This window comes from Rattus norvegicus, chromosome 16, assembly GCF_036323735.1.
Source record: "Rattus norvegicus strain BN/NHsdMcwi chromosome 16, GRCr8, whole genome shotgun sequence".
Classification (NCBI taxonomy): Eukaryota; Metazoa; Chordata; class Mammalia; order Rodentia; family Muridae; genus Rattus; species Rattus norvegicus.
The window spans coordinates 8,099,731-8,243,082 of NC_086034.1; the positions used below are offsets into that span (position 1 = coordinate 8,099,731).

At 47.2% G+C, this 143,352-nt stretch overlaps 3 protein-coding genes across 8 annotated transcripts in view; 2 read left to right on the forward strand and 1 right to left on the reverse strand.

The window, feature by feature from the left end:
• Positions 1-8,479: 8,479 nt before the first annotated feature.
• Fam170b (family with sequence similarity 170, member B) lies at positions 8,480-11,290 on the forward strand. The gene is made up of 2 exons (NM_001399444.1): positions 8,480-8,683; positions 9,809-11,290. The coding sequence occupies exons 1-2, from the start codon at positions 8,572-8,574 to the stop codon at positions 10,825-10,827; spliced, it is 1,131 nt and encodes a 376-aa protein (NP_001386373.1). The 5' UTR covers positions 8,480-8,571; the 3' UTR covers positions 10,828-11,290.
• Positions 11,291-26,899: 15,609 nt separating this feature from the next.
• On the forward strand, positions 26,900-106,826 carry Vstm4 (V-set and transmembrane domain containing 4). Its single transcript, NM_001029920.1, has 8 exons — positions 26,900-26,977; positions 33,380-33,778; positions 50,824-50,892; positions 58,096-58,203; positions 69,441-69,474; positions 82,924-83,030; positions 84,051-84,112; positions 105,545-106,826. Exons 1-8 carry the CDS (start codon positions 26,923-26,925, stop codon positions 105,668-105,670), a joined length of 960 nt encoding a protein of 319 aa, NP_001025091.1. The 5' UTR covers positions 26,900-26,922; the 3' UTR covers positions 105,671-106,826.
• Positions 106,827-128,416: 21,590 nt separating this feature from the next.
• Positions 128,417-143,352, reverse strand: part of Wdfy4 (WDFY family member 4) — a 228,631-nt gene continuing 213,695 nt past the window's right edge. For 5 of the 6 annotated variants that reach the window (XM_039095074.1, XM_039095077.1, XM_039095075.1 and 2 more), the window contains 9 exons: positions 143,078-143,290; positions 142,474-142,624; positions 140,926-141,110; positions 139,937-140,095; positions 136,733-136,912; positions 135,631-135,813; positions 133,452-133,536; positions 129,824-129,935; positions 128,417-128,816 (listed from right to left, as the gene is read on the reverse strand). In XM_039095074.1, the coding sequence (XP_038951002.1) occupies positions 128,750-128,816; positions 129,824-129,935; positions 133,452-133,536; positions 135,631-135,813; positions 136,733-136,912; positions 139,937-140,095; positions 140,926-141,110; positions 142,474-142,624; positions 143,078-143,290 (1,335 nt within the window). In that variant the 3' untranslated portion in view covers positions 128,417-128,749. The remainder of the gene's footprint in view (positions 128,817-129,823; positions 129,936-133,451; positions 133,537-135,630; positions 135,814-136,732; positions 136,913-139,936; positions 140,096-140,925; positions 141,111-142,473; positions 142,625-143,077; positions 143,291-143,352) is intronic. The other variant, XM_006252762.4, reaches the window with a different exon arrangement.

Consider the following 143,352-nt stretch of genomic DNA (forward strand, 5'->3'; position numbering starts at 1 on the left):
ACAAAGGGCAACTTCGGGAAGAAAGGGTTCTTTTAGCCCACACTCCCAGGTTAGAGTCCATCACTGCAGGAAGCCAAGGGGAGGATCTTGAAGCAGCTAGTCAGATTCACAGCCAGAGAGAAAAGAATCAAATGTACATGCCAAACTTCCTGCGACTCAGCCTACCTTCTCCACACTCACGGTCCGGGACCCAAACTCAGGGAGCAGTGCTACCCACATCCGATAAAGCAAGGGCCCACCTGGTGGTAGACCTGTGCTTAGCTTTGCTAACTTATTGGGGTGAGCCATCCTCCCAGCAGCCAGAACAACGGACCCCTAGGGGTCTGAGTCCATCGCACCCAACCTCCAAGGCGGTGTTGAGCTGAAGGCTGAGCGCTGCAGAGTCTACACAGCTGGAGAGGCTGCTCTGACCTCCAAGGTCTACTTGGCCAAGCCCACTGTGGGCGTGGCTCTTCCTGCAGCCCATTTGGCTTCTATTAGGCTTTCCCCTAGCCGCTTACTGTCTTCATTTGTCCTAGTTTATGTTTTCTGGTAAATGCGTGCCGTGCCATCTCATTCCCATAGGGAACACTTGCTATCGTTTGCGGGTTCGGTTTTAACCCTTTGTAGCCGGGGCAGGTCTCCTTAGCCCAGCTCCATTAGCTGCACCTGTGAGTGGAAGCAGTTCTTGATTCCAGGGGGCTGGAGCTGATAAGGCACCTGTGGGAGGGGCTGGTACAGAGCCTCAGGTAGATCAGGATCTCGAAAGAAGCCTTCCGTGTAGTGTCTTACTTGGGAGCCTGCATCTTTCCCCCTAATTTCATTGTTTATTTTCTTATGTAAACAAACGTTTACAATACAGGGCCACTGGTTTAGGCTGAGGCATCTACACCAGGTAGAAAACAGAAACAACCAAAAGGAAATGGAGCCACTGATGAGTTCCACTCGCCATCAGGGTCCCCGGCCTGGAGCGAAGATGTCTCCTGACCTTCCAAGACCAAGACAGCCAAAATCCCAGCATGGATGATATGGGGGATAGCCATGGAGTCCCATCCCTAGCTGAGGGACTTGCAGCCATCCATGCTTGCTGGGAGAGGGAGCGTTGGTTTTCTTCAGGGTCACAGCCCGGGAGGGAGAGACTCCCCATGCTCCAGTAGATTGTCCCACACCCATGTACACACACCGGCAGCATTAAGAGGACTAGGTTGGGAAAGCAAACAAGCAAGCAAGTAGGAGAATTGCAGTGGAGGGAATGAGGGTGGTTTTCACCAAAACACACCATATCAAAATACCATATTCATGTATGGAGTTCTTAAACCATAATACAACAGAGTGAGTTCTTAAAAAGCGAGGCCACCAACCCATGGGCAGCTGTTTCTCCTTCTGCCCTTTACTGTGTTAAGACACACGTATAACATCCTTACCCTATGTCAGTACTGTGGAGCTCAGATTCCAGGTATAAGACTCATGAGTCAAATAAGCCTCTTTTGCTTATAAAACATCCAGCTCCAGGTATTTTGTTGTAGCAACACAAAGGGACTGCTATCTTTTCCCACGTGAACGAAGCTGAATTTCCTCAACCTCGGCAAGGGTTTAACGGTGCTGGTTGATGCAGGCGACACAGGTAGGTTGGTGGGAGAAGCTAATCTGGTCTCTGATGCCCATCCCTGTTGCTGTTGACATGTGAGATCTCAGTTCTGCCGATCTCAAGCCATTTCCCTCGTCGTAAGGTCGCTCTATGAATATGTGGAACATCTGTAGCTAATAATAGCCCTTAGCATCAAACTCCCCAAGAAGCAGAATTCCCAGGTCTCTGGGCTAGTATGTTGTGACTGTAACTATGTCCCATGTCCAGCCAATCCCATCACGTTTCAGGGGATGGTCAACTGGAAAGTCCTGCTTCATGCTCTACTCTAAGCCTTGGCTTGGGCTCACTTTCTTGGGAACGTTATGGTGGACATTTCACATGACCCAGTCCTGTCTTCCCAGAAGCCCTGTTAGGCCGGACCCATGCTCCTGCTTGCTAAAACCCCATCTGCATTGTAAACCTCCTTACCTGGATGATGTCAAAATCTGAGTTCCGGGTGGCACCAACCCACCTCCTGAATAACCATAGGCACTCAAACCAAGACCTTAGATGGGAAAAAGCCAGCCCTTGCCCCAGACTATAAGAACCGTCCATCTTGGGTCCTGTGGGTGACTACTCTGGTCCCGTGCCCTGGAACCAATGAACCTCACCAGAGTTTGCTGCTAATTCGTTCTCATCTGGTCACTTTGTGTGGCCCAAGCCTCTGAGCCTCTATTCCACCTACTTCATGTCTGGGGTTTGGGGTTTTATGCTGGAGATGGAATAGAGTTGTGGGACCTTCCTCTCATTCATTAAGCAACTGCATCCTCTCTCTGAAGACTGGTGTGGGAATAGGCTGGCCTTGACACGGGTCTTTGAAAGCACTATGCAAGGGGAAGATTTGGCTCATGATTCTGGTGGCTGGAAGTGCTGGGACAAACGTAACTTCAGGTCATTTTCCTGCAAAGCCACCCATATAGGCCGTTGGCGTGAGCAAAGGACACAGCACAACGCATGCAAGGACGTGGAATTGGAAGTTAACCAAGCCAGCCCTCAGGGATGTGAAGTCCAAGTACGAGATCATTCCAGTTAATTTAGCAGTTGCAGCCTGGGAGTTGGGGGGCCTGGCTGAGAGTAAAGACACAGTTCTATCCTCCAGCTTCCTGTGTGACTCTCTAAGAACACACAGAGGGTGCGGTCAGCCTCTGGGAGCCAGCTCCTGGAGTCCAGCTGTTAGAGCGAGACATTTCTGCACACAGCAGCCTCATTAAATGACCAGGAGGGAGGGAGGCTCTTGGCTGGACTTCTTGTGCCTGAGGGCTCAGTCCCTCCCTTCTCCTAGACAGAGAAAGGCCTAGGCTGTTTGTTCAGAGGCCCAAAGGTGAAGTTCAAAAGCTGAAGACAAACTGAGTTCAAGGAACAGCCTGTTACAAAACCTGGTGGATGGGGTTGGGGATTTAGCTCAGCGGTAGAGCGCTTGCCTAGCGAGCGCAAGGCCCTGGGTTCGGTCCCCAGCTCCGGGGGGGGGGGAAAAAAAAAAGAAAAACAAAACCTGGTGGACAGTGACTAACCTCTGCGCCTCCCGCTTGCGCTTGCTTTGCTGAGGCCCGACTCTTGCTGATGCACGGTTGAGCGACTGAGTTTTTCCATGCGGGTCTACTAGCTCATTGGCTTAAAAAAAAATGACAAGAAGCAATAGATAACAGCTCCGAGAGCAATATTTCTCTGTTGGACCCTCAACTTGTCTGATCACCCTGGCACTTTTCTTTGTCTACATAACGCAAGGATGTGGCCATCTTTAATCCTTTCACTGTAACACTACTTCCTCAGCTCTGTCTCTGTCCATACCTGACCCACCTACTAAGGCTGCTGCTGCATTCCTCCCTCCCTTAGGTGCTAGCTCTGCTTGCTTCTAGGAGGGGACTCAGAAGTTGTCACTGATGGGGAGGCATTTTTCCTTCCAGTGGGAAGAAAGGGTCTCTAATCACTGAAACACCTTTACATGGTGGTTTGGCCACAGAAATCCTCCAAACACAGCCCGAGCACAGCCTGGCCATGCCAGGCTAAGACAGGCTATTTCTGGCTCTGGTTATGTGGGATGGGTGATCTGAGGCTCCCATAGCTTATTTCATCGCACAAACCTCACTGGAATTAGAAGCCAAGGCAAGGCAAGCGTGGCGGGCGTCCCTGCTTCCTGCGCGACGACGGCTGCTTTGTTTCCTGTTTCCTTCTCTGAGGAAAAGAACCGAGGCAGGGTTTGGAAGAAAGGAGGCTTGGAAAATACTGCAGGCTTTCTGGACAAGGCTATGGCTCGTTTGCGATGTGTGCAGAGCGTTGGCCAAGAGACAGCCAGAGCTCCAAGAAAATGCTGTGCTGGGCCTTTTGGGGTTTTGCACACCACCCCTGCTGGCTGCCTCAGAGAAGCAAGGAGGTTCCTGGCAAGACCAAAGAACCAGCTGGAAAACTGTGGAGCTGGGGTTGGGGGAGGGGTAGGGATGGGTTGGAGAGGGCCGAGCAAAGCCTTTTTGGGTGTTCTCTGCTCAGTGTCTGCGTGGATTAAGTGGAAGGTCCTTGTCAAGGACAGAAACAGTCCAGAGGCCTTGTGAGGTTGAAGAACAACACATGCTATTTGTAGGGTTTAAACAAGATAGGAAGCAAACTCCTGTACCACACTAGGACAACCCAGCAGAGCAGCCTTGCCCTATATACACAGTGGATAGAAACCCTTCTGTAACCCTCCCCACTGTGCCTCAACCTCCCTGTGTATAAGGAGTGTGAACAGTGCCTACCTGCTGGGACCAGAGAGTGGATTTCAAAGGTCACTTGGAGATTCTGGGAGGAGAGAGGATCTTTCTAGGAAGTCTGGAAACCATGCTTTTGACTAGACACTGATCAGCTGAAATCAAGGCCAGGTATCCGCAAGTCATATCATCCAGTCGGTAGTTTGCTATCTGAGGTTAATGGCGCTGATGTTGCTGACAGGACACTGGATCTGAACAAAAAGTCACACAGCTGGGGTGGCAAGAAGTGTCCTCTCAGCCTGTCCTGGAAAACCATGTGATCACTTGATTCTGAAATGGCCAAGCAAGGCTAGGGTTGCCCACCGTGAGCCGTGTCATTCAGACACATTCAAACACCACAAGGAAAACCAATGCCCACTGAATCTTTGTAGCTGGGTAGCAGATCGTTCCTTAATATCGGGCACAACAAACACGCCCTCTCTCTGAGGGTGGAGGATCCAGGCAGGGCCCTACTTGCACCACTCCACAGCTGGGCAGCGAGGTCATCTGAAGACGCTTGGATTCCTGAAGCTAGGGGTTGACAGAGGCTCACAGAAGCAGATGCCTGGGGAATGTCCGTCTGGCCTTTGCATGTGCCCTGAGTGCTCTCGAATCATGGAGGATAACTGGAAAGGAGACTGGTGAGGGTGGAGAGAATCTAGCCACCTTTGCTAGCCTAGTAGTGGCAGATGGGACGCTCCTATCCTTCCCACTGGACTGTCGGAGACAATTACTGAATCTGCCCTGGCCCAGGATGCGGGACCCTGTCACACTATGCAAGAGGAACACAGGGGGGAAGGGGGTTGAAGCTGCTGTGACATTTGTGGTGCTTGGAATGAAGAAATGTTTCCCGTGTCTCATGTACTTCAACACTTGGCCCCATTGGTAGAGCACTTCTGGGGAGATGGTGGAAACTTTGGTGATTGTTTTAGGGTTTCTATTGCTCTGTTAAACACCATGACCATAGGAAGCTTGGGGAGGAAAGTTTATCTTGCTTACGTTTCCACATCATATCCATCACAAGGGCACATTAGGGCAGGAACTCAAGGCCGGGACCTGGAGGTTGGAACCTGGAGGGAGACCGTGGAGAAATGCTGCCTATTAGATTGGTTCTCATGGCTTGACCACCCTGCTTCCTTAAACAACTCAGGACCATGTCCAGGGATAACACTGCCCTCTACAGGTTGGGCCCTTCCACATCTATCAGTCTGTGATCAACCAAAACAATACCCCACAGACTTGCCTACGGGCCAGGCTTAGGGAGGAATTTTCTCACTTGACAACAAAGAGGTGGAGCCTGGCTGGAGGAGGAGAGTGGGCCTGAGACGCATACTTTGGTCTATTTCCTGTTCTTTTCCTTTGTTTCCCCGGTGTGTATGAAAATGTGATCAGCCAGCAGTACCTGCTGTCGTACCTCCAACTCCTATGGGCTCTCTGGAATTATACACCAGAACAAATCCTCTCTTCCCTGAGTTACTTTTGGTCATGGTATTTTATCGCAGCAAAAGAAAAGTCAACTAGTGCACCATCTTTGGAAAGTCAGTCTCCCACGATCCAACTAAATATTCCTTTCTTATGAGGGCTGCTCACGCTTGGGTATGCTGTTTGCAAGTTATCTTTGGGCCTTTAAATATGTCTGATACAGGATCGATTTGGAGCTTTGGTGGAGAAGGGCACACCTCTAGTTTTTATACTGATAAGACCATCACCACGTTTGATTGTTAGTATGTGGGGCTCTCATTGTGGAATGGTGTTACACAGTTTGGTTGCATTGCACTTTCTTTGACCATTTCTTTCTTTTGGTGGCTATCTGAACGTTTCCTGGTTTTTCTATCACTAGCCACAGCTGGAATCAGTGTTTCTCAGTGTGTCTGTTTTATAAAATGCAGATGTGGTTCCTTCCCAGGCCAGAGATGATGGGGCGAGTACAGTATACAGCATGCCCACTGACATCCATTGAGTGCTGGGTGGGTACAGATGAACTTGCAAAACATAAGTTTCTCTGTTAAGGGGGCCATGGGGAAGTTGTTCGCTAGTCTTCACCAGCACTTGGTATTGTCTGTCTTTCTCACTTTTGCCTCGCTTATAAGTGGAGACTGTGATGCAGTAGACAAGTGAGCTTTTAAGGTGCAGTTCCCTTATGATGGCTACAAGGAATGGCCTCTTAGACATCTCCTAGCTATCTAATTAATTCTGGGGTGGGGAGAGCATGCCTACTAATTTCCTTTACTTCTTTGTTTCGTTTCACTAAGAGAAATGCAGGTACAAATTGTAACTTTGCTTTTTGTTTTCATGTTTTGTTGTTTTGTTTTTGAGAATGGATCTTGCAGTGTATCGCCAGGATAGACTTCAAGGTAAGATTTGACCAATTCCTCTCTCCAGTGTGGGGATTCTTAGGTAGCACCACCTAGCACTGGGAATGTTAAGTGAGCTTTGGTAACATACTGACACAATGACAAAGACCTGGAAAGGGTCCATCGAGACAGCTCAGTGGATAAAGGGTACATCCATGAGTTTGGTGGATAAAGGCAACTGTTACCAACCCTGACAGCCTGGGTTTTATCCCCAGAACCCACCGGGTAGAAGGAGAGAACTGATTTCTCTAAATTGTCCTCTGATTTCCACACAAACATCATGGCACATGTGTACCCCTTTCCCTGCTTCCCACTGGCAACACACACACACACACACACACACACAATAAAATAAAACTTCAAAATAAAAAGACCCTTAGAGCTTGTGTGGACGGATACCTCTTAGTAAAGCCACGCTGGAATTGCATACAAGTCACTTTACTCTCTACACACTTATTGTTAAAATGTAACCTTGAGCCATATGAAAATGTTCCAGTTGTTTCATGTGAGGTGAGACCAAAGTTCATCTTTTTATAGCATTGAATATGAACGTTCAGGGCTGTTTACTGGCTGAGTCTTCTTTTTCCCCCAGACAGTTATTTGCATTATCCCTTAAATGGTCTAACCTTCCTCCACCGCCCATCTAAATTTATGCTGGTACCCTTGCTTCTTTGTTTCTTTTTATTGTCGTCGTCGTCGTCGTCATCATCATCATCATCATCATCATCTTACAAGGCATGCCTTTGTGTTTATATGAAAAGAAAGAACACACAGTTTCCTCTTCCAACTGTCAGCATAGATCTCTGTTACTGCATGTTTGATTTCCCAAGGCTCAGTAGAGCTCCCCAGCTCTGTGTAGTGGCTTTACCTCCTAGGTGGAGTAATGCCAGGAAGATGCTTGTTTGGGTGGTGTTAGTATTGCTTTGGGAGCAATGGGCTTCTCACAAGTCTGTCACTTTTTAGGACTGTTGAGCATTTTAGAATTCAAGGGACTAAAGCTGGTGAGACAGAGCAATGGTCAGGGTGATGCAGGAAATGCATGGAAAAATTATGCAAATGTATGCAAATGACAGGAAGTGCTGGAGGAGAGAGTGGGGCTAGTCGGATTCATGCTTGGCTGATTGTGTACATAGAGGAGAAGGCGATTCTCAAAGTCCTTGTGTGTGGATGCGTGCGTGCGTGCGTGCGTGCGTGCGTGCATGTGTGTGTGTGTGTGAGTGAGTGTATGTGCTTCATATGCTTATGTGTATGTCGGTGTGAATGTGAGAACATATACTAATGTACCATGTCTATGTGTTTGATGTGTATTTTAACATGTGTATCTAAGCGATTGTGCATGGGAACATTTACATGTATGTGTGTAAGTGCCTATGAGTTTGCCTGAAATATTTTCATTTTGTGTGTGGAATGCTGTTTTGCCTGCATTTATCTTTGCTCTTTATGAGCACAGCACCTGCGGAGGCCAGAAGAAGGCATCGGGCTCCCTGGAACTAGAATTACAGGTGGTGTCATGGGTGTTGGGAATCGGATCTGCAAACTCTGAGAGAAGAGCCAGCGCTGTGACCCTCTGAGCCATCTCTCCAACCCCTGCATCTAAGTCTTTACGTGTGGACACATACTTGAGAACATGTGTCTGGTTTTGTGTGCGTGTTCCCGAGAAGAGACTGGAGAGAAAAGGCCACAGAGGGAAATAAGGTCATACTGGGACCCTTTCCTGGTAACCCGGCAGGGGACTTTTAGCCTTGCAGAACAGACCCGTGTCACTGATGACATCACAGAATAAAGCCAGGGTCCTAGTAACCATGTGGCCACTCAGGCTGGGGCTGGCTGGAGGGCTTTCAGCACAGCCCACACCAGCTCTCACCGAGATTCTGGGTGCTGGTTTGAAGTCATGAAACGCCATCTCATGGAGCGCAGGGGAGAACAGACACCAATCAATGGGACGGCCGTGGGCATGGCCAGCCCAGACGCCACAGAGGAGAGCACAGGAGTGTGCTGGCCAGGTAGTCAATAGATGGGGAAGAGGAAGGTTGGTCCTGATGTTGTTAGCAAAGGGGTATGTTGATCAGACAAACCAAATAAGAAAAGTGGTCTTTAGGGAAAGCTGTCTGGCATCCATGGGGCTATTTCAGGAGATACGTAGACGAGAATGAAATTGTTCACATTTATGTATTGGTTTTGATGTGTGGTTGAAGAAAAATAGGCTAATCCTGTAAGACCTGCAATAATATAAGCATTCCTCATGGATACACGCTAATCTAGAAAGCCAATTCAGGGGACACCAGGGTGTGTCTGCTGGTAGCACTTTAGGAAAAGATATGCTCTTGGAGCCAAGAGACTCTGCCTGGTACGCAGATCATCCTCTGCCTCCGTTTCCTTGGTGGGATGAAAATCACGGTAGTGAAATTTCTTAGGCTTGTTTTGAATCTTAATGGAATGGAGGCCTAGTACACTCTTACATGGTGACAGGGATGCAACATGTTTCCAAGGAGTGGAGGAGAGATCCCCCAAGATAGAGACAAGTCACAAACAGGCTCTCCCACAGCCCCACAGCCCAGGTCCATTCTTGATTTTCAAGTGAGTTTTATTGAACTGATGTCTGCCAAGTACATGATGTGTACAGTGGAAGGGACTGGGACAATGTTCCTGCAAATGACAGCCAAGCCGATGCACAGACTATTATCATGGCCCCCAAGACTTCTCTAAGGCTCCTTTCTGTCCTGCTCACCCCTCCAGCTCTTGGCAACTTTTCTGTCCCTACTGATTTGCTTTTTCTACAGTGTCTTCTAAGTGAGATCACAGGAGAGCCTTTTTCATTTAGCAGGCCCATTACTTTTTGTGTCTGTTCTGTGCACGTTGTTCCTGGTTTGTTTAATCTTAAGCCATGAATACAATTGCGTTCAGTTTACCAGGTGCTGGCTTTTTACACCTCAGTTGATAACATTCACACATTCTTTTATCCTTATCTCCCTCTGAGATCGTTCTATTATGGTCATCTCTGATGAATAGCAAGCACCCTCCCATAGCCGGACAGATCCTGCATGATTTTGCTTGTGGTTTCTCAGGAAAGTTACGAATGGAGCCTTTCTGAGCACACTGACGAAACTGTCCTTCCTTTCACTTCTCAGGGACCATGAGGAGGAATGAGTCATCTCCGCGGCCAGGGCCTGCCTTCCTCCCTGAGGACGACATCTACTTGGCAGCCCGGGCACAGGGGGTGCTGGGCTGGAGCAGCTCTCCATCATCCCAGTCATCCTCCGAGTATCAGTCCTATTCTCAGTACCAGTCCTGGGACTCTAACAAGTCCGAAGAGCAGAAGGAAACCCCACCTGAGAGCGTGTGCGCCTTGTATACCCACGTGCAGACCGTGCGCGGCGTGGCAGTGGCTTGGGAGACTGATGATGGCTTCGAGCCAGTCACCAGGAAGCCCCTTATACGGGAGGCAGAGTTCATCAAACGTCAGCGGAGGAAAGGCTCCTCCTTCGAGATGGCCTCCAATACAGACCTGCGCTGGGAGCTGGAAGCCTGCAAGCACTACTGCCCGCAGACTGAGGACCCTGTGGACTGCTGCATGCAGGAGCTACGAGCACCACCAGACTGGCTGGTCACCACCAACCACGGCTTGCGCTGTGTGGCCTGCTGCAGAGTCTTCCCTACGCTGGAGGCGCTGCTGGACCACGCCCAGCATGGCATCCGAGATGGCTTCAGCTGCCAAATATTCTTCGAAGAGATGCGGGAAAGGAAGCGGGCCCAAGATCAAAGACAGGACCAGCAGCCTGTGGAGGAGGAGCAGAGCCCTTCAGACAGTAGTGAATGTACCAGGCCCCTAACCAAGGTGCTTCTGCAGCAGCAGGAGCAGCAGCAGCAGCAAGAGGAGGAGGAGGAGGAAGAGGAGGAGGAGGAGCAGGAGAAGCAGCAGCAGGAGAAGCAGGAGCAGCAGCCGCAGCAACAGCAGCAGCAGCACCAGCAGCAGCAGCAACAGCAACAGCAGCAGCAGCAACAGAAACCACAGCAGCAGCAGCAGCCACACCCACACCCACAGCCACACCCACAGCCACAGAAGCAGCCGCCGAGGCAGCAGCAGAGGCAGCAGCAGCCGCTGCATCAGCAGCAGAAACAACAGCCACTGCAGCAACAGGGAAAGTAGAGAGCGGAGGTGAGCTGCCCACCCTCCCTCCAGCATTTTGGGTTGCTGCTCCTTTTCCAGCCAGTTGGACCAGAGCCACCAGAGCAGGGGGAGAGGACAAGGGTGGTGGGGGGGAAGCCATCCATGTGGCATGTGGAGCAACAAAGGTGGGAGGAGTGGGAGCCTTTCTCCCAAGGTGGAGATTTCCACTAGAGTCCATTTCAAAACCCGAATCCAAAGAAGAGGGCTTCAAGAGTTCCTGATGGTGGATGCAAGATGGGAACCAGGCAAGCGTGTGGCCACAGGATTTCTATTTTTGCTGAAGGAGCAGCAGCAAATCCACACTTGCTGTTCAAATACAAGTGACTCACGGAGGAGCCAACTGCAAATGAAGCTTCGGCCCTATTTTTTTCATTGTTAGGAATCTGTCATATGCCCTAATTCTATGTCTTATGTTGTTGGGATTAAACTTGAATAAGACAAAGTGGTACCCAGTGTCTTGAGTGACCCATGTTACCAGGGTGGGGATGTAAGTGTAGGTGACCAGCCGACAGATGTGGAGAACCATGCAGCTTTCCAGAAGATGATGCTTGGGAAGACCTTGTTACCTGTCAGTTCAAACACACATTTCATATGTTACCGTGAATACCTTCCTCCTGTCCAGTACAGGGGACCAAGGGGAGCAAACAAAGACATCAGCCAGGGCCACTGGGTTAGGAATGTGGCTGGTGGAGCCCATGTAAGCTGAGTAGCCCTTATTAGAAATGCCTGCGGTCCCGTCATTTCACACTCTTCCAGAAGCTGGACCACTTGCATATATACAACGAGATATCGTTGATCCCGTTAGATCCCGTAGGAATGGGACCTAAGTGTAAACGAAATCCGTTGGTCTCACACACACCTATATATCTACTCAGAAGGGATTCGACTTAGCTTGGGGCTCAGTGACACATGGGGTCAAGGGTGAAGTCTTCTGCTTGTGACATCATGTTGATGCTCAAAAAGATTTGGACTGGGGAGCTGGTCACAGCTTGCATTTGTGTTCCTGGGATTGGGGATGCTCAACCTGTATACAAGCTCCATGGTGACATGACAAAGTCAGCTGTAAAGGAAAGCATTAATCTCACTCAGAAGGTTCAAGGACCCAAGAGGAGGGGCCCTAAAACAAGCCATTTGATCAGAAGGTGTGCATACACTGACTACGCCAGACAGAATACTGTGAGGGTTTCACAAAGATGCATTGCTGACACCGAGGCAAATGATTCTTTGTGGAGGCCACAATCCCGTGACAATCAGAAGTACACCCAGGTAGTAACTGTGCTGCTGTGGTAAGATTTCTCTTGGTTAAGAACACACGAGCTAGGCAAAATGAGGGCCTTGGGAGGTAGACTGTCAGTGTTCAGAGAACTGCCAGCCACTTGGGCCTGCGGCAGTGCTGGAAGAAATGCACTCCATGAGATGAGAGGAATGGTTTCATTCAAGATATATTCAGGGAATCAAGCATGAAGGCCTTGGAGACAGAGAAAGAGATGGAGCCATCAGTTGATAGGAAATATTTGCTGACTGGTAGGGGAGACTTTGGTGGAAGATAGGAGTGTGTTTAATTCAGACATATGTGCGCGTGTGGGTATGTGTGAACGTGTTTGTGAGCATCCACATATTCATGCCTTACACAATCATGTTTGTGTGTGAGGTGAGCATGGTCTGCATGGGGACATAGCTCTGAGATAGTGGTCACCAGGGACTTGAGAATTTTAAATGCTGAAGGCAAGATCAAGTAGGGATGTTGACTGTGAAGTGGTTTCTGAATTAGACCAAGAGACACGGCTGACTCAGAACTGTAAATGAGGATGCTAACAGAATTCCAACAGTAGTGGATGAGAACCTAGGGAGCTGCAGTGGAGTTAGACAAGCATGGGCTGGTAAAGAGAACAGGGTAGACTGGGAAGCTGGCTTAACTTACAACCAAAAGACCAAGAAATGGGGAAGGGATACTTCATAGGGTTTTTCTTCTGAGCCAACTGATATAAGGAAATGTGGTTTTCAGACAAGGGGAGCAGAGCCAGCTGCTAGGGGAGTTGAGTGAGGCGAGGACGAAGCTATCATTTCCTTTAGGTTTTAATGGAGCAGGCTCAGTGCCTGAGAAGAGCAGAGGTCAGATGGGCACTGGTCAGATTTAGCCACGAGACAAATGTCTAGGGGCAAGTTTGGAAACACCTTGGTGGTAGAGCAATGATGGAGCAGAAGGAAGCTGAGAACAGAAGTAGTGTGTATTCTAATGAAAGTAACCCAGTGTGTGCGTGCATGTGTGTGTGTGTGTGTGTGTGTGTGTGTGTGTGTGTGTGTGTAAGACAAAGCCAGGGAAATCGAGGACTGAGGCAGGGAGGGATGAAAAGAAAGAAAAAACATGACTTGGAAATGATCAACTTGTGTCCTGTCGTATGTGAATGGTAGTCAAGCAGGCCTTTCGAGTGCAAATCACAGAACCTGAGTTCCCACCCGTGAACATGGTGAAGGATAGAGAAGGGCAGAAGGGCTGGGGACACAGGGTCCATGGAGTCTGGCAGCCGGAGGAATTCAAGGGAGATTCAGAAGACTGTGACTATGGTGTCTGGCTAGTATCCACTGGGGGAGGTGATGTGGCATTTTCTCTGGGTGTGTGGTGGTGAACGTTAGAGCTAAAAGAATGGAGTTGGAGGTGAGGAAAGAGGAGGAGAGACTCATTGGGAGGCTGAATGGTAAGTTTGAGAAGTATCTAGGAGGGGGCTGGTTTGAAAGATGTGGGATGCCAAAGGCCAAAGGGTGCTACTTAAGAATGGAGATGGTTGTCATCACCTACATGGGTATGTTTACCTGAGCCTATGGTGTTCCCCATGGGTCTCGTGTACAATGTATTCCCTCTATGGGTTCCAGAGAATCAGCCATGAGGATATTATCATTTTAAAAGGCTGGCTGAATGTGCTTTTGAAAAATGCTACAAGATCTATGTTGTCTGAGTCATAGAAAAGCTATTTGGCATAGGAAGTGACTCCAAGCACAGTCTACGGAGAGAGGAGACTGCTGAGCTAGAAACATTATTGAGAAGGGAATCCTTTCTGTGAAATCAGTAGGTGGTGAAACTAAGGTCAGACACAGTAGCCAAAATCTAGAGTTCTACCCTTTAAACTCATGTTTATATGTGTTTAGCTCTGATAAGCTAAAGAATGTGTGCAAAGACTGTGTTGATTTTATAGCTTTATTCATATTAAATCACATACATTCTCTACAACCCCACAAGATGTGGTTCCTAGCCTTAGTAGTCTCTTGTTGCTGAGTGACCCAAGACTTCATCAAGGCTGCATGGCTGCTGTGTGTAGTAGGGCAGCTTGACTGCAGACTGTATTCTAACCGCAACACCAATACTCCAGCTTGAATCGAGAGACAGATGAAGGTGTCTGGGAAGGTATGGATGTTCAGCTCCATGGACTATGCTGGTTTTAGATTAAATGGCAGCTGGAGGACAGAGAAGAGCTAAAGAGGACATGAGACAAATAAAGGATGATGGGAATCTCAGGTAAGCAAATTTGGAAGGAGCACTTTGGGTGACATGGATGGGAGAAAGGACAAAATTATGCTTCGCACAGTGACTGACTCCCAAAATGTCTGTAACCCAGTAGCACTAGATGTTCAGTTGTAGTTTAAAGTGATCACTTTGCAGAGATCTGGGACCTCCACAGCAGCCTAGTACCAGATGAAACATCTTCTCTAGTTTTCAAGGGACCACAAACATTTCAGAGGATAAACCACCTTAAACCATTTTCTCAAGCCTTGGTGGGGAAATAGATCTCATTTCTTGCAGGAAGCTGATGACAAAGCCTGCCAAGGATGGCAGTAAAAAGCAAATGATGTATTAATCTCGTACAAACACATACAGGATCATCAAATTTAAACAAGGGTAAAAGGTATAATTCACCTTGTCTGCGTTCCAGTTATCCCTTGATAAGGATAGTTAAAAAATATTACGTCTGGCAATAGTATTGAAAGAACAATCACATGATTCAATAAATATGAAGAGGACATGAGAGGTGACTCTCTTGAGCCTGCACTCCCTCTAGGACATGGAATACTCTGCTCTTACGTCTCTCCATTTCTTATAATGCTTGTGCTTAAATCTGTATTAAAACCCTTTCCGACTAGACTCCAGTCTTGATGCAAAAAAAAAAAAAATAAGATAAAGACATGAGAAGAAATAACCAGTGATAAGCCCTTGCATTTGTGGTCAATTGCTTTTCAGATACAGGCACCGAGCAAGATAATTCAATGGGCAAAAATTAATCTCTCCAACAGTTGAAGCCAGACAACTAGATATCTGCAGGCAAACAGTGGGATTGAGGAGCTGAAGAAATGGCTTAGCAGTTAAGAACACTTGCTGTTCATGTAGAAGATCCAGGTTCTCAGAACTCTCATGGCAACTTACAACTGCCTGTAACTCCGGGGGCCCCGATGCTTCATTCTGGCCTCCATGGGCGCCTGAACACACACACACATAGTGCATATACATACACTCAGGTACACACACAGGCACTTAAAAATAAGTCTTTACAAAACAATGGAATCGAATTCCTATCATGTTATACATATATGTGTCCACAAAGATAAAGAGAAAAGAGAGAGAAAAAATGGAAACGGCCTTAACATATATGCTAAAACTAAAACTCAGATATAGATATAAAAACCATAGGTATAAAATTTAAGACAAAATATTTTCTACAAGGAAACAAGTGAATATTCAGAAAAAATACAACTCAATTTAAAAATGGGAAAATAACCATGTCCACCAAATGGTGAACAGATAAAACACAAAGTATGTATTTATACAATTGAATATGATTCAGCTATAAAGTGTGCACTGATCTACCTTATACCTGAATGAATCTTGAAAGCCCTATGTAATGTGAAAGAAGCCAGCCACAAAGTCTAACTCTGCACATGCTAAATATCCAAAATATGTGCATTTACAGAGTCAGTAAGCATATTAGTAATTGCCCAGCATTAAGCCAAGGGGAGGCATGGGAGGGACACTAATTTCTATGGTGTTTCTTCTTTGAGTGATAAAGACATTCCAAAATTAAAAATGGGTGCAAAGCTTTGTAAGTGTAACAAGGCATTCAACTGTATGTTTAAAAAATGGAAGTTTATGGCATATGGATTATATCTTAATAAAAATGATAATAAACATAACCATCATTGTGGGTCAGCAAGGGGCCTTAATTCACTGTAACTGATGCCCTTACAAGGGGAGGGAAGGCATAAAGCTGTATAGAGAAAGGTCACATGTATTAGTCAGCTATGTCCCTTCTTAGAAAGGAAAGTATTCTTAACTTTGTCTTACTATAACAAATACATGGGGTATCTACTTTTGAAAACTGCTGAGGATCTCCCTCAGCTTGAGAGAGGGTCCTGAGGAAGGGGTGTTTAGGAAGAAATGATTCCAAGTCATTGATTGGGGAGCAAGCTTACAGCTCTGTAGTCTGCTCAATATAGGTCTCTGCCTGAGATAGTTCTCTCTTGCAGAACAAAGCTAACTCCTTTATTTTTCATAAGGTACTTTGTTAGAATTTGCTTATCAATTTAGTTATTTACCCATGGTGTCCTTTTGACTATTCCATGAATCATTAGTTTATATGACCTTAACCCCTTGGCCTTAAAGGCCCACATGGCCAAAGCTGCCAAGTTCTGATGTTTGCTGGGGCTGGAACATGGCCTCCTTGTTCTATTACATTATTAGCAGCTTTCTGTTTTTCCCACTCCTTCACTGCCTAAGCTTGGGTCTTCTGGAACTTCCTCTGTAGACAGACCTTGAACTCAGAGACCTTACATTTTGCACAGTTGAGAAATCCTGTAAAGAACAGCTCTTATACTGGTTTATGTATTTTTGAACTCATGTTTTCAGAATACTTTCCCACAGCCTTAGTCTTGAATGTCACAGTGTTACCATTTTGCTGAGGAATACCAGACACATTTTTGCTTCCTGGAATTGTGCTGTTTATGATTATCATGGAATCATTAACCTTGGCAGGGAGAACATTCTCCAAAGGAGGAGCATAAAGTAAAATATGTACAAAGAAGCCTTACACATCCAGTAACTGTAACACTCAACAAGATTCATGCCCTGCTGGCTGTGCTCCAGAGGCAGGAACCATCCTACCATCCCTTACAGTTTTGGACCTTTCAGCCCATTACACTGCTTAGTTCTGTTGCTTTTAGGCCAATGTGGCAGAATACTATGCTGGTGTTGACCTGTGGCAGAAGAAACTTGTTTGCCTAGTAGCTGAATAGGAAAGAGAGAAAAGAAGGAGGAAACCAAATCCTAGAACTCCACCAAGGACACATGCTCAGGAATCTAAAACCTCTCTCTCTCTCTCTCTCTCTCTCTCTCTCTCTCTCTCTCTCTCTCTCTCTCTCCCTCCCTCCCTCCCTCCCTCTCTCTCTCTCCCTCTCTCTCTCTCTCTCTCTCTCTCTCTCTGTGTATTATATATAGTATATGTGGGTGGGTGTGCATGTTTATAAGTATGTATGTGGGTGGGTGGGTGTGGCTCCAGGTCAGTGGTCAACCTTAGATATCTTTCCTCAGGACCCCACTTCTTGTTTGATGCTTTAGTTTCTGAGAAAGGGTGGTCTCTTACTGGGACCTGGGGCTTACAGATTTAGAGCCCTAGGGATTCTCTTGTTTTTAACCTTCCTAAATTTGCAATATCAAGTTTATGCTACCATGCCCAGCTTTTTACACGGGTGTTGATAATCAAACTCACATGCTATGATTGGATTGCAAGCACTTTATTTCTGAGCAATTTCCCCAGCCTTGTTGCACCATTTCTTAAAGGTCCCACCATCTTACAATACCAACCTTAGGATCTGTCCTTTAGTGCACTGGCCCTGCAGAATCATGTAAAGGAAAATATTTAGCTGGGGCTGGCTTATAGTTCAGAGGTTTAGTCCCTTAGTGTCATTGCCAGATGCATAGTAGCATGCAGGCGGACATGATGCTAGAGAGAGACCTGAGAATTCAACATCTGGATCTGCAGGCAGCAGGTAGAGAATGACACACACTAACCAGGCCTGGCTTGAGCTTCTGGGTCCTCAAAGTCCGCTCCCAGTGACACTTCTTCGAATAACACCATACCTACTCCATACTTACTCCAACAAGGCCACACCTCCCAATAGCACCAGTCTCTAAAAGCCTATGGGTCATTTCCATTTAAACTACTGCAATAGGCATCTATAACCCAGGGGTAAGGCAGGCCTCAGAAGAAACCAACTGAATGAAAAAGAGAAAAGGAAAAAAAAAACATGACTGTTCCCAGGTATGGTGGAGGAGAAAGTGTATTGTGGATAAAGGGAGAATATAGATAAAACATGGACCAAGACATCTGGGAGACTCCAGAGTAGACATGACCAGGCTGAGCTGGACCATGTGTGGACAGGGGAAGGGAGGCAGGAGAGAGGGAATCAGGTGCAGCAGCCAAGAAGCCAAAGGTACGAAAGGGGGCAGGTGGCCAAAATGTCTGGATTATATAGGGAAGAGCCTCTGGGGATAGGGCAGCCTACCTTGGGCTGGAGAGTTTAGGATAGAGGGTGCTGTATGTATGCCAGCCATAGTCTGTAACAGGTAATGACTGGAGGATGCTGGGAGAAACTGGAGGCCACTTTGATATATTAATAAACACCTCAAACACTTGTCCCGGGTTTGAAACAACATCCCAGACATCTTGTTCATAATGAATGATAGGGGTTGAAGAAATCTTCTGTGACTACTTCCTGCTGATGTTGGCACATTGTTGTTAGGGACCCAAAAAGCTAGAATGTTGGCCAAGTCCAGGAAGAGCAGGCTCTGCTGGACCATTTGGGGCTGGGGACTTGCAGGCAGCAGTTGGTACAGCTTGCAGTCTTTACTTGATTGGAAATCTGCTGGAATATATATATATATATATATATATATATATATATATATTAGGGGCAGAAAAAAAGAGAGTTTAGGGAAACAATTTTAGATGTACATTTGAAACTTTTAGGCCCATGGTCCTGGGAGTTGGGATAGGGGAATCTCAAGAGAAGGAAAAGAGGTTTTGAAGTTTATAAAACGAGATAAGTTTTGGAATCTATGCTGGGGTCCACATTATAGCAAAGACAGTAGATTCACATATTTGAATCCTAGGAAAAACTCTGGAACTCCCAATGATTTTGGTTAAAAGAACTAACACTTTTTTAAAAAATCTAGCCAGAAGACTCTGTGTATATAAACTAGACAGATGTTCTTAGCACAACGAGAAGCACTTTTAACTCTATACTCGTAAGACAACCAAAGGGAATTTAAAATCTTGAGTTTTCAACTATGATAATCATAGTTAGTGCTTATTAGAGCTAGACTAATAGCTTATCAGGACTCCACTGATTAATGTTAAAGCTCTGAACTGCTGAAGTTTCAGTATAACAATAGCATAGCAAGGGGAGAAAAGTCTGAAGCATTTTTCATTTTTTATAGACTTTAAATCACTTTTTAAAGTTCAATTATTTGCCAGGAGACACAGGAGGTTGACTGACAGCATTTACTATAAAGCAAATTCCTTTCAAAAAGTGAATAGTAAAAAGTTACTTTGAAACCTATCTTGTGAGTTTGCCTTTTCAGAGTCTGGTAGCAAGGTAAACTGTCTTTCTCACCTGGAGGAGGCTTCGGGATGTGAGGTTTGTGGCCTGATTGTTACACAGGAAGAGAATCTAGAGGTAGCTGAAGCCTTGGTCACGAATGCTCACACATCTGTCACTCGTCTAGTCATCACTGCCATCATAGATCAGAGTAGGATAAATTTCACCTGAGTAAGCAGGAAGTGCGGTCCAAGCAGCTTCTGAATCTTTTAAAAATGATAGAGACTTGCTGGCTATCTGGACCATCACTCTAGGCTCTTCTATGGTCCTTGGGGGCAGAGGTCTCATCAGCATCAGTCTTTAGCTGCAAGGCTTAGATCTGACATTTTCCTCTGGAGTAGACACTTAGGGGTGGGGGGTACAGCCTGCCTTGTTTAGGAGAAGCGGGGCAATCAACTCCTCAGTGTCCTGCTTGTCTGCAGTTTGGCAGCAACAAGGTGAAGGACGGTTCTTCCACCAATGGCTAGCTTTGCCACGTTTAAAGCAAGCTTCAGGGGGAGTTCCTCTGCCTGCCATCATCTTCTTTGGAGGAGATCTCAGGGGACCTGCAGGGACCTGGCACGTCTCTCTATCACAAAAACCCTTTTAGTAAACATTTTATATGCATATTCATAAGATCTCTGAAGAGTTCTTGGACCATCTCTCCATTAAGTATATCTAAACTAGGCAAACCTTGCTTATCTATAGGGTCTTGTTTTAGGCTTGCCTTTGAGAACATATAGAGGAAGTTTATTCCTGTAATTACTTTACATCAGTACTTAGTATGACTATGAATGTAGTTCTGAACACATTAAGGAATTTGATCATTTATAAGGTGACTTTTAACTGGCATTTTAAAATTATCCTCAAGAGTTTATACAATAACTTGGTAGTTTTTATAAGACTAGGACTTTTTATTCCATCCCTGATCCGGCTTAGCCTTAAAAGTAACAATTTTTTAATAGAAGCTTTTCTAGTATCAAAATTTTAATCATAGATACAGTACATAGAGAGACTGGCGATTTCACTGAACCTTTTATAGAGCACCATTATTAAATGTTGAAGTTTTTTGTATGGCTTAGTTTATCCAAACAGCTGAAGCTTATCAAAATGAACAAAGACAAGGGGGCTAGGCAAATACTACTGTGATCGTGAGTAGAACTCAGGAATTTATAAACCTTGATTATCCAGTGTACCTTCCTCATTGAACATATGCTGCTCTTACTTACCTAATGTTTCAGAAGCTTGATGTTAAACAGTTAGCAAAGACATGAGTAGTCATACATACATCTTAAATCAGCTTTTGTTAACCTGAAGAGAGATTTATAATCTTGAAAGGTTATCATCATATACAGTATATTCTAAACCAGAGTTGTATCACATATATATCACATTGTAGCAAATATAAATTTCTATCATGTTAAACCAATCCAAAATATTTGAGACTTCTTGCTGCTTTCTTACTCTAAAGGGAGACTTAATGATAAACAGAAAGCTCATTAAGACTAAGAAGTTTTAATAATCATTGTTCTATGCCAAGTGGTCATCTTAAGATGGTGAGGTCACATGGCATATACTATTCAACCTTAGTAAAAATGGCTGCCAATCATGTGGCTGCTTAGTTCTTGAAGGTCACCAACCTTCAAGATGGAGGAAAGCCACAAGGCTGCTGTTTTCCTAAACAAGGGTTGAATCTAAGGTACATATACAGTATATTCTAGATAAGAATTGAATTGCATATATAAGATGCTATAGCAAATTAAAATTCCTATGTATAAGTTTTAACTCTAAGCCTTTTGCTGTAAGTTTAAAGCCAAACTGTTACATGCAGATTTTACAATTTTTTTAACCACACCCAATGAACCTTACAAATCAATCCCGAGATAAAGAATTTGCGCAATAGTCTTAAAGGTTTTCATGAGAGCAAACCACAGACAAATCATAGAGATAAAAGATTTATGAGTGGGAAGCTGTAAAAACTTAGAGATAAGAGAGTTTGGGATCCTTTGTTCACTCAGTGGCAGAACTTGCTAGAATTTGGGACACTTTGTAACGCTGAGTGTGTGGTCTTTAGCCAACAAGCTATACAGAGGCCAAGCCCTGTTTTCAGCAAGACAGCGTGGCTTTAAGAAAATCTCTGGATCCAAGAAAGAAATTGAGTCCAAGGAGAAAGGGAAGAAGGGTCACAAAAAGAACTTGGCTATAGGGAGGGTTCGTCAGCTAAAAGAGAGAATAGTGTAGTCAAAAGGGACAAGAAGGAGCCATCTTCACCCCAGGGAGATGGAATTCTCCACCCTAGGGAGGACTCCAATATCGCAGAAGCCACAAGGGCATAAAGAAACTGTGAGACTTAGCAGGCAGCTCCGAGGAGCAGGCGTGGAAACTTGCAAAGAATGAACCCAGGAGGGCACAGAAGAGATAAACCAGGTAGCTTGGAGAAGAAGCAGGCAAGGAAAGGTCTCAGACCCAGGAGCCCCCCAGCAGCTCCTAGTGGGAGGTGAGGAAGCTCACAGAGCTGAGAGGACCCATGAGGGAGCAGAAGGGGTAAGTGTTGTGGTAACAAGAATTTCAATCAGTCCCAACAGGGCTGAGAGACTTCTCAGAGAGAAATGTCCCAAATCACAGGGGAGAGGTGTGCCTTTGTGTGTGATGGGGGCCCGGTAGGGCAAGAAGAAGCTTCCTGACACACCAATGTGTCTTTCATTCTAAAAGTAGACAGAGCAGAGAGCTTCATCGGGACACCCAGTAGAAGGGGAGAGAGGCAAGTGGTTAGAGCACATACAGGTGAAAACAGCTGGAGAGGTGCAAAGTGGGTCTTAGTAAACAGAATTGCCTAGTAAGGTGGTAGGATCCTGAAGGGCACAGCAGGGGGACAGGACACTTACTGAGCAGCCTCAGAGAGATGGATGGTTAGTTAAGGTGGAGGAAAGAAGCGTCTGAAGAGGCAGACTATGGTCAGTAACAAAATCCAGCAGGAGCAAACCATCTATTCATACTTAGAGAGTCACACCAGCAACTTGGCTTGGAGTGGCCGAGTTCCTTGGAAGAGAGCGTGTTGGGTTTTGGCGCCAGATGAATGAGGAAAGCAAAGGAAAGGACACGAGTGCTTCCGGTTATCGTCAGTCCCACAAGAAGAACACCCAGAGCAGTGTTGAGTATCCTCCAGTTCTGTCCTTTCTCAGGGTCAAGAACACACTTCCTAAAACCGTGCTGACTCAAGTTACTGCTGCTGAAGTGGCTTAAACAGCACTAACATCGACATCCAACTTTATAATCACAACTGCAAACCAACAGATTCATGCATCGAACTCATTCAATTATAATAACAAGAAGCCCAGACTAACAACATTAATTTTATATGATGGCGTGTGGAAGTGACTTGCCTCTCAGGTGAGTTGGGGTTGAGAGTGATTCGTGGTGTGTTCTGGATAGTGAGGCTGTCACTCCCGGCAAGGAACTGATGGGTTCCATGTACACAACTCTTTTTTTTTGACCATCCTGCCCTTCTTTGACCTCTCTTTCTTCCATGAACCTTTAGGTCTGGAACTGTTCCAAGCTGGCAGCCTTCACTTCTTCAAATGAAGACCCATAACTCTGCCTCAGCAAGAGTGCACCACTGTGCCAGCCGTGGTAAGACGTCTCAATTTTCTGTTTCCTAATTTATTAAGGGGCTAACCTGGGAACTTTCTGATAGCCAAGCCCTCGTTTTAGATGCATAAAACCTGAGAGATCGATCGTGAGCTAACATCTCTGAAACTGGAGGGAGGATGGGCACTCAATGGCCACTTGCTATAACTGACCTATGGAAATCTGCATGGCATCTTAGAGAATGATAGGTTGCTTGTAACCAACTACCGATCAAATAAAGGTGAGAGTGTCTTAGTCTGCGAACATTTTTGTGTGTGTGTGTGTATGTGTGTGGTGTGTATGCATGAGTGTGTTTTGCATTCTTGTGGCACGCATATGAGGGTACACACGTGTGTGTGTGTATGTGTGTGTGTGTGTGTGTGTGTGTGTGTGTAGGCTCAACAGTGACATCATTGTCTTCCTCAATCCCTCTTTCCATTGTATATTAAGACTTGCCTTGTGTTGAGCCTGAAGTTCTTCTCTGTCAGTTTTGAAAATTAGCTAGTTCCAGTGATTTCCTGTCTCTGCTTACCTTGCAGTAAGTTTACAGATTAGAGGTGCACTGCCACACCCTGCTGGCTTTTATAGGGCTCTAGAAATCAGTATTCCAGCTCTCATGCTTATAGGGTAGGTCCCATACCCTCTGAGCCATCTCCCTAGCCCAAACATATTTTTAAAAGATGACATCTGCTATTGTTTAGGCTGTCCTTGAACAAATCTACTCAAGCAATCCTCCTGCCTCAGCCTCCCAAGTAGCTGGGACCACAGGCAGAGGCCACCACACTGGCCATAAACAAATGTTCACTTCTAGATTTTATTTCGAAACACCCCAAAAGTTTCAATGACAGCACAATAAAATCTGTGTGCTGTTCACGTAGTGACATCTCCTCACTGGGCCCTTCTCTGCATGTGTGTCCCTCCACACATATTTCAGACTACATGTTACAGATACTAACTTTTATTTCAATTACTTGTTTATTTAAGAGTTGATGTGTTTATAAAAAGATAAAGGGGGATATATATGTTCTAGGGAAGTGATAGTCAGGTATGGGGGAAGGGGGTGCCTCAGCAGGCCCATGCTGAGAAATCTCTTCCCCCTGAGGGACCAGCCACACAACTGTATAGTATAGAATAGAGTTTATTCAGGGCGTGAGAGGGGGAGTCAAGATGGTGGTAGAAGCAGAGAGAGGGGGGGAGGGAAGGGAATGGGAGGAGAGGGGAGGAGAGGAGAGAAGAGAAGAGAAGAGAAGAGAAGAGAAGAGAAGAGAAGAGAAGAGAAGAGAAGAGAAATAGAGGCCGGTCATGAACACGTGAAGAGAGAGGGGGAAGAGAATGGGGGGGTGATGAGGGGAAGAGCAAGAGAGAGCAGAGTGGGCAAGCAGCCCCTTTTATAGTAAGTCAGGTATAACTGGCTGTTGCTGGGTAACCATAGGGCAGAGTTTAGACAAAATGCTAACAAAAGTAGTTTGTCATGTCAACACCAAACCCCAAGTGCCAACATCAACACATCGTCTTCAGAGCCCTGTCTAGGGAGTGCCACTCACGTAGCATACAGTATGTTTGTCTGCACACAAATTTTTCCAACACCGTCAGTGACATCTTTTTCAACAATTATCTTTAGATCCACAATACCTGGGTCTTTTTAACTGCCTTGATTTTGAACATCTCCTGTATCTTTTTGCTCAGTGAGTGTTTTATTCGTTGAAAGTGCAAGGACTGACCTGAGATGCTTTGTCTCCTATTTGAAAACCAATGGTCAGAGGCACATTTTTTCGTGGTCAGTTATGCAGGTGGCCTGTCCCAGTCCCATGCTTTATTCTAATACCCTCGCTCTAGAGCCTTGGGGTTCCCTTTTTCTGCCTTCTGGGAACTGGACCAGATTGTTGTACCCACGACTAAGAACTGTGCCCCACAGGGAAGTGTTGAAATCTGGGTCCCAGCTGTTGGCCCTATTTTGACAGGTGATGGTAATGTCCTGGTCTCTGCATATGAATGTATGGGCACACACATGCACACACACATGCACATGCATACACACAGAGATACACACACATGCACACACACAGACACACACACACAGATACATACACACAGATGCATACACACACACACCCACACACACAAATACAGAGAAAAGAAGTCATGTGTCCACAGAACCCTGGACATATTTTGGGTCCACACCAAACCTTGGTTTATTCAATCTGGGGCCTTACAGAAGGGATGGAATAAGTCACGGGCTTATGCATGCAGGCAAAGTAGTTTCTGTGCTGTTTTATGGACATCTTGGAAGGATGTTTGCACTCTTGGGCTGTAGGACTCAGTTTGACCCTAAACCCCGCCCCCACCCCCCACCCTGTGAGTGTGTGTGTGTGTGTGTGTGTGTGTGTGTGTGTATGTGTGTGTATGTGTGTGTGTGTGACTGAAGATCAAACTCAAGGCCCTACACATGCTTGGCAAGCATTGCACCACTGAGTGGCATCACTACCTTTTGAGGGGGAGAGGCTCAAAGTAGAAAAGGCCTTATTAAATAGCCTACACTGGCAAGCCTCTGCCCCCTCTGTAGTTGGGAGGGCAGACATGTGTCACTAGACCTGGTTGCCTTGTTTCCTGCCCTGGTGCCTGATCCAGCAGCTCAGCTTCTGCAGGCCTGGCTCAGTGGGGAAGGTGCTGTCTCCATCCTGGCTTTCCTGGTGGGAAGTGCAGTCCCTGGGAAGCTCTGCTCCATGGGGACTTCTCCCAGGTTGCAGATCCCAAAGGGCAAAGCCCCTGCATGACCAGGAAGAGTGGATGGTCCACCCTGAAGCTGCCCAGGAGTAGGTATCCATCGGCTGGTTCACTACCCACCGGCAGTACCTCTTGCTTTGCTCCACACCTCCCAGTCTTCCTCAGGCCCTTGAAGTGGAAGGACATGGGACTTCTGTTTTCTCCTCTTCTGCCTCCTTTCCCTCTTCTTCCCCCTTCTTCTCTTCCCACTTTCACTCCTCCTCCTCCTCCTCCCCCTCCCCCTCCCCCTCCTCCCCCTCCCCCTCCCCCTCCTCCTCCTCCTCCTCCTCCTCCTCCTCCTCCTCCTCCTCCTCCTCCTCCTAAGGGACCACTTTTAACCAAGGCCTACTTGGTTGTTGCTTCCCCCATCCCGTCCACACACAAAGGAGCCGGAAATAAAACGCACAAAATGACTGCTGATGTTCACCATTGGGTGATGTGGTAAACAACCCAGGAAGGACTGGACGATTGCCTTGGTTACAGAGCCGCAGTTGGAAGACTCAGAGGCACTTGGAGGTTACAGACATCCCAGGCTGTCACCTGGGAAGTTGAGCTCCCCTGCAGGAACCCTTTAACTTTTCAGGGATCCTGGCCCAGCCCCCATCTCCTTCTCCAAGTTCAAGGCAGCAGTGGAAAGTTGCTTCTCTTTCAGCTGTTGTGAGCCTGGATGGAGTGCCTAGGGAGCGAGTGTGTGAGGTCCAGGCTCAGGGTTTGCAGATGAGCCCGATCCCTAAGGGCCTGGATCCCTCTTAGGAATAACCAGGTTGGGAACTAGGAGATCTAAAGGCCTCAGGGAGATCACAAGGTCCTTCTGGACGCCTTAGCTCTATATGTCGTGAATCGCCAGGGTCACCTCAGTTTTCTCATCTGAGACGTGGGCGTGGTGAAAGAGGACACCGTGGGCTGGCCGAGCCAGTGGATGAAGAGGCCGCTCCCCCAGCTCGGCGTAGACCCAGGGACCCAGCAGCGCTGGCCCGAACGGTGGTTGGAGGCCGAGGGGCGGGCCGGGCCCGGCGGGCGGCGGCGCTCTCCCGGGTCACAGCGCCGGACGGCTGCGGCGGGAAGATGCGGCTGCGGCTCCTAGCGCTGGCGGTGGCTGTACTGCTGGGTCTGGTCCCAGGTAAGCGCGGCGCGAGGGGCAGTTGCACGGGAGGCCGGGGCTGGAGAGGGAGGGGAGGCCTGGGCTGCGTGGGGTCCTGGAGACGCACCCCTACCCCGCGATCCTGGCTGCGTAACGACGTCCACTCGAGTCTCCTCGGTTCTCTAGTGCTGCTGGCTTCCCGCGGTGGGGACCCTCTCTTGGGACAACTCCTGGTCCCTTCTGAGCCGCAGGCCGCGGAGCTCAGGGTGAAGCCAACTTGATCAGAGCTCGGAGTTGGCCGGCTTCTTTCTGTCTTCCGTAGTAGTCAGGACTGGCAGCTGCTGCCAGTACCAACTTCCCTTTAACTATCTTTGGAGACGCTCCGAAAATGAGGTCAGGAGCGACTGGATCTTCCCGGGCACTAAGGACGTACTAATGAGTCTTCAGAGATGGTAAAAACTGGTTAGACAGGGTGACCCCAGCTTCATCCACGAGGATCCTTTCCCACAAACACACTTCTTTGGGGGCCACTTCTATTGGTTTGCATGGAGTTTATGACTCTCACTTATAGCCTCTGAAGAGCCTTCTTCTCTTGGTCCCCAGTAATAGATATATTAGTGACCCTCCCTTCTTAGGTGACTACCAGCGACAGGTGTACACCATCTCATTTAATCACAACGGTGTTTCAAAGTAAGAACACCAAGTATTCGTCGATCCAACATTGACTCAGTTTATCAGTCCACCAACCTCTAAGGGCAGCGCAGTTTTATTCCCATTTTCAAGACAAAGAAACAGAGGCACAGGCATGAAAAGTGGAACCCTTTAGATTCCATCCTGGATGTACCCAGGGTCACCCTGTAGCTCCTGTTTGTCATCCCTCATCCGGAGCTGTCATTCACTCGAAACCCCTCCTCCATGACTCCTGACCTCCATCTGCAGGGGAAAGCCCAACATACTTGCTTAACATGTAAAGCACTCAGGGCCTCCACAGTCTTCCTCCTTCATTTAGGGGTAGAATGGGAGTCACCCAATTCCACCATTCATCTTCCAGAGAAACTATCAGTCTAAGTACTTCTAAAAGCCAAGCTGTGGGACAGAGTTTTGGCTACCAGTTGTCTTTGAAGTCAGACCTCCTAGGTTTGAATTTCATTTCTGCTGTGCACTGTGTGAGCTTGAGCAAGTCGTTCAGCTCCTCTGGGCCTCGGTCTCGGCTGTAAGGTGAGAATTAGCAGCTAATGAGGATGAGTTGGGGAAATGCATCTCATCGTCCCAGAACTGCACTTCACCTGAAGTTCATTTGCACAGATGTCTGCCTGGACAAGGCCGTGTTTGCCTGGACTGAAGGTAGTTTTAGGTGATGGCTCACCGTGAATAACTTGTAGGCTAGGTCTGGAGTCCTCCTCAGCAGCCCCTGGTCCTCCAAAGCAGTGTACTTCTGAGATTTGCTGTCTTGAACCAGACACCACTTTGCTGTCACTCAGAAGTCCCTGGATCCTGGAGATGAGTGGAGCATGTCTTTAGGCAGTGGGCAAGGCACCTCCTTCCTGGCCTGCTCAGAGCCAGAGCCCTGGCCATTTCTGCCTCCTGGGAGAAGGAAGCCTTTGCTCCCAGCAGCTGGGGCAGCTGCTGCTTCAGGAGAAGACGGTGCACTCTGTGGCTCCAGGGTATCCACTCGCAGAGCTGTCTGTGTTAGACCTTGTCATGGCTTCACCAAATCCCAAAACAGGGGCTAGACTCTGAAACTCATCCCCAGGAACCGGTGGTTCTTGCAGATGCACAAACGGCAGTGTAACTCGTGGGACCTGTGGAAAGGCTAAAGGCAGTGGGCATCCCAGTGGGCGTCAGTGTGCCTGCAGCCCTTGCATGCATGGAGCCTACCCTGATCCTAGGAAGTGTAGCGTCTCTGCCTGTTGCTCCTTCCTACAGGTCACCTGTACAGACACACAGTTCACTACAGTCCTGCGCTTGCACTAGCCATGAACCACATCGCTTTCCATGCACCATTCGGGTGAAGAAGCCAAGGTTCCAAATGAAGCAGGTTTCTAGCCTGGACATCACAGGACACCGATCCAGGCTGTCTATCCAGCCCTCTTGACCCTTCCTTCATTTCTGTGCTCACTGCTTCTTCTCTGGTAATGTCAGGCCTGGGACCATGTGACCCTCAGTACTCAGCCCTCAAGGGATGCCTGGGGCTTTCTAGCATCAGAGCCCAAGCTTGTAGGAGGAGTGGAATCATGGTTGCGGGAAGCTCGTCCTTCTGTTTGGATCAGTGTCACCCATTTCTGTGTTGTTACCTTTCTTAAGTCAAAGTCTTGTCTTTGACTGGGGTGAGGAATCCTCTCCTGAGTACAGTGTACAGGAAGGGGTTTCAGTCTGGGCCACAGTGGGATGTAGTTCACAAAGGGATACCCATTCTTTCCAGTTCTAACCTGTACCTGGTTCTTCCTGCCTTGGGGACTCTGCATAGTGAGACCTTCTCTCTTGGAGGTCATTCTTGGCTGCTGAAATTTGGCTTTACTAATTCCAAGATAGCCATCAGCTCTTGACCATATTCTTAGAGGACTCATGAACCCCAAGACAAGAATCAAGGTCGTTTCAGGACTGACTTTCCTTTTTGCTTTGTTTGTTTTTGTGCCAGGGATTTGTTTTTTAAACTCCTTGTGTTCTTCCATAGCTGGTGACTTTGTGGTTGTATTTTCCCCTCCTTTGTCCTGATCAGGACCTGGCTCGCCCACTAGCCTCTTAGCTCCTTAAGGTCAATAATAGAAACAGTGGACACAAAAGGGAAGCAAAAACACTGAGTGTGGAGGTGTGCTGGAGCCCACGCCTCACCTTAGCTCTCTGCAGTCTGTGCTCAGACAGCAAACGGTTGCCTTTCACTTCAGGCTAATGTGACAGTTTCTTAGGCCAGAGAGTGAGGGTCAGCCCTGCCGTGTACCTTTCTGCCTACAGGTCATGCATGCATTGTCCTTCAGTCTGTCTGGCTTGGGTACCCACCTTCCACTGTCCTGTCCCCACCCCCCAACCCCCTGTCTGCTGAGCCTCAGGGGACACAATGATACAACGGGAAAGGACTGTCCAACTCCTTTCCACAAGTATTGAAATAAGCACCTTTAACTTGGGCTTATGGTTGCCAGCCCTCCACCCGTACTTTCTCCCTTCCTGGCTGAGTCTGAGCCCCAGCTGTCTGCACATAAACCGAGACTCCATATGTATACACTTGGCATAAGGGACCTCCCACTCCCGTGCTGGATGGTGCTGCCCATGGCACCTGATTTTGACAGGGGATCCGACTTCTGAGAGCCTGCTGTGACTTTCAGCAAAGCTTTTCTGATCTAGTCTGAGGTGCTTAGTAGCCATTCTAGGCTCAATGTCTCCACACCGTGTGTGTGTGTGTGTGTGTGTGTGTGTGTGTGTGTGTGTGTGTGTGGGGTTGGAGGGGGTGCATCAGGATGGCTGGCAGATGAAAGGTTAGAGTGAACTTTCATCAAGAGGGCTATATGCATTTGCCTGCTGTAGTACCAAGTGGCTTTAGCAACAAACTTGTATTGATTAACAAGGGGTGAAATCTGAGATCAAGGTGTGTGTGGGAGGGGGCAGGGTCTGGTTGTCCTTTGGTCTCTCTCTGCTTGGCTGGTGTGGTATCTTCTCTCTGAACTCACGGTCTTCCTCTGCATGTGTCTGTGTTCTAACGACTTCTTAAATGGCCACCAGTCACGTTGTTTCCTATTGTCACTGCATCCACCTTAAGGATCTCACTTAACTTAGTCTTTACCTTTTCCAAACACACCCACATCTGGAGGTACCAGGGGCTAGAACTTTGAAGAATGAATTGCCCAAGCTGCACAATTTAGCCATCGACAGATGCCCTTGCACTCCTGTGGGAGACACTGGTGTTTGGTGCATCTGTAAGGAAACGGAAGGAAGGCAGAAGGGTCCACTGCTGGAGAGAAAGGGACACTCCCCGGAGGAAGTGAGCTCAGTCCCTTTACTTTCTGAAGCTTGAGATAGGGCTTTGAGCCACAAGATGACAGGAGGGGGAGGGGCTCTAGCTGGCCTCCAGGATGGAATCTGGCCTCCCATGGGGACTGGAACACTTGGCGCATTCTCTAGGTTTCAGTCACTATAAATAATCCCCTCTTCATGCAGAGTTACCAGGGGGAGCCTGGAGCCCAGGGTTCGGTTCGGTATCATCCCACCCATGTTGTTTCCATTTCCTTCCTTCCCAGCCCCTCTGACTCCAGTGGGGAGCCTTTGGGGGTGGGTCAGGCTGGCCCTGGATTCTGTAAGCCAGCTGCTGTGTTCTGGTGCTCTCTCCTCTGTCCAGTTCTCAGTGGCTAATGGAATGGAGGTCAGCCAGGGGTCCCAGCTGTCTCCTTATTCACCAGAGAACTCCCACATGAGGCTATCTGCACCTCAGATGAGCCTCAGGCACCAAGAGGAAGTGCTGTCCACACGGGCTAGGTGCCAGCCAGGTGAGCTAGATGCAGGGCCACTTCTGACTCACTGTGGTCGACTTCAGTCAGGGAAGGCACTGCCCCTGGGGAAAGCAGAGAGCAGCCCTAAGGATATCCAAGATAGCCTGGGGGCTTTGACTTGACCAAATCAGAATGCCTTTTACTACGTAAAGTGACCCTCAAGGTCCCCAGGCAGGACTTTTCCAGGTCTGTAGGCTGGATGGAGGACTTCACACAGAGCACCACACCCAGTAGCCTTTCCCCTTGAGTTTATTTCCATCTACTATGATTACCTCAACCAAAGCCTGGCATGGTGATGGATTCTGAGGAGTGCTTCCCCAAACTTAATGTCCTAACTGCCTTGCAAAAATTACCTCACACAACAAAGGGGACTGAGGGATGTAACTGAGTTAAAGTTCCTACATTATTCTGGAGGGTCCTGAGTCTAGCGCCCAGCTTCTAAGAAGACCACAGCATAGAAGACTGATCCTTAGAACACAACTTTTCAAATGGTAAGTTATTTAAAATAACCAAGAACATGACCGCCCTGGTTTGAAGGAGGCTAATCCTCTCAGAAACTGAGGTTGGAATTTGATCTCCATTGTGAGATACTGAGAGTTGAGGCTTTTAAGAAGTGGTTAGGACTCTGTCCTCATGAATGGATGAACCCATTCATTCAATCAATGACTGTTTTGAGGCTGGGTATTTTGGGAAAACATTTGGCTAGCTCTCTAAAGCACCTCTATCTTCACATGTGATGTCCTATGCTAGCCTGAGATGCCTGCAGAAAGCTATGGGTTAGAACATTTCTGAGGACACCAGCATGTGACATGGTCCCTCCCATGAGCCTCAGCATGGCCTGGCTGTGTTGAAATCACCCATCATGCACCATGGGAAGTGCTTCACAGGAAAGGAACCACTTCTCTAGGTTCAACTTGTCTGGTGTCTCCAGTGAAGCTCAGAAGGAGAACTGTAGCTAGGTGTCGGCTCCCCTAGATTAGTTTAAAATAAGAAATCAAAGGGCAGGTTGTAGTGGAAAGGCCTGGAATTCTGAAGCATCTTTTGGGGTATTGGGAGAGTCCCATATCCTTCCTGGTTTCGGAGGCTCCTTCCTTTCTTCTTCTTCTTTTCTATTCTTTTGTTTTCTCTTCCTTCCTTCCTTCCTTCCTTCTTTCCTTCCTTCCTTCCTTCCTTCCTTCCTTCCTTCCTTCCTTCCTTCCTTTCTTTTACCTTAGCTTGTTTGTATTCAGACCATAGATCCTGAGTCCAAAGAAGCCACTGAGAATCCCATGTCATCCTAGCACATTAGCACTAGGGTAGCCCTCTGCTTGGCCAGTTACTGCCTAGAGCTAGACTCACTGACACTAAGAAAGTACGCAGGGAGGGAGACAGACAGATTCAGTCTCCTGGTTGACAAGCCATTGCAGCGGTATCCCAGACCTGTCTCTAACCCACAGCACCGTCAACAGGGATAAAAACACAACTTGCGGGGAGGGGGTGAGTGGAGAAGGTGGGGTGTGGGCTGAGTTTTCAATATGTTCTCCAAGTCTTGGTTCATTCAATCCGAATTTCCGTGACACATTAAAACGTTTTTGAGAACATGTCTGTTGAGATGGCTAGTGTTGGCACACCATATTGTTGAGACCATCCTATATAGGGGTGTGGGAGCCATGAGGCCACAGAAGGGATTCTCAATGGCTTCTTTGGACTCAGGATCTATGGTCTGAACTCACACACACAAACAAGCTAAGGTTAAAAAAATGAAGGAAGGAAGGAACATCTGAAACCAGGAGGGATACGGGGCTCTTCCCATACCCCAAAAAATGCTTCAGAATTCCTTCCCTGGTCATAGCGAGGCTGGGGAGTGAGTGTAGAGAGTGTAGGGACCATTGCCTCTCTGGCCCTTCAGAGCCTCCAGATGCCAACAGCAGGTGGCTTGTCCCTAGGCTCTTGGCCTTTGTTAATCTTTCCCCTCCCTTTGCAGAGATATGTGGTGCTCTCAATGTCACGGTGTCCCCAGGACCTGTGGTGGACTACTTGGAAGGGGAAAATGCCACTCTCCTCTGCCATGTCTCCCAGAAGAGACGGAAGGACAGCCTGCTGGCCGTGCGCTGGTTCTTTGCCCCCGATGGCTCTCAGGAGGCCTTGATGGTGAAGATGACAAAGCTTCGGGTGATTCAGTACTATGGGAACTTCAGCCGCATTGCCAACCAACAGAGGCTGCGCCTGCTCGAGGAGCGTCGAGGGGTGCTGTACAAGCTGTCTGTCCTGATGCTCCGGCCGGCGGATCAAGGGCAGTATGTCTGCAAAGTGCAAGAAATCAGCAAACTCCGGAACAAGTGGACAGCCTGGTCCAATGGCTCCTCGGCCACAGAAATGAGAGGTGAGAATGTCACGGGCCTCTGAGGAGGCGCAGTGTGTGGTAGATCAGGGCTCCTGGCTTTTGTTGGTATGTGACGATGGTCGCCTCACTGGGCCTGCTAGTATAGTACACATCTTGTGGCCCACCCACGGAGGCCGCAGGGCTGTGAGTCACGAAGATGAGGACAGATCTTGAATGATGTGACTGATGTGGTAGTTAGATAGGAAAGCAAGGACAGCGGATGAGTGAATATCTCCATATTAGTCCATGTCCTGCCTGAAATACTGAACTATGTATGCTGTCAGCTACAGAAAGCTGGCCCCTACTTACCGTGGCCAGAGGCCTGTGAGAGTATGCCCTGAGCTGTGCTTATTGTGGACTTGAACTTTGTGGTTCTAAGAGAGAGTGAGGAGAATGGGAGGCGGGGACTGTGTAGGACACTGAGTCGGGGAAATAGATAAGTTACGGAGAGCAATGGTCTTTGCTACTTTTCTTGGTGCTGTGACCAAGTCCCAGACAGAAATCATCTAAGGGAGGAAAGCTTCATTATGGCTGTCTTGGTGTTTGGAATGCAGCCGCTCGGCCCCGTGCGGCAGGTCAGATTGTCATGGCAGAGGGAGGGATGTGATGGTGGAGGCTAGATGCTCACATCACCACCAACACAGAGCCAAGAGCAGGAAAGGAAGAGGCCAGGGATAGCATACCTCCAGGGACCCACTTTCTCAAGCTAGGTTCTCCTGTTCACAGTGTCCACCAGCTCCTCAATTAGCACCAGCAGCTGGAGACCAAGCTTTCAACACTTGGGGGACATTTCAGACTCAAAGGGCAATGATACTGAAAAGCAAGTGGGGTCTCTGGCCCATATGGAAGTGTACAAGTGTATAAGACGTTTCCAGAAGCAGGGTCCTTCCTTCTCACAGAGGCTAGAAGACCACATGTTTTCAGATATATGATCAGGAAGAGAGTGACCTTTGGACACCTTGGGTTTTCCCAGGTGGGGTCTGTATGGCAAGTGTGTCCTTGCAGGCACATGGCCATGAACTGTTCATTACTGTGTCTGTTCAACTGTTCCTAGGCCAAGGTTGAGCTTGGGGAGAAAGTCCCCAAGGAACTAGACTAGACTTTGGCTAGGAAACAGAACTTTGACAATTCCCGGCCCATTGTTTAGAGCTGTGTCTCTGTGAGCACTCTAACTAGGGCTGCCTGGTAACCAAAACCAAGTGTGTGATAAACTTCCAGCCCTATAAATGGGTCTGCTTTGTGTTCCCGATCTGCTGCCAGGCTTGGGTCTCGGCTAACTGTGAAGTTTGTGAGGAAGGTGGAGGCACCAGGATAGCCCTCCCTTCCTGCAGGCAGATAGGAGATGAGTTTGCATTTCCCAAACATCTTAGCTACGGAACACCCCGTGGGAAGGTTGTCATTTTCATCACTAAGACACCTCTGGCAATGTTAATGTGCTCGAGTTATGTCTTTAAGAGCGTCAAACTTGGCCTTAATTCCACACGCGGTTAAGAGATCCACAGAGTAAAGCTGTTTGTTTAAAATATGAGAGGTGCTAATTTTATCACACACAATATGTAACACTAAAGACTTTAAAGCCATATTGTTTTGGTAAGCTTTTTAAAAAGGTGACTTTCTTCCCATTGTGAATCTATTTTTACAGTTCCGTGTCATAGGGACATGCTAAAGGGAGGTAATCTATGTGGGAGGTCTTTGAAGCAGCCCCTTGTCTTTGGAGTTAGCGTTATGGTTTACAGTATGATGTATTTGCTAAAATGTTGTGCACTTCCCCCTCAAGCAAATTAATTGAAGAGAACAAATGGCTGCGAATATAAATATGTATTTTGGCATAGAAAGCCAAATAAAAATACAGTGACCGAGGAGGCAAACAGCACGGATGACCACTTGGCCCTCCAACATTCTATCCTTTCTTCGGGATTGTATACATGTGCCTGTGCATGAGTATGTGCAAGTACATGCCTATGGGTCCAGTATGTGCTGGGGTCACATACTAAATCTCTTGGCCATGACAAACGCTATCAACTAGCTTATGTAAACAGGTCTACTGGCTTTAAGTAAGCAGTCATTAGTTTATTATTTCATGCAGATGTACTTTAAGTGAGTGAAGATGTTCCTTCCAGAACATTTATTTGAAAACTTGCTTCAAACATCCAAGGTGGCTTGCAAGGCTTCACCAGAAACAGGAGTCTTTCTCCTTCACCTCCACATCCCTTCCTTCTCCTCCCGTCTCTGCTCCCCCCCTTCTCTCCAGCACCCTCCCCTTTGCTCATCGTCTTTTATATTTCTTTTCTTCTTATAGCTGAGTAATATTCCATTGTGTGGAGGCACCACCTTTCCCCTATCCGTTTTTCAGCTGATGGACGTCTAGGTTGATTCTGTTTCCTACCTATTGTGACTAGGGCGGCAATGGACATGGCTGAGCAAGGGTAGTGTCTTTCTAGTAGGATATGAAGACCTCTAGGCACCTGCAAAGAGTGGTAGAGTCAGGTCTTGTTGAGATGTCTTTCTAGTTTCTTCAGAAACCTCCGTACTGATCTCCAAAGTGCCACACCCCTTTACACTCCCCCCAACACTGTATAAGCACCCCCTCTTCCCATATCCACAAGCACCCCCTCTCCCCATGTCCACGATGCTATTTGTTGTCATTTGTGTTCCTGGCGGCCATTCTGACTGGGCAGTGATGGAGGCTTTAGTGTGCTTTACCTCTGCACTTTTGACGCCCAAGGCTCTTGAGCGCTCAAGAGTGTTTACTAGCCGTTGTGTTCTTCTTCTGGGAACTTTCTGTTCAGTTCCCCAGTCCACTCTTTTTCCAGCTGTGTTGTTCCCTTGGTGTTTAGCTCTTTGAGTTCTTTGTGTAGTCCAGACACTAATCCTCTGTAGAGTTGCGAAGAGTTTCTTCCATTGTACAGGCTGTCTATTCCAGTAGTTGACTCTTGCTGGCAGAGGCCTTTCGTTTCCTGGGGTTCCATTTGTGAGTTGTTGGTCTTAGTTCCTGCACAGAATCCTTCTGTTCACAAGGTCCTTACCGTTGCATATTCCCTGTGTTTTTCTCTAACAGATTTGGAGTATCAGGTTTTATAATGAGGTCCTTTATCCATTTGGAGGTAAGTTTTGGACAGGGCAAGTGGTAAGGATATAGGATCTTTTCCTTGTGTCTGCTGAAGTCCTGGTTTCTCAGCACTGTTTGCTGAAGGTGTTGTCTTCTTCCCAGTGTGTTTTTATTGCCTTTGTCAAGATCATGTAGCTGTAGTCCCATGAAGTTTATTTGGCTCCGCTATTGCACTCCCTTGTTCTGTGTTGTTTTGTGCCAGCACCATGCTGGTTTTTTTTTTTTTGTTTTGTTTTGTTTTTTTTGTTTTTTTTTTTTTTCAGAGCTGGGGACCGAACCCAGGGCCTTGCGCTTCCTAGGTAAGCGCTCTACCACTGAGCTAAATCCCCAGCCCCACCATGCTGATTTTATTGCCAATGCTCTGCCGCGTGACTTGAAGTGACACACAGTGACACCGCTTTTGTTCAGCGTTACTCTGGCCTGGTCTTTGGTGTTTCCACACACGTTTTGAGATTGTTTTTCTTATGTCTGTGAGGAAAGGGTCTGATACTTTGATAGGAATTGCGTTGACTCCAATCTGTAGATTGCTTTCGGTACTGCCTTAAGTACTGTTCTATTGCTGGGAAGAGACATCATGACCAAGGCGGCTCTTAGAAAAGAAAGCATTTAATTGCGGGCTTGCTGATGGTTTCAGGGGGTCAGTCCATGATCATCATGGCCTGTGTAGACAGATATGGTGCCAGAGCTGTAGATGAGGGTTGATTATCCTGATATACAGGCAGTAGGCAGAGAGAGAGAGAGAGAGAGAGAGAGAGAGAGAGAGAGAGAGAGAGAGTGAGTGTCTGGGCCTAGAATTTATGGGATTTTGAAACCTCAAGGCCTACTCCCAGTGACACGCCTCCAAGAGGACCACACCTACTGCAGCAAGACCACGGTTCATAATCTTCCCCAAAGGGTTCCACTAACTGGTGACTAAGCATTCAAATATATGAGCATACGGGGACCATTCTGATTCAAACCACCACAAGTAGGGCAATCATTTTAACAGTATTCCTTCTGCTGATCCAGGAACCGGGAAACCCTCTCATCTTCCAGTGTCTTCCTTGATTTCTTTCTTCAGTTCATTAAAGTTCTCATTCTAGAGGTCGTTTGTTTCCTTAGGTATATTTACTTTGACTTCCTCTTTTCAACTCTTTGTACATCCTTTATTTCTTTTCTTGTCTTATTGATCTAGCTAAGACTTCAAGCACCAGGCTAATCCATACAGATACTCCAATTGAATGGTGATTTGTAGTCTTACTTGTCATCCCTTTCCACTGTAGTATTCCTTTTCCAGAAGGAAAATCAATTCACACTTTCGCCAGCTAGGCGCTGGCTGGCGGGCTCGGTTTGTTCCGAGCCTGCTTGGTACATAGCCGGAGATCGAGACTGCATGTTTGCCCTAGCCAAAACCTCTCCCATTAGTGCTGGCTCTGCCTCTCCTGAGCTCCGAGTTATTTCTCATGGTCTCGGCAGCTGTGGGTGCGCTCTCACCAGCCCCCAGTGCTCCACTAGCTACCTTTCCCCTGGAGTTCAGTCGTTTCCCAATCTTCCCACCCCAAAGCCTGGCCAATTTCCGCCTCAGCTAAGTTCTTTCCCTCTGGCCCACCTGAGTCGCCGCATAACGAAAAATACCAGACCATCTTAGTTTAGAATCAACAGATAACACAATCGCTGGGCACGGATCCAAGCAAACCGTCAAGACATCCCGAAATCTGCAGTGCCCCTTGCCCAACTGTGTGTGCACCATGATCTTTTTTCCTAAGGATTGCCCATGCCTTGGTGCTTATGCGTGGGAAATAAATCACAGTTTCAGGGAGTAAATAAACGCTAATAAACTAACTCTTCTGGCTGCCGTTTTACATGTTCAGTAGAAAATTATTAAGCTATGACAGAGAGTAGGGCTTCTGACGTGGGAGGAAATGGATATTGGGGCCTGTCAGCGAATCACGTGTTGGGTTTTGACAAGCGCTCCAGGGTGCACTGAAGGTTGCTGGCCTGATATGACAAAAAGCCATAGGCAGAAGTTAGGAGTGAGTGCTTGAGCCTCCTGAGGACAACGAGGCTGGGCTCAGCTCATTGTGGAAAATCTGTCATTGCAGATGAACTTGCGAGTGTGGGCTTCCTCATAGAAAGGTGAATATAAGAAGATGAGATGAAAGGCGCCCTGTGCCGTGTGTCTGTCACTTGCTGGGCACATTGTGTAGCAAGAACGGGGATGAAGGAGTCCTCTGCGATGCTTGGTGTACCGGTGCCACTAAGGTTTGCTGTGCCATCACCAGGATCAAGGCTAGGTTTGATGGCACTGAGTTCTTTCATCAATGAAATTGAAAAGGGCACCTGCACCACCCTGACCAACTTTTAGAAAACACAAAATTGAGGAACGTTAGCCTCAGCAAGGAGTGCAACTGAGTGAGTTTGACCACTCGGTCAGTGCTCTCAGCCATGGAAAACTGTAACACATGCCACGGCTGCAGGTGGATCTGGCTGTCGGCTCACTGCAATCCAGGTTTGAGAACCAGGTGAAATGGGAGGAGACCGTCTTTGGCAGTTCAAAGGGTTGAAATGGTTTGGCCTTAAATGTGGCAAGAGGACAAGAGGTGTCAAGTGAGAAGCTTTGACTAGTGGACTGAATGTGGTTATGAGAGAGATCTTCGGAATGAACTCAGTGGGGGAGTGGAGCTGGACAAAAGTGATGATTGAAAGCTTCCTCCCAGAGGTGTAAACATATGTGGTCTGACTAGTGCGAGCTGATCTCACGGTAGTGTTGAACAGAAGATTTGTAGATGATGGAAATGTTCAAGGATGGAGCTGTGGGAAACACCAGTACCGGGCTAATGGAAGGATACATTTTGGTTTGATGTCCACTGAATGGACTCCTCTGGGCTTGAGGAGTGATACTGCTGGGTCACAATCTATCGCCGGGTGAAGTTAGGGAAGGAACACAAGCAGAAGCTTGAAACAGAACCTATGGACTAATGCTGTCGATTGGCTCATGCTCAGCTAACTTTTTAAAAAAGAGATCAGCCCCCCCCCCCCCCGCCTAAGGATGGTGCTGCCTACAGTGGACTCGGCCCTCCCACATCAGTCATCAGTGAAGATACTCCAACAGGCATAGCCACGGGAAAGTCGATATGAACACTTTCTCCACTGAGGTGCCCTCTTCCTGGGTGCCTTTTAGGTTGTGTCAAGTTGACAAGAGCCCAACAGTTCAGGGGTATTCATGATGCTGTAAGTTGGACTAGATTCTGTATCTGGCAAGCATGATAACCCAGTAGATTCCCAAATGCCATTGGCATAAGATGAAACAAGGTAAGAAACAGACAAACCAGAATAAGGCTGCTAAGGGTTTCACTTAGATAGTTGTTAATTACTGGGTAATCAGCTCTGAGAACTGAGGACACTGTGTGTCTTTTGAGACAGAGACAAAGCCTGCTTGTTCTCGTCATGGTCTAATCTCAAGATCACCTTTGAAATGAGGTGAATATTCCATGTTATTTTTTTTTTTACTTTTCTTTATCCTTATCACGTATATTACACCCCAGCTGCAATCCCCCCAAATCTGTCATTTTCCCTTTCTACGAGATCTAATCCCCTTCACTGCTCTCCTTAGAAAGGATCAGACCTTCTAGCGACATCAACCAAATATGGCATAACAAACTATAAGAAGACCAGGCACATATTCTCACAGCAAGGCTGTGTGAGGTGACCCAGCAGGAGGAAAAGGCTCCCAAAGGCAGGAAAGAGTCAGAGACAGCCCTGCCGAGTGTGTGTGTGTGTGTGTGTGTGTGTGTGTGTGTCTGTGTGTCTGTGTCTCTGTGTGTCTGTGTCTCTGTGTGTGTGTCTGTGTCTGTGTCTCTGTGTGTGTGTCTGTGTGTGTGTCTCTGTGTGTGTCTGTGTGTGTGTCTGTGTGTGTGTCTGTGTCTGTGTCTCTGTGTGTGTATCTGTGTGTATGTGCATGCGCAGAGGGACATTTCCATATTCAAAGGCAGTGGTTTTCTACCTGTTCGTGTCAATCTCTTTGTTGGTTGAACAACCCTTTCACAGAAGTCTCCTAAGACCATTGGAAAACATAGATATTTGTATTACACCTGATAAAAATACCAACATTACAGTTATGAAATAGCAGTGCAAATAGTTTTATGCCTGGGGGGGGTCACCACAGCATGAGGACCTATCTTAAAGGGTCACAGCATTAGAGAAGTTGAGAACCACTGTTCTAAGGGGTTCAAAGTCTCTCATGCATGTAAGAAATATAACTGAGTATCATTCATCCCCAATTCTTGGACCAGAAGTGTTGTGGATTTCATATTGGTTCAGATTTGACAATATTTGCTTGTACAATTGGAGAACCTCTAATTCTGAAAATGTGTGGGAAAACTTTGAAACCTGATAACATTTCAGATTAGGGAGACTCAACCTGTCTATGGCTGCCACTTTGTCAAATAATGGTGTTTTCTGTTGCCCCTATAGATATAAAGGCCTTGACTGAACCCATCTGCACTCCCATACAGTGCTGACTGGTCACTTCTGTGCATGGGACATAGCCGTTTGCAACTCAAGGCTCTGTCTGCTATGTTGGAGTGTCAGAGTTGTGGCTGCCTCTCAGGGCACTCTTCCTCTCACCCTCTGCCCCATGGCCATTGGGCTAGTCTTCTGTTCACTGCTCTGAAGAAACTTCCTTTCCTTGTTTGACCAGTTTTATCTCTCCAAGCTTTGAGAGTCTCCCTACTCTGTGACCCCTCCAAGCTTTGCTGTGTTCCACAAGTTCCTAGACTTGGTGTCCATCTAAGGGTATTGATCTGGCCAGGTCCATCCTGATTCCACAGCTTGATTGGTTAGCATGGAATCCCTAAGCCTTGTTTTTTCAGCTGTGTGCAGTGGTGAGGGTTCATGGGGTTCTGACCCAGAGGAGGAACTCCCCTCAGTCCTGGTACCACAATCCTGTGGTCACCGGTTGAATGCTAGAGAGGCTAGTTACAGAGCTCATTCTGACAGCCCCTGTGGGTGAGACATTGCTTTCCACTTTAGGCTTTAGCTGTGAGGACTGCAATGGCTTTGGTCATCCAGTGTGTGTGTGTGTGTGTGTGTGTGTATGTGTGTGTTTTGTGTGTGTGTGTGTGTGTGTGTGTGTGTGTGTGTATGTGTGTGGCCTTTAGTTGTTTTTCAGCCAAGCTCTGTAGCCCGTGGGATCAGCAGCAGTCAAACATTTTGAGATGAAATATCTACCTCCCTGTTTAAAGGGAACCCCTTTGTCAATAGTGAAATGCCCAGAATAGCAGCAACCTGCAGACTCCTGCATTTTAACCAGGGTTTTACTCTAACCACAAACAGTATAGTTCAATGAGCCAGACTGTTGCTTGATTTAAGGTTACATGAGTCAGCTTTCAGTGTGGTAAACGGATAGAGCGAATGGAAAAATGCTGTTACCATAAAAGTTTGGTGGCAGACCTGGCAAGATGGCCCAGCCTGCAAAGCGCTTGCCAGGCAAATGTGAGAACCTGAGTTCCATTCCCAGAATTCACCTGGAAACCTGGAGCATTGGGATGGATGCCTGTAATCCCAGAGCGTTGTTGTTGCTGGGGGCGGGGGGAGAGGCGGAGTCAGAAGAATCCTGGAAGCTTTCTGACAACACTTGGGTTTACATCTCGGCAAACAAGGGACCCCAGCTTAAACAAGACAGAAAGTGGAGGACAGCTGACCTCTGACCTTCCCATGAGCTCTGTGCATCCACCTGTGAACACACAGGTGTTTCATGCTCAGACACATCATATATAGAGAGAGTAGGCAGAAAGGGGAGAGAGGGAAAGAAGGGAGGAAGGGAAGGAGGGAGAGGAAAAGAGGAAGGGAGGAAAGGAGGGAGGGAGGAAGGGAGGGAGGGAAAGAGAGAGAGCATACAAGCACAATTTATGAGAAAAAAGTTTGGGGACAAGGATGAAATCAGAATATAATTTATCATCTGGGCATTTGACCCCAAAATGTGAGAGGGGGACTTAATAATTAGATTTGGACTTAATGCCACAGGGAGCGGATACTTTAGGTTTCAATGGAAGAAGTTAACTAAATCCCTTGTCTCTGGAGACCCAGAACAGATAATTAGGAATGAAATTTACTGAGCATTTAGTGCCACTGCTTAATTAAGCAAGCGCACATCATGGTGTTTACAGTGTCAACAGGTCCAAACATTCAGAAGCAACACATTCACAACCAGAGTGTAATTTAAACAACACTCAGAGACATTCCCCGTTGGACTGAACCACAAACCAACCACTAGTCTTGTAAAATGCCAGGAGATAAAAAAAAAAAAAAAAAACAACTTAAACTCCTCTACATGTAGGCAGCTTTCCTTTATGAAGCTATCCTTGGGACACTGTGCCCAAGGAGGCATGAGGTAGATAGCCAGCATCCCTGTTGACCCCGGACTACAGTCTCCTTATCCAGGGGAGGGCATGAGAAGACAGGATGATAAGGTGGTACTGTATAGCAAGTGTCCCTGACATGGAAGGAAGGCTGGGACAAGTATACATTTCTAGGAGGTGGATGGGAGGTCACCTTATGGGGGAGGAGGAGGAGGAGGAAGAGGAGGAAGGGGAGGAAGAGGAGGAAGAGGAAGAGGAGGAGGATCAGGAGGAGGAGGAGGAGGAGGAAGAGGAGGAAGAGGAGGAAGGGGAGGAAGAGGAGGAAGAGGAAGAGGAGGAGGAGGAGGATCAGGAGGAGGAGGAGGAGGAGGAGGAGGAAACCACAGGAGGGCTTCAACAGACACAATGAATCCTGCCATGTCAGAATGGAGGGCAGCTCGGCTCTAAGGAATTGGAAGAGAAACTTAGAGAATCAAGAGCATGCCAGTTGACCTTGTGGGCCAGGATAAGGGAGCGGTAGAGATGAGAAAGTGGAAGGGACTGGCCAGGGAGGTGATCTGACCAGGGATTTCAGCGCCCCACTAGATTCTGCTTTGATATCTCACCTGTGACTCAGTGTATGGACCCAGACAGAGGTTCCAGGACACAGTTTACCATGTAAACGGTGAGTGAGGGATTTAAACTCTTGGGTAAACTCTGAGGCTGAGTGAGTCCTGAGCTTCAGTGCGCCCTACCTCAGAATGCTTGTCCTTGTATTCTGTAGCGCTTCCCTGGGGAATGTGGGCTTCCCTTGCCTCGGCCAGGAACCCTGGGAAGTTTCTCCCTCTTTAATCCTTTGCTGTGTCTGCTTTGTTTTCTAGAATTCGACTTAGCCTATGTGCAAAAAGGCAAGAATGGCTTAAACTGAACAAAGCCAAGCCAGTCTCAGTGTTTATCAACAGAGACCCTGGGCAGGTCACCGAGGGCCATTGCTGACTTACGTGGCTCTGTCCCAGGCTCAAGAGAGGCTGCCTTTGACCCGAGTCTTGGAGAGGCAAGGAGGAAAGGAAGTGACAGGCCAGCCTCAGGGCAGGAACAGAGGTCTCTGTGTCTAGGGTTTCTCCTCCCTCCTCCAACTTGCAGATCCAGACATATACAGTGGGAACACAGCTACATTTTAACTTTTCCCTTGGGTGTTATCTGGTCCTTCAGCAAGGAGGGACAGTGAGCCTATTAAATTTGAATTAGGAGCCAAGGGGCTGTTGGTGACTTGTTGATTTCTGCACCCCTACTTTTCTTACATGGATCTGTCTCATATGGAGCCCGAGGAAACAGAGGCAGGGTGGCCTATGTTCTTCCTGGGTAAGCATCAGCGAGGCTCACATGCCGGGCAGCAGGGTTCAGATGTCTGCTCTTCTTGACTGAAGCTAAAAATCATCCTCTGCTTGGGAAATCCTGCATTTTTTCCTGTAGAAAGACTGGAAAAATAAACTCCATGCAGTGCAAGTCCAGTGCCAGCACACGTGGGAGCAGCGAGCCCTGGGCTGCTGTGTCTCCATAGCTTCTGAGGTGTCAGAGAAGCAAGGGGACTTGGGTGGGATGGGGCTCCTGTGCCTGGCCTCTTCCAAAGTTTTCAACATGTAACAATATCATGGTGCTGTTTTCAAATCTTTTTGAGTAACCTTCTTCCCTAGTATGCCCTGTTATATCATACCATTCCATAGCATAGCATAGCATAGCATAGCATAGCATAGCATAGCATACCATACCATACCATACCATACCATACCATACCATAGCATATAACAGATTGGTTAAGTGATCCATTCATTCCTCTTTTTTCTACCGAGACATGGTCTTGTTGCATTGCCCAGACTTGCTTCTACCTCCTGTGCTCCAGGGATCCCCCTGCTCCACCAAAGGACTACAGGCATACCCTCCCAGAACCACTTCACTCCTGTGAAGTGAACTCGCCTTGACCAGGAGGATTCTAGCAAGGGAGGGAGCAAGACATCGAAGCAGATAATACAAAGGGTGATCGTGCCCGATGCATATTCTCTGGGTAGTGATGCATTCTAAGGCAGCGTATTTGGTAGGGGATAGGAGGCTGAGACGCTGGATAACCCCAGAGGAAGGCTTCTCTGATTCACCTTTCTTCCAGAGCCCACATCTCTCAGAGACTGTGGAACGCTGTCCTCACAGCATTAACAGCCGTTGCTTCTTAACCAGAGTGGCAGTTATTGCCACGGGAGACCCTGTTTTCTCAGCAGAAAGGTTGGAAAGGGTCACTAGAGCCTTGCCTGAGGTTCTGACCACCTCTTCCTACCCTTTCCCCCTAGCTGTCTGTAATTCTACGCCAACTGCAAGTGGTCTTGCAGGGGGTAAGTATCAAGAAGTTCACAGTTAACTTCATTTATAAAGGGACAGGGAGTCCTTCTTAGGAATGGGAGACAGACAGGCTGAGGTGAGTCTCCCCAGCTCAAGAGCCAACTTTTGCCATGATCTTGGTCCTTGGATGTGACCTACATCTGTCTTTTAAGCTTCCCTAATGACTGAATTCTTTGTTAAAGAAATCGAGGGCATGCGTTTTGTTGTCTGGGCCACTGTTTCCTCGAGAAGACACACAGGGTCTGTCTACTGGTGCCAGGTCCCAAGACAACGACGAATCAGCCAGCAGTCAGGAGTTGACTGGGGTGCCCAGAGTGGGGAGAGATTTCTGGACAAATGGATCCTTTTTAAAATTGGACTCTGTTTGCCTTTGTAAATGGAGTTAACATTCTTCTGGGCAGATTTCCTGTGATGGCAAGTGTTCCGTGAGTTTTGGAATCCTTGGGGACATACCCTTGTGACAGACTCACTCCTGGGCACTGTTACTCTGCTTTCCCTAGTGTGCACCAAGGAGGTGGTGTCTAGATTGTTTTTCTTGAGTTCTAAATCCTGCCCTGGGCTGGACAAGAGACCAAGGCCTAGGCTCTCAAGATCCAGAGGGCTCCTCCATGTGGGGTCCTGGAAGCTGGAGCCTCTGTCCCTTCTGAGAGGTGTCTCCTACTCACCCCCAGGAGCTCAGGGGTACTGTCAGAGAACTTCATGTTAACAAGAACTGGTTGATTGTCCTGCTTGTTCAATGTTTCACAGCTTAGTCTGTCAGGTACTAGGCACCTTCTGCTGAGATCACCATGCCATGCACAGAATGCTTTAGCCAACTTGGCCAAGCAGCAGAGACAGAAAGGCTGAGGTGGGTCTCCCCAACTCAGAGTCAACCTCTGTCATGATCTTAGTCCTTGGATGTAACTTACATCTGCCTTTTAAGCTTCTCTAAAAGTTGAATTCTTTGTCAAAGAAAGAAGGCACGGGTGAGCAGAGTTGGGAGAGATTACTGGACAATCTGAAATTTGTAATCATCTCTGTCTAACATGGGTGACTGGGTTCAACCAGTCCGCATAGCTGTTGTCTGTGTCCCCGAAGGACCAGGAAAGCAGTGGACTCAGGAAAGTCCCTGAACTGAGGGCATTAGCACAGGATCTTCATGTGAACTTAGTCACAGCTGAAGCACACCCTTCCCACGGACATTTCTGGGACTTTCTTTTCAAGTTAGGATTCAAGGCCATTAATTTCCCTGTAGGGTAGGTAAGTAGGGTGGGCTACCTAAGGCCCATCAAAGGATGTGACTAAGGTGTTTTTCTTCACAACCTACTTCCTGCTCCTTCTAACAAAATTTGTCTGAGTCCTTTGGGCTTCCTTTTTCCTTATCCTGTGGCCACTTTCAGCTAGCAGCTCCCAGAGAGACGGCAGTGGGACATGTCTTGCAATTTACTAGATTTCTTCCTATTCTGCTCTCTCGGGAGGGGTCTAGAATAGCTGGCAGTTCTGTTGTCTGGGCCACTGCCTCCTTGAGAAGACACACAGGATCTGTCTGCTGGTGCCAGGTTCCGAGACAACGAATGATGCATCAGCCAGCAGCCAGGAGTTGGCTGGGGTAGGAACAATCTTTATTCCTCTCTTCTGCTTTGATCTTGGAACCAACTGGCCAATAGGCACAGTGATCAAGTAAATCAAAGCCCGTCTTACTGATGCAGCTGTACCGAGAAAGCCTCCTTCTGCCTCTCTGTTCAGTAATAGCCCCGTCTCCCTCTGTCTCCACGTAGGACCTAAATTCTGTAGCATCTGGAGGTTGGGTCCTACACCTGACTCTCCTGGATTCAGGCAGGATGGGAGAGAAGACCGAGCACAAATAATTACAGTGTGTGCGTGTGTGTGTGTGTGTGTGTGTGTGTGTGTGTGTGTGTGTGTGTGTGCGCGTGATAGCAGCTCCTTTGCGGGAGCTTGAGTGAGGAGTCCTTCCTGAGGCGTGGATAGCCTCTGCCCCCTCATGAGGCCCCAGCCTCTATCTATGGAACAACCCACCAGAGGCTGTCAGGTTCCAGAAATTACAGCAATTTGGACATGAGGGCTGTTTGCTGTCCCTCCCCTACTGTCTGACTGTACAGCTGGTTTATAAGGGGAGGAGACCAATAGCCAAAATACACAGACTTGTTGGCTTTTGTTAAACAGCCTAAAGCCTGACAATTAGCTAGTTCACTGGGAGTGAGTTGTGCAAAAAAAAAAAAAAAAAAAAAAAAAAAGTGCATCTTCTTTCAGAATGTCTTGGGCCAACGTGAATAATCTGTGGTCGGAAAATGTTTTCACATTTTCTTTTGGTCCCTGTTTTGTGGTGGTAGAGATCAAACCCAGGACTTCACACGTACTAAGACGAACTTGACCCCTGACGGAGTTATAGCCAGCCTCCGGCTGAATGCTTCCTAGAAGCATTGGTATCCTCTTTCGCCAAGTCCACCCCAGAGAGGCCTCTTTCACTCCGTGCCTACAGGACAGATTGGCCAAGGTCAGTCTATGTCGGCCTTGTGCATGTGCCACAGGGGGAGGTACATCAATGCAGGGAACAGAGCCATGGCCGCTCCACTACAAAGCCCTTGCTGTGGACGGGCCGCGTCAGACATCCGGGTTTCCTCACAGTCTGTGTTCTCAGACACATAGTTTGACATTGTGTCAAATTCACTTGAGATAGCGCAGGATTAGCAGCTGAGATGAGATAGTTACAACAGAACTTTGGGAAATTCCTGAAGCCCTGGCAGGGCCCCCGTGCAGTTTTTCTTTCTTGAGGGAGCAGATAAGTGTTGCTAGTCTTTCAGCGCCAAGCAGCAACGGCTGCCCTTTCCCATAAATTGTCTGGACTGCAAAGGCAGGTGAGAGTCCCCGCAGTTTGTAAATCCCCGTTTATGAGATTTCTTGGGATGGGTTGATGTGTTGTCCTAAGTGGAATTGAATTGCTTCACTGTCAGCGTGCGTGAGGCAGAAGGACCTGAACTTGGATTGAATCAGAACCACGGGTTCTTTCCCTGGAAGATGCACGGAAGTGCTTGTCGGGCACCTGCTTTGGCTAAGGGTCATGGCAAGCTATTTCAGTTAGAGGGCTGCTCACAGGAATGGAGGACCCTTTCATTTTGGCCATTTGGACGGCTGGCCTCGCTACACACACACACACACACACACACACACACACACACACACACACACACAACTTGCCAACTTCCAGGAAAAGGTCATGAAAGTGACAGGAGTTTCCTTTAGGGGAGGGGAGAGAAATCTCTGAATTTCTGCCTCGTGAGCAGCAACTCTGTGCATTCCCCAATTGTGCATTTACTTTCTTGACTTTAGTTTTATGTATGTGAGTATTTGCCTGTAAGTTATGTCTGTGTGCTGTGTATGGTCGATTCTCACACGGGGCAGAAGGGGGTATTAGGCCCCCTGAAACTGGAGTTCTAGAATGTTGTGCACCTACATATGGGGGCTGGAAATTAAGCCTGGGTCCTCTGGAAGAGCAACCAGTGCCTTTCGCCACTGAGTCATCATCCCCTCAGCCACATGCAAATATATATATATATGTATATATACACACACACACATATATATACATATATATATATATATATATATATTTGTATATCAGTTCTCACACTTGTTCTTAGATAGGGTAGGAGATTGCAGAGACAAAGAGTGAAGGAGTCCACATCAGACATGTAAACTTTCTGGAAGTTCCTTTGTAACTGCTGGACAGGAGCCACAGAGAAAGTACCAGCCAGGTTGTTTTGAAGGCAAATGACTTTTGGGTATCCCTGAATGTGGTATGAAATCTGTGTGGACTGTGACAAATAGTCCAAGCTTACTGCCACGGAACCTCAAGGGACTAAACCCAAAGCAAGAGACAGCCAGACTAAAACATACAGTCCCTAAGCAGTTCAAACCCTGAGTGGATAAGGGGAATGTTAATCTTCACCACGCTCTCAGGAAACGGAAGACTTCTCTAGGGACGTTGTGCTCTTCCTAACAATGTCTGACATCCACGCTGGAAAAATTCTCAGGCACACTGAGACAATGCCAAAATCAAAACCAGATGGGAGGAACGGATCTGGAGGTCATATTGCTATGGAAGTTGTCAGGCACGGCTGTTAACATTGATCATTAGCTTGGCTAGGAAGTTAGTTGAGAAGCTGGAGGATTCGCTGGAGAACCAGGGTGTGTGAGAGGAGTTAGGTAATCCTGAGCTGAAAGATGCCATAAATGGAAAGACAAAACAAAGAGGCTTTTTGACAGGTTAGACACACAGGAAGAGAAGATCAGAGGTCTACAAGATACCTCAAAAGCTAATATCCAATAAAGGTCCCAAGGACAAAAGGGTGGCATATTAAGAATTGATATCTACAGCAACAGTAATCCAGATACATATAGAAGGCACAATAGAACCAAGTGGTCATGGCTGGCCTAGCTCTGTAGACCAGGCTGGCCTCGAACTCACAGAGATCTGCCTGCCTCTGCCTCCCGAGTGCTGGGGTTAAAGGTATGCGGTCTTGGTCAGACTATCCATATTTTAAGTGCCCAGTAGTCATATTTGTCAGCAGCTTGCCAACATGGACAACACTGTCCAACAATCAGCTCAACCCCTGATGTATGTGTTTTGTTGTCTGTTTAGTTCCCCAGAGTGACATTCAAGGTTTTACACACTGTAACACAACTCATTTCTACTGAAAGCAGAATAAATCTTTTAACCAATCATCACGTAAGAGAAGACGAAATAATAATGTCGAGTAGGAGCCTGCTGACTTTAAGAGTGTCTTGCATACAGAGGGTCTCAGGGCTCATCCCCGCCTATTCAGGACTCCAGGTGTTTCTGTCTAGGAGTAAATACCCCGTACTGGACCATGGAAGAGAGTAAACTCACAAAGGAAGTGGTTATTTGGTTTTGGTCCCTATCAATAAACTCTCCATATTTGAAAGTCTGTCGGGCAGGTGAGACACTCATTAGTCTGTACTTTGGCTTTGCCATAACGGCTTTTAAACACAGACAGCTTTCTTTGCCTGTCCTGGGGCCCAAGTTTCTCCACCTTTGGTGGAAGCCATTGTGTTTCTCCTTGGTATCTGGGTTGTGAAGGCTTAAGGCAGTTTTGTCAATGCGGACACATTAAATTTAAGCAACGTCAGTACCGTATGGCTCTATTTGGGGTTAGAGTGTGGGTCAGAGCTGCGAGCTGCCGTGTGTCATTTCTGTACCTTTGTGTTTACAGTGATCTCCCTCAAGGCTGATGAAGATTCATCGTTTGAGAAAAAGAAGGTGACTTGGGCATTTTTTGAAGGTAAGTCTGGCATCTTGATGCGGCCTCACTTCTAGACAGAAAGAGAGGAACAGAAAAAGAGGAAGAAAGGATTCGAGTCTCTTAAGAATTTCATAGCGTCAAGGTATGTTCCTGGTCTGGTCTTTGCAGGAGTGGAATGGGAATCACTGGTGGACCAAGTGGGGGTGAAAGTCTTATTCTGCCTAATTCTGTTTTACCCAACCCATACTTCTAGGTGACACCAAGGAGGGACTTCCCAGGGATGTGAAATTAAAGAATACATCCATGGGAGCTGTCTTTAATTTTTGGTTGCTTTAGAAGTTTGGGGTCCTAAGGACCTTGAAAGCTATTAGCAACTTATGTTCATCTCATGTTAGAACCACTCAGGGAGCTTGAAAAGCAGGGATCCTTGACATTCCGGGAAGATTCCCACATAGGTGGAAACTCAGGCATCCCTCCCCATTTGACCTAGCATGCAGCCGGCTAGAATCCCCAGCCTGAAAGACAATGCCAGTGGCAGCCGCTCCCTGGAGCTTGCTGTGAATGCTGGCTGAACTCTGAGGTGATCTCTTATGCATTGGGAAGGTCGGTGCATCCAGTCTTGACACACTCTGTAGCAAGATTTGAATCTCTAAGATACTTTGTATAACACAATCCTCTGGCATCCATTCACGCAGAGTTCTCAACAGTGGGGGTGCTTCTGCCACTGTAGGGGACGTTTGCTGATTTCAGGGCATGGTTTTGGTTGCCTCAAGTGTGGGCATGCCACTAGCAGTTTAAGAATAGAGACAATGCCCAAGATAGTCCCCACATCAAAGGACCCTGCCCCGAGATGTCAAGAGAGGTTACAGGCCTCTGCCTCAAAGAAAGGAGAGTAGAGAAATGGTCACTGAAAAGTAACCAAGGAGTGAGACCAGGAGCAATGACATCATGCACTCTACATTCTCAGGCGGAGTCATTGATGTCAAGGGGGCAAGGCAGGACCTTGGGAAGGATTCCATCTCGTGAAGTCTTTGGGTTGATTGATGAGGAATGGGCTGGTCAAAGGATTTAGGAAGAGGTGTATGCTTTGCCTCACTACCCTCTGTGTGACTGAGAGAGTAGTAGCAAAAGGGGAACTGGCCTTACAGGGAAAGCACAGGGATTCAAAGCTACTTTTCCAGGAGCATGTTGGAAAGACCATATCTCTTTGTAAAATTTCGTTCTAATCATGAACATGAGTGGCTAACCAATACTTTGACATAACCATTCACTTTGCCAGGACTTACTGGTTAATAGTTGCAAGTAGGGTGAGGTTTTTGTTTTGTTTTGTTTTTGTTTTGTTTTAGATCGCATTTTATCCAGTAATGAATCTTAGCATTTTGGAATTTTCTTCTACACTTCCTAGTCACTTTTTCCTCTATCTCATGACTTTCTCCAAACAAAGCAGTCCCTGGTCCCTTCTCCCTCTGTCTCTCATTTGGCTTCCTATTGGGCAGAGATAAAAGTGGCTTTCTTCTCCATAGGGGGAAGTTGTGGGGAAAGGAGCAAGGTTTTCTCCTCTCATTGCAATTGAGTAAATCGAGGCAGCCTGGCTGAGCGACCCATGTCTCCCACACTATCCTGAGTGCTGGTGCTATGCTGGTGTGGGATGGTGGTGACGTCTGCAGGATTCCCTGTGAAGCCCACGTGACAGAGGGAGCCCTGGCTCCACCTCAATGTTTACTGTGACACAAGGGGTCACGTTCTCAGGAGTGTGAGGTGGTTTTGACTGGAGTGATACAAAGACCACATTTTAAAACTGTGATAGTACAATGTCAAAAGACCTTATACATTTGGAAGGACTGTAGCAGTCAGCCTTGATGAACTTTGCAGCATGAGGTGAACCTCTAAGATACTTTGTATAATTGGCAACATTTTAAAATCCCACAGATGTTGAGTCTAAGGTTAACTCCCGATTTCTTGGTAAGTGCAATCTGTGGCCCAGCATGGATTTTCTTCTCAGTAGGGACAATCAGGGCCTGTCAAAGACCGGAAGTTGACTGTCTCACTATGCGCCTTTCATGCCCCAGGGTAGCTGTTTCCGGTGCCTTCTTTCCCTGTGCTGAAGGAGGTGGTGTTGGTGGCCATGCTACTGGCAGTGGCAACAGTAGCAGCAATTTCCCTGCATTTTGCTTTTTCAGCCCACCACAGACAGCTCTGGCAAGGTCAAGGGTGTAGTTGAAACTCTGGCACAGGATCTCAGGCCTTTTGCCCTTTTGTTCCAGATGGGAAGAGCTTCAGTGTGGGTTGTAGACAGATATCCATCCTCCTGGGGCTTAGCTAGGCCTGGCTGTGTGCCTACCCAACAAAACAAGCATTGATTGTCAGGGCTCTTGATGAGATACTGGAGTGAGTTAAAATCCCTCAGGGCTATCACTCAGGTATTTTGCCCTGAGCAAGATGGTATTACAGACTGCATTAAAAAAACAGTGGAAGCGCACAGAGTTTTATTGCTGGAACAGCTATTCCCAAGGCTCTTGCCTTTGAACTGAAAACGTAGAACACTGACCTTGGCTTTCTTGACTGCTGTTGCAGTGTGTGTGTGTGTGTGTGTGTGTGTATGTGTGTGTGTGTGTGTGTGTTGGGGCTTGGGGCTGATTGTGCAAAGGAATGCTGGGGTCACCCAGTTTCAAAGCAGCTCTGAATACCCTGTTGGGTTGCCAGGCAACAGGTACTTTTGTCCTGCCTGGCTCAGTTGGCAATCTGGGAGGATGGTTGTCACCCTGTGTTGGCCTCCCTGTCACCACATAGCCACTGCAGCCTGCTGGACCCACCATCTGCTTTGGGGAGACCTGGATTTTTTTCTTTTCTTTTCTTTTTCTTTTTCCTTTTTTTTTTTTTTTTTTTGGCAGCTTGTCTAAAACTGGCAGTGGTGTCTTTAACAGTTCAGTGACAAAAGACAAAAAAATCACAAACAGATTTAGGGAGCAGAACATGATGGTTTCTATGGCTGCTGAGTGTGATTTTTTTTATAGAGTTTTATTTTGTTATTTATGTATTAATTTGCTTTGCGTTTATTCATTCATTTTATTATTTATTTGGACAGAATGAAGTCCAGTGTCTTACACCGTCTGTGCTTGTACTTTACCATGATGCTAAATCCTTAGTCCTATGGGGTCGTTCGTTCATTCATTCATTCATTCATCCATCCATCCATCCATCCATCCATCCATTCATTCATTCATTCACTCACTCACTCATTCTGGATGCTGTAGAATTGACCTAGGGCCTCGTGCATTTTATGAGCACTCTGTCATCAAGCTGCACGCCCCAGCCTCTCTCCCCTGTGGTTTTTAAAAGCTGGGTTTAGATTTAAGTGCACAAGTTCTGTTGAGTTCGGGTCTAAAGGTTTAATTTCACTCTTCAGACAGTGTTATTTGCTTAGGCTTGAGTTCTGAGACTCTTTGGGCCATCTTTTATAAATAGATCGGATGAGATGATAAGGGTGACCTCGGGCCAGCATGCCAGCCTGAGAACAACGACTAGAACAGAGGGCACCTTGTCTGCGCTGCCACTGTGAAAAGGTGACCCTGGAGGATTCTGATTTTGTGACACTGGCTTTTGGTTAGCCTTTGTCTATAGAGAAAACTGGGGTTAGTGGCAGGGTCACTGTTCTGAAAAAGGATTACCGTCCCCTATGTAGCTGAAGAAACGGTTGGCACGGGAGACACGCTGAGGACTTCTCAGTCTCCATTGCTGCCTGGTCCAGGGAAAATGGATGAGCAGTTTTACTCTCCCTGGGAAGTGATACATTTTAAGGATGCTAAAGCTCCGAGAACAGAGAAGAGCGCATCCACTGTCACCCGTGCACAAAGACCGCATGCAGGCGAGTGGCTCCCACATGCATGTGTGCATTGCCCCCAGAGCCTCTGTGCTTGTGCTGGTTACAGAGTGACCAGATGTCCTATGACTGTGCAGTCACAGCTGCCTGGTCCCTCTTGTCATGTCTAGGCAAGATCAGAAACCACATCTAGACCTTGAATTCTTTGCCTCGGCAGGGTACAGCAGGCCCAGATGTGTGTGGAACACCTGTCTGTCGAGAATGAAAACCCTCAGAGATCACCTTCAGCCTTGTTCCTTCATAGCCCCTCCAGTCTAGAAACCAGAGAGAGAGAGAGAGAGAGAGAGAGAGAGAGAGAGAGAGAGAGAGAGAGAGCATGAATGAACAGACAGGCAGGTGAGGATGCTTTTATCCCAGAGCATAGAAACTTTAGTTAGTAAGACAGTTTTCTCATCCAAGAATGAAACAGAAGCCAGATTACCCTGTCTTTTTATCAGGGCTGACATCTGAATCCCTTAGAGACCGGCTTTGTCTCCATTTCTGTCTAGCCCCGCAAAGCCATTGAGTTATTTACCACTTTTTTAAAAATTCACACCAGCCAAGTTCCTGGAGTAATTTGCTCAACAATGAATAAATCAGGACTGGTATTGGGGGGGTCACACGATTTGGACTGTCCTGTATCCTGGTGTCCTGTCTTCAGTCTGGGTCTGTGACCTCAGTCGATCATGACTTGTCTCTCTCAGAATCCACAAGTCCCATTGTTGAGTTTCTCAATGTTGAAATGGAGGCACAAGCCTGTCCTCTCTAACCAATCCACCCTACCAGTCTATAAACCCACACACAAGGACACGTGAGCCCCTGTCCAGAAGCAGTTGGACTTCACTACCAGGGAAAGGCCACTCTATTTCCAACTAGAGCTGCTTACACCCCATGACTCTCCATTCACTGTAACTTGTCTTCCATTAGGACTTTCCCAGTAGCATGGGTGGGAAGACCCCGTGGTGGTTTATGAAGAGCATTTGATACATTAAAGGACCTTCCCACAGTGCTTCATTCTTGCACTTAGAAATCTTCCTCCAGCTCCCCTCTGCTTCCGCCATAGCTTCAGGAGCCGCATGGGGGACTCTTCTTTCTGCCCACCCATCTGCCGACTCTCTTAACTGTTAATAAATGTCATCTGCAACATACAAGTCCAGAGATAGGCAAGGCTACCTAGAGAGACTCCTGTCTCATTAAAAAAATAATTCCCTGTATCCTGTGGAACTTCCTACTTATACTTGCCCCTCATTATCCCTGGGGATTGTGTACCATGACTTCTCCAACCCAAAGACATCTAAATTCACTGGTATGCAAGTACCTTACAAAATATCTTGCAGTGTTTGCATACAACTGTGCTTATCTTTATCATTATATAGTTTATGATACTAAGTACAATGTCTGCGCTACGTAAATAGAAACAGCGTTATTTAGCCAAGAATGACAAGAAAAAAAGTCTATTCGGCATGATCAGGTTTTTAAATATTTGTTGTCTTTGACACTTTTCTGTTGCTGTGACAAAAAAAAATCATGGCCAAAGCAACTTATAAAAGAAAGCATATAATTTGGGGTTCATGGTTCCACAGTCCATGACCATCATGGTGGGGAGCATGGCAGTAAGCAGGCAGGTATGGTATGGAGCAGTAGCCGAGAGCTCACATTTTGATCCATAAGCACAAGGCAGAGAGCTAACTGGGAATGGTGTGGGCTTTTAAAACCTAAAATCCCACCCCCAGGGACACACCTCCAAAAAAGCCACACCTCCTAGTCCTTCCCAAACAGTTCCATCAATCGTGGACCAGACAAATCATTTAAATATACGAGCCCCTGGGGTATATTCTCATTCAAATCTCTACATTCATTTATATTTGTGTACACAAATGTTTCCGTCTATGTATATCTTTGCACTCTATGTGTGCAGTGCCCTCAAAGGCAGTAGAGGGTGTTGGTTCCTGTAGAACTACAGTTAGACAATTGTGAGCCACCATGTGGGTGCTGAGAACCAAACCTGAGTGCTCCAAAAGAGCAATGAGTACTTTTAGTCACTGAACCATTTCTCTAGCCCCCAATGTTGTTTTTTTTTTTTCTTTTTAACAATAGTTTTGATCCATGATTGATTCAGTTTGTGGATATGGAAAAGGGAAGTACAGAGAAGCAACTACACTTCACGTTTAGTTCAAAATTCTATGGAGCCAGGATCAGAAATCTACTCAGTCTAGCTTAGACAAAAATGTTGGGCAACTCTAAGAACATGAAAGAACTTACTGACTCCAGGCATGGAGTCTGTACCGGGCCTCCCGAGGACCTTGGCCAGGTAGCCTTCCTCTTGACTCAGAGGTTCTGCCAGAAGCTCAGATCTTGAGAAGGTAATGTGTGAGATGATTTAAGGTTCACATTTATGAATGCTCGTCCTAAAATTTTTTATCACGAGGAAAACATGTAGAAACAATAATTAGTCAGTGGTAGGTGATCTGAATAATTGCTTAGTGGGCTAGAGAGATGGCTGGGTGGCTAAGGGCTCTTAGTCCCATTGCAAAGAAACAGAGCTTAGTTCCTAGCACTGCCATTGGATGGCCCACAATCGCCTTCAACTCTAGGGGAACAGATGCCCTTATTTAGCCTCTACAAGTACTTGTATGCACACACACACACACACACACACACACACACACAGACACACACACACACACACACACACACACACACACACACACACACACACCTTGAAAAAAGAATCGAGTATTTTCATTTCCTAAAACTTTTCCAAAATAGCTTGTCCACTTTTGATCACTACCAGCCCAGTTGGAGTGACCTAATTTAGCTGCATCCTCATCAGCCGTCGGAGTGGTGTGTGGACATTCTTGTTCTGGTTTCCTTTTGCAACTCTATCGTGACTAAGCAAGTTGAATACACTTATGTATGTACTCACCACGACATATTCTGTGTGGTGAAATGTCTCTGCATGCTTTACCCACTTTCCAGGAGGGATCCTTGGCTTACTGTTTATCGATAATTTTTGAGAGTTCTTGACATAGTCTATGTAGGACTCCCCGTCTGGATATCTGCTTTTAAGTGCTTTCTCAAACTGCAGCTTGACTTTTCACCTTCTTCATGCAGCGGTCCACAGAGTAAGAGTTTTCACTTACAGTGAATTAAACTTACTGTCTCTAATGACTGAACATGTGTGCTGGGTGGGTGACCGGCCTCTGAGCTGTATCCCTATCCATCAAGATTTACTCAAAGGGAGATGCCTCTGATGACAAGTCTAGGCACTCTGCCTCTTAGACTAGATCTGAGGGTTTTCCTCTTGTGCATTTTTCTCTTTACATTTGAAGTTCTTTTAGTGGTGGTTCGTCCCAAGCTAACTGTAACAATGTGCTTTTCAGATCTCTATGTGTACGCTGTCCTTGTGTGCTGCGTGGGGATCCTCAGCGTTCTGCTCTTCACCCTGGTCATTGCCTGGCAGTCTGTGTTTCACAAGAGGAAATCAAGAGGTAAGAAAACAGATAAGGTCATGTCTGGAATAGAAAGCCACCCACCCACACACAGGCGGAAGATGCTGGGCAAAGTATCACCTTGGTGGGAAGGCATCCTGGGTCAGCAGTTGTTTACCTGGGTCCAAGCAAACAGAATGAGGTGGCTTGCTTCTTATAGGTGTTGCTGAAATAAGCTGACCACTGTTACACCAACTAAATTCCCTTTTCTCACACTTCTTCCCTCCTGGGGCTTCGGGTTACTTAACCATGACCATGGTGTTCACCCTGAGCAGCCTGGGGCTGGAACAGCTTGACTTTGCATTTGGGCTCAAACAGTGACTTTGGGGGCTTGCAAATATCTTCTTGGCAGGCAGGTGGGACCTGTGAGGTCCCTCTCTGTCCTTTTCCTGTCCAGTGCCTACTCCTTTCTTGGCAGAGTCCCTGATACCCTGCAGGCTGTCCTCAGTCTTTTCTCTCCCCTTGTGCTTTCTGTCTCAGACATTGCAGTCTGACTCCTATCTCCCCATGAATGCTGCTGACAATGATGGCAGCCCACATCTCTTATTGAGCTCAATTCTCCAAGTCTAGCGGTTCTAAGAATCTGCCCAGCTGTCCACCTTTGTTCTGTTCTCTAAAGATGTCTCAGCAGACCTTCTTCCAGGATGTTGACTGACTCTTCGGGACTTGCTTGAGCTTCTCTTTCTTTAATGAGTATTTCTCATGCTCACCCTCCCCCAGAATCTCCGAAAGTAGTGGAAAGAGGACACAGTTGCTCTCAGAAATAACCAAGACACACGGAGCCTAGCTTCAATGGCACCTCCTCCCTGAGCAGCCAGGGATCCAGCCTCTGTCCTTGTTCTTCTTCATGGAGACTTTGGGGACAAGAGTGCACCCATCTGAGAGCTGGGAAAGAGGAGACACTCAAACCCCTGAGGACATTCACGGTGACCTGTGAGTCACTGTCACTTTTAGGCTGAGGGTATGAATGAAGGGAGAGTTAGCTTCTGCTCATGTTCATAGGGACCTTTAAACTGGGAAGTTGAATGACAGCTATGAAGGAGACCCTCCCCAGAGAAGTGGGCAAGACTGAGGAAGCCAGCAAGGGAGAATGGGCATCCAGGGACCGATACCCATGGGAAACTGTTGCTCATGGGGTAAGGAGGGAAGGTTCTGGGACCTGTAAGTGCTGCTGTTGTTGTGGGACCTGGAGGTTAAGAGCACTGGCTGCTCTTCCAGAGAACCTGCATTCAATTTCTCACCACGAGCATGATGGTTCATAACCACCGTTAGCTCCCCTGGGAAATCTGATAGCTTCTCAGGGGCTTCTTCCAGTACCAGGTCTGAACATGGACACATGAGCATACATGTAGGTAAAACAAACCACACGTAAAATGAAATAAAGAACTGCTGGAGGAGAGGTGGTCCAAAAGAGCAGTTCAGCCAATGTCTAGCTGGGGCAACACGAGGGCTGGCTCAAGCAGCCTGTGTGCGCAGTCTCCCTCCACCAGCGCAGCAGTCCCTAGGTGCTTCTTCCCCGTGAAGTTAAACCAAAGCCAGCAAGTATGAAAGGCAAAGACGCCATCAGCGGTTTCCAGGGGTTGGATACAGTTGACCGGGAGCAGAGAGTGGCACATGCAGCCCTGGGAATGGAACCAGGTTTCTCTCCACTAGAGCACGAATGCTTCCCTCCGGCCTTGCGTTTCACTGTGCTGCCCTTGGGTACCTTCCTCCACAGCATCTGCCACCCCATTAAGATAACCCAGCGTTCCCCTGGTTCCCAGCCCTCAGCTGCTTCTCTGAGCTTGTGGCAAATGTGGCCCATGGGTATTGGCCCTTTGCCTCTTTTCCAGAGAACTCTGTGTGAGGCAGAGGCCATGCGAGTGACAGATCCTCCTTGGAATTTGGCTCGTGACAGATGCTCCACAAATGATGAACAAATAGATTTGCTTTCCAGCTGCTCTGCTCCCAGCTGTTGGAGCTTAAAAGGCACCAGCGCTAGCAATCTCTACGCTGGGTGTGTGTGTGCTCAGGGCAGCTCTACCAGGGCTTGGGAAGACGTGGACTGTGGATTCCGTGGGATTTGAGGCCCAGGACTCAAAGAAATGCCAAGAAGAGCAGGCAAGACACACAGGGCCATCTGGCCTCTTCCTCTAGACCTCACAGAAAAGCCTCAAAGAACGGAGCTGATAGCTGGCTCATCACCAAGATGGGCTGAAGGGCGACCACTTGTGCTCCGCCTCTGAAGCCCTACACAGCTGTCAAGAGCATTGTCTGAGCACCTGCCATAGACTATGCACATGGTTCTATGCCTCCATGTCCTGTGTAGCCTGCATGGTTCCCATGAGACAATGAGCACGACAGTATCCCTAAACTAGGCAGTGACTGAAGAGGGCTCTAGCTGTATTCTAGAAAACCCACAGACATCCGAGGGTGACCTTTGTGAAGGGACTTTCCTCCAACTTTCCATGGGGGCTATTGATAAGGTTCTATCCCAGCAGATTCTCCTGGCTTCTGTGGTTCTGGGGTAACCTCTTGATATGTCGGAGTTTCAGAGAGGGCAGTGATCCTTTATAAGTGACTCTTAAGGGCTACATAGAATGGGTATGAAGACATGGTGCTATGGTTTGAACATATGATGTGCCCATGACATGTTCATGTGTTTGAGGCCGGGTCCCTAACTGATAGGACTACTTTGGGCAGTCCTTGGAACTTCAGGAGGTGGCACATAGCTGGAGAAAGTAGGTCACTGGGGTTTTCTTGTCAGTGTCCCTGTCCTTGTTTGTTCTCTGCTCTGTACCTACCAAGAACTAAAGAGCAGTCTCAGACAGCTGCTACTCCCTCCGAGGTGTTCTGCCCGAGCACACAAGGCCAAACGTCAGTGGGCTGAATCCTCTGCAGTCTGGGAACAAGCAGCTCTGTCCTCCTTTTTGTGTGTATGACCAGCTATTTTGGTCACAGCTACATAAGGGTCAGTAATTGACATACATGTGACCGAAGTGAGTATGGGTAGATTCAGAGAGACTTTAAAATCCGGGAGTAAGGTTGCTCATAAGTCCCAGCTCAGGAGTTTTAGGGAAATTACAAAACAAAGTACACACGTTCAGTGTGCATGCCCTTGTAACATCTGCTGTATATCTAGATGGAGCAAAACCATACCTAGACACCGTATGTTTAAATTAAGTGAGCTTGGATCCTGGGTTCTTACGAATGGGTTCTTCCTCCTCAGTGTGAATTCCAAAGGGTCAATGAAGGGGAACAAATGACTTGTGGATCATGTCATTACTACTTGTCTAGCATCCCTGTCCTCTGCCTGCCAGGGAGTCCTCATCAGCACCACAGAGTCATCCCCCAAGAAACCCAAGTTACCTCTGGTTATTGGATTCCCCTTGAATACAAAAGGCATTGAGCAGAGTATTTCCAGTTTTGATGCTCTGTGCTCTGAGCTCAAGGATACTGAGTTTTTAGAAACTGGTAGACAAGTCCAGTGAGGATCCAAATCCTTGGGTGGATCTGCTTCTGTCCCAGTGCTTTCTGGGATATTAATCCTGTGAGTTCTCATTTCCTGGTGGGAATGAAGAGAAAACAGAACAATGTTGATTGGTCCCAGCATTCTGTCTCTCCCACTGCAGAACCAAAAGCTTGGGGAGAAAGATGGGGTACAACCCAGTTACCACAGGTGGCTGGGGAATAATTGACTGCTCTGGGGGTCTGAAGTGCTGGGCTGTTTCCATAACAACCACTTGGCCAAGGCATACCACAGGAAGCGGCCCTCTCTTGTGGGCTAGCTGCTGTGAATGGCTTGGGTTCACATTGAGAACCATTAAGCATCTGTGGGCCATACTGCATGTGTCCAAATGATTCTGTAATTCTAAGGCCCTTGTCGTTTTTTATAATGGCCTCACATCCCATGCATTGAATTACAACAAATTTACATCATTGGAACTACAGCTAAAACTGTAAATAAAGGGCTGAGTGTAGTGCTTGGTTTGAAGAGGGGCCAATTCTTACTAGGGGTCTACTAAGAGCCTGTTGGTGTTTAGGTTTTCCCTTCAAGGTGTGTGGACTTTTTGCATGCATGTTTGGGGAAGCCAGCCCCTCCTGTAGGGGTCACAGAGCACTGAGTTTTGTAGGCTGTTCCTACCCAACAGTGCTGCTTGGTTCCTGCAGCAACGTTAAGGACATCAGAGTAGCTGACCCACTCCTGAGGACCCTGCATTATTCTTAGCTCTTCCAACGCCAAGGGCAGTAGGCCAGCTTTCTCGGCTGCTGTTCTGCTCCAGCCATTGCTGCTATGTTTCCAGGACACCCAGCTGGGCTATGAGCAAAGCTAATTGTACCCATGTGTTCCAGTCTCGTGCAAGCATATTTCATTCTGCTCCCTAGCACAAACTGCTGTCCTGCTCCATTTTAGTGTCCACAGTCACTGGGACCTTATCCCAGTCTCTCTTTAGCTGAGTCACCTTGGAGAATACCAGTCCTGGGGTCCAGAGGACTGAGCCCTGAGTTATGATGGTTTTTCAGGGCGGTGGTTTCCAAGGCCACTGATTTTCAGGAGCCTATCTGGTCTTGCTGGCCCAGAGAGCTGGCCCAGGGAGCTGGCCCAATGATCCCCCAACCTTCTGTGCCTGAGCTTCCAAAAATACAGTCTCTAAGGCACCTTGGGATCAAGCAGGAGCAGGGCTGGCTTTTCCTTACCATGTATTCTCTCCACTGTTAGCTCTCGTTCCTTCCCACTTACAGTCTGTCTTCTAAGACCAGAGACTGAACAGTTCGAGGGCCATTACAACCTATCCCTCCCCTGCCTGCATCCCTCTAAGGAAGAATCAAAGAGCTTATGGACTTTTTCTCCACAAGTGCAAGGAAGGGGGAACAAGGGACTGACTCCAACTCACAGCCAGACCAGGGTGAGAGAAGTGACTACAAAAGACAGAATGGTGGCTACAGAGAACGGAAGGATAACCTGGAGTTGGAGAACCCTGCCATCCTCAAGGTCAACCTCCTTTGTTCTTCTGCAGAAAGCTCCACTGGCTATTTGGGGTCCTACTGTTTCTTGACAAGCCCACTAAGAATGGTGGAAGAGAGGCCATCTTCCCTTTGTGAGTCTTGTGAGTCTTCTAGTAGGTTCCTTGAAAGAGTCTTGGACTTGAAGAATAGATTCAAGTCCTAGTCTTGGATGTGGGCAGAAGAGGCATCCTGTTAGCCTTCCATGAATGTGAAAAGATCCCAGAGGAAATCAGCTTAAGGGAGGAACAGTCTCTTTTGCCTCACAGATTAGGAGCTTTTAGTTTCCGGTCACTTAGTCCCCATAGCTTTGGCCCTCAGGGACGCAGGACCTCACGTCAGCGAGCATGCCCTGAGCAGAACACTCCTGCTAGTGGAGATTTGTCTCTACAACCTGTCTCAGTTAGGCTTCCTATGTTTATAGATACTTGGTATTTGGTCATTCTCAGATTTCTGATGGGGTTGAAGACTGATTATAGTCTCATAGCCTACTCAGGCTGTTTAACTTTGAAAATGCAATATTTAATTAAATAGTTATCAGATAGCATACGAGCTAGCCAGGATATAACATAGATTTTAAGCCTTTCTTAAACTGAAATAGATAACTAAATATTCTGGTTAACTGATAAAATGTTGGACTGGGTGTTAGGGGTATTTATGTGTTTAAATTGCAAAATGATAAATAGTAGTACTCAGCTTATATATCAAAGGAAAGCGAAGTATAGGTTGATGTCATTATGCAGATGAAGGCAGGTACAGGATAAAATGAGGTCTGTCCTTGGATGAGAAGGAAGGATGGATGGGAGAAAAGTTTTAGAGGGAGGAGGAGACTGGAGCAAGAAGAGGGGAGCAGCAGAAAGAACATGGAGGCAGATGTTAAGATTTCTCTCTGCACGTTTACAGGTTGTTATGACTATTCTTAAGGGATGGATGTGTACAGGCTTTTGTGCTGTTTAGATGGTCAGTTATATCTTGTCAATTGGATCAGAGGTTATTGTGTTGTGTGTTCTTTCATGTGGTGATTTAATTGAGTTCAAGAGATCGTGTGGTAGCTGGACACACTGGGCCGCCACAGAATTGGGATGTGTGTGTCTGGCATGGTGGCAACCTGCCTTGGGAACTAGATGGGTGGAGAGATTGCTGCCGAGCTCAGAGAGTAGCCATCATCAGTGTGATATGGGATGGAGCTTAGTGGGTGAGACGCTTTGCTGACTGAGATGAAAACATCTCACAGATGCCGTGTGGCCCTACTGTGCCAGTACTAGTTCGGGATAAAAGAAACGCCTTTTATATTACACCACAACACACTTCATCCCATGGCTTCTTGGAAGCAGAAAGGGAGGCAAGAGCCCAGAAGAAGCCAGTGAGCTGTGAAGCCTGCTGTGACTGCACACCTTAGGGCTTGTTCGATTTTGATGGTGTCATTGCCACTTGGGGCTGCTGACCAGAACATAGGACAGAATACAACAGACAGGGAACATTATATATGGTGGTTTTCATTGGCTAAGTGTGGCTGTTAAGTGGTTCCTGTTACCAAATTTCTGCTTCCCCCGTGTGACAGAAATGGGTAACACCATCCTAATGAATGTGTTGGCCTGAAGGGGTTGTCTGAGCAGGTCTGCTTCCTGGAGCAGGAACTCTTGGCTTCTACATGATGAACAGACAGTGTTATGCAAAGGGACGGGGTGCACTTTTGCCCTGACTCCTAGGAAATGTAGGCAGGGCCGTGGACTGAGCCCAGAAGTCAGGCAGCGTTTTCCCAGGCTGTGTGGCTCCATGACCTGGGAACTTGAGTAGGTAGAGAAAGCTCTCTACAAACAGGATCCTGGATGCTATGGAGACCTTGCTCTGGGACTGCTGCAGTGAGAGAGGAGCTCTTGTGACTGAGTCAAAACATCCACAGGCCTAACAAGGGACTCAGAAACTCCTGGGAGACCACAGTAAGTGCAGAGGAGACGTGTGTGTGTGTGTGTGTGTGTGTGTGTGTGTGTGTGTGTGTGTGTGTGTGTGTGTGTGGTGTGTATGTGAGAGAGAGAGACAGAGAAACAGAGACAGAAAGACAAAAGAGACAGAGACAGAGAGAGACACAGAGACAGAGAGAGAAATACAGAGAGAGACAAAGAAAGAGAAAAAGACAGAGATCACCCACACTCTAGACTCCCAGCACTTCAGTGGAGCTGCTGAGGTGGGGGTGTGGTTTCTTCAGCTTGACTTCCCACTCCTAGTAGAAACAGTAATAGTGATAGGCCCAGCTGGGGAAGTTACAGCCTTGCAGACCCGACATACTTTTGGAGGCCTGGGCGATAGCTTTTACCTGAGAATGAGGATAAGGGTGGGCAGGAGCAAGAGTCTAGGGCTGGAGTTTGTCAGCAGGGCTGAGAAGTACTCGCCTTCCTTCCAGAACCGTCAACGATAACTCAGAACAAGACTGTGTGTCTTGTGTTTTTATCTCTGAGGACCAATACTACACACTAGGCCCTGGAAGGCAGGAATGGAGGGCTATCCCAAGAGTCACCCCTGATGGGCTTCTTCTCCTCCTGGACTCCTAACCCCAAGAGCTAGCACCATAATTAGGATGACCCTGTCTCACCGGGAAGCCTCCCTCACATTCTTGAATCATTGCTGTGTGGGCTCTGCCTCTACAGAATCCAGGTCAGGCAGGGGCCACTCAGAAGTGATCGGCATGTTGCTGTACCTAGTGATTGGAGACTGGGAGCATGCATTTCTCAGAAGTTTACAATAGCCAGAGCTACCTGTGGGCCTGCATGGTCTCTCTTCCTCAGTGGGAGTGTTGGCCCTGCATTCACTGGGTCCAAACCTCATAGTCACCTGCTAAAACATATTACTGGCATGTCCTACCAGGCCAGTGACTCTTCATAGCCAGTCCCCCACCCTGAATTATGGTCTCCTTATTTCTGTTCCTCTCCATGAACCTGGATTGCACCTCGACAAACTTAGGGAAGTTCCTGGTATTCTGTTGGGTCTCAACCCTGCTCTGCCAGCTTCTGCAGCAGCACAGTGTACATAGGCTCTGGGAGACTCAATGTCTATGTGTGGGTGACAGCAGCTCTCGGTTTCTCTGAGAATGGCATAGAGTAGACATTAAGGGCTCTGAGTCAGGTCACTCTGCTGGGGTGACCCAGAAGCACTTGTGCCTGGGTGGCCGTAACACAGGACAGATTGGAACAATTGGCCTCACTGTCACAGGCACTGGAGGTTTGAGATAGAGGTGCTGTAACATCAGGGTTGGTTTATCCTGTGGGTTCCCACCTTGTCTTGTAGATGGCATCTTTCCTTTTGGTGATCTGGTTTCCTGTTTGCATTTGTGGACTGGTCCCCTTTGTTATACAGAAACTGGCCCTGTTAAATTAGAGCTCACTTTAATGGGCTCATTTTAAATAAATACTTTCTAAGATTCTATGTCCAATTACAGTCTTATTGCAAAGTGTTAGAGATTGGGTTTTCAACGCAGGAATTTTGGAGGGAACACAGCTTAGTCCATAGCACCTGCTGTGTGGTTATAGATGAGTACACTAACCTCTCTGTGCTTTAGTGCCTCTCATTACCACCTAGGAGCAATGCTTTAAAAGGTTATTGGAAAGTTCTAATTGGAGGACAGTGTTGTGGGCTTTGAACATTCTTTGCCTATATAATTCTTAAAATACTTTTTCACAAACCCTGTCACCTTGGTCTTTTATTTTATGTGTTGTTGTCACCTCGATTTTTTCTTTACAAATGTAAACTGTAAAAGGAAGTACTTTTCCAGAGCACTGCAGAAGTCGGTTCCTTAAAATGACTACATGAAGGGGTTGGAGGATTTAGCTCAGTGGTAGAGCGCTTGCCTAGGAAGCGCAAGGCCCTGGGTTCGGTCCCCAGCTCCGGAAAAAAAAAAAATTAAAATGACTACATGCCCTTTTGTATTCTTGGGTTTGAGCACAGTCCCCGGGAATTGTAAGCACACCATGGGGTTGGGGTAAGGGAGCCTCAGCCATTAGGAATGTTATTCTGTCCTCTTCCTTCTCCTTTCTCTTACCCACTTATCCTACAGAATTTTATCCTAATTTCACACAACTGTTGCCTTGAGTGACAATTGTGCTTACCTGCACGCATGTGTTACGTACACACCAACTCGAGTCCATAGCGTCTCCATTCCCCTGTGTCTAAGTGTTAAAATAGTGTTAGAACATCAAATCATCAAGATGTCACAATTAACAGCATTTTGAAAGATTACTATAAAATGAACAATACCATACAGAGATCATTTATTTAGATTAAATAATTGATATGCATAAAGTAAGATTTTATTGGAAGTGCACATCTATTGATATAGATTTTCGCTTTTACATTATGTATCCTTACATGTAGATGAGAAGATGAGAACTCAGAATTTGCTTAGGCCATCAATCCCATTTCTGTTTTGTTAATAGATGTGAGCTTGGGAATTTCACCTCTAATACAAAAGAAGGCAAGAATAGATGGAGTTTTCTTATGCTACCCAATACCACGTACAGCTTTTAAATTATAGATGTTAAGAGTTAAATAAAGATCTATCCTCAAAGACGCAGTTTAATATGCTGCCGTTTGACACCTGGATTAGGTCATTATTCAATTCTTACAAGCAAAGTGTTGGAATCTTATCCTCATGAGTTTTACCTATTAAGCTGTGAGACGTTGGACATCTCAGTGGACACTAATGCTTTGTGTCAGCTCATGTGTGCTGCTCCCTAGGACAAGTCACTATGGTTTAAGTCTCGATGTGTAGATAGCACGTGTTGGCTCTGTGAAGTACAAAAGGCGATTTTAGAAGAGAATCATACTGACAGAGAAGAAAAGGAATATAGTCAGACCTCAGGCGCATTGCAAGCGAACCCAGATATTAATTCCTGTAAACTGTTCTGAGAAGGTCCTAGGATGTACAAATCAAATACTAGAGTCTGTTGACCCATATGAAGTTTACAGTACTGTCATAATTACGAATCGTCCCATATATACTACGGTTGCTACTGCTGTATCTGTAGACTGCCTAGCCTACAGTAGGTGTTCAGTAAATAGAATGCAGGAAAGGTTTAGGTTTTAGCATGGGGCTGGTTTATATGTTTTCTTAGCTGTCCAGTGCTGACAGTTCAGTGTCCACAGGTCAGCAGTAGGGGCTGAGCTCAGCCAAGCAATTCTGCTGCTGTTCTCAGCTAGAGTCACTCGGTCGTGCAGTCTGGTGGCGGATCAATTTAGGCCGGCTGTTCTGGGACCTCAGCCACAATGCTTAACCACCTTCTCTGTGGGGATTCGTCTTCCACTGGGCCCACAGACAAATTGACAGCAAAGGAGTCACCTGTCACAAGCCTCAGACATAGCTCTTTTTATGCCCCTGCTTGTGGCACATTGACTCATGTTTCTCAGATCCAAGCAAGTCCTGTGGCCGAGGTCTAGTTAGCATGAGGTTGAAAGTGTTATACATAGGTGTGAACAGAAGGAAGAGGGTAGGGTTCGCTGGAGGTGGCCATATAAACATTTAGCACACATCTCAAGATCCCACTGTCTGTTCTGCTGGGGTGACCTTAACTTCAAGTCTTGGATTAGACACATTCTGGTTTAGGTGTTCAAGTATTCTTATTTTTCCAGTATAGATAAAATTTGCCTCAAGGTCAACTATTATGGAAAGATATTTTATTCCAGGACTATTTTCTTAAGTATCTATTTGCTGCTTTGTGTTGTTTGTTTGAAACAGAGTCACAGTATAGAGCCCAAAGCTAGTCTTGATCTCGAGATCCTCCTGCCTCAGCCTTCCAAGTGTTGCACCATCACATCTGATTAAGAAGCTCTTTTGAGACCATAAAGAACATTCATCAGAAAACGCGAGCCCGTTTTACAAGGAACAGACTCTAAGGAGAGAGCCTGTCCCATACGGTCCCAAAGGCTGGTGTCGTGACTCAGGTGGCGCTCACACATTGGGGGACCTCACGACTCCAGGACTCTTCAGAGTAGAGTGCAACTCAAGTTAGTCTGGGTCAAAGATGTATGTTACATTGGCTGGGCATGTGGCTTCAGACCTGGCCCAGTCTATAACTGAAGTAATATTAAGTCAGTGGGGTGCCGTCTGATGTTTTTGCTATGTCTTCCCCACAAAACTTGTAGGCCAGAAGCCCTGAGAGTTGGATGGTGCAGCCCCCAAACCTGAGCAAGATCTGGGACACTGCCTTTGAGGTAATGTCACACCGGCCTGTATTTACCAACTGTTATTCTTTTTCCTTCCACAGTGAGACATTATTTGGTGAAATGCCCCCAGAACAGGTAGGAATATTTTCGTTGTTGTTTCAAACAAGATGTTTTGATGTTTTATGTTCTTTGCCTACTACCAATAAATTGATTAGATGCATATTTTTACTAAAAGGTGCTGGTCACAAGGAAGCCAAACAATGTATGTTCTGTGTCTGTTTGCATGTGTGAATAGTTCTCATACCATTCTTGATCCCAGCGGGGTCCAGATAGCATGCCGCTCGTGTTGGTACAACCTGTATCTTTTTAGGAGCTTGAGAAGTGTCCTGAGGGACCATGTGGGAACTTATGACTGACCTGGGCCACCTCTATCCATTTCACCACCAGCACTTCTAATCCTTTTCCGTGAGTGCTGACTCAACCCAGGCTCTACTTTACCTGATGACAGCCTCACTGGGAATATAGTGGTTTTAAGACACTCAAATTCATTGACATTCTTTGAAAGCAAATAGTAAATAAAAACACCACCCAACAAAGAGAAGTTCTTTCCAAAAGTAGAAAGTAGACCAACAAATCACCATCACAGGCATATATTACTCCAAAGTAACTACTAAAATAACTATCCCTAACACTAAAAAAAACCTATATAAAATCAATATAACCCTTTAAATATATTCAAGTCACATAAAGAAACAAAACAACAAAACCATAGGAAATGAAAGAGAATAAATAACAAATACTTTCATAGCACCTGTCTTATCACCAAGTCGGGCATAGTAGATAATATGTGTCCCAACTGTATTCTGTTTAATAGAAACTCACTTCGTACACATGACATAGGTAGGGTTAAAGCGAACGGATGGAAGAGAAGATAGCACACAGTAAGAGGTCTGTGCATAGACCATATATCTCTAAGTAGAACACGAGAACAAACACTTGCTAGGGGTCGGATGGGACATCAGATGATAAAATGAGCCACCCCTGGGAAAACAAAGTCCTGAGTTGCATATGCATCAAACAAAGGAGACACAGAACTCAGATAGCAAAGACACAAAGCTTAGGGAAGTCAGAAAAATCCCTGGTGATTTTTAACAACCAATAGACTTGGCTTAGGTCCCCAACCTACAAAGCCACTGAAGACATAAATAATACAGTCAACCAACTGGACCCAGTTGGTCCATCTCAAATAACCAACCTACGGAAGGATATCTTCTTTTTTCATGGCCCCATAAAACATTCACTGAGATATATCCTAGACTATAGACAAACTTGAACAAATTTATTAAACGGATTCATACGATATAATATTTGATCACAGTGAATCAAAGTTGAAAGCCACAGCAAGACAACAGCAGGGCAATCTCTAACCATGAAAAAATGAGGCACCATTCATTCTGTTATGAGTCTTATGAGTCTCGACAGTAAGAGACCAGTGCAAACACAGGCACAGCAGTCAGGTGAGCATCCGTGGTACAGAAGTTAGAGGATACAAGGGATCCAGAGGGATCCTCTGTGTGTAATCTGACATGCTAAGCTCTGACAGGGTCCAGGACAATTCCAAATAGAAGGTATATACTTTTCATCAAGTGGTGTGTGTTCCACAGACAACCTTGGGCAGAAACGTGGACTGAGACAGCTTTTCTTACAGCACCGGTATCAACATAATTAAACTCAATTACATCGTCAGGATAATGAAAGAATCTTAGTCCTAAATATAATAGCCTAAACTGTAAAATTTCCCAAAGAAAACAAGAGAAAATGCTTGTGTCTTTGGAAGTCTAACACTTCTCGCACAGTGTCACTTATAAAGATGCAAAGATGATCCCCCAAATAAGAGGGCACGTTAGCACGTCAGGTAAGTGGTGAGCAACACGTTTCCAGATACGGAGTTCTTCCAACCGGATGCTAAAATGACAAATAGCACGGTTGAAATGGGCAAGAGTGATCTGAACAGGTATTTCCCTAAAGATGTATCAGTGGTTCATGAGTGTGTGGAAACATGCCCAATATCTTTAGTCATTAATTAGAGGAATGTAAATTAAATAACAGTGTGATCCCAGCACACCACAACCATAATGCCCACAGTCCAAGAGACAGATGACGCCAAGTGTTGGAGTGGATGTGCAGAGGCTGCACCATGTACACTGCTCACCGGAGCAGCCACTGGAGAACAAAGTTCGATTGTTTCTTAAGGTGCAACTTTTAATATGAGCCACAGACTGTGCTTGTGGGGATCTGCCCGAGTGGAGTGGAAACATATACCTACGCAAAGATCTGGGTGGAATCATTCACAACTGCTCTATTCGTCATAACCAGAAGCTGGAGACAATCCATATGTGTTCATTGGCTGGTGAGAGAGTAGACAAAACTCAGCAGATCCACCCGATAAACTTCCACTTGGCAAAGAAGCAGAGCAGGAATAGGCCATTCTCAAAGTGTCACGGAGTGAAAGAAGCCAGGTGTAAAGTTTACAGTTGTGTGCTATTTTAATGAAATGCTTAGAACAGGGAGATTTATGGAGACGGAAAATAGAGTAATGGTTGCTTATAGCTGAGGCTGAGCGTGGGGATTAATTGTGGCTGTGATTAATGTGGTATGGACCAAGTGTAGAACTTTGGGGGCTGTGATTGCAGTGCTCTAAAACTGTACTGATGATCGCGCAACTTTGTAGGTTCATGAACTGCACCAAATTGTTTATTATGTGCTATAAATTGCACTGGACAGTAATTATGTTTCATCAAAACTGCTTGTTTATTTGTAAAACCATGCCTCCCTCATGCCCTAGGACTAGGGTAAAGCAGGTCTGTCATTTGGAGGAAGGGTTACAGCGGGGGCAGTCATAGTTGCAGAAAGGCCAGCCTATCAGCCTCTCCTCATCCAGGCTCTGCTTCATGTAGAGCTTGCAGCTCCTCCTGTCTTGGATCCTTCTCTCTACTCCTCCTCATCCTCCCCTTATAGCAGTCACATTTGAAGCTGGTGGCTACTGGGTCAAAAAGTACAGCAAGGGATGCCATCCTTCCTCGGTGGACTAGAGTTTGGTCTTCCTTAGCCCTGGAATATACACGTGTCTTAGTCACGTTTCCATTGCCATGACACAGTACTTGAGGAAGTCAACTAAATATGGGGAAAGGTTCATGTTCCGTTGGGGTCTGTGGCAAGGCAGCACGGACAGCTGTGGCAAAGCACAGCTTTTCATCCCATGGTGGCAAGGAAGCAAAGAGAGCAGGGAGGAGTAGGTGGAGTCTTAATTCATCTGTTGGTTTCCCTTTGATAAAATAACCCACAAAAGCAACTGAGAGGAGGAAGTGTTTACTTTGGAGTATAGTCTAGAGAGGACGCACTCCTCCCGGGGAGAGTATGGCAGCAGAGCCATGAGGCCAGTCTGTCACATTGGACCAGCAATCCACAGGCAGAGAGAGAAGAGAAACTCGAACCTCAAAGCCTGCCCCAGTAACGTGCATTCTCCAGCAAGACCCCACCTCCAGAAGGTTCCATAACCTTCGTTAGCAGAGCCAACAAGCTGGAGGCGAAATGTTCGGACATATAGGTTGTAAAGCACATTTCACATTTAAGCTATGACAGGATCCCAATGTCCTCTTTACAGTTGTGTCCCCAGTGATCTAATTTTTTCTCACTGGGCTCTGCCTCTCAAAGGTTTTACCATATCTTGATGGAACCATAGACTGGTGACTGAGACTTAATTCATGGCCTCCAGCAGACTTTTAAGGTCTAAACTATTACCCAAAGGTCAGGGTCATTATCTTAGCTGGGGTTTCTGTTGTTGTGAACAGACACCATGACCGTAACAACTCCTATAAAGAGAACATTGAAGTGGGGCTGGTTTACAGTGTAGAGATTTAGTCCATTACTGTCATGGCAAGAGGCGTGGTGGCAAGTGTGGCAGCATGTAAGCAGACAGGATGGTGAAGAGGTAGCTGGGAGTTCTATACCTTGATCTGTAGTCAGCAGTAAGAAACTGAGACATACTGGGCCTAACTTGAGCATCTCAAAGGCCACCCCCAGTGACACACTTCCTCGAACAAAGCCACACTTCTCAATAGGGGCAATTGTTTTGAGCCTATGGGGCCATTTCCACTCAAACTACCACAGTCATAGAGTTCTCCCTAAATGTTATTTCTGCCTCTGTGCCAGCCACAGTGGTGGCTTCCAGTGCTGTAGTGGATACCCAGCCCAAAACTTTCACCATGGACTGCTTTCTGCTGAATCAACTATACTTATGTGTTTGTAAAAAGTATTTTCCTCCTTCAACCTGAAACCATGGCGGGGCCAAGCCTGACCATGGATCTTCCATGGAGTGCTCATCCTCCTGGTCAGAGCCTAATGTGACCTCATGTGGTCCTCACCCTCTCCTGCAGTGCTTTGCTGGAGAACAAGTCCATTCTTTCTGTCACCTTGACTTTAAGCCGACTGTGTCCCGGGCTTGTAGTGTAGGTACTTAAGCCCATCCTTTTCATGACAGAGACCCAAGTCCTGGTGCCCTCTTTGGATGCTGCTGTGGTAACTGGGACATGGGCCTCAAGTTGGGGGATGATTAGTGTCCTTTTTTTTGTCCTCTGACCACTCCCTTCTAAAGGGAAAATGGCAAAAATCGCCAGACCAGGGCCAGGAGCCAGGAAAGGAAACCCTTAGGCAGGGAGGGATCCTCAGAAAGAGGCCACATGCTGGTGCTGAGGACAATGTGGCCACAGGGAAAAGGATCTTGCCAAGTGACCGGGGCATGATGGAGACTCTAGGGTGTACCGTGACTTGCTAAGAAAAGTTCAAAGAAGAAAAGTAAAGCTTATTATCATGATTGTGTTCTGAGGCAAGAGGCTGCCCTGGCCTGGGAGGTGTGGCATTGGCCTTTAGGGCTAATGGATTCTTCCTTTCCTCTCACTAAGTGTCCTTAGGAAGCAGAAGTCCCAGAACAAAGCAAGTGCTTCAACGTTCTGTGGGGTTTTTAACATGCCTCCCCTTGAAAGGTCAGCAAAGGCAACAGCAGCTTATATGAAATGGCTCTAAAAAGTCCCCCCTTAAAACAGCTTTAAAACAAAATTCTGCGATTACTTGGAGTTGGGTGCTGGCCAAATTTAAAAAGCTGGGAAAGGAGGGAGGGAGGGAGGGAGGGAGGGAGGGAGAGAGAGAGAGAGAGAGAGAGAGAGAGAGAGAGAGAGAGAGAGTGTTGGGAGTTAAGGTTGGCCATCTCCTAGATATAAGACAGTGCGTGCTCACAAAGAAGACACAGGAGGAGACATCATGTCTCCTGAGCCAGCCTTTCTCCAAGTGTGTGATGCTCACTGTCTCCTAGACAAATTGTAGTTAGGATGTGTTGGAGTTACAGACCATGGTTATCTTGAGCTTCATTTAATGTATTGTCCATATTTCTCTGAACCCACAGAGATTGTTTTAAACATCCCCCTGACAATGGAAGTGAGGGATTTGCTCAGTAGGTGACATGCCAGGGTCTCAGTGAGGTGGAGGTGCAATTTCAGAATCTCTAAGATCCTACAAGTCAGCACTCAGATGTTTTATGGTCAAACGAAAAGTATTTGTCTGACAAAGTGTGTGTTGTAGCATTCATGAACAGGTAGGTGGTGGAGGAGCAAGATGGCGTCAGTGGCTCTACAACCACTTTGTATGTTGAGCTAACAGTGAGCGTAGACAATGTGACCCATTTGTGAATGGTCCTGGGGAAGCTGTGCATAGGAAAGGCTTTGGCAACCAGCTCACAAAGGAGCAGATTTTATCCTGGTTCTCAGAATGTGCTCACAAATAGGTCACAGGAAGGGCAGAAACAACTAGTGCTCTATGGTTGCCAGACACTGTGAGAATCTGGAGACAATGGCTGCAGGCTGGCACATACAGAACACGACTTGCCTTACTTCAACTCATGCATTGAGAACAGAGTTCACACTAACTACAGAGTTAGGGGACCTAACTTAAGGTGACTGTCAAGTGATTGTCATGAGTCTGACAGTGTGAGATGCTAGGTGTGTCATGGTATAAGGCCATGACAAGGTGACACTATTTACCTAGCTTAAAATTGAAGTTACACAACCTCCAAGTAGCTCCTGGCTCCTCTAAGTGGCACAATGTCAATTGACCTTGTGTATTTTAGTGACAGTTGAGGGCTCTGGAGCCTAGAGTGAAACATCTGAAAAGTTGTCCCATTTGTAGGAGCTCTTGGGTTTCATCTGTGGTAGCTGGTATTGAGGGTAGGGGTCCTCTTGTAGTCATGAGTATTGATTATTGTCCTAAAAGTAACAAGAGAGTTGACACTGTGGCTACAGAAACTAGTAGTTCTTCAAGATTCTATAAAAAGATTTCATGGTACAGGTAGTCCGTGTGGGATGTATATGACCTTGAAGAGGTGAGTAGAGAGTCAGTTGTAAAGGAACAGATAGATCCTTCCTGTGATACAAGTTGAGCATTCAGCTCATCAGGACAAGAAATAGAGGAGGTGGACACTTCTGGACAGGTCAGTTAAAGTAAAACCTTCCACCATGCTGTGAAGTAAGAAGCACTCAGGAGACCTAGATGGATGCTGGCAGAGCCCAGGCAACATTGTTCCTTCAGCCCCACCTGCTAAGGGACTCACTGTGTCTAGATCTTTGGTCTCTAGCTGTCGTACTTCAGATGATAACAAACCTCCATGTAACCCATGACAGACATCTCTACCTAGGGATGAGAAATTGCTGCTCATTCAGTGAAGACTAGAAATGACAGACCTCAAGGGACATAGGCGTCACAATGGTCAGTTGCTACAGGAAGATGGTCTGGAACCAAGAGTATCACTAGCATCTACAGTGTGGTTCCATGGGAGCTCCTCAGCTCCCAGAGCTAGCATGTCTCATAGTGGCCGGTATCAAGATGGCCATTTGGTGGACAGGGCAACTTAAAGGGAGCCATGCTGTGGATGACAATCGTGATTTGATGTCACATTTAGTTAGCAATGGAGGCTGTGGTTGGGTGTAGAAGGCTTAACTGTTAGTGCTCTGGTGAAGTCAGATTGGTGTGTGGTAGGGTGTTACCCCCTTCCTCTCTGTTCTCCCAAACGCACCTAGCTCTCAAGAAGAGACACAGAATTTCCACCACGTACACTATTTGGGTAGGTGACATCACTCATCCCAGATTTCCTGAATAGGAACAAGCTGTCCTCCTCTGCTCATTTTTGAGCCAGAAAAACTTTTGGTCTTGGGCACCAAGCACAGTTCCATCTCTCAAGACTCCCACAGTTTTGCTGAGCCATCCTCCTTCTACCAGGGAAGAAGTCTGAGCCGCCTTACTCAATCTAGCACAAACATAAAACATACCAGAATGGATGCTACTTTCTGGTACCAGCTCTTTAAGGAGCTGGCTTTATCCCAGGGTAGCTGGTCTAATCTGGGTTGAGTGGGTACCTTTCTGCTTTCGTTCTCTAGTTCTTTCCTGTCCAGGCTGGTGCCAAGGTCCTTGCTTCAGGGTTAATGATCAGGACCACCTGGATGGAAGTCCACTCCTTTCCTTCGGAAGAGCCTAGGCCTTAGTAAAGTCTGGATTTCCTACCTGAGTTCCTTGTCCATTCCCCAGTGGCTGCCACCAAACAGACACAGACATAGCAATTACTACTAACTTTGTTTTCTGAAAGGAAAATAAAAGAAAGTTTAGCAAGAATTTGTTCAAAGCCCTGCAAAATCGAGGTCACAAGCCTTATTAGCATCTTGGGGAGGCGATGTTTTAGTCAGTGGGTCAGTCTTTCTCTCCTTACTTGTCTGGTCTGTCCTACACTGCACTTGGCTGGATTCTGCTGTCACTGTGGGGGAGTAAGCATACGTCAGGGCAGGACATGGCACACTATGCTGGGCAGAAAAGTTTCTGACTGGTGTTCAAGTTGAAACTTGCCCCTCAGGGCTGAAGCATGAGCACCATGGCATGCCACCCTAGTGCACCATGCCACCCTAGTGGCAACATCATACTCCCAGTGAAGCATTGTGAGATGTCCACACTGCTGGCATGTACTGGAGTCCTGATTGAAGTATGTAGACTTTGTATGCCTGTGATGGCTAATTTTATTCATCAGCTTAACCAAATTTAGGGTCAGCTGGGAGATTATTATGGAAACACATCTCTGCCTGTGGAGTGTTGGGAGGGGGAGGGTGGTGTTTGTAGGGGAAGACTGACCGGAAGTGCACACAGGACCATCCCATGGGCTGAGAGGGAGGAGGTCTGAGCACAAGTCACCCCACCCCCACCCTGCTTCCTGGCCCACTTTGGTGTGGACTGTTTTACTCCTTGAGCCATAACAAATCCTCCCTGTCTCAAATTGTTCCTGTCACAACCAGAAAAGCAATCAATACAATGCCCCAACTTACTGAATCCACACTATTGCATCTGACGTCCTAATGGCCGCCTGGGATAGCTGGCGTGCACTGGTCACCCAATTTTATAGACCGATGGGTAGAGGCCCATGGAAATGAATGGTTTATCTAGAATCAGGTCTGCAACTACAGCTTCATCTTCTGCCCCATTTTCAACATCTGTTCACGAGATCAAGATTCTGCCAGTTCTGAAACAGTGGTTCTTTGCCCCTGTGGGACAGAGACTTCGTGAGGTGACCTGGCAGGGACGATAGTATCTCTTACAAGATACTCAATCCACATGTGCTGCCTCCTGCCTCTCCCACATTGGAGCCAGAAAAACAACCCCATTTAACAACAAGCTCCCCACAAACAGCACATCTCTCAGACTGCGCTGCCCTCTAATTTAGAGGGAGTTTCCGGGCCTGGTTTTCCATCACTTTTGGTTTGACTGCCACCAATAACACTTGCCTTCTGTGTCAGAGACAAACTGGAACCCTGTTCCGATCGGAGATGTAGCATAGCTTTTCTTGTAAGTTAATCATAAGGTGGGTTTTCACAGTTGAAAAGTCTTCCCAGGCTTGGCTCCAAGGGAGAAATGGAATTCAGAGAGAAAAGTGTGGCCCGCATGTCACCAAGATGACTCACTGTGTGCTTGGAATCTTGTTGAACTCTGAATTAGAGCTAAATTTAGTGGGATGCACGCAGCCTTGCTGTTTTGAAGGAAAAGGATGGTGACAAGACAGAACCTTTTCAGCTTTCTTTTCTTTTTTTTTTTTTTTTTTTTTTTCGGAGCTGGGGACCGAACCCAGGGCCTTGCGCGCTTGCTAGGCAAGCGCTCTACCACTGAGCTAAATCCCCAACCCCCTTTTCAGCTTTCTAAAAGCCCTGGGCATAGTGGCATATGTTCATAGAAATGATGTTCACAATGTACATGAAAGAGCTAAAGAATGAAGTCCAAGTAAAAGGAAATGGAAACATCTAATTCTCCTGTGTGTGAGGTGTCCTGGGGATACTATCTGAGTTCAGAGGCAAAATGGAAAGACTGTTAAAGGATTTCAGCAGAAAGGGGAGAGAACTGTGAACTTAATGGAAGTCCAGGATAAATGGGTGTCTTAGGGTTTACCGCTGTGAACAGACACCATGACCAAGACAACTCTTATGAGGACAGCATTTAATTGGGGCTGGTTTACAGGTTCAGAGGTTCGGTCCATTATCCTCAAGGCAGAAGCATGGCAGCATCCAGGCAGGCATGGTGCAGACAGAGCTGAGAGCTGAAGGCAGCTAGGATGAGGGTCTTAAAGCCACACCCACAGTGGTATATGTCCTCAAACAAAGCCATACCTCCTAATAGTGCCACTCCCTGGGTCAGGCATATTCAAACCACCACCCCAAAGGAGGGTTGGGAAAAAATGTTGCAATAATTGTGTCAGTTTGATGGAAGAGATCTCTGCAAACCTATGTGAAAAGTCTGAAGAAAATAATCATTTATGAGGACGCAGGGAGACAGACTCAGGCCGTGGCCACCCTCTGTGCCAATCAAAGATATGCAGCCAGAGGATCATAAGTTTCTTGTTTAACTGAAAAACAATGGTAAAGACCATGACATGGGACAGTTCTTCACGGACAGGACAGCCATAAGCCAGCACTAACTTGCTGGCAATTGGTTTGACAACAGTTGTGAACATGGCCTTGAAGATGGACCTCTCTAACGTGGAAATTCCAATTTTCAGGTTCAAACTTAAAAATGACAGCTTAAGAATGGGAAACTATTCTGCACAAATATGTTAAAGAACGAATCAGTTGTTCATATGTTAGAGAATGGCTATGTAAACTATAGCTTATCTCCTCGTTGGAAAATATACAGATGTAGGCTAAATATAAATAAAGATATCATATTGAAATTTAATGCAATTTCTTAAAGATGTATAAAACATAGTGTTAAATTCTAGTCATATAAAAACCTGCTCACAGTAGTTTTATTCCTAATGGTTTGAATAGCTCCCATAGACTCATGTGTTTGAGTGATTGGCCCATAGGGAGTGGCACTACTAGGAGGTGTAGCCTTGGAGTGGGCGTGGCTTTGATGGAGGTAATGTGTCACTGGAGGTGGGCTTTGAGGTCATATATATGCTGAAGCTCCACCCAGTGCAGAATCCAGTCTCCTACAGGCTTCCTTCTGGTCAAGATGTAGAATGCTTGGCTTTTCCCGCACCGTGTCTGCCTGCATGCTGCCATGCACATATAGACATACAAACATACATACATACATACATACATACATATATATATATATATATATATATATATATGCCACCAAACCAGAAAAAGACATGGATCTTTAAATCTTTAAATGCCTGTAATCAAGTGAAAAAAGCCAGTATGAACAGGATTCCTATGACGTGCTTCTATCCCTGCAATGTCCTGGAACAGGCAGACTATGGAATTGGTCTAAGCAAAGATCAATGGTTTCTAGGATCTGAATGGCGTGACCAGGCAAAGCACCTCTTAGGACTGTGAAGCCACTGTCTATAATACGATAATGCTGCAAACACGTATTTGTCCAAGTCCATGGAACCTTACTTAGTGTTACCGTTAGTCTGTGGATGTTCCTGGTGAGCCTACGTAGGCTTTCCAGATGTTAACTGGTAAGTTGTTTTGGTGGGGGGAGTTGACATTGGAGAAAGCTGGGCCTATGAAGACCATGAGAGTGCTAGGAAAACTCTTCTGTGAACCTAAAACTATTCCAAAAATAGTTGGGGGTTTTTCTTGGTTTATTTTTTTTAGAAGGAAAAAGAGTTGTGGAAATATTTACAAAATTCATGTTTTGGTCATGACAGGCTTACTCCCTTTTATTTCTATGCCTATAACTACCATTTTAATCCTCAGGCCTGACTGCTTTTATTTGAAAAGAAAAAGAAATAAACATGTCAAGAGTTTAAAAGGCTACGGGTCCAGGCTGTTTGTGTGTTTGTCTGTTTAAGCAATCCCTTGTTTGCTCTTGGCGGTCAGAGTTTTGTAAACCCACATTCCTTTTTGCTATTTGTGCATTTACACAGCGGGCTCCCCGAACTCTGCAGCTATGACCACTTGTCCGTTCTGTTCCCAAAGAAAATAAGCCATCTGTGGGGAATCCCACTGGGAACACTTGGACTTTTTCCCACACTGAGTCTTCATTTACTTGGTTTTAAATATTTAGGACTGTTGTCTCAATAGCCTGTGACTGTGTGTACATTAACTTGTGCATCACTGTAATGTATCCAGCAGTGCATCACTGTAATGTATCCGGCAGTGCATCACTGTAATGTATCCGGCAGTGCATCACTGTAATGTATCCAGCAGTGATTCTCTGTCCCCTATTCTCAAACCCCTGACTATTTCTTAAGTTCCTTTACACATAGGAAAGCTCATTGTAGCTTATATCTTGTCTCCCCTAGTTTGATATGAAGTGTGGGGTGTTTCACAGTAGATTTTTCTCTCAGCAATGTATCTAAGACCTGGAATTTTCTCTTCATAGTGCATCTAACCTCCTCAGTACATGGGTCACTGGTTTATTTCTGTTCCCAGCCACAGAAGAACTAGTGTAAGAATAACTGTACTTAACTTAACCAAGTCTCTGTCATTTTGTTAGATGTTGGTAAGCTGTTTTCCCTCAGGGAAGGTTGCACTCAGAGGTCTGCGTGCTGTCAAGAGTGCTTACTCAACTTTGACTGCTGTCATTCTGGCGCTGAGGGGAAAGGAAGTGGCCTCTCTTTGTACCCTGTCAAGATGAGTTTAGTGTGTTTACACACTTGGAGCACTCCTTTGGGATGCTAATTACTGCTCCAATGACTGTTCAGTGATTGGGAAGTTGATCGTGGTTCCACACCTCAGATTTTTCTTGGTTGGGGGAGAGTCTTTTGGGAACCGCATTTCACAGGCTGCACCCCGTGCCTGGGAACAAACGATTCTACAGTGGGCTTTCACGTGAGGTGCTGGAACCCATAGGAAAGCATTGACACAAGATTGAATACCGTTCTACTCAGTCTCTGGACCTCTACACATGCAGAGAAGGTCAGCACACAGGAGGCTGCGATGTGTACCCATCATTGTCAACGTGGGGGTATTCAGAATTTGAGACACACCTCTGCTGTGTCTGTGGGGGGCCTTTGTAGAGAGATTTCCCTGAGGTGGAAATGCATCTTAAGTGCGGTGGCATCACCATCCTGGCTAACATCTTGGATTGAATGAATAGAGAACAGAAACTGAGCACCAGCCTTCATCTCTCTCTCTCTGCTTCCTGACTATGGATGCCGCCATGACTTCCCTGTCACAAGTGAGCAGGGCTTCAAACTGGGACCCAAACTAACCCCTTCTTCCTTGTATGGCTTTCCTCAGCAGAAAGATAAGTGACTGATGTAAGAACCAGGGCGCAGCTTAGCTCAGACATTTCCTGCTTAGCAGGTTAGACCCATGGGCTTTGGCTTTCTTTATTATAAGGCTTGTCATCCGTGTCAAAATTCTCTGTCATGGGTAGCACATAGAACTAAACAGATACTGGAGTGGCCCCACAGGATCAACTGACTGACTGCTTTGCCTGACTCATGACTTTGACTGACAGGCATGACCCATTTGCATGTCCTAAAGATGAAGGCACCATAGAAACAAGACCCTTGGACTTACAGAGGACCCTGAAGACTGTCAGGTGCTGCTCCTCCGAATCCCTTCTTATTTGGCTAAGAGCTACTTGCTTTTGGGATTATGGAATGCAAAGACATGAACAAAAAAATGTTGGCTCTAGGAAAGCGAGCCCCAGTATGTGTACATTTTTGGTGACTTCGTCAGTAGCCAATCACACAGTGAGTAGCCAAGCTGGACTGTACCCAGTCAAAGTAAGTTTCAAGCTATACACCCTTAAATAATGTGAGCAAGCTGGTCCTTGGTTTCTCCAGGGAATTCGCACTTTGAGGAGCACATCCTAAGTCTTCAGCTAGCAGCTTGTCATTTTCATCTTCTCCAAGGGAGGATATTAGACTTGCTGGCATCTCTGGAGACCATACAAACCACTATCTGTCTCTCTGGGAGGTAGCTCTTCCTTGGAACCTGCATCAGGAGTCTTTAAAAGCTCTTGGGAGCACTGGTTCCTTTTCCCATTCTGATTTTCAGCAGTGAATAGACTTTGGCTTCATCTGGACTTTTTCTTCTACAGCTCAGGAGAGACTGTCACCAGTGTGACCAGCTTATCCCCACTGCAGCCACAGAAGGGTAGGAGGCATAAGAAGAAGGCAGATGTTCCACCTGCGGTCCCTGCCAAAGGTAAGGACCTGGATTGCGATTTCCTAAGTAAAGCCACCTTGGTTAATGCAGGGCTAGAATCAAATGTGGGATTAGGGCAGAGGAATAGATGGATGGATGGGGGTAGGGGGACTTATCACTCAGTGCTACTATGGTGCAAACAGTCCCACTAGATTATGTACATAACAAACTGAGATGGTGTGGGATATAGATAGGTTTGGGCATTGACATTGAGGTAAGGCAACATGCACAGAATAGTTCCTACTGAATCTTAGCAGGACCAAGACCGTCTACAGATAGACACTGCTTAGATAGACTGGCCTCAACAAATTTGAAATATAAAGTTATAAGGGAAAACTTTAACATGACAAGATACATTTTTATCCCTTAACTGGATTCTGCTGGTATCCTACTGAACCTTGTGGAAGAAGTCAGAAGAGGCATCACTGGAAGGCAGGAAGAAGGCTGGGAAGTGTGAGACCTTGGGCGAGAAGGAGCAGAGAGTCAGCACCTATGCCTCTATATTGTGTCAGTCGTTGCAGGGTAGATGCTGTCTCAGTTACCAAAGATACAGGTTGCACTTGGGGACTATGAAACTTGGCTTTCTGTTCCAAGTTCAAGTTAAGTCAGTCAAGACTCATCACAACACTGGAGGGAGAGCTCAGTTTGCTTCTGTTAAGCTAGGACAGTCACCTCTTCTTGATGAGCTCACAGGGCTAGGTGAGGGTCAGCTACTGCCTTGGGGTCTAGGGGAGATAAGAGTTTTCGGGAAAAGTCCTGCCTCAGCCTTGACCAAGGGTCTGTTGTGCAGATCTGTTGTGACCTGGCCTCCCTTAGGAGGCAGTGTCATGTCTAAGGATGAGGGGGTGATTACCCTCCAGTTAGTGGTTCCCAAGGACACCTACTCCAGAAGCTTGAGTTCATCCTCAGGACTAGGAAGGCTCTGGCAGTCTGCACACGTGGTATCTGTGATGCCCACAGAAGGTGGGCCTTAAGAGGCCTTGGAAGTATTTCAAGCTAAAACTTGGTGTCCTTCCACAGCACCGATAGCCACCACTTTCCACAAACCAAAGCTGCTGAAACCACAGAGGAAAGTCACCCTGGTGAGTAACTGTTTCAGTTGTTGCAGTTCCTCTAACACGAGAAACAGCACGAGGGTCAAATAATACCTCTCCTGACTCAGAGTGTGTTAAAGGCGTCTGTCCCCAAAGCCTGTCTGTCTCAGATCAGATTCTGAGTCAGCCTTTCTCCACCTTCACCTCTCAGAATGGCAAGGTCACCCTGAGAATCCAAATGAAATGGTCTCTCGCTACTAATGTTGCCTCCCAAAACCGAGAGCGAACGCGTCATCACCAGAAGGGTGTAAGACAGAAAGTGGACCTGCTTGCGTTTATTTATCTGATAATGCCCTCTGAAGAGGACACCGAGGAGCTTTCCAGGAAAATATGTCAAATCTTGTTATTTGGAAATAACTTTAGATTTGCAGACATCATTTTGAGGGATCCGAGTTTTCAATATGTCTGTCGCCCCTCGTGTTCACGTCTTCCGTAGCCGGTGGCTAAGTTGCTTGATCAGGGTGTTAACCGTAGCATGCTGTCCACACAGCACTTCCGCTGACAGTCCCACGTTGGGTGCATTTCATCACCCTGCAGTAGATCCTGAAACCATAGGTTGTATCAAACCCGACAAACGTGGGCTCCATTTTCTTCGCACATAACCCTGGTAATGTTTAGCTTCCAAATTAGACACCATAGAGTCACAATGGCCAGTTCCTATATGGAGCAATTGTAAAATGCTGTAGTTTGAAACTTATTTGAAAAGCATAGGAATTATCTAATTCTGGAATTTTCCCTTTAAGGTTTTCAGACGCAGGTTGACTGCCTGTAACTGAAGCTGATGGAGGTCAGGGAGGGGCAGGGTTCGGTGTGACCTTTTAGACGTGATGGCCCATTTCAACTCGTGATGAAGTCACTCCTCCCTGGCTCCACACTGTTTTTTCTGTCTGTCCCATATGTGTCAGAAACCATCCCCAATAGCCAGTTCACTCTCAAAGCAGGCAAAAGAGGTTAGGTGCAACCTTTCAAAAGGGAAGGCATCAAGAATTTGTGAACCTGTTTGCCACCACAATGAATTAATATTTATTGAAGAGAGCTGTGTCGTGGCTTCTGCTCACCAAGCTCGCCGTCATCCTCGCCTCTGTGCAAGGAAGCATGAGCCGTGGTGCGTCAGTGGCCTTGCATTTCCGTCAGCCTTTTTGTCTTTGTCACTTAGAGTTCTGCAAGAGGGAGCCTCCTCTTCCCTCATTGTGCTGTTCACCAACTCCTTTGATATCAGTATGCGCATGTAGTTTTTAGTGGTTAATAATCTGTGATTTGTTTTGTTGCGAACACCGTGAAGCAGATGAATGTGTGTAGAGTATAGGAAGGGAAAAAGCTTGTTAAAGCTGTTTCAATGTCCGTCACAGCAGACAGCAGTGTATTGGAGTTCTCTGGACGTATTCCAGTGATATGCGTACACGACGTGCATGCATGTGCGTTCTACATATCGTCATGTTTAGTTCTCACAGTAAGACTTGTCCCTCATTGGCCAGTTTCTTCTGTGAGGACACATGGTCACTCCGCTTACGGGGAGTGAAGGGGTTCCCAGTAGGCTGGAAGACAGTCACCAGTCCTGAATCCAATCGCTTTCTTTAGTCTACAGCCTGCTAGGCTCTTCCTCTCCTTTATCCGTTAAATATAAGCCTGGTTATGGGATGCATGGGTATAAAATGCTGTCTTAAGTGGGTTTTGGTTTTGTGGCTTATCAGAACACTGGAAACATCAGCACTGAAAATAATGACTGTAGTCCCCGTCACAAGGCCTCATTGCTGACCCTTTGAACTGTCAAGCTTCCCTGGACAGGGACTCAGTACAGGAAATTAAAATAAAACGTATTTCAGCAAGTGTTCAAACTACAGATTACATATGTTTCTATTTGATTCTAGTGTATGAGTGTTTTACCTGCACATCTGTCTGTCCACCACATGCACGCAGTGCCTAAGAATGCCAGAAGAGGGAGCCCGATACCCTGGAACTGGAATTACAGACAGTTGTGAGCTGCCATGTGGGTTCTGGGAATTGCACCCAGGCCCTCTAGAAGAGCAGCTAGTGCTCTTAACTGCTAAGCCATCTCTCCAGCCCTTGAGCGTCTTTATTGACATAAAAATTTATAGAAAAATAGCCTACATGATTGTGAGAAGACACAAAGTAAACTATGAAATAAAATGTTCGTAAATGGTCAGCACAGGACGCTCCTCACAAAATAGTACATCAAGGTGTCTACACATATCTCAAAACGATGGTTAGTTTGATGAGACCGTTCTCCCTTTTGTATTGTATTTATTTTACTTTATGTATATGAGTGTCTTGCCTTCTTGCCTGTGCACATGTGTGTGTGAGTCAAGTGCTTGCAGACATTGGAAGAAACCATCAGATCCCCTGGAACTGGAGTGGCAGATGATTATGAGTCTCCATGTGACTCAGTGAACTGAAACTCAGTTCTCTGCAAGGGTGGTGGGTATGCTTAACCACTGAGCTGTCTCTCCAGCCCCATTGAAAAATTTAACAATAGTTCTTTAAGTACAAAATTATCTGTTGGTTATTTAGGATGTAAAGAATTTAAAATTTTTATACCTATGTCTCATAGAGGCAAGTTAATTTTGATACCAGTTTCCACCAATCACAACTCATAAAAGAAAAAAGAAGGGGGCTGAACTCAATCAGGCCTCTGTGTAGCCAATATTTTAGAGACAAAATTACCAGGCCTGCTATCTGCAGAGCTGGATGAATATTAAGATTTATTGCCCCAGGACGTTTGCATTGACCTCCGTCTCAATTTGATCGATATTTATTTCTCAGATCAATAAGCCTTGATGGTAGCTGAAACTTAAGTCAGTAGCTACTTGTTGATTGACGAAGACCTTAATGGGTAATTTAGACAATAACCTGGAGGCACACAATACACACATGCACTCATGGATACATATATATGTATCTACATGAATGTTTTTATGTGTACATATATATGTCTCTGTGTATATGTATGCATGTATTTGTGTATGTATGAAGAACGTGTGTATGCAAGTATGTCTGTATGTATGTATGTACGTATGTATGTATGTATTATGTCTGTATGTCTGTATGTACGTATGTATGTATTATGTATGTATGTATGTATGTATGTATGTATGTATGTATATATATATGCTTCCACCGGTTACCTTTATTGCTGATCAGTTTGCCATACTCTGTAAAGAGATACATCCTGGCTGGGTCCTTGGCTACCCTACCATTTTTCTTCTTAAAAACTCATCTAATTTCTCCTTTGAGAAGAAGGGCTAAGGCTGACATAAGGACTTCACTCACTTATTGATCATCTACTGTATACTAGCTTCTCTTCTAGGTGTCTTATGATTCCTGTCACTAGTCTAGACTATAGTGTCAACCAGATGACACGCATGAATCCCAGTGTTTGCAACACTCAGAGATTAGGAGATTGGAGTGCTTTTTTAATGTTTCTAAGGCAACATGACGGCTTGTGAGAAACACATTATTTTAGGAATTAACAGTAGAGGAAAGTAGTTGCTTATTTTGGGAAGTGGTAAACCAGAAAAAAAGCTACCGAGAGGCATTTTTTAGTCAAGGTATCTAAGCAGCACTCCCTATCACTTATTTAAAGAATAACAAATTCTGCCAACTTGGCAGTGAGGTCCCTGGTCACACGGGTTCTTCCTGGCCATCTGACAATGCTGTCTGTCCCATCATCTGCACGTCCGAAGTGAGTCCTTATTCTAATACAGAGAGTCCTCTGTCGTCTGGAGAGTGAGAGAACACACTCAGAAAGTTGTGTGTGGCCTGGAGGCAGGATTCAGAGGCAGAGCACACAGCTAGCAGACCTAGGGCCCCCAGTCTCATTACCAGAATAACAAAACAAAACAAACAGAACTCTCTAGGCTTGCAGAACACTCTGGAAACAGATGCACCTATTTGCTTGTTTGTTTTGTAACTCAACCTCAAAAAGTCTCCCTGAAACCTCTGGGAACCCCGCAGTCCCCTCATCCTGGTCAAACACCCTCATGGCATTGCCTTGGAAGTCTGTGAATATAAATCCCATACTTCTAGGGAAATTTTTTAACTACTTCCTTGTGTCCGATTAGTTGGAGAGCTTTTGAAATGTATTTGACCTTTTTTTTTTTAATTAGTCCAGTTTATTGATTTAGAGATTGAGTCAGGGGAATAACATACAGTGGCTGATATGGAAGCAAATCAAGTTTAAAGGCAGAAAAGTATCAGGGAGGGGGTGAGGTTAGTAGCACCCCCAAATTAATGAGAAACAAAGTGAGAATCATTTTTAGGGTTAAATGGGTATGATGACCACTGCGCCCTACTCAGCATCCTACACTCCTCTCTACTTTTGCCCCTGAGACCTTCCTCTCTGTAATTAAGCCTCCCGGGGCAGGGTTGCCGAGGGGTCAGACCACCCCTACTATCTAAAGAGAAAATGAGTTCTTGTGAGTAAGAGGCTTAAGACAGAAAAACCAGAAACACTGTGGACTTAATTACCACGAGTTTCCCAGAGTGTCTCGTGGAGCCTGTCTTATTCCCTCCAATCCATCCGCTGCATTGCTGCCTAGGGGCTTTCCCGAAACTGCTCCAACCCTGTCATTTCCCTGACTAGAATATTCCAATGGCTCCCTCTTGCCTCTGGCATGAAACATGGCTTCCTGTGAGTGGGAGGGCAGGGGGCATCATCATCTGTCACTGCTTCCTGGATCCCACCCTACCCTGCATCCACCCCTGGAAACACGGAGACCAGGGCTTTCTGTCCTACCACTGCTACCTTCCTTGTCTCCCAGAGCTGTTCGCTCCCCACAAAGCTTGTCCTTGAGGTCTCCTGCTCCAACCACAGGCACACCCACCCACATACCTACACCCGGAGTGTATGAACACATTGTGGGGTACTTTATATGGTAGGAACTACCTACTTTGAGTAATTTGTCAGTAGTTTTTTACCCATTCAAAAGTCTTCAGTAAACTATCTCCTCTCATGGAAACCCAGAGATCAGAATGCTCAGTGGTGAGAGAAGAGGCTATCCACTCCAAAAGATGTCTGTTTCTCTCTGTCTGCATGGTTGAAAATCATGAAGCCATCAGCCAGGTCCCTGCGGCTGGCCTGTGTTTACCTAGCCCCTTCCTCCAGCCCTGTTTTCACCATCCAGAACATATTGCCAAGGCCAAAAAGGATGTTTCCTCTGATCAGTAGTAGAAAAGAGCTCGGAGGCCCACTAGGCACCAGTGATAGAGTTCTGAGAGGATTTTAATAATATTCCAGATCCCAACAAAATTATTTCCAGAGGACATGCTTTTCAGGTTTCTTGAAGGATGTTTATAATAAGCCAGAGAATTTCTCTTGTTGTCGTTAATGTGCTAGAACTGGTTTCAGCTAAATTTTACATGAAAAGGATATATTAACCTGCATAAAATATGTTCATAATCTCAATTTAAAATTAAAAAGAAGGAAAAAAACCCACAACCACATGTACGATATATTGCCCCAAGTAAAAGCCTTGGGAAAAAAACAAAAACTTTGCTTGTACCATGTTAGTACCATTTTTACAGAGATAAAAATTCTATGCCCCCCTTGGTGCACATGCACATCTCGTTATTGTCACAGGGAGTTATGTATGTTGACTGGAGAGAGAATCGATGCTCAAGCTTTGAAACGGAGGAGAGTGGGGGAAACAGAAGTCATTTGGTTTCATGGGCCTCTCCTCTAGGGAGCTCCAGTGCCCGGGCTTCCAGAACCGGAAGTGATCATGCGCAAGTGGAAATGAGAGTATCCTCTGCTTAGGGAGTCTGTTCACCGGGACATGGGGAGGTCGTTTCTGTGTAAGAGCGCTCAGTCACATGGCAGCATCCACACACATCAGCCAGGTCGGGGGTCTTTCTGCTGTTTGAGAAGCCAGGAGTTGTAGATTGAGGGCTTGATGATTTGTGTGTGTGTGTGTGTGTGTGTGTGTGTGTGTGTGTGTGTGTGTGTGTGTGTATGAGAGAGAGAGAGAGAGAGACAGAGACAGAGAGACAGAGACAGACAGAGACAGACAGAGAGACAGAGACAGACAGAGATGGGGCAGAGAGAGACAGAGGCAGAGAGAGACAGAGGCAGAGAGAGACGGGGCAGAGAGAGAAAGACAGAGATAGAGAGAGACAGATAGAGACATAGGCAGAAATAGACATAGAGACAGACACAGAGAGACACAGAGAGGGGGAGGGTCAGGGACAGGGAAACAGTGGAGGTCGGGTGGTGACAAGGGAACCTTTTAAGAGAAAGTAATAGATTAAGTATTCATTGGGAACCTCACTGGGGGAGACTGTGCGAGTCCACCACAGAAGTGCCACAAATGGAGACTGCCTCTCCATTGTCAAGGCTGATGATGTTCTGGGTTCTAAAGGAAGTGAGCTTCTTTATCAGCTGCATGGCTGGCTCGTTCAGATCCCCCTTTTAGCCTCCACCTCACTTTTTCCCAGTGGTCACCGAGAGCTGACAGGTGCAAGGCAGCAAGGCAGGAGCAGGACCTGAGCTAGGAAACTACATGGCCAAGGTGACAAGCTGGACTGCAGAACAGTGACAGGCAGACTGGACGGGAGATGACCTCTCCTGGTGTCTGGCTCACCCTGTGCCCAGGAGTCAAGTGGGACCTCATTTTGTGTGTCCCCCACCCCCGCCCTGCCCCCGGTGTCTGCAGGAACTGTCCCTCTCCGAGCGAGCACCACGGCTCGCTTTCCGCCTCAGCTTAGCTGATTTGCTGCCTTTCTTCATTTCTAAGATCATTGCACTGCTGGGAAATTTTTTTTCAGAAAATTTTTTTGCTCTATTTTGGTTTTGTAATCTCATGAAACAATATCATCGCTTCTGCTCACATTTGATGATTTTTAAGCCTATTTCATTTAAAAGCTCAGTTTTGAACACAGGGTACTTTAGAGTTGTTATTAAAAGACTTTTTCAATCTCACATGGAGAATACTAGAAATGAAGTGCCAGTTTTGGAAAGAAAGAACGCAAGCCATCCACGCAGCTGAGGCGTGCACCCAGACTTCCAGGAAGAAAAGCTGTGAGAGGCTGAGCCCATGACCAAACAATGGTGCATCTGAGGGCTACCTTCCCTGAGTAAATTAAATTATAATTTATAATTAGAGTAATCTAGAGACAAACTTATTTTTCCTTTTTCCCCCAGTGCTGAAGATTAAACCCAGGGCTCTGTGTTGACAAGGCAAGCTTGGGCTCTAGGAATGGGTTAGATTCTCAAGCCCTAAATCAATAAATTATCAATACATATATATATAGGATGACCAAAACCCAGTAGGATATAGCCTTAGGACTTTCTGCTTGGAGTGTGCATAAGCACAGAGATGCAAATTATTAATGCAGTCTTCGTGCATTCATTGTGTATGATGTATATTGAAATGTAAACTTCACAAATGATCCGTGTCCCCATCGTCATTTTGACCTTAACTCTTAGTTTGTGCCCTGTGTACCATGGCAACTTTACTGTGATGGGAATGATTATCATGGTGGCAGCGATGGTGAGAGTGGTGATAAATTGGTGATGAAGATGATGGTGTTGGTGGTAATGGTGAGGATTGTGGTGGCGGTACTGGTGAAGATGGTTATAGTGGTGATGATGGTGGTACTGGTGGTGGCATGGTACCAGTGCTGATGGTACTGGTGGTAATGTGGTACTAATGATGATGGTGGCACTGGTGAAAATGGTTATACTGGTTGTGATGGATATACTGGTGATGATGGTGGTACTGGTGGTGATGGTGGTACTGGTGGTGATGGTTGTACTGGTGGTGATTATGGTGGTGGTGGTGAAAACAATGATGATTAGAATGATATTTCAATGTCCTTTTCCATGTCCCAGACCCTGTTATAATACTTATCAATGAGGATAGACATTTAACTCTTGGGCAACTCCCTTATTGTCTCAGATGGGATGAAGTAGAGGCATGTTCCCCTGCTGGCACATATCAGACCTGATCCAAACAGGTGCTTGGTGACAACTTATTATTTCCTCCATGACAAACCTATTCCTCTTTATTGACTGCCCGGGGTCATTCAGTCTCACAATTCTTGGCCATATATGCTTTGCTTATTTTCCACTTTTAGGAAGGGTGTTCTGGTGAAAAATACCCCTGCACACATCCCTTTTTTTAGTGCATTTCTGTTGGAGATATTTTAAAACTTGGAGTAACATATAACTCTTGCTTTGATAGAGTCTGTCTAGTCTCTTCCAAAAACTTTTCCCCTTTTATTCTGCATAAAGGATGAGAATGGTGACTTCCCTACATTTTCCTCAATGTTGAATATCAACTATCCATCCATCCATCCATCCATCTATCCATCCGTCTGTCCGTCCGTCCGTCCGTCTGTCCGTCTGTCCGTCTGTCTGTCTGTCTGTCTGTCTACCATCTATGTTGATTGTATTTTAAACCCGAAAGCCATGTGCCTATGTTTTTCTTGAAGCTTAGAACTCAGTTGTGTGTTATAGTAGAGTCCCCAAAAGTGTTGAAAGGGAGAAAGGAGTTCATGAGGAACAGTGCTGCGCCTTCCTCCCGAGGTGGGAGATATCTCTAGAAGCATTTGTTTAATGATGACAGGCTGGTTTTCTTTTATTATCTTATTCAATTCACATTCTGGACTGGGAAGATGGATTTGCCAAAAAATTACTCATATTGAAATCCTTGAAGACTTGAGTTCAAGACGCTGACACAGAAGGCAAACATTTGTACACACATGAAACCTAAGCTCTGTGGGACGAGCAGGACACATGCACAGAGTTCACCACATACACAGACACACACAGTCAGACATGGTACAGCACATTTTTAACCACCTTGATTGGGGTGTGAGGCAGAGACAAACAGATCCCTGAATCTCGCTGGCCAGCTAGCCTAGCTAAGCCAGTGAATTCTGGGTCAGTGAGAGACCCTTTTTCAAAAACTAAAGTGGTGATGGATCAAGGAAAACCAAAATGTTAACCTTTGGCTTTCACACATGGGTGCAAACGCACACACTCAAACTCTTGCATCATAATCACACACATGTGTACACATCTCGGGATTTCCCAAGACGTGTCTTTCTGGAGATCAGTGCAAAGCCAGTGTGTACTCCAGCCCGCTCTTACCCTACCAGAGAGATCAGATATCACTGTCATGTTAGAGTCAGCCATGATGGGCTTTTGCACATTTGCACAAGTCAACCAGAGACACTACTCCTTGGGGCTTATTTCATTTTGTCCTGTTGCCGAACGCTTACAGGATGGAGCCATGAATATATTTAAAGAATTCACTAGAGGCTGAAATCAAAGACCAAGTCTGCACTGATCACAAACGGAGGTGTTTGTCTTCATTCCTGCACATGAAGAGTGAAGGTGACTGCAAGAGAACCTTCTGCCCAGGGCCGTCATCACGCCAGGAACTATTAGGCTCCACTGCTACCGTCTAATGGAAAAAGACAGAAGATAAAAGATGTGACTTTGCAGTGCCAAGGGGCATTACATGCTGTGACAACAGCAGAGTCCTGCAGGGAGCAAGGAAAGGCTGTGTTTGCTGAGGAAGATAACACATCAGAGAAAAAGGCCTGATAACAGGAAGAAGCAGTGTTCACCCTGGTGCATGGGAGAGTCTTTCGGACAGAGAAAATGATACGAACTTAGGGCCCAAAGCCATCCCTGAGTGAAGAGCACTGCCCAGCTATGTCCAAGAAGTGCTCAGTGGCTGGACCTCTGGTCTGCAAGGAGGACACATGGAGTGAGCTTAAGAGAGGCACAGGAAGGACAAGATTCTGAGAGCCTGACAAGGACACTCAGTCTAGGTCACAGATGGAGAGCCTGTTCCAGGCAACACTTTAACTTGTCATTTAGCAAGGTTATATCACATATTACTACAAAATACATACACACATGAGCACAAAATACATGAGCACACACACACACACGAGCACACACACACAAGCACACACACACATATGCACACAAGCACACATACACATGAGCACATACACACACACGAGCACACACACACAGGCACACTCATGAGCACATACACACAGCCACACACACACACGAGCATGCACAGACACACACACACACAGGCACACTCATGAGCACATACACACAGCCACACACACACACGAGCATGCACAGACACACACACACACAGGCACACTCATGAGCACATACACACATGCACACACGCACACACACACACACACACACACACACACAAGCACGCATAGGTTTATTTAGTACTGACAGTAACAGTAGGCCATACACACAGCATTTCCTGCAGTCCTGGCAGGAATTCCTCTGTGGATATCCCATGAGGCAATGTACAAGTCGTACATTGTAGCTGAGGAAACACATAGACAGGTTAGGTGCCTTGTTCACCAGCATACAGTTTATGGATGGCAGCCTTCTTGTTTCTGAGGACAAGGGTCTTGAGCATCAACCACCATAGAGACCCTCGTGTGATTCAGTGTGATAGGCCGTGTGAGGAAAGGGTTAGAAATTGCATTCTGAGTCATGGTCTTGGTTGAAGCAGATAAGCAAACACTCTTTCCAAGCAAAAGCATCACCTAGAGTGGCTGCCTGCAAAAGCACATTGGGAAGGCACTGGGGATATGCGCATTCCTGGTTCATGTGGAAACACTTACATCAGCTTATGGAGCGGTCACTGTGCAGCCAGGAGAAGCTTCAAGTATGGGAGCCTCACTGAGATCATGATATATAATCATTTCTGTTCACAAATTAGAGTTTGTAAAATCTAGAGGCATCCATCTGTCCATTTGTAAAATCTTGAACCTATAAGGTTTGTCCTTGGTCCTTCTGTACTGACTTCAACATGTTACCTAGATGGATGGTGACTTGTGACTGTCCCAAGACCTGTTAGCCTGGGCACGTGGCTTCCGTCATATTGAGCATACATGAAGGATGCCTTTTAATAAGTGCCCTTTGGACTCTTTGGACTTAAAACCATTGTGTGAATTTGCTTGGCTGGGGACTTCCTGGCAAGTCTGTCCAGCCCAGGATGTTAACAAACTTCAATAGATGAAAACTTTGTCTCCACTTCTTTCCGAGTTCAGACTTTTCTGTTTCCTGTAGTCCTCCAGCACACTGGACTGTTGGACCTCAGACCCTATGTAAGCACAAGAGGTTGGAAGTCAAGGTGAGAACCATGGGTATAACTCCTAGGCTGAGGCAACAGAGCAAGTGCGTATTATGTGCCATGGAGACATTTAGGTCTCTGTGTCTCTGGATCTGGCTCAGACAGTCAGGGTGGTTTTTGGTGAGCCATTATAGCTCCATGATGGCTTTGGGAATAGAAATAATTCAAGGCCTTGAGGCTATTGGTCTATCTGGACCTCTGATCCTAGCACCATAAATCATCTCAGAGGTTACTAGCATACTCTTACCATGGAGCAGAGACTCTCTACCCCAAAGAGCTGATGAACTGACCTGGTGACTGACTGGGAGTCACCTGAACTTCTCCATTCCCTCCCGTTCGACCTTCGGCTTCATCTTGCAGCTATCCGCATGCATTTCAAACATAAGCCTGTCTGATAAGACTTGATACATGAAACAGGCTATGCCCTTCATCCTCAGATTCTTCCGTTGGAGCTCACATTACCTGCTGAGTGCTGTGTCCAAGCTTCATGCAGTTGACCTCTGCTTCTTTTCCCATTGACGTCTGATGCCGGTTGCTGGGGAAACAGACTGCTGTCCGCCTGTCTGGATCACCTAGCTTCCAACTGTGTGCATTAGCTTGTGCTAAGATGCTGTATTGTCCATGTGCCATTCCCAGGGGCCGGATCCCAGGCAAGATGGAGACTTCTGAACCCATATGAACCTGGTGCCATAAAACCGTCTTCTGCCATGTTTTGTTTGTTTTTTGATATAGGCCATACTGGCCTCAAGTCCATCACTCTCCTCTTGCCACTTCCCACGCGCTGGGATTGCAGGTGTGTCAGCGCTCCTGGCAGCTTCCTGCTTTTAAAAGCTACTTGTCTGTGATATGAGTGTGACTGTTGGCCCACCTCACGTGGCAGAGGTGAGAACAGAATGGGATGGTGATAGTTACTTATCAGTGCACTGCTGAGCTCTGTTCCCAAAAAGGACCCAGTCTCAGCCAGCAAACCGAGCTACCTCCCAAAGCCACTCTGGGCCATTTAACACTTCTGTCTTGGAAAAAATATTACTTTTATTATATTTCCTCTCCTATTTTTATTTAAAAACACACCAGAAAACTCTAAATCCTTTTTTTTATAAACATCAATGCCTGGAAGCAATCCATGCCACTCAACCAGGCCAAGTTCATGTCCAAGGCATGTTGGCCACAATACTTTCCCCTCCTGAGAATGGACGTTCAGGGAGTCCAGAGGCTCTGGGTCAGGGAGAGCAGAATGTGCTAAACACTTAGCTGCAGCATTCTCGCTGGCCGTGGATGTGTGTGGGGGGCTTCAGGGAGACTGCGTCTCACCAGTTCCTTCTCTGTTGAATAAAAAATGAGCACTTTAAGGGAGAAGAGGAAGTCTGCCCCTGACAATTCATGTGGTCTCTTGGGGGATGTGGATTCCTGATTCTGCAACTCTGTAGAGCTCCATCTCACATCGGAGTGCTAAGGTGACGTGAGCGCAGAGCTCCCGTGTCCTGAGTATTGATCAGTTGCTGTGGTAATAGTATTACCTGGCTGAACTCTTCACATTGGCAATGGGCAGCTGCTGCAATTGCATTTCTCTCTTATTCCTGCAAAGTTAATTCAACACGCACGTCCAGCTGCAGTCTCTACTGGAAAGTATTGTTTTGCAGGAGTCTGCATAAGAGATCATTAAATCCCTGCTCACCCAGAAAAGAAACTTTCGGTTGACTCCATGGAAACCCATGTACAAGATGATGAAACCCCCAGAATGTGCACACTAGGAGCTTGAAGTATGTGTGCTGTGAAGAGAGGCTTAACTTACCGATCTCCTGAGGTCGGTTTTCCTGGTGTCAGCAGTCAAGCCATTTCTTCCCCATGGTGTACTTTCCATTACCAGCACCCTAAACTGGGGCAGGGAAAGGCTTAAATTAGAGCTGAGAGAATCGGGCCACACTGGTTCTGTGGTCTCAGGTCCTCACCACTGGCAGGCCATCTCGGGCTCCAAGACCTTCATTCACCCTTACGCCTAGGATGCAAAGAATGGACTGCAGCCTTTGTGATCACGGGGCATCATGCTATGTGAGAATTTAGCCTGGCTCCATAGCCATCAATGACAACTTGGATTTAAGTGTAGGGCTAGTGGGTTCTCCAAGGATGGGGCATTGTGTGCCCCTGAGACTTACTAAAACGAGTAAAGAAGAACTAGGAGACGTTAAGGAAGTGGAACTGGTGAAGTATGCCCTTCTCAGGTGAGAGAGTGAGAGAGCAAACGGTACCCTCTGGATGACTGGCAGTTTCTTAAGAGCTACGCCTACATTTGCCGTATGATCCAGCTGTCCCACTGTGAGCTACTCTAGAGAAACAGGAAAAAGCCCACAAAAGTCCCCTATCATTGTATATTTACAGTAGCACCTGTGATGACCCAGCCACATGACTCCCTGGCTGCTTCGGGGTTTTCCTGAGGTCGGAGACAGGCACTGCCCCTCATTTCCCTCTGCCACCCTGAACACATGGGCCTCAATTGTCATCCTTGCTGCCTCAGCTGCTCCAGATGCCACCTCTCTGCAGTCATTCTGCTGCTTCCTGTGTCCTCAGCACAAAGGGAAGAGGGGCAACAGCACCGAAGTGGCCTTGTTGAACTGTGGCTGGCAGGTGACGGGGTAGGGACTGGGCAGGAAACACTGACAGTGAACCAGCCTCTTTCCTCAGACGTGTGCACAGTCAGAAAGGTGAGAGTGAGTTTAGGCTCAGTTCCTGACCCAGATTGGGGTTCGGGTCATCTGGCAGCCAGGCTCCTAACTGGGGGGTCGGGAGGCTTCATTTGGCAGCTAACAGCTGGTGTCATTCACTCCTTCCTCACAATGGAGTCCACCATCCCTCTTCCCAGACAGCACACATGCTTAAGTCCCTGTTTGGCTCTCAGTGGACTCCCCACAGCTTAGCTGGAATTACCTCAACTCGGAGGCCAAGCCATAGAGGGCAGGGCAGCAGGGAAGCAGGCATCTGGGAGGATCGTGTGAAGGGGATCCAGAGCCTTCTACTTCCAGTTCCATTTGCTTCCTCACTGAATAGCAGCAGACCTTTGGCTTCTCCTTCCCTTCCCCATGAAGGTGACATGGCACATCCTACTATGTGCTACTATGTCCTACTATGTGCTACTATGTCCTACTATGTGCTACTATGTCCTACTATGTGCTACTATGTCCTACTATGTGCCCATTCATGAGAAGGTCTTTCCCCCAAAGAAAGCATTTCCTCCTTGTCTATACTGTGACCGATAGATTGGTATACAAGGGTGCCATAATTAAATTTCACAAACCAAGTAACTCACACACCAGAGATATGTTTTCCCCAAGAGGCTTCAAGTCCAAGATAAACATGGCTGTGTCATCCCTTTAAGTAGCCTGTGTCCTATTCTCATGCTGTAAAGAATAGTCACATTGGATTAGCATTGCCTCTACCAACCCCATCTTAACATGTTTATTACTTTCAAAACCCCATCTCCAACCCCATTCACATTCTGAGATGGTGTGGGATAAACAACATGGGACGTGGACAGGGAGGGGCTAATTCTGCCCATAACTAATTTCCCAGAATCTCTTCCTGTTGAAAAAGATCCTGGCCTGCACGGCCCACACAGTTCTTGTTGGTGTGTGAAGGATTCAACGTGTGTATAGGTAGATGACATTTGGCTTGCAGAGGGAAAATGATGGTGTCCAAATAGTGCCTTATGTGTCTAGTCCTTTCTATGGGGCAGGGGCTGTGTCAAAACACACACGTGTGTTTCATTTACACACTCAAAACTCAGTATGAGATAGTAAATATTGTTCCTGCGCACAGATGTAGAACTGAGAAAAGACAAGTGGTTAGCATTAGAACTTGGTCCAAATTCCTCCTATCACTCAGCTCTGTAGGCAGGTGAGGGCCATACCAAAGCTGTCCTCCCCTCCCCTATGAACATGATCACAGCAATACCAGCTAGAAGATTTTGCTGCCTCAGATACAGGATGCTTCACTGTCTCTTCTCTGTCACCCACTGCTGAAAGACCCTTCCTCCAGCTGTAAGAAGGATCCTCCCTTAGGAGTAAAATGTATGAAAAGGAGATCACGGGTGACAAAAGGCAAAGGGTTGGGATGTGTGAGGTCCGGGTGGCTGCACACAGAGGGCAGATTCTGCATCTTGTATGCTCGACCAGTCACAGGGGGTAATTGTATCTTTACAAAGATACAAAAATTACAAAAAACAGACTTTCCACTGTTTGCTTCTCATGATTCCCCAAATGATACAGTGTAGCAACTATTTGCTGAGAATTTACATTGTGCCTCATGTTGTAATTCATCTGGGGATGAAGTCATTTAAAGTGCACTAGAGCATGTGGGGACAAACACGAGTACACAGAACATGAGATTTTACACAAAGGCCTTGGACATCTGAGGGCCTTGATACGTGTACAAACCTTGTGGATTTCAAGGCGTGGACATTCAGTAGCTTTGAGGGACAAAAGGAGAACCTGACTAGGTCGTTCTGTGGCCTTGGTGAAAGGCAAAAGAAGATAAAACCACGAAGGGTGGTGGTGGTACATCTTTAATCTCAGCACTTGGGAGGCAGAGGCAGGCAGATATCTGTGAGTTCAAGGCCAGCCTGGTCTACAAAATGAGCTTTAGGAAGCCAAGGCTACACAGAGAAACTCTGTCTGGAAAAAAACAAGAAGAGGAAGAGGGGAAGAAGGAATAACAACAACAATAACAACAACAATAATAATAATAGGAAGGAGGAGGAGGACGAGGAAGAGGACAAGGAGGAGGAGAAGAAGAGGAAGAGGACAAGGAGGAGGAGAAGAAGAGGAGGAAGAGGAGGAGGAGGAAGAAACCAGACTGGAGAGGTGCTTCTGACCCATTCAGGAAGTCCTACTGCCTGCCTCCAGTAAACTCAGCAGCATCTGTGTATAATGAGTGGCTCAATCAGAGCCCTGTGGATCCCACTTTGGAAGTTCCTGTTATGCTTTCGTTTTGCTTCAAGGGAGCTTGGAAGCAGTGGGGTAGACTGGCTGAAGCCTGTGCTCTAGGTGTGATGCTTGCACATATCCAGCCTTCTGATTCCTTGCAGGAAAGCTTTTAGAACTCCCCATGCAAACCGAAAGACAGACAATGGTGCATACCTGCCTGGCAGCGTAGCCTCTGCATGTCTTCTGTTCACTTGAGGTCGTCCCTTAATGACTCACCTACCAAATGGCGACGATGCAGAGGCAAACGTGAAAACCATAAAGAGTCCGTGTGCTGTATTGTGTAGGGTTGACATGGAAACCCACATGTTTAATACGATGCGGCTTGTCCCACAAACATGTTTAACCCACAGTTGGTTGCAGAACTGAGAGATACAGAGGACTGATTGTAAGTCTATCCCCTCCACACAGGCCTGAAGAGTACTGTTTCCAGAGCTGGTGGCCTGTAGAGAACTAACAAGGATGCTTCCTGGCCCACTCCATAGACCCAGTACTTCTGACGTGGACTGGAATTGCTATAGACACTGGGGATGGTGCCTCAGCTAAGTAGGCCTTGTCTAGCCAAGGCTGCAAGGACAGTGCCTGGGCTCTAGCAGTCAAGGCCTTGCTACAGATCCCTAACCTCCCTGTTAAAAGGAGCATAAGCTTCCCTGAGACATCAACGTAAACAAAGACGGCCGATAGAAAAAAAAAAAAAAACCGAGTGAGGCGAATACATTTGCCTGCCTGCCTTGCCTGCGAGGACTTTATTTCCAGTTCACCGAGCTGGGAAGTGTAGTTACCACATGTTTGATAGTGCCAACCCACTGCGTCTGCCAGAAAACGATGGTGTCCTTCAGAGGTGCCAAACACCAGTATTATGCATCATCCGTTGTAAACCGTACACACTTCACACTCCCGAGCCTCCCGCGTGCCGCCTCATATCTTCAATCAAATTATTACACTCCAGAAATATGCATAGGGGAAATGGTTGTACACATTTTATGGAGGGTTGTTGCTTGTAGCAGTAATTGAAGTACCTTTCCCACTTATGAAAGTACTAATTTTATTTGTTTTTATTGCTTTTCTAGATGCAATTATTTATTTAGTGTGCTTTGGCTTTATTAAATTATGTTTACTATAGGAACATCATAAAAATGTATGAAAACAACACATCAGCCAAGCCAGCCTGGTGACCTGTACTGAGGAAGCGGGTGTTATTTTTCATATCCAAACGTAATGAAATAACTTAAGAATAAGCAGATAATCTATGCTAGAAAACAATACAGCTTTGCAGTAATGCAATAAAAAACTGGACAATGTGATTTCATAAACCTGGGTTCTAAAATTTACATGAGTTGGGTTTTGAGTACTTATTGGAAGGCACGTGGTGTTTTGTTTTTTTTTTTTTAAATGGAGTCGTTGTAGTGTGAAAATGTAATTAAGCGAAAGCCAGAGCACACATCGGGGTCTGTTGGCTGGTACAGTGTGGACGGCTAAGAAGCAGTGTAAAGACTTGGTGTCAAAAGGAAAGCAGAGACCCCATCCCTACAAATGTGCTTAACTTTGAACTTGGAACACCTGTGCCAATCGCTTGAAATCACTCCGGCCGGACGTGCTGGCATGAAGTTCGTCTACCTTTTGCCTCTTGTTCCAGTCTTCGTGGTGTTTTGTCTCAAAAGAACAGAGGCTCTCTGCTTTGACATCCCGTTTGAGAAACATCCCTTCCTTGTCAACGGTTTCTTTGTCATGGTCCCTGTCTAAAAAAAAAAAGATAGAGGCATGTAGGCTTTGTGTGCTTGTTGTCTTAAAAGAGCGCGACACAGAATGACACCAAAACAGAAGCTGAAAACCAAAAGCTCAAGTCTGACATCTAAGACTCGAAATGCAGAGTTGCTGAAATGAGAATATTGATACATTAGCGACCACTTCTACTTATTCGGTTACAAATTTAAATTAATCAGTGCACCATCGGGTAAATAGAAGCCTTTTGTAACATCCAAACTAAGCAAAGAATATATATTAAGGCATGAGTCCCCTCAGCAACCCAATTTATACCCCTTGAAATCATGGCTATTGGGTTCTCCAGTTGCTGATTTCCAAGGGTAACATGTGGATATGTTTGCTTATGTCTGGGTTGCAAATCCCAGACCTTGCACATAGTTGGGGAGCAGCATACTACTGAACTACACCCCAGGCCCTAGCTCTGTGGTTGTCTAAGATTACAACATCATATGTTCCATTCTATAAACTCTCAGGTTTCCACCGAAGAACATGAGGATCTCTCATTTTTCTTCGCTTGCTCCCAAAAATAATCGTGTCAGGAGTAGATAAGAAGACATGATAGTTTGGGCGGCTTAAAACATGTCTGGAAACTTAAAGACAAAAAGTCACACATAAATGTGATTTAAAATTGTGGCTTCCGGTGGTAGCGATTGTGTCAGCATGCACAAGCCCCATGCAAGGCAGACCAAACTGGAGAGAGGAGGTGACGGGGAAGGTCCAGCCCCAGGCAGGGGGCTACTGGCAACTGACCGCTGGGACAGTCAGTTTTCTTTATGAATGTTGCCACTTAGAGTTTGACCATGCTCCAGTGAAAGCCCACACGTCCATGAACATACAGGGAGCCACATTGGAATTGGATGGGAAAAAGAACACGAGGTTAGCTGGGTGCTCAAAAGGAGGATCTGGGAGGAGTTGAGGAGGGGGTGAACATGGTGAGAACACACCAATGAAGCTCTCAAAGAACTAGGAGCAAAACTATAGGTCTCTCAGGATGAGCGAGGCTGTCTCACTTCATCTGTGTGAGAGCTGTTGTACATCATCTCTTGAGAGCCACAGGCAGTCTCTGCCATCCCCTGATTTCCTGGGAGCCACCAGGGGTCTCTGCCATCCTCTGCTTCTCTGGGAACCTCTAGTAGTCTCTGACACCCCTTTCTTTGTTCCCTAGAGGATTGTTGGTTCAGATCTTTGCTGAACTGTAAGCTCCTTAGACCTGAGCCGCAATAATCTTCCTTTTTCTTTTTTGATCGTTCTTTGATTCTATTTAGAGTTTTGCCATCTAGAGCAGGATGATGTCCCGTTTGTAAAATCATCTTTACTCCTAAGATGATTTTCCTGAAAGTTCTCCATGCGTTCGTCCAATAGTTTTAGGAGTTTACATATTTTAAACTTATACGGAGTGATGTAGGGTGTGATTTCATTTTATTTTATTTTCTCCTACATAGTCCAATAGCATTCACTCAGTTAGCTTCTGGAGTCTCTAGCCAGTCCCACTGATACATATGTCTACTCGCCTCCCAGTATTACCGTATTTAAACTAGTTCAGTTGTCTGATTTTAATATCTCCAGACTTGGATTGCCAATTGTTTTTTATCATTTTGTTTTCTTGAGAAAGAGCTTCTCTGTGTAGCCCTCGCTGTCCTGGAACTCCCTCTGTAGACCAGGCTGGCCTCGAACTCAGAGATCCACCTCCCTCAGCGTCCTGAGTGCCGGGACTAAAAGTGTGTGCCACCACACTCAGTTTTTTATTTTTTTCATTAACTTAACATCTCTTATTCGTATTAAGAAAACACACAGCTGTGACTCTGTCATTCAAAGGTTGATTTTGTCAGGAGTAGTTTTCCAGTGTTACCAAGTGGCTTTCCAGCATCTATAGAGAGAACCACGGTGTTTCTCTCTTTCGATCTTTTACTATTAACTATTTAAAAATACTGAGCCATGTCTGCTTTCCCAAATAAAGTCCACTTGAATATATGATTACCTGTCATAGTCAATGTGGTTACGTGCCTCTTAAACCCTCCTAAATAAATCTGAATTAAACCGTGTATGAGCACAGGGTTTGTTCTAAAACCCAACAAGGTTTTCTTCCTTCGTGCTCTCTGATGTGAGATGTTCCTAGGTGCCTCCTTCAGAAATGCCCTGCAGTGGCTCTCTCGGTGCTGCAAAGAGGCAGCTCTTCCTTACTGCCCCTCTGGGGGTATTTAGCAAATTCAGTTTTTCTACACTTAACATTTGTCATTTATGTTTTTCTGGGACATTATCATTTTACCCTGAGTTTCAATTTTGATTTTTAGTATATTGAGACAAGCAGTCTTCTAACAGTATGTAAAACTTCCTTCCTTTGTATTCTATTTCCTTTTTTCGTTTTCCGTTTTATTAGTTCTTTCTTTTTTATATTTTTTCCTTTTTATAATGATAGGTTTTTCAGTATAGCATATTCTGGGTACTTTCAAATACCCGATTTTAGATGTTTTTTGTATATTTTCTGTTTTTGCTGTTTTTTGTAATTATTTTGCTTATTTTATTTGTTTTGTTTTTGGGTTTTTTTTGTTTGTTTTGTTTTGTTTTGTTTTGGTTTTTTTTTTTTTTTGGTCTTTTGCTTATTTTGTTCACTTCCTAACTTCTTGAGTTTGATGCCCGTGGTGGTTTGAGTAGGAATGACTCCCATAGATTATGTATTTGAATGCTTGGCCCATAGGGAGTGGTATTAAGAGGTGTGGCCTTGTGGGAGGAAGTGTGTCACTGTGGGGGTGGACTCTGAGGTCTTAAATGCTCAATCTACTCCCAGTGTAGCACACAGTCTCCTTCTTATGCCTTTGGATCAAGATGGGGGAATTCTCAGTTCCTTTTCCAGCATATATCTGCCTGGATGCCGCCATGCTTCCTGCCATGATTGATAATGGACTGAACCCCTGAAACTATAAACCAGCCCCAATTAAATGTTTGCCTTTAAAAGAGTTGGCCATGGTCATGGTGTCTCTTCCCAGCAATGGGACCTCAAACTAAGCCAATACTTAACCCTTTTTGTGTTATTAAGTAATAAAGTACTTAAATTAGAATGTTTCATGACCACTCTTCTCTCTATACTTGTTAGCATGTATTAAATATTTTCTTCATTATAATTTTCTGGATACTCCAAAGTTCTAGCTATGTGATGACACCATTCGTCAATTTTCTAAGTTTATTATTAATTGCCAGTAGGCTTGTTTCTGCGTCGTGTATATTTCCTTTTGGCCATAGCTATTACTCTGCTTTGTGAGATAGAGTCCAGTGGCTTTCGTGAGTAACCGATACTAACGTAAACATTAACCACAGTGCCTCTTGGCAGAGCATGGCGTTCTATATGGAGCCACGAGCTACACCTTTAATGTGAGTTGTCTGTACATATGTTCTTACCTATTTTCCCCTACACATTTCCCTCCTCACCCTATTAATACTGTGAAAGCATATTCTTGGTCAATGAGCACACAGCGGATGACTGACTGTTGTCAGCTTGAATTATGTTTTGCTGTTTGTTTGTTTTTTTTTCCACGTAGCCCAAGATCACCGAGGAAAACTTGACCTACGCCGAGCTGGAGCTGATCAAACCACACCAGGCTGCCAAAGGCATCCCCACCAGCACCGTGTATGCACAGATCCTCTTCGAGGAGAACAAGCTGTAGTGATGGCTTCCTCTCTGGCTGTCACCTGCGCTCCCAGTTATTTATGACACTCAGAAACAAATGCCCCAGTTTTGTATTTTCACCTGTGCCTTCAACGTGATGGGGGAGCCTCTTCTGGCAGCCTTCTGGTGTCTTCTACGAGGTACACACTTCCCAGAAGAGAAGGGACCGGCCAGCCCTTGGCCATGTCTCTGGCCTGATCCTGAGTGCAAGGACTCTGCTTCTGAGAGCATCTGCTGAGCCAATCGTATCACCCTCTTCTCTTCTTGAGCCTTAAAGTTTTGGGAGGGAAATTAAATCTTGATTCTAATCTGCCACTCTTGCTCTGTCTAAGACATCAAGAGCCCAGTTTATAGCCACAGGAAATGCCTGTAAAGGTCACAGAGAAAGGTGGGATGTATGGACTCACTAGTTCTCTGAGGCTCTGGGACACCCAGGGAGCAGCAAGCCACTGGTGGTGATGGCAGCAGCTACTCATGATGGCATCCATTGTTTTTAATGATCCTCTGAAGCTGGCCATGTGAGGGCAGGGGTGCTGACGGTTGAAAGCCTGAGGTCTGACTCAGAAAATTCTGGTGCCTATGTCTTTAGACCCATAGTCCACCAGGGCTGTGGAGCTACAAGAACAGCATTGTAAAGTGTTTGTCCCCCTTTGGCAGAATGGACCTAGACTCCTAGGAAGACATCGTTCTCTCTTTTCCTAAGACTCGAGTACTGTTCCAGTGGGTACATCACGTAAGTGAGAAAAGTGTGCCGAGCTCGGTCAGCTCCCATTCCAGAGAGAGCAGAGCCTTTCGCCATTCCCTCAGCATAGAAGTGAAAGGACAAGCCACACTGGGGAAACTATGTCCAGGAGGAACCAACTCTTGACAAGTGCTTTGGCCATCTCAGCCTTGGATGAGAAGCATGATGGCCTTGGGTGGCTGTCAGGGGACCTTGGGACATAAGTCCATGGGGGAAGTTGCTCTGTGGACCTAAACAATGTACAAAAATGTTAGACTTAATAGAAGTAAGAGAGTCACCTTGATTTCCAAAGTGCTATTAACGATGCTTCCTGATGTATGTGTACTCCGGTGGCCCCTTACCATACTCTATAAACATTGTTTGGCTTGTAATTTTACAATGTACATATGATAAATTATCTATTTTAAACACAGCTGGTGTGTGAGTTGTGCCCTCTATCTCACTGTGGGACTTGAGTTTTTAATTACCTCAACTTGTATCATAGCTACACAAGTTGTGGGAGTGGGGGAAGCCGCTGAACATTTCCTTTTAAGGGGTAATAGGAGCTTCACAGCATCCCTGCAGAGCTCATCTCTCGGCCTTCTCCAATCACCTCAGATTTTCTGTATGTGTAAAAAGATGATTTAACCCCTCCTAGGATTCTGGAAGATTTCACGGGACAACGAACATTGGAAGGTCCTGGAAACTGTAAGCCAGTACATAAACAATCTCTCTTGGCATTCATGCTAAAGCCACTTTGCATTTTAAAACAAATGAAAAGAACCAAACGTTTTGTTTGCAGAGTGTGGGTTTGAACCCAAAGCTTTGTACACAATCTAATGGGCCGTTACCTCTAAGTGGCATTCCTAAGCCTGTAGTAACTTTTAAAAGTAAATTTTGTCCTGCAAACTTAGTCCTTTAGCAGTAAAATTCCCACAGATCCAGAGCTCCTTGTGAATAATTCTGGTGTTTATAGGAAAGGGTCCAAATGGAGCAGCTATTGTTTTCCTGAGGAAACCGGTGAGGAAGTCCACCCTTTCTGATGACACCAGCATCTTGTTCCCTTTCTCTGTGTCTGCAGCATAGATTTTGAAAGGAAAAAAAGAAAAGAAGAAGACTGACTGGAATAATGTACTAGGACTTTCCAAAGCATCTTCTTCCAAAGGGGGAAAGCCACTATTAGCACACCATTGATACCGTGGTTACCATAGAGAATACTGTGTTTGACAGGGTGCCAGCAGCTGTATGTGCAGTGTCTCGCAGATACAAAGAGATTTCCTCATTTGCATGCCTAGCCACACAGGCAAATGGAGACACTGAAGGGACACTTGTGAGTGGAGAGTGGGGCAATGAAGAGGTGACGGACCCCCAAGCCTACCCTCTTTTGAATACAGTGAAAGCTTAGAGATATCACACATGGACATGAACACGTTCCACTCAGAATGATACATGTTTTTAAGAACCACCCAGAAGCTGTAGCTGTTACAGAGTCACTTAAGCCTTTTTCTCTCAAGTCCTGGTCACAGCTACACAGGTTGTGGGAATGGGGGAACCCACTGAACACTTCCTTTTAAGGGGGACTAGAAGGTTTACACCATCCCTGCAGATCTGGTCTCTTTGCCTTCTCCAAACGGAAACCACACAAGCACTCTCAGAGTAGGGGCAGTGAGCAGTTTGTTCCTGGTGCCTATTTGAAGTGACATATTTCGGTATTCTTGCTCAGAAAATGTGTCTAGTCGCTCTTTCTCTACCAAAGAAAACACTAACCATGAATTGACATCTCTGAAGCTAAGCGAGGGGAAGCATCCATCAACTAGAAAGTGCAAAGAGTTCCTCTTTCAATAAGGCATCAATAGGAGCGATGATGTAATCCCTGAGTAGTTCCCCCAACGGACAGCTGTTTCCATGTTCAATGCAATTAAAGCAAACATGGACTCGATGTTTGGAGTAATGGCTTCTCAGAGACGGAGTGCAGATAGGCTCAAATTTGGGGATGAATTTTGGCCTAGCCCACAGATGGCAAGGAATCTTTATAGGCAACGTGAAAGGGGACCAGAAGGAAGCTTGCTTGAAGATGTGCTCCATTCAAAGCCACAGCCCTGAGCTGGAAAGGTCCTGACATGGGAAGTCTGACTAAAGTTCCTCAGCTCTCAGGGAACACCACACTGGGCCTGTCACCTGTTGATGGGTGTGAAAGGACATGGACACTTCCTAGTTTTTAATGTATCTCTATGTGGGTTGGTCAAAGACTGACTTCCAGAGATGTCATCGTCATGTTCATCACTGCGAACTGATGGCCATACAGACCCCCAGTGCGCCAAGAACGGGGCCTTCTGCCTCGCCCACAAATATGGCCCAAAGGATGCACATGCTCTATTTCAGCCAGCCAGTCCTTATGAGAAAGAAACTCTCTTTCCCTTTCCAGGATAACAGGCCGAAGCCCATGGAGGCCGAGAGAGAAGCAAGTAAAAATGACCTGCCAGTCCAGGTCCTCTAAATCCTCCCCAGACTTGTCTCTTGCCTCTTTTAATCACAAGCTACCTTACTATCCTAGTACTTAAATCCAGATTCCGCCCCATCTGGATAGATAGCAATGGACATAATTCTGAAAGGCCGTGTGAGTCACACTTTCTTACAGCGTGGGAAGACAGAAAAATACGGTGAGCACCCTGACTCAAGGGGGCCGGCTTCCGTCTGTCACCCAATGGCTGTTCAGGAAGTCCTTTGTTCTTCAGGGTTGTTTCTAGGCCCCTGGTGGCTATCCAAGCTACAGTGCCCATCCTTTGTGTAAAATATAACACTATGCACAGCCTACTCATAGCCTCTGAATTTCTAAATCATTTCTAGATTACCTATAGCTCCTAACACAGTATAAATGCTATAAAAATACCAGTTAGGAAATACTGACCAGAAAACAAGAGTGTGCCTATTCAGCACGACAGTTTCAATCCATGGGTGGTTGAGTCCTGTATGGGTATGGAAGGCAAACTGTCCTTTTAACCGTGAACCTCCACTGCTCTGTGTCCCCGACTGTTTGAGGGACATCCTTCTCAACCGAGACTCTCAGTTGGATGTGAAATGACTACCTGTTTTAGAACAGCAGCCAGTTCTCTTAACTCCTCCCAATTTCCAGCCCAGCCTAATCGAACATCTCTCCCAACCGTCCCCCCTCAGTTCCCCAACAGTCTGCTTAAACAGTCCCTTCTCCCGGTTTCCCAATACTAGTAGGTCCAAGCTATAACAACCGTTCTAGCCTATCTGCTCACCTCAGCTTCTAGCTCACCTGTCCCTAACAGCATCTTCTCCACCAACTGCCTTCTCTTCTTACTCTGCTAGCCCTGCCCTGCCTCAGCCCAAGTTGCCTTTTTATATCTTTTCCTGTTCCCAGAAATCCAAGAGGCAACTAACACTGAAGGTCATATGGTCAAGCAGTTCTAATGGTTGAGAATTCTTAAAGGGCCAGCTGACTAGCAACTGGGGATTGTGTCTAAAGACACACGAGGTAAATCGCACTACAGATGCACTCTTTAAGCAAGGGACCCTCAGGTTTAGAGGAGGGACACCACATCTGGAGCAGTGCCACTAGGCTGACTCCAGTGCACCATGTCACGAATGTCAGAGGGTGAGTTTTGTATTGACTTTGAGTTTTAAGGTGGTTCCCCACGACAGGATGACTTTCCAGTCCTGACTTGGGGAGCTTAGGTCTAAGAGAATAACCAGCTCTGTCACTTGGAGCCAGTCCTTCTGTGAAGCCAGATAACCACGTGGTAGGGATGATGTCCCCAACCAGAGCCATACCCCAATCCCCACATGTGGAGCAGAAGCTGCTCCTTGTAAAAGAAAACAAAGTAGAGATTTACAGCATGGGGAAAGGTCTGTATTCAGTGTGGTCTCACCGAGCTTCCGCAGTGGAGTGGGCAGGTGGTTGAGCCTTAGATGAATGCTGTCTGTACAGTGTACGGATCACTTGTGTGGCCTTTGGTAAACTGTAGATTCTGGTTCAGGAGGCCTGGAATGGAACCCAAGGCTCTAAGTTTCTCAGTATCTTCCAAAGGGAATGTCCCTGCTTCTGAACCGAGGGTCACATTGAGTAGCAAGGATATTAGGTGTTGGAAACAGAAATATGGGTCCTGAGCTCCTTGAGGGTGGAGGTGTCTTCAGACTGTTAGGCCAAAACTGTAGCCTTGACAATGGGCAAAATCTCAATGGAGAGCAAAGGCGACCAGATCTGAATGGTGTAAAGTGTCCAGCATGACAGGTCCAGAGCAGACAAGACGCCAGAGGAGATTGGAGGTGAGTAGACAAGCAGAGGGGCTGGGGAGAGTGAGGAGATACTCTGAATTCTTCTCAGAGGGGTGTGGGACAGTGAAAGGCACCCTGGTTCCTTGTTGAGCAGAGGCTTGAACCCCAGAGACCCTGAAGGGACAGTAGGCATTTCTCCTAACTCCCAGGAAACCAGACCCATCACTAGCCACAGCCCTCCATAGATTTGTGGCCATCAGTAACGTAAGGGCAACATTCCAAGCCCCTCCACAGGTAGAGGACATGACCATAGGTCACGTAGGCTCAAGACAGATCTCTATTATAATGAGGTACCCAAAGGCCCAGAGGCTTAGCCAATAACCTTTTCTTCTAAGACACTCCTCCCTGCAAAGGGTATTTCATCTCAGGCCTACCTGAGAAGTGGGGTATGGTTTTACTCATCCACTTTCCACCATGACAATAAAGCCTTAAAACCACAGAATGTCTCTTTTCATGGGGATCTGCTGAGGGGAGCCATGAGAAGGACTTCCTCTACAGGGCCACCGTCTAATCTCCAGTAGAATGCCCCCTTGCACTCCCAGGGGCAGCCACCATCAAGCCAAAGGCTCTCTCTGAGCCGGACAAGCCAGAGCTGCACCCCCCCTTTTCCCCTCGGCCCCAGGCAAGATCCAGTCCCACGGGTCCCCACTTCCTTCTCAGCTCTTCTGAGGCATTCCAGCGGCACGTGGATGCCCAAGAGCCCGAGAACCTCCTTGCAGGCCGGGAACCCAGAGCCAGCTCCAGCTGGGTCCTGTGCCCAAGACTGCGCTTCCCCACCGACAGAGTGGTGTCCCACAGCTTCTAACAGCCTGACCCCTGCCCAGCGGCAGCAGTCAAACTTCCCACATCTTGTCTCCCTGAACAACCAAGTCCTGTGGCAGAGCAGACTCGGGACCCATCAACCCTACAGAGGGGCTCAGTGGGGGAATGCTACGGAGACAAAGTGGAGCCCATAGATATCGTATCTTGGTGCATGCTGAACAATTCTCATTTTTAAAATGTGGGAAAATTTAAAAATCTGGGGAATGTCCCCAGATGCACGAGGCTTGGACAGTGAGCTGTGTCTGGCTTACCTAGCGTTTCTTTCCCGAAGCAATCCGCATCATTTTCGCACCATAATTTGGATCCGACTCTTAATGAACCCACAAGGCGGGGCATGAGAGAAGGAGTGGCTGAGCTCTGCCCCTTCTCTTCTCATTGGTCAAGATGACTTGGTACCTGCTTTCCAATCAACACGACTTGATGGGTGCCATGCCAGTTCCATGTCTGTCTGGTTGTTAAATGTTAATGTGCAGCACCTCATAGTTTTAAATGGAGTTAGAGGTGTTTACAGCTCCGGTTTTATGCACCTTGTTCCTCCACATTAAACTTTATTACAAGTGTCTTCCGTCAGCAAACAGGAGAAAAGCTCATTAGCCCCTGGACCGTGCAGCTGTTGAAGGAAATGGAGGGGTTTCCTTGTTGCAGCTTGCAGCCGCTGCAGGCAGCTGGGGTAGGATTCTTCGAGCTGTTGGATGAAAACAGACTCCTAGATCTTGGGATGGTCTTAGAGGATCCGCCAACAGCCTAGTCTTCTTAGGCAGATGTCTGGGCTGTGTCTAAGAGTTTCAAGTTCTTTCTCTTCGGTTTTCTAATGGGATCTGCCGTCCGTAAGATGCGGGACTTGTAAAGATGGCCTGCAGTCCCCTGCCGATTGGACCTGGGTTTTTGACTCGCAGCCTCGTGGCCTTCCCCGCACATTCACTTTATTATCCGTTTACTCTGGTTCATCCACACAACAATGTGTCTCACCAGGACATTTTCCTACATGTGCACACTGTAGGTCTCACACGCATTAACCATGACACCCACACTCTGGTTCCAGGAAGTCCACCCACTGCTTATGCCCTGGCCGGACGATACACTATTTTTTTCCTGAACTTGGTTCAGCTAAGGATGGAGATCCATCCTTAGATATTTGTAAAATCTCCTTGGTTCTGTTCCTCCCTCAGCCTGGGCTAATCCCAAGTTCCCCCTGTTGCCCCAGTCACCCCAGAGCCCTGGGCTTCCCCTCAGACTGCCATGTGGTCATTCTTCCCTCATTTTCATCCGATTCCACTTCCGGTTCTCCTGGCTGTATTCTCAGAGAGCATCTCCGTTGCTATTTTCCATCGTCAACTTATCTCTGGTCTCTGTATCGATAAGGATCTTTTCCCAAGACAGTCTTCCTCCCATGCTGTCAGTGTCCCCCTCGGGCTCCCTCCCTCCTCTACCCAGCTCTGCTGTTTGTAGGCCCAGCCTCCCTCCAGACCCTCACAGAGCTAACTGCTGTTGTACACCTCCAAACTCAGCTCTGATCACCAAAGTCCAGAATCGCTGCTGAGGGTGTGGTCTAAGGCAGGTGATAGACTGCACACACATGCATGGAGGGAATGTTCCCTTTTGAAGACAACTCTTCAATTACCTTGTGATACATCTCTCTTTGATTGGGACACCACTTGTCTTCTTTCTCGGTGTTCATTCTTCTACTCAGCCCTTCACTGAGGGATTACTAATCACCCTTTACCATTTGCTTTTCCTGTCTCTTCATTCACATGCTTGCTTCTGCCCGTGTTCCAGCTGCAACCTGGGGACCCTGAGGACTCTGGTCCAGCTGGGCCACCCTCCTGAGCTCTGGAACTGCCCACTGGCCTTTCACCATTAGCATCTCTTTGGCTTATTTGGAGTCCAGTGAGTACTTTCCCTGCAAGCCTGGTTAAGAGCTCACCACTGAGCAGGGCGAAGCCAGCATCCCTGGAGATGCAGAACTCACCGTGGACTTGCACTGTAAAGCTCTGAGGTGAAGGCCTCATTCATCTTGTCTCTCAGAGCTTATGCAATTCTACCCTGACCAGCGGATTAAGATGCATCCAGATTTGGAACACCCAGATGACAGCGCTAGAGTCACGATGTCTCCTATATTTCTTGGTTTGCCACTGTTATTCAATCCCCTCCATTTCTGTGGTTCCTGTTCCCCATCAGCTAGAGTCAGCGCTCTCATAGACCACCATGCCTTCCCTCTAGCAATGGCCCTAAAGTGCAGCATGTCCAAGTCACCTCCCATCCTATCTAAAATCCTGCTTCCTGGTCCTTAGGACACAGAGCAACCTCCCATCTTAACAAGAGGACACAGAGAGTATGCAGTGGATGGTAGCCACTGGGCAACCTCCCATTGACTTGAGTTGGGGTCAGTTCTGCAGTGGATTGGAATCAACATGTACTATAAGTTCATTCCAAGGAGCTCTCAGTGGTCAAGGTCCAACTCCACGAGTCCTCTCCAAGTTCCTCCCATGTTCGTCCAACTTGAGTTAGCCTTAAGGAAGTACAGCTGGTGGTCAAGAAGTTATCTTGTTGACCAGCTCCTGATCAGAGAGTTTGAAGTGCGCCTTCTGTGGTCCTGGGGATTTCACGGCAGCTGTGAGAAGGAGATAACCTTGACATTGCTCTGTGAGTGTGAGAAGCAGGGGTCAGACCCCTCGTACTTTCTCAAGAGCTATCCATTAGGCTGAAGTTACCCAACACCAACACTTTACCCTATTATGGGCTAGTATCAAAGTTCCCGAAGAATCAAAAGAAATGAATGGTTCAGGACACACTTTGGAAGGTTGTCTGTCTGAGGGAGACTCCATGAAGGGGCAAGAAGCAGCCCAGAAGCAGGGGGGCAGGGCCTCACATGCCCGCTGGGGAAAAATGGATTCCAGAGAGCTGAAGTGCCAGCCCCTGATGGCCCCTCTAGGGAACTGGAGTATGAAGTGATATCCAAGACTAGAGGCAGCCTAGAAATGATCTGGACTGTGGGGTTTTACCTGAGATCCCCAATGGTGAGCAAGGAAAGACTGCTGCTGAATACTTCATGGATTTCCTCTGCGTGGTCCATGATGCTGCCTTGTTCTTTGATGGAGAAAGAGGCCTTTCAAAGGGTGAAGGAAATCGTGTGAAAAGGATGACAGAGCACACCACAGGACCATGGCCTGGGTTAAAGGGGGTGCATCACCCCCATAAGTAGATCCTTCCAAGTCTCTACATTCTGGATTTCTTTTCATGATCTTTCCCAGTAATGAGAGCTTGGTAGGTGGTTAGTTTTATTTTGGAAGATTAGGACATAATTCAGAATATTACTATTCGCTTGCTATTCCAAATAGCTCCATAAAGATGGGGGTCATTCCTAATACGCAAGCTCCTTCTGTCCATTGCCACAATGTGGCTGGGTGGACAGATGTCCCTACGTGGACAGATGTGAGGGGGCTTATTCCTGTGTAAGCTGGGCACACCTGACCTAGTGGACATGGGTGTGGACATATGCACTATGTCCTTGTCCTGTTTGTGGGGCTCAGTCCAGGAAACTTCTTGCCCATGTTTCCTCCCACCTCTGTGGACCCTGGGCAGCAGCTATGTTACCTGGTGTTGTGAGCATCCTCTGGTCGAGCATCCTCTGGTGGCCCTTCTTTGGAGTTTGCAGCAATTCCTGGATGTTCAGATGGCCTCCTTCCCATGTCCTCTAAGCTTACTCCTTTACATTCCCACAATTCTCTTCTTCATCTAACCCTAGTACAAAATGTCTTTTTGATTTTTATTTTATTCTGTCTTCTCTCTTTCCTTCCCTCCCTGCCCTTCATTTGCAGCGGTCACATCCTAGGGACTGACCAACTGTGTGCAAACAGTTCTTTCTGCCGTGGTCACCAGACTTGTTATTAGGCCCAGTGGGGCCTCATGTACGGTTTCATCTTTCCATGCTACACACTTTTGTTTGCTGCTATCCTAACAATCCTCCCTCAGTTGTGTGAGCATTACTTTTCATGTGGTGAAATCTGGCCCTCACCTGGGTCTGTCTCTGTATTGGGAGGGCATCTGAGCTCTCTGATTCCCTGTGGAGAAGCAAGCCCACCTCCAGGATGATACAGACTTCACAGGAACAGGGATGTGTACGGATACTTCAGGGAGGGGCAGGCATGTGGGAAACTTGTAAGAGAGTTGCAACCTAAGGACAAGCTGCCCACAAGCCTGGGACAGGGAGTGGTGGTACTAGCAGGGCTGTCTCTCCTAACAGCTTGTCCTTGTCGGAGACTGGATATCAAACTCCCTGCTCCAATTCTGCATCTCGAGAACACACAAAGTGCTATGCCAGGCCCAGAGATTGCTCTCCCAAAGTCAGACCCTACTGACCTTTCCTGACCCAGAAAAATGACCCCAGATCCTTCCTTCTCTTTTGTAGCATGCTGTCCTCTTCAGAATGCTCTCCCTCGGAAACAGAGTTATGAAGCACAGCTTTCTTCTCTGCTGGAAGTTCAAGCCCCCTAAGGACAGTCTCTATCTGCTTTTTCACCCCATGGCCCCGCACAAGGCATGGCTTCTCAGAAACTCAATAGCCCTTGAAAAAGGAATATGAATGCGCTTTGGAGTGAAAACTTGAGGAAAGAGTGGCAGCGGCGGAGGAGGGGGCCGTCTTTTTTTCTGTACATTCTGCTTCTCTCTAAAGCCATCTTCTAAGCCTTCCGCCCAAACCACATTGCCCAGGGCCTCCAAACTCAGCAGAAAGACACTGCTATATTTAGCCTGTTGGCAGACTCACTGCCAGTTTCCATGAGAGAGCAGCCTGGAATAACACGTTTGTCTGGGGGTGGCAACAGGCTGTGTGGGCTTGCAGGCCCCTCTGCCAACCTCAGGCCTGTGTCTGGGATTGAAATCCTGAGTGTATGTACTCTGACAGGCTGCAGAAACTTCTCCTCCGTGGGGCAAGAAGAAGGTGGCAGATTCTGTCCTGTGGGACCTATGGAAAATGGTGACAGTCAGGGACAACCCCACAGACTCAGAACTTTCCAGCAGCTTCTGGAAATATCTGTCAATTAGGCTCTGAGGCCTGGGGAAACACGTCCACCCTTCTTAAGAAGATAGCTAGTCTCGTAATTGACTTACAAGCCAATGTGTGTCTCTTGGGTTTGTTTCATGAGTTGACATAGGGTAGGGTGCTGTTGTCAGTGATAGAACGTTTGTCCCAAGTGTGAGGCCCTGGGTGCTGGCCTCAGTTAGTGCTGAGGAAAATGTTTAAAATCTATAAATACAGTAGTCTATTTCCTTGGGTGAAATAGACACTCTGGAAAAAGGGGGGAATAGCTTATGTTCACCAGTTGCTTCTAATTCCCAGGGGCTTGTGGAGGTGTGGATCAAACCCAAGGACATGCCAAGTACACACTTTGTCATGGAGTTCTATCCTAAGCCCTATAGCACATTTTTTTCAAGTACTCTTTCCAAGGAAGTACCAGACTACCCATCCCTTCTTGTCTCTTCAGATGGGTTCCCTGTTCATGCCAACCTGGTTTAGCTCTCTTTGTTCTTTGTGATCTCAAGTTGCCTTCAGGCCCCTGCTAAGTCCTCCCTGCCTCCTTGTGTGACATTGAGCCAGGCTGTGTGATCATCTCAGTAACCCTTACTCATGTAGCTCTCAGACCGGCTTCCTGAAACACAGATCTCAGCTGGCAGCATGGGCGGGTCATCATAAGACAAATATCCAATGGGACCCTACACTCCTCTGCTCTCCAGCCTGCTACTCTGGGTACCCTGCAGTACCAACCCCACGAGAGGGCACGCTTCTTTATTTTCCTCATCCTAAGACTTTTGTTCACTACAGGGAATTTATATGATACATTTTTTTCTATTTTAATGATGTTCACGGGTACAATTCCACGGCATCATGGGTATTCATACCGCAGTGGAGACATCACCACCACCATAGCTAGAAAGGTCTTATTTTCTCAAAGCAAAACAGTAACCTCCTACTTTCCGGCCCCACAGATCGCACAAAAGCCACTGTTGTTCTCTCTGTCTTTATAAACGTGACTGCTTGAATGATTCGTTTACGTGGGATTACGTCGTTTATTATATAGTGGGTCGTTGTCTTTTGTGTCTAGTTTATTCAGGGCTGGCAGTGTTATAGCATAGGTCAGAACATTCTTTACAAGCCTAATCCATTGTGGGTGTCTACTTGTTTGTCCATAGGCATTTTTATCCTGAACAGCACTGCCTTGAACATGGTCTATTACCTGTTCCAGGCTTTGCTTCGAAAGTGTCCATGCTACCTGTGTTACCAACTTCACAGTCTCCCTTAGCACAGTGTCTCTGACAGCGCGATTGTCTAAATAAATATAACTTGGAGGACGCATCACGACCATTGGCTGCAGTTTGGATGTGTCTCCAGTGAAACAATGTTGACAGATGGGGCCTGATGAAAGGTGATTAGGTCAAGAGGGATCTACCTGTGAGTGAAATGATGCCTCAAGTAAGAATTAGATACTATGTATTCAGCTGCCTGGTGAGTGTGTTTTCTTGCCTTTCTGCCTCCCACGGTGGGGCAATGAGGCATAAAAGTCCCCTCAGATATCAATTCCTTAACTTTGGGCTTCCAAGCCTCCAGAATCATACAAAATGGCTCCCTCCCTGAGCTTGATAATTTCCCCAGTTTCAGGTGTTCTGTTATACCTATGCATAAAGGACTGGGACGCCATCATCCCCACCCAGGAGCAGCCGGTTCCCTACCATCGAATAGCAAGCCTTCAGAGGCCAAGTGTCTCTGAGAGACGTTGAAAAGTTGTGGTATGGCAAATTGGTAATAACCAAGGATCGTTTTCTTTTTACTGTCTTAGATAGTACACTGGTATTTTAAATTGTAGCTCAAAACATCTATTAATCTAACTCAGTAATTGGAGGCATGGAGAGTCGAGAGGAGAATTTTAAAAGGCGATGTCAGCTGGTATTTCTGGGAAAACGCTCCAGCAACCGCATTTGTAGGACACGGCTTGAGATCTAGATTTGCTTGGGTCCTCGGGATTACAGTGACACTGGTGAGCACGGCAGGGATCCTCTGCCTCGGGCTGGTGACCAGACGTCCCCCGGACTCTGACATGACAGCTTCTCATGGTCTTTAGAGCCACCACTCTTGCCCATCCAATCTCCCTCTCGGGGACCATTGCTTTAAATCCTCCATCCCATGCCCCCAGCAGCTGTCACTATGGCTTCTGTACTTCTAGTGGAGTGAACACTGAAAACACAAGAACTTAGACTGGTGAAGGCTTGAGATGAAGGAGAAGACAGAAAGAACCATTTGAGCTTCAAAGCAGAGAGTGTAGGAGCCAGCCCTGGCGTTTTCTAGCAGGTTCAGCCACTATCTTACTGTGTCCAGTTCCCCTGCCTGTTTCTTGTCCTTTTCCTCCCGTGGAATTGGAGCAGGGGATGTTCTTTATGGGCGATCATAATCTTCACACAACTGGCATAACCCAAAGACACGACTCCCACAGCCTGCTCATTGCTCCGTGTACAGTGGTCTGCTCCGGTCTCTCCCTGCTCCTACAAGTCACGTGGGTGGCCAATGCTGACTCTCACGTTTCATCTACACTGTTGTGACTATGGTGGCATCCTTGGGATGCCTGAGAGGATGAGTCAGAGTCACATAGCATGCACCTATGCAGGGAGAGCCTCTGGCAAAGGCTCTGGGGTGTGTCAGGGGCTTCTCCTTTCTCTCCTGTCTGAACTTCTACCTTGTGCCTCTGGTAGGGGCTGCTGGGTGGGAGTCTCCCTGGCAGGCTCTACTCAAGCGACACTAATTGTGCCAGAGAGAACGGCTCACTAGAGTGGAAAATAGTCCTCATATATCTAGCTGAAGACGATAATGACCTTTTTAATAACAGAAGCTATTTTATTTCAATACCTCAATTACTCTGAACTCTCAAATGTCAAAGTGCTCGGCACTCTCGAAATAGCTTAATACGGGCATTTATAGCACTTAGACACAGCTAGTTTCTTATCTAACCTAATTATGTGTTGTACAGGAAATGGCACAGCTGACCAGCTGTGTTATTTGTCACAGCAGTCCTCTAGCACAGCTCTTAGCTCGGCTTGGCCTCGCTCCACAGGGAGGTCTCCCTCAGGAAAGTCAGCTGTTGCCTGAGAGAGAAGCTGGCAGAGTCCTTGGAGGGAGGGCTGACTCTAGATACCTCAGGGAGGAGGCTAGGAGTGGTCCTCCCAGGCTGGTGATACCAGATGCACTGTGCCCTGCCTCAGGGGATCCATGGTGTGTAAGGACCCCGGGACACAAGGAAAAGCTAAGTAAGCTGGTGTCCGCTGGGGTGGGACCATGCAGCACTCTGCTACCTCACTCAGTAGCATTGAGAGTTGCCTGGACCACATGTGTGGCTAAGATCACCTGGCTTGGCCCCCACCTTCATTTTCCTCTCTGTCCCGGTCTCTGTCAATCCCATATCCCACCAGGATCACAGAGGACCCTTCTGTTTCTTGCAGTAGCACGTATCTGTCCCAAGATGCATAGCTGGGCCAGGGATGCTCTCCTGACACACACGTGGCAGCTCCCAGGCTTGTTTCAGGACGCAGCCTCACTCGGACCTGTGGTAATCTAGTTTGCCTGAGCTGTGACCCTCTTCATGGCAGCTAGTCATCTGCCGTCCATTGCACTGGGCTGGGCTTGGCACACGGAATGTAGCAAAGAAGCTGTACCCTAGGTGAGTAGGGACGGCTCAGGAAGAGGAGAGCACACATATAAAGTGTCGCCTCTATTGTGCTATGTGGACGGCACATGTAAAAGACAGAGGTAAAAGGTCACACTGGTGACCGGGTCAGGTTGGGCATGGGAGGAACAGGCTGGGCTGTATCTCAGAGCCAAAGGAAGCATCCTGGATCAAGTGGACCCCTGAAAGCTTCTGTGGGTGGAGTACAGTGATTTCCTGGCTAGGCCTCACAGCTCGCTCTTGATATAATGTGCTGTATGGTCAGAGAGACCTGCTGAATCCAGTACTCTCCTCTTGAATGTGGCATTTCGTATGAGCTTTTACTATAAGGAATGGAGACTCAACGGCATCACAGGACCTGGATCATTTTACCCTTTGGTATCCAGAACTTTGAAGGGCGTATCCCACCAGTTCTCTTCTGGTGTCCCCTGATGTCCATCTCCTGGGACACTAACCAGGCACCATGCTTCCCCATAGCCACTAGCCGCCCATTCCCCATCCTCCTTGAGTCTATCTGTGAGCCCCCAAGAACAGGGTATTTCTGTCTTCTCAATCCTCATACAGTGACACTTAAATAGATGCTTCACCGGCAGCCCTGAATAAATGTGGGATGAATTTAAGAGATGCTTGGGTCTGAGAGTTGGTTCAACAGTGTGAACACAGGCGGCCATCAAAATGGGAAGATACAAGGTGCTATTGACAACTGGACATGCTACCTAAGCTTCCTAAAGCACTCACCTCAAAGTAGTGATCACAGAGAAGATAGATGCAGGCTCCACCTGGCCCCGAAGCTGCCAACTGGGAGCCCTGCTATAACCCCAGACCTCTGTTCGACACCTTGAACCTCAAAGCGCTGGATGCACAGCTGGAGAGGAGGATCCTGGTCCATCAATACCACAAGACCCCTAGTCCTCAGGCTTCTCCAGCTATTGAGTGGAAATATCTTTTCCCCTGAGTTGCAGTCTCCTCCCCTGTGGCTTGGACATTGAAAATGGTTTAAGGAGATCGCTCTCTCTCTCTCTCTCTCTCTCTCTCTCTCTCTCTCTCTCTCTCTCTCTCACACACACACACACACACACACACAAAACTTTGAGCTCACTTTGCTGTCTCAGTTTTTAAGACTCTCTCAAGGTCTTTCTCCTTTCTCTTGGGGATTGGCCCAAGCTCAGCCCTAATTAGCATGGCCCCTGGTTAAGTAGTTATTATTATTATTTTTCACATTTTAGAATGTTTAAAGACAGCTGATATTATTTTATCGAGTGGAAATGACTAGAAGCGCCATGCTCCATCCATAATAAATAAAGGACAGAGGCATCCTCCTCCATCGTATCTACAAGATTTCCAGTTGATGTTCTCCAGGTGAGTCTTCAATTCTACGACAGTGTGACCATGAAACGTGGTCCACGGAAACCCAACTTCAGGCATCAGAGTTCACTCTGGCCCTAGGCTGATGGCAGACCTGCAGTCCTCTCTTGTAATACTGGGTAGCAGCCTCGGGCCTCAGCTCCAGTCCAAAGCCTCCACACCAGGAAAAGCAGCAGAATGCTCAGGGCGGCACAGCAGTGTGTGAGGCATCTGTTTTCAGCTCGCTGTAGCTTTTGGAGGCACAGCCATATCCTGTACAGGGCCGCTCTTGCAGTTTTTCTATGGCTGCTTTCACACTGTGAAGACAGCACTTTCTATCAAGCAAGTGTTTGCGCCATTTTATGTCTCATGGGTTGCGCGGGGTCCAGGTTCCCTCATACCCTTGCCAGTCCTCGGGGTGCTCAGTTTTCTGAGTTATAGCTGTTTTTACAAATGCTGTCATTTGTTTCCATGTGCTTGCTTTTCCCTCCATCCTTCTTTCTTCCCTCCCCCTCCCTTACCTTCCTCCCTCCCTCCCTCCTTCCTCCCTAACCTCCCTCATCTCCCTATCTCCACCTTTCACATCCCTCCCTTCCCCTCCCTTACCTCTCCCTCCCTCTTCCTCCCCCCTTCCCTTTCTTCCCTCCTTACTTTCCCCTTCCTTTCTTCCTCCTTTCCCCTTCCTCTCTTGTTCCCTCTTCTTTCTCTCCTGATTTTCTCCTTCCTTTCTTCCTTCCCTTTCCCTTACTTTACCAATCACTTAGTTTTAAAACTCCTTTGAGTCTCTAGTATCCCAGGCTGGCTTTGAACTCACCGAGTAGCTAAGGGTAGCCTGACCCTCTTGCCTCCACCTCCCTGGTGCTGAAATGGAAGCCTGTGCCAATGTGCCCAGCTGTCATTTGCACTTTTAGAATGGCAAGGACATTGAGAAACTTTCTGTTCGCCTATTTGCCAAGCAGGGTTTTTCTTGGCTGATGTGTAAGTTCAAATACTTTGTGTGTTTTTACTGTATTGTTTATCGATTCATGACAATCCGGATAGGTGTCTCTCGCAAGACAAGTGATTTGAAAACACTGTTTCTGGCCCTGCTACCCTGGCCAGGGAGAATGTGTTCAGGGATTCTTCTCAGGCATCTGCTTCCTAGACAAAATTCATTCCCTATCCCAGGACCTTGTTAAGGGCAGATTCTTTCAGAGGGTCGCCAGGGGCCCCAGGGACACAAGGCTTTTCTTTGTGGAGTTAGAAAGCCACAGACTTCTGTGGCTTCACAGATAGCTGGTGCTTAAAGAGAGTGACACTGAAGACAAACACTGAGAAAGCGAGTGAGCGGGTGACACAGACAAGCCTGAGAGTTGCGCAGCAGTGCAGAGCCATGTCCCATCTCCACAGGGACCCACACAGCTGAGGGCAGAGGGAGGGAAGGGGAGGACAAGGCACCCTGCTCATATCGGACCCTGTGTGCGAACTGCCTCTGCTCCCACGGCTGTTCCTGCCTCCTAGACCATGCTCTGTGAGGAGTTGCAGAGAGCCACCTAATTTAACATTCAGAGCAACCTACACAGCGTTAGTTACTTAGCTCCCTGTGCTGTAAAATGACAAGAAGAAGAAAAGACAAATGAGGCAGGGAGTGTGACGCCTGGCAGGGCTCCTAGGTGGAAGAGAAGGGATTGCCAGGAGGGAGAAGGAGAAGTCACTGTCTGAGTGGAGAAAAGACAGTGAGCTGTGGGCAGCGAGGACACACCTCACCGTCACAGTGCCAGCTCCCTACAGGACGAGCTCTCTGCCATCCATCGGAGCTGCTCAAGCCAGTCTTCTCTGACACTGGCTTAGTTTTTCCCCATCAGCCAAAAGTGTCTTAACCATTTCCTCTAACCCCAGCAGGAGGTGGGAGAAACAGCCATTCTTTTTCTACTGTTGTTGTTGTTATTATTATCATCATCATTATTATTATTGTCTCTCATATATTACATCTGACTGCAGTTTCCCTTTCCTCCTCTTTTCCAAGCCCTCTCCTCACCATGCTCCTCCCCATCATTTCCTCTTTTCCTCTTCAGAAAAAGGAAGGCCTCCAAGGTACAACACAGCATACCAAGCAAACATGGTATACCCAGTTGCAGTAAGACTGGGTACCTCACCCTCACACTCAGGCTGGATGAGACAATCAGTAGGATGACAGGTAAAAGCAAGCCAGCCATTCTTGATGCAAGACCGAGGCTCCAGATTTCCTCTGCCCATGGTTCAGTGCTCCTGTGTACTGCCAGGGGGCATGCTGGGCTTGCCACTGTCAAGTCATGTTGTCTAAACTTGAGCAAAGCCTTTCCTCGGTGTGTTCTTCTGCATGTGTGAAGCGACCGGTAGAGGTTTTGTGTGACCCACAATGGTCACAGATTTTAAGGAGCTGTGTGTCAGGTGTCTGTGCCTGGATTCAACCCTTTTCCATCAGTTTATCAGCTTGGTATAGACTATGTACTCAATGGACCCTGTGCATGGAAGATGACTGAATGGCTTGCCAAGTGCTTCGGAGGACAGTGACATCATCACTACATCAGCGAGGACTCCTGTGCCCATTGCCTGTGCAAACTTCATTTATGGCACCCGTAGGGTGTCTCTTACCCTTTCCCGCCATCATGGGTTCATGGAAGCTACTGTGGCAAAAGGTAGAGTCTTAGACAGGGGTGTTAAAAGGATACAGCAGTTTGGGGGAGCTCCAGGCAAACACAAGTGTTCTCTGAACCTCTAGGAACTTGTGGGCAGGAAGCAATTAGAAGTATCCTGATGTTTATCGGGGAGGCTAACAAAGGTGCTTCAGGCAGCGTGTCATAGGAGAAAAACTGAAACTAACACATGCACATGCAAGCAGCGGACACACCCCCATGCATGAACACACCCTTACCTCCATCTGACATGGGATATGTCCCCAAGAACTCACTGACAGAAAGCTGATTCGGACTCAGAGAGATCTGATTTTTTTTTTTTTTTTTTGGTTCTTTTTTTTTCGGAGCTGGGGACCGAACCCAGGGCCTTGCGCTTCCTAGGTAAGCGCTCTACCACTGAGCTAAATCCCCAGCCCCTGAGAGATCTGATTTTTATGCTAAACAAATTTCGTCTAGATTTCCATCTGAAGAGTCTATTCCTCCCCAAGTGTGCACTGCCTCGCTGCACTTTGATATGGGCAGATCCAATCTCTGAGCTCTCCACGGTCCCTGTGACTCACTTCTCCACACTGGCTTCTGCTGCTGGCTTGGGGCAGGCAGTTCCATGGACTGAGCTTCTCTTCTGGAGCATGAAGGGATGAAAAGTAGGGGCCAGTGTAGAGCAGGAGGCCATGGTCCCTGAAAGATTGCCAGAAAGAACCTAGAAGACTTTTGGTTGCTCAAGATTCATGGGCCCTCTCTGAGATTCCACTGTTAAATGCCAGTGTTTTCTATGTAGACAACTCATTTGTCATCTATAGGGTCCTGATAGTCATCCCCTGTCCAGGCAGCAACCTCCTCATTTTGCAAATACAAACCTGGTTAAAATGAGGACTACTTAGTAGGTGGGTGTTTGTCTCAGGTAAAGCCAGGCCTGTCCAGATTCGGAGAAGGGTCTGTCCTGAACCTTTGGGGGAAGCCAGCTTCCAGGACTCCTGTGGCCACCACCATGCCATCCCTGTGCTTTCACAGTGAGCCCTGGTCTCCTCAGTCCTATAGTTATAATGAGTCCGCAGAGTTTGACTTTCCTTGTCCCTCACAGGATGTAGCAGGCTGAGTGAGGACCAGGGTATGCATTCTGAAACAAATTGCTGGCCAGAGCATGTCCATGGAAGGTAACCAGGATTGGCACTTTTCTGTGGAACAGACGCTCAAAGTGGGATGACTGGGACCCTTGCAATCATTGTGGTGGGGGCCACATGACTGCTGTGCTGAGCAGATTACAGTTGGCGAAGTGTGGGGTCCCTGACCTCAGAGGCTTCGGAACCACAAGCTGATTGGCCAGCTGTGTGGCAGAGGTGACTGCCTCTTCATTGCATTCTGTCACGTTTCCTTGTTGTTTGAGGAGGAGGCCTCCAGTGCACAATGCCAGGACCTCTGAAAGCTGGCTTCCATCCCAGTGTGCTTCTGAAGCAAAATCCAGTGTGCAGGGCTGCAGTGGCCTGAGATGCAGTGTGGGGATCCAATCTACCTGCCATCCTCACCCCTGTTGGCCCCTGCCCGTCCCTCTTTCCAGCTTTGTCACAGAGCTCCAGCACAAGGGATGGGCTCAGCGAGACACACTGGTGCGTGAATGGACAGACACGTTATACAGTGAAAGCCCGCAGCATGCGATGGGTGTCAGCCTGAGCTGCTCCACCCTCAAGCATTTGATTATATTTATGATAAGTAATATATCACATAACGCACTTTACTCTATAGTCTATCATTTTACTGTACACTGAACACTATTTCAATCTCGTAACAAGTCCAAAGACAGACACCGGGGTCCTGTTTTACAGATGCAGAAACAAGCGGAGGTTGGCAGGAAGTAGAGGCACTAGGAGCGAACGGTCCCAGACCCGTCGTCTACTCACTTAATGGAGTATTTCTATCTCTGTCTCAGGTACCTACAGGCTTTTCGTGGTCCCTGCTCAGGGCCCGGCATGGCAGCCGGAATCTGTGTGGTCCTCTCTCCTTGTCCCCAGCAGCTGATACTCCTGCTCCGACAGACTGTCCTTCAGTTGTGGCTGTGGTACCAAATCAGCTCCCTCACATCCATTCCCCAGTCCCCTCCTCCATCTTCTCTCATCAGAACAGGGTGCCTAATACCATGTGACTAAATGACTGAGGTCACTTAGGCCAGCAAGGACCTCCTGCTAAAGCTGCTACAAGTGCCTGGCCTTAGCCTCTGCTGGATTGGGGCCTCTCAATCTCACCGCAGCTCTGCTCTGCTGTCTGTGGTAGCCCCTACCTCACCCTAGCACACTCTACCGCTGATGCCTCAGGACCCTGCAACCCATTCTCATCTCCCAGGGTCCAGGGACATCTGTGTCCTCCTCTGGATCAGTACAAAGCAGTTTTCCTCCTGCAAGTAACATGCACCCAAGTCCCCATTGCCAGGTGCCACCAAATCTTCCCAGACACACAATGGTGGCCAGTTCTCCCGCCCTGTCCCATTCTCCTCCACAGAACCCTATTTACCTCTCCTCACAGGACTTCCATCAGCTCCAAAGTACCATAGCATCCATTTCCGCTGACCACGTTCTAGTCCTGCATAACTCCCCACCGGTTTGCTCTGACATTTCCACGTTGCTTGGACCTGCTTGGACCCTGGCCTGTCCCTCCTGGGACCATCAGCTCTGGACTGTCTGCCATACAATCATTGCCTAGCTGACTCTTGGGGAGCTGTGCCCTGGGGAAGATGGCCATCTCTGTTCATCGCTCTCACTCACACGCCCTCCGTTAGCCTCCAGCCCCTGGATAAGAGCAATAGCTTCCGCTTTGGTCCATCGGCTCTTCCTTCCTGCCACCTGACATGCCTGGGGCCTTTGCAAGGGATGATACTGATGGATCAGTATCTGTTCGAACTGGTGTCACTTGTTCTAAGAAGATAGTAGGGCATAGATAGGCAGAGAGGAGGCCACACGAGGATGCAGGGCGTGGGAGAAAGTGCCATCTACAGGTCAGAGAGGCCCAGAAGGGAGCAAACCTGTCTGCACTTTGACTTCTAAGCCCCCAGAATTATGAAATAAATTTCCGTCACTTAAAGCACCCAGTGCGGGGTGCTTTTACAGAGCCTGAGCTCGCAGGAAGCCTGAATGTCACTTGTGCCGACTCTGTAGTGTGATGTATCATTGACCGCCAGTCTTGTCTGTTTGCACTAGCCTCTTAGCCCTAAGATTCTAGCATGAAGACTCAAATGTCTCCTCCTGTAGTTCAGACACGGTAGGAGCCGGTCGAGGGTAGGCCGGCAAATCCCAGAACCATTTGATAGAGGGCGAATAAGAGCTAAAACTTACGGAATGAGTGAACTGAAGGCAGACTTCTGACCGGCAGACCTTTCAGCCCTGATATTTATGGCGTGCCTCTCGGCCTTCCTAAGGAGTGGTGCTCTCTGCCGTTTTATTTATAGCTCTCCTGTGAAGTCCCAGCCGGACACGAGATCACAAATGGACTGTCTGCTAATGGTGCCTGTGCATGGTGTGGGAGGTGGTGTGATCCTTGGTCCCAGGGTCAGACCAGAACCCTTCCCATCCAGGGAGGGTGTCCTGGACCTAAGAATAGGCTTCTCCCCAAGCTTCCTCTTTGCTAAAACCTAGGAGTTTAGAGAGAAGTCAGGATGCCTGACCGTGCTCTTCTGCTGTCTTTATGTGACCGCCTACTTCCTCTCCTTCCTTAATATTAATCTTTAGGTCTATTTACTGCTCCATAAAGGTGGGGTGACTCAGAGCCATCAGACACCAAGTTCATCTGCCTACCACCCCTAAGCCTGGAGTAAAGGCAGCAACCAGTGCCTCTTCAGACTTGGAGAAACATGAGGTGTCAGATTCTCACTTGGGCCATATAGAAGGAAATTTCTGGAAAGGAACTGGAGCTGAGGCGTTTACATAATCCCTATTTTTTTCAATGTGAGGGACAAAACGGAAAGTGGAAGGAGCTGACCAAGGCAGGGCCTGGCTGGGAACCACTACTGCTGTTCTTGTGAAGTTGGGGTAGGGATGCCCAGGCCTGGTGTGTTGCCCTACCTGACGCTCCTGTGTCTGTGTCAGGTGGCAGTCACAGGCATGGCCTGTGGGTGAGCAGCAGTGTGTTTAGCAACACCTCTCACTCCTGTAGCCTTGCTGATTTGTTAGAATCCAGATGAAACCGGGCAAGGGGACACTCAAGCATCCTGCCATTTGGAAAATGGTGTTTTAATAAAATAAAGACAACGGGGTGGTTTCCATGACCCAAAACCCACCCTCTTGTTTTGGAAACTTCCTGTTCAGCTTGTCACCAGCAGGACAGTCCCCAGCATCAATGTCTATCAGGATCCTTTTTACAGAAGTCTTGTAGACTGCAGACGTGTTTGGGGTACCCGGTGCAAATCATCAGTCCTTGAGAACTGTGGGGAGGTGAGCCTCCCCCCAAAGCTTGCTCTGCGTAGACAGCCAGCCTGTGCATCACCTTGGTGCCTGTAGTTTGCTGCTGCCGACCCCAGGGTACCTCCGGCACTTGTTTTTCTCCTACCCATCAGCAGACCAGCAGAAGATTCTTCCCTTCTCGTCACCCACCAAGAGCTTGGCCTGGTTCCTTGGGGAGAAAAGGAAAAGGTAAGCGTGCTGGAGGCCTTCGCACCAGATCCACACATTGAAGCCAGCACCCAGGAATCACAGCGTAAGAGACTGTATCCAAGACACAGTGGAACAGCTCATTCCGGTCTCCTCTGAAGCTACGGGAGGGAGTGGGAGACATGAACTCTGTGTGGGCCTGAGCGTGTGGAGGGGCTTTGAGTGGTGACTGCTGCAGGTTCCAAAGCACTGGGAGAAAGCTGAGGTGCTGGCTGAGGTCCCCCTTTCTCTCCGGCTGTTGATCTAGAAGCCCCAGCCCCAGCCCCAGCCCCAGCCCCAGCCCCAGCCCCAGCCCCAGCCCCAGCCCCAGCCCCAGCCCCAGCCCCAGCCCCAGCCCCAGCCCCAGCCCCAGCAGAGCAATCAGCATGAGTTCCATGAAGAGCAAAGGTCCACTCTCCTCCTGCTGCCCCATCCCCATACCACCCCGGGCAGACCAGCCTGGCACTGTGCACTTGTTACACCAGGGACTCCAGAAGGCTACCGTAGGCCAAGAAGAGAGGAAATAAGAGTATAGAGTCAGCTGCTCTTGTGACTACAACCCCTTAGGAGGGTGAATGGGATCACCGTGACAACTAAAATAATAACCCAGTGTCATCTTTGAGACTACTCTGCATTGTCCAAGTGACTTCATAAAGCATTCCCCCCACCCCCCTTGTACCACGGTCATCCTCAGCAAGCTATCATCACCAGTGGGATTCAGGACCAAAGGACCTCTTTAAAACAAAACTACGAATTAGACTTCCCTATCATTTGCATTTCTTCGTGAACCTATGTGTATTCATGAGCTAGAGATCAAGAGCCCATGGGGATTAGCAACGAGGTGGCCATGCCTGGGTCCCTGTAGTGATAAGATCTCCCTGGATCTGATCATGAGAACCTGGCTGGAAATGTTGGGACTCAGCTAGGTTGGTTGTGGCGCCCTCTGCTGGAGTTCTGGAGAAAGTGCTTAGGCTTGTGGGCTCTCCTTACCTAGTGACGGCCAGAGCTGTCACGGCAGGGCTTGCCTTGCTGGGCTTGCCACTCAAAGCGACGCTGACATCCAGCTCTCGGCTCAGGGCAAGATTCTTGGCCCACTTGTGACCTGTGGAAAGTGTGAGAGAGAAAAGTTAGAGCACCAGTGGCTTCATGCACAAAGCCCGTGCGCCCGTACACAGGACCACACAGATACAGACATTTATATTTGTGGTCAGCAACTTGTTAAATTGAGGGGGAAAATATATTTAATCTTGGCCTGTGCTGTTGCAAAAAAGGGCCGTCCCAATTTAATTTGCAGGCCGTGATAGTTACATGTGCTGACGTGCCGCGGTATCCATTGTGTACCAAATTGGATTTGTGTATTATTGCTTTCTAAATTGCATGCCTAGTTCAGCAAAATTGTTCATCAGTGTTTACTGGCTTTATGCTTAATAAGATGCCCCACAATACCTTGCTGCCAGGGTGTAATGCAGCCTGTAATTGCCTAGTAAAAATAAATTACATAAAGTCTGCATTATCAACTTAGCTAAATCCTCTCACGCCCAACCAATAATTAAATGCTGGGAGAATTTTCTCAGAAAAAATATAACTCGATGATTGTTACCTCACTCATTCTAATGACTACATTTAGAGACAGACAGTCATTCCTTCCATGGTTGAGAGGGAGAGACAGCAAGTGGGCATGGCCCGGTGAGAGCACTTCATCTTCTCGAGGCCTGACAGTTGCTGTATTCCCTCAGTAGTGTTGAAGTGGGTGCAGAATACCCAGGGCAACAGGAAACACATGAGGATATGCGACAAGAACACTGCTCAGGGACGGAGACCCTCACTTGGAAATCCTAGCACTAGTCCTCACACGACTCCTTTCCTACATCCGAGTCTAGGGGCTGTTTTCTGGAGCACATCGTGCTCCAGTGGCTAGTTCTTACCACTGATGATGAATAAATGAGTTCCAAGCAGAAATCAGATTACAGCTGCCCACAATGCATATCCTCAATACGTTTACAGATCTCCTTTCTCGCCCCTGAAGACATTTGAGGGTGTGCAATAACATACACACCAGCAGGACACACATGCAAATGTTCACGTGTCATGCCTAATTCTGATCCCTTCCCAACAAAACGTTTTTGAACATTAGGACGAGGGCAGCCTGCTTCCTCCTTAGAGCCCTCCAGTGGGTTACATTCACAAATCTGCTCTCAGATTTGTTGACTTTAACAGAGACTCTATTCAATATTTTTTTAACTATGCGCGTACCACGCTGTCATTTAATCCTATCGGTTACCCCAATCCTGAAAGCCCCATTCTGCGGGGCAGCAGCAACCTCAGGTCAGGACAGACAGCAGGGGAAAGATGAGGGTCCTGGGACTTCCTGTCAGCCAGGAAGCCTTGTAACTTCCCTAATGTCAATATCGCTATGTTCAAAGAGAAGAATGTTTTTGGAGTCTGGCGTATGAGTTCTGTGGAGTGGATTCTTATCTGTCTATTATTTCTCGTTGCCCTCTACAAGGCGGGACACGGGAAATGTTCTTAGCTAGCAGGAAAGAAACAGGACCACACCAGCTGTGGGATAGAATTAGGTCTACAGCCTGGTCCCCTTCCTGTTTCCCAGATCACCTCACTACTACTGTTTGTGCCTAACGGAAGCTGGAGGTCCACTGTCTTCATTGCAATCCATTGTCAGGGCTGAGGATCTGAGTCAGGGGATAAGCTCATACTTTTGGATATGAAGGGGGCAGTTGAACGAAAGACTGAGCTGGCATTCTGTGTCATACATGTATGTATTCTCGCTTCATAAATAGCCAGGGGTAAAGGATTTCTGAGCTGGCTCCTCCCATGGAGCAGAAACAGGATTGGGGGCACACGTGGCTGCTGCTCTCCAAAGAAATGTAGAGCTCTAGCGCACATAGCTATGTGCTTCCCTCTCGCACTGAGGTGGACTGACTCTGCATGGTCTCCAAGCACCCTGGGGGGACTAGGACACTGAGCTGAATGCTGTTCTTGGTTTTGGGATGTCTATGGTCTGACTCAAGCCAGATTATGACAAATTCCTCGAAGTACTAAAGGAAGGAATTTTGGGTATCAGTAGAATGTAGGACACAGGAGAGCCCCAGTGCATGTCTGTCTTGGGAGAACTCACAGGAGACATCTGCATGCAACAGAGGTAAACTGATTGAAAATGGCCACCATGCCCAAAGGATTCCCCTATCACCCAGATTGGAAAAAGTCCTCTCCTATGGGTGGTTACTGCTTCAGGGAGATAGAAGAAGTACTTGGCAGATTGGGGGACTCTCCAAGTGTGGTAACGTGCTCCCTTCCTTTGTGGGTCAACAAGAGAGACAGCTTAGTGCTGGGCTGTAATCTTCTGAAGTTGAGGGTGAGCAGGAAGGATGTTTGCAGTGAAGACAGGGATGGTGGCAGGGACGACTGAGTAGCTGGAGGTGCGGTGGTGTCATTTTGATGATGAGGGCTTTTTTGCCTGCCTTTGTAGCGGAGCAGCAGGTAAGGGCAACTGTGAGACCATATTTGAGGTCAGCATCGCTGGGGCTGCTTTAGTGGCAGAAGTGAACATAGTAACAAGCTTTGGATAACTTTGGCCAAGTTACTCTGTTTCCTTCTCTCTACCTTGGACGCCTTGCAACAATCTCCTATTCCAGTTGCAATCAGAGAGGGGAGGACACATAAGAAGGGTTTCTTCTTTTTGTGCATATCACCTGGGAATGTGTGTGACACATCCAGCCCAGGAACACTGGGCTTTTACAGTGGGTTGGGCAGAGTCCCAGGGTAGGAAAGTACTTTTATACTAAGCCCTTGGCTGAATGGAAACGAGGCATAATGAGAGCTAATGGGGCATCTGAGGCAGGACAGATCTGCCTCCTCCTCACTGGGAGAATGGTGCCTTCCTTCTGCTTACAGGCTGGCTGTCCAGATAATTAACCAGCTGTATTCGGGTCCTGGGTTGTGGCTTCCAGGACTATCTGAGAGCATCGAAGGAGAACTTGTGGGCATATGTACCCTCTAAGCCCTGGGGCCCCTGACACCCACCATATCCTAGTCCACTGGTGCTATAAGGACTGCAGAGTCCAGTATAGGACTCAACGGAGCTTCTCATGCTGCTTCCCAGGACACCCAATCCTTACAGGACACAAACTATTCTCTGACGTGATGCCCCCTGTCACGGTCTGGATCTGAAACGTCTCTCCCAGGCTGACATTCAGAATGCTCTGACTCCAGCCCATGGCACTGTTTTGAAGGCACTAAGGCATGGGAACTGTTTGGAAGAAACATGTCAGTGTCATGCCCAGCGCCGGTCCTGGTCTCCCTCCTCTACTGCATGGGAACACCTGCCACGTCATGTTTCCAATGTCACAAATGCCACCATGCTTCCCCTCTCCCCTAGTGGTAACGCTTGAAACCACGAGCCCAAGTAAACCTTTCTGCCCTGGAGTTGTTTCTGTCAGGCAGGCATAGTGTCACAGAAATCAAACGTAATACGTATAGTCCTTGGGCTGGCAATACTTCCCTAAGCTCTGATGTTCTACATGGAGCTGCAGCCCTGGTGCCAAAGCAAAGGAAGAGGGGTACAGGAGGACAACATGAGTCAAGATCTCCAAGCAGGTACCTCTGGGGCTTAGGGGCTCAGTGGAGGGCTCCTCCATCACTGCCTGCCTGGGAACGGACATCTTCATGTCCTCTGTCTTCCAAATCTGTCCAGAAAAGAGAACATGTACGTCATGACCTGGTAGAATTATACTTCCTTCAGAGTCAGGGTCGCCCATCTCTATTCCCTTGCACCTGGGGGGCCCTGGTGGATAGGGATAGGCCCTGAGCATTCATTTCTGATGGTATCATCGGGAAATGGGGTATTAGGGTTTCTTTCAGCTCCCCTGATGGTGCCTCAACCTGTAAGTTTACATGACTTCACTTTTAAATAGAGTTCTCCTGTCCCTTTCTGCAACCCTGAATCAATTCTTCGTGTGTGTGTGTGTGTGTGCGTGCGTGCACGCGTGCGCACACACATGCATGCGTGTGCGCGTGCACACATGTGTGGAGGCACATGTACCCATGAGTAAGCATGTGGGGGTCAGAGGTCAATTTCAGGTGTCTAATTTTCACTCTCCAGCCGACGTTTTGAAAGAGGAACTCTCACCAGAGCACTTGCCGTTTCGGCTAGACTGGCCAGTTAGCGAGCACGTGCTACCACCTCCTAATGTCTGGACTTCACACACTAATAAGTTTTATCTTTTTTAGACCCAGCTCTTATATGGGTGCTAGAGATCTGAATTCAGGTCTTCCTGCTTGGCAGCAAGTATTTAAGCCATTGAGCCTTTCCACAGTTCCTCCCCTTAATCTAACCCCAAACCCCACTGGCTGTGTTCCTTCCTGCTCTTATGCGGCCATCTCTGGGCCCACCCGCAGGGCGACTGCATATGGCTTCTCGCCTGCAGGCCTGGACTTTGCTTTGGAAGGAAAACCAACAACAACTCAAGTGTCTCTTTGAGCTCCCCAGCACCTCACTCGGTTCCAGGACTGTGAGGTTCCAGGAGCTCAATCACTACAGGGAACAAATAAAGGCTAAGAACATAGTTGCTCTTACACATGCCTGAGGCAGACTCGGGGAAGCCATGTACTCCTGGTGGCTCAGTCGTCCCAGCTGCTCTCTCTCACCTGGGTTCAGATCGTACTCGCCAATCCTATATCTATGTGGCCTTTCCATGACTTGGCCAGCTAGGGCCAGGGGTCATGCGCCCCTCACAGAGAAAGAACACGGTAGGAGATGTTCCTGGGGCATCTCTCCTCAGGCTTATCTCTCACCCTCCGTGCTAGCCCACTGAGCTCCACATATACCAACTGTTCCTCATTCTCAGATCTCGGCTAAAATACCGCCTCTCCTGAGGTATGTCTGCCAGAGGGAAATCTGTTCCTCACTTGAGCCTGACTGTATCACTCCCCTTCTCCTCCAGAGGAAGCATCTTCTCACTGGTCAGGGTGTCAAGTGAGTCACCTGATTATCCACTCTCTTCCACCATTCTTTCATCCTTCCTGCCCGGGTCTTGGAAAACCCATCCCACATCCTGGTCTTCCCACCTCACCCCCTGACTTCCATGCTTCCTTCTCTTTCCGGCTTCCCAGAGGTCCTTCTGAAAGCTCATGCTACTCTTGTTCTCACCCATGGCACATACCATGCACAGAGCATAGCATTTTATATTTGTTTTTCTTCCAAAACCTGGATGTCCCAATAAAAAGGGCCTGTAGTGGCCCTCCATGACACCCTTGGCATGATATTAAGTATGTGGGTTGATGGAGAGGTGGATGGTTAGACAGCTGAATGGAAGTCCTGGTAGGTCAATGAATGAATTACTAGATGGATAGAAAGATGGACAAAAGCTTGGATGAGTAATGGATGAGTGGGTCAATGGGTAGAAAGATAAACAGCCAGTGGGTGGGTAGACAGATGAGTGGATAAAGTGTTCGGTAGGTTGACTTCATGAGTTTTATATATCTTCCTGTTTTGTGCTGTAATCTACAGAGCTTAACCATGCATCAAGCATACCTTACACACTGTGTGTGTGTGTGTGTGTGTGTGCGCGCGCGCGCGCACATGCACATGTGCGTGCAATACCTTTCTCTCATTTTCTCTATGCTATAAAAACGTACCACCCTTCCCTTGATTTGCTGCAGGTATCTGGTATGGAATATTTTCAAATTCCAATGCAGTGTTTGACCCATGGAAGGAGTGAATAAAGGAGAGAAACACAGTCATCATGCTGGGTACTCATTCTGCCCCAAACTACACTTACCCGAACCATGCCGTCCTTACTGCCCGTGATGATAACGTGGCTTGCATCCCACGCTGGCCTCTCCACTATGCAGCAGCAGGTTATGGCTCCTTCTGGGCCCCAGGCTGTGGTAATACTAGCCAGGGGCTGTCCATTGACGTCCCACAGGGACAAGTGGGCTCCGGCACAGGAGACAATGGTTCCCTACAGCAAAGAGATCTGGCTTTACCTCATGCAAGATTCACCAGCAGCTTACACGGTGCATGCTCAGTCATCTCGTCTGTACACGAAAGCGCCTGACCTCACACCTTCTTACGGGCTTCTGATCTCATTAACACACTTAGGTGACATAGTTGGATGGTATTGAGATATGGTGGAAGAAACAGGAAACTGGGGGCATGCCTTTTAAAGGGTATATCTTGTCTCTGCCCTTTCTGAGATCTGTTTCTCGAATGCTGTGGCATAAACAACTTTGCCCCAGCATGCCCCTTCTCTGTGCTGTTTTGCCTTGACTCAGGCCCCAGACAGCAGAGCCAGATGAGCCTAGTCCGGAACGTCTGACATGGTTAGCCAAAATAAGTCTGTGCATTAGGACACTGGCACGGGCTTTGGACTCCTCCAAGATCCTGATCTCTAACAACTTCTTGGCTTCCAGAAAGGATACAGTCTGAAGACTGCCCCTGTCTCTCTAAACAAGGGGCCTATAACTGGCTGTCCAACACTGCCTCCATGAAGAAATTTGGACTTCCTTTAGTGGAGGACAGCATACAGAGGTGCCAATGACATAGGCAGCTCATAGAAACCGGCAATGTCCTTCGAGAAGAACCTTCAGGAAGAGGCTACTCTACTGTCTCCTAAAAGGTTCATTTATATCTTGAACCTTGAGCCTTGGTCTGACACGGGCAGATCTTCTTGACTAGCCTTGCTGTGCAAATAACACAGCAAACACCTCCTAGTGTGCTACTTTCTATTGGCAGAGGATGGTTGGCACACAAAGGACCATATCCACATCATCGTATGTCTGTCCCTGGGTTTTCTTTGGCAGCACTATCCAAAACGCTGTTATGCCAGCTCAGAGTCATGAGAAGTGAACCCAGAAATGGAGAAATAAACCAGGTCTCACCGAGACATCACTGATGGCAACGGCTGAGATGCCTTCCCGGTGGACAGGCAGGCAGGCCACACGAGAGAGGTGGTCTAGGTCCCACAGCATACAAGTGCAATCCTGGGATCCACTCACCAGGAGGCTGAAGGTGACAGAGGCTGTCAGACATGTGACAGCCTGGGTGTGTCCATACAAGGCCTAGGAACAGGAGGCACAGCCACGGGTTACAAGAGAGACTTACAGAAAGGCTACTAAGAGGTTGTCTCTGCTTCTGGGTTCTAGATGAGGAAACAGAGATTCAGAGCGAGCCAGTAACTTTGCAGACAGGTGATTATGTGTGGGTGGGGGTGGGGGCACATATGTGCTGGCCTCTTGGTCAAGTTGACTCCTAGGATCTGGGAAGAAGCAGTAGCCAGTCTGCTTGTCCAGCAAGGGACCCGAGTGTCCTTAAGCCTGTCTTCTCCTTCCAATCTTCTTGAATCTGAAGCAGCCCCTTAGACTGTTAGTTTGCAAAAGTCTCAAATGGCTAAGAACACCCAGGCTAACAAGCTCAGCAGATCCGGGGTCTTAGTGGACATGCCCCTGGTCTGCTAAAAGAGACGCTCCAGCAATGGCACTCTGGAATCTTCATTTCTCACACACCTCTGTCTAAGAAGTTTCAGGCATACTCAAGTTGGGAGTGTATTACACCGGGAGACTTGGAGACAAAGTAGTCCTTAAACCAGATTGGAAAGGAAGACGGTAAGCCGGGTCATTATAAAAAGTATTCAAACTGTTGTTGTTTTGTATTGAGAAAGGGCTGCTAACAACATAGCTTAGGCTAGTCTTGAACTCATGAACCTCCAGCCCAAACTGGGATTACAGCATTAGAATTATCCGCATGAGGCACTGGGTCTGACTAAAGATATGAATCAGAGTCAGGCTGAGGGTTTGGCAGCAAACACTTTTACCAACTGAGTTTTCTTGCTAGCATAAAATGTGGCTTTTTCCAGACCCGTGGATATGACATAAGTTTATGTCCTGTGGTGTCTTGGGGACTTGCTCTTGACCTTCAGCCTTGGACCATTTGATCTTAGCCTACAGTCTTGATTCACGGCTGGCTTTGAAGACAGCTCTTTCCAGGTATCTTAAGGAGCCAAGATCCTCCTGGGCCTAGTGCTCCTGGCTGTAGTAAAAGTTCCACCCCACGCATCCCAGAGAGAATATGGCAAGCATATCCTCTGTTTGGACATGCCTGCCACTCCGTAGAGTGGGCCGGAGGAATGCAGAGGTGGCGCCCTGAATGGGACTGGGCTGGCTCCACAGCAGACAGAGCTCCAGCCCTGGCAGAGACAAACTGCTCACTCATTTGGGTCAATGAAACTGAACATCATCTTTCAAAACTGTCATTTTGCCTGGTCACAGCTATTTAAAAAAAAATCTGCCACAAGTTCCCACTTGTCCTCAATGGATCCTAATGAGACACCAACAAGATGGTGACAAATCTCTGGACGTGACCCGTTGAAGATTTGAGTTGTCTCAAAACCATGAAAAAAGAGGGAAGAAGAGATTGACAAGAATCCTCTGACCTTCAGAATGACCTGAGCCCGATGATGAAGTTCTGAGCATGAAGGACATAACACCACCAAAGGGCACAGGCAAAGGGACCCTGACACAGTTCCCTGAGGTGAGTAGTCTGGGGCTTCAGAGAGAATGGCTCTGAGTCTGAATGGCAACACAGGCTGCATTATGGGGTCAAGTCAGCCGGCTTTGTGCAGAGAGGACCAGTGTGCATGGCAGGGTGTGGCATTGCCTACATAGGCATGGTTTGCTGTCATTCATTGGCCCAGAAACTGCCGTGTCAGGAGACATCCAGTGCCCTACCATCTTGAAAGGGAAGGAAATCCAAGGCAGAGCCCAGCAGTTCTAAATGTGCACCCAGTGGGCTCTTTCTTCTTCCTTTACTTTCTTCCCCCCTTTCTTTTTCCAGTTTCTTTTCTTCTTTTTTTTTCTTTGCAGAGTGCATGTAATTAAAACAACTGTGTTATATCATATTATATCTAGCAAAATATAAATACCACACAGGAAAATCAAGCCTCTCAAAATAATTTTCCATGATGGACTGTTGTGGCAAGGTGGGTAGTCTCAATTAATTGTTGACAGCATTGGAGAGCTGTGGAATCATTTTGGGAAACTTTGTATCATTGCTCAGTAACCCTCCTCAAAAATCCATCATAAGGAAACAATTAGTCAGAAGCAAACAGCACATATATACATGACAGTTCTTCCGTGGCAATGTTGAAAATGGTTAAAAGTCGCAAATAACCTAATTGTCTAGTTTTAGAAGAAATGGTTTATTAAACCGTGGTACACTGACATAACAATTGAAATGTAATTTTATGGAAATGGAATCATCTGGAACAATTGAAATGCAAATTATAGAGGCTGTAGAAAAATGAAAACAATTTGATAAGCAAGCTGAAAATGGAACAAAAATATTTGTCTAAGACCCGGAAAGGTATAAATATGCATATGGGGGTCTGTAGTGTGCAGAGATGAACCATTTTTATAGAGAAAAGAAAATTTTAAAGTGAATTTAAAACTGCCTTTAATGTTTCACGTCTTAAACGCATTCTGAACTGTTTTGAACCTATTTCATAATGACCTCAAGGAATATAGGTCAAGGACAGATTTCCCCCAACCCCCTCTGACGAGCTGTCCATTTCACTTCCTGTCTGAAAGAGTTCCGTCTCCTGGATCTATGAACTTGAAAGAACCACTTGGCTTCCTCCTTTCTTTTCTTTTTTCTTTTTTCTTTTTTCGTTTTTTTGTTTTTTGTTTTTGTTTATTTGTTTGTTTGTTTGTTTTGAAACCCAACAGCTTCTCTGTCTAACACTGTGTGCCCAGGAACTATGTTTACCCAGGACTATAGCAGTGATAATAGTTCTCCTCAGGGCCATTAGAAGGTAACATGAGGTGAGGCTTGTGAAAGTGTCTTACATCAGTCAGCATGGGCAAAGGCCCCACAGCACCACTTGGCCAAGGAGACTGACTTTTCTGGCACAAGGCTACATGGAAGCGACTATGTCGTGTACTATGGTCAGGCATCCGTGGAGGTGCCTGCCTGCTCATCAGATCTCCTCAGGGACTGATCGTTCCCAAGTGACAGAGCTGTCTACTGCCCTCCGCCCCTGCTTCGGTACCACGGTTGCCACAGATACCACACCTGTGAGAGGCGCATACCTGTCGGAGTTTCAGGCCTTTTGGGCGACCTTTGACCAGGCTGAGCTCCCACACGCACACCACTGCACTGGCCCCGGACGTGATGATCATTGTAGGGGATGGGCATACAGCACACAGACAGGGACCCCAGGCAGCCAGGTTCTCAAACGTCATCAAGATCTGTGAGAGGTGAGTACTGAATGCTGACACAGCAGATACTGAGCAGTCACGTCAGAGAAATAGGGAACACATAGGTGAACACATCCATAGGCTTAGGTGACTGAATTTCGGCCATCCCAGATTTGCTCCCATGAAAGAGCTCTTACGAGCAGGCAGACACTTGCTGCATAGCTATGCAGAGGCTGTAAAAACCCACAGAATGTAATGTGTGGGGTGGGGATGCAGCTCAGCCTGAGGCAATGGTGGAACAGGAATGGGGAACTTGGGGTGGGGCTAGTTGCAATGACTGCCTCTAGCAGCTGGTGGGGCAAGGTTATAAGAAGAAGGGCTAGAAGCATGAGATGTTGAGGCTTCATTGAATGGCATAGAGGAATAGGGTGGGGTAGAAGGGAGTTTGGGTAGTGAGGGGTCTGTGGGAAAGGCAGAGACAACTGGAAGCCTGAAAGTACAGTGGGACCATTACGCAGAGAGAAGGAGGGGGAGAGAGGGGGCAGGGAGAGGCAGGGAGAGGCAGGGTGAGGGTGAGGCAGAGGAAGAGGCAGAAGGAGAGAGAAAGGGAGAGGGAGAAAGAGAGAAATTGCTCTTCTTGGAAGCTGTTAAATGTTCAGTCAAAGCCCTTCTCATCTGAGTGGTGCTTGGGCTAAGGGAGTCCAGAAACTCCTACCCAGAGTAAGTGAACATCTGGATGGGCTTTGGGTAGTCCCACAACCAGTCAGATTTGGTCGCTGAGGTAATAGTGTGCTCTGGCAGCCTGAAGTACACCTGGGAGAGAGTCAAGACCCCCCCCCCAACCCACCCTGCCCCTGTCACCCCACACCGTGTGCTGTCACCTTGTCAGAGCCATAGCTCCCCAGGCAGCAAGTAAAGTCATCAAAGCCCCAGCTGAAGACCCTGTTCCAGAGAGGAGGCATCAGCAGTTTGTTCTTCTCCACTGCTAGGATCGACTTCTCAGTAGGGACGATGTGGCCGATGGCCCCTTTAGGGGATTCCGACCCTAGAGAGAAAAGATACATATCTGCTCCCCAGTGAGCATGCTAGGATATGCAACGAGGAAAGCACCCACCTTCACTGGACCCAGAGAGAAGACACCACAGAATACAGAGCTCTGTCAGCATACTGCCTGCCCGGGAGCCGCTGACTGAGGTCCTGATGAATCCCACTTAGGAGTAACCCAAGTGCCCTTCTCCAGCTCCATCTCTAACCGACACTCACAAGTTTCAGTGACTTTCTTCAGTGATACCAGAAGCCCACACAGTATCCTGGGACAGATGATGCACGACCACAGAGCTTGGGTGACTCTGTCCTTCCTGCATACTTTGGAGGCACCCCAGACATGTGGTCCTGATCCCACCGTAGCTTCACTAGCTAAACTCTGGAAGCCATCGCTGGCCCCAGTTGGAATCCAGCCCCGGGTCAGCTTGCTGATGAGCAGCTGATATCCCAGGGAAGTCTACCCCTTCCTCACGCAGTCTTTATGGAGAAGCAAAGATAATATATGCCTCCTGGGCAGCACAGGGATACACAATGTGGGAGAAAACTGCGTTCAGTGCAGATACCCCTCTCTAGCCCTGTGCAAGTTGTTATGAGAAAACCGTCCTCTTCCAGAACTCTAAAACTCACACAAGCTAGGAGGCTGTAGGGCTGAGACTCACAGGCACCCGCTCCAGGGCACATGTCCTTAGCTGTCAACGCTATGCATGCATTCATCTGAATGCTTGAGAGCAGCAGGGGTGCAGAGCCTGTCACTTGGCTTTGGAGGGGTGTGTGTGGACTGTGCTTTTGTTAATGTATGCAAGAGAGGGGTGTGTGTGTGTGTGTGTGTGTGTGTGTAAGTGTCTGTGCGTGTGTGTGTGCAAGTGTGTGTGTGTGCATGTGAGAGGGAGAGAGAGAGAGAGAGAGAGAGAGAGAGAGAGAGAGAGAGAGAGAGAGAGAGAGCATGAGCTCGAGCGCTATGGGTCTTAGAAGTCAGGGACTAACCTACAAGTCCTAGACACCTCCATATAAGAGATCACCCTCCAGTGCCCACTGACTTTGGAGACAAAGCCATTGCAAAACTCACTTCTTCCCACGCCTGGGTCCTTGAACTCCTAGAGCAGTGGTTCTCAACCTGTGGGTCATGACCCCTTCCAAGGATTGAATGACTGGTTCACAGGAGTCATATATCAGATATCCTGTATTTCAGATATTTGCATTACAATTCGTGACAGTAGCAAAATTACAGTTATGAAGGAGCGATGATGGAATTGTATGGGTGGGTGTCACCACAACATGAAGTTGTATTGATGGGTCACAGCATTGGGAAGGTTGAGAACCACGGTCCTAGAGGAATCCAGTTCCTAAAGAGAGAGCCCTGAGACAATGGAAGCCCGGATACTCACCTTTGACTGTGACCTGAGAGGGTCTCAGCGCTGGCAGGCTGTGGAGGAAGGACTGTGAGTGGCCTGGAAGGCCTGTGGGGGTGGAAGTTTCCTTTCCGGGCACTGGAGATTTCCCTGTGGTGTTTCTGGATGGGTGGGGTTTAGTGAAGATCTGGAGATAGAGACAAACAGGTCATTAGGAGGTAGATGCCTTAGTGGGGAGCCATCACCCCGTGTGTCACATCTGTATCCCCACTACGGGCACTATCTGGGCTGGCCTTCCTCCAACAGAACAAGTATCATCAGGCTCTTCCCATGTTATAGATAAGGGGCCTGGGGCTCAGGGAGGAGCTGCCATTTTCTCCAAGTCATAGAACAAGCTCTTCTCTTTTCAGCTACTTGATATTTCAACTCAGTAGGAATAATAGCAATATCATAGCATCATACATGTTACAGAAGAACACAGCATTATCCCATGTCAATGGTGTCACCTCGTCCTAGTTCTGAAGGCCGGGGCTGACTCTTCCTTCACCCCTAACAGGATAGAACATCCTTGTTCTCTTTCCCAAGCATGTGCTGCCCGCTCTTGATAAAGCAAGATGAATGCTGCGGCCGCCATACCAACCTGCTTGGGCACCTGTCCGAAGTTGCTAACGAAGCCCAGGATGGTGCTCTTGATTAGGGGGTCGGTGATGCTGCTGAGGTCTATTCTGTCCCCATAGAAGTAGGGGTGGAAAGTGTTCACTGCCTCTACCGCAGCTGGTCCCTGCTGCTTATACCCGAAGATTAGGTCTATCCAGTGGTGGAGGTTGCTGCTGACAAAGTCACTCTCCAGAGCCTGCAGTCGAAGCCCAAAGAGTGTAAAATCCTAAGTAATGCTTTAAACAAACAAACAAACAA

Excerpts from the sequence above, each read along its gene's own strand:
- Fam170b (NM_001399444.1), top strand. The coding sequence starts at position 8,572 with ATGAAACGCCATCTCATGGAGCGCAGGGGAGAACAGACACCAATCAAT. Across the intron at positions 8,684-9,808 it reads CACAGGAGTGTGCTGGCCAG|GGACCATGAGGAGGAATGAG; the intron begins GTAGTCAATAGA and ends TTCACTTCTCAG.
- Vstm4 (NM_001029920.1), top strand. The coding sequence starts at position 26,923 with ATGCGGCTGCGGCTCCTAGCGCTGGCGGTGGCTGTACTGCTGGGTCTG. Across the intron at positions 26,978-33,379 it reads ACTGCTGGGTCTGGTCCCAG|AGATATGTGGTGCTCTCAAT; the intron begins GTAAGCGCGGCG and ends CTCCCTTTGCAG. Across the intron at positions 33,779-50,823 it reads CTCGGCCACAGAAATGAGAG|TGATCTCCCTCAAGGCTGAT; the intron begins GTGAGAATGTCA and ends TTGTGTTTACAG.